General features: G+C 51.8%; 7 protein-coding genes across 15 annotated transcripts in view; 4 read left to right on the forward strand and 3 right to left on the reverse strand.

Annotated features, from left to right (window-relative positions):
- Positions 1–9,955: 9,955 nt before the first annotated feature.
- Positions 9,956–30,227, forward strand: LOC122364782 (zinc finger CCCH domain-containing protein 18-like). Its single transcript, XM_043335513.1, has 13 exons — positions 9,956–10,071; positions 11,899–12,562; positions 13,186–13,363; positions 13,797–14,050; positions 14,595–14,716; positions 14,750–14,757; positions 14,836–14,999; positions 15,408–15,536; positions 24,958–25,079; positions 27,442–27,782; positions 27,918–28,224; positions 28,434–28,648; positions 29,323–30,227. The coding sequence occupies exons 2-13, from the start codon at positions 11,913–11,915 to the stop codon at positions 29,698–29,700; spliced, it is 2,868 nt and encodes a 955-aa protein (XP_043191448.1). The 5' UTR covers positions 9,956–10,071; positions 11,899–11,912; the 3' UTR covers positions 29,701–30,227.
- A 1,286-nt stretch (positions 30,228–31,513) lies between these two features.
- Positions 31,514–58,923, reverse strand: LOC122364783 (HAUS augmin-like complex subunit 5). The gene is made up of 12 exons (XM_043335514.1): positions 58,781–58,923; positions 51,491–51,634; positions 46,704–46,827; positions 38,042–38,174; positions 37,423–37,610; positions 36,427–36,659; positions 35,883–36,063; positions 35,334–35,507; positions 34,875–35,104; positions 34,130–34,332; positions 33,219–33,351; positions 31,514–32,307 (listed from the first exon to the last, which is right to left on the reverse strand). Exons 2-12 carry the CDS (start codon positions 51,622–51,624, stop codon positions 32,181–32,183), a joined length of 1,860 nt encoding a protein of 619 aa, XP_043191449.1. The 5' UTR covers positions 51,625–51,634; positions 58,781–58,923; the 3' UTR covers positions 31,514–32,180.
- On the reverse strand, positions 52,525–57,352 carry LOC122364784 (uncharacterized protein K02A2.6-like). Its single transcript, XM_043335515.1, has 2 exons — positions 56,749–57,352; positions 52,525–56,184 (listed from the first exon to the last, which is right to left on the reverse strand). The coding sequence occupies exons 1-2, from the start codon at positions 56,929–56,931 to the stop codon at positions 52,768–52,770; spliced, it is 3,600 nt and encodes a 1,199-aa protein (XP_043191450.1). The 5' UTR covers positions 56,932–57,352; the 3' UTR covers positions 52,525–52,767.
- Positions 58,924–62,535: 3,612 nt separating the features above from the next.
- On the forward strand, positions 62,536–66,203 carry LOC122364785 (protein RFT1 homolog). Of its 4 annotated transcripts, none has more exons than XM_043335518.1 (6): positions 62,536–62,694; positions 63,431–63,516; positions 63,686–63,859; positions 64,333–64,592; positions 64,843–64,971; positions 65,408–66,203. In XM_043335518.1, the coding sequence occupies exons 3-6, from the start codon at positions 63,713–63,715 to the stop codon at positions 65,679–65,681; spliced, it is 810 nt and encodes a 269-aa protein (XP_043191453.1). In that variant the 5' UTR covers positions 62,536–62,694; positions 63,431–63,516; positions 63,686–63,712; the 3' UTR covers positions 65,682–66,203. The 4 variants fall into 4 exon arrangements, with proteins under 4 accessions (XP_043191453.1, XP_043191454.1, XP_043191451.1 ...); XM_043335519.1 differs by lacking the exon at positions 62,536–62,694 and adding an exon at positions 62,707–62,735; XM_043335516.1 differs by lacking the exon at positions 62,536–62,694 and adding an exon at positions 62,711–62,726.
- Positions 66,204–70,890: 4,687 nt separating this feature from the next.
- On the reverse strand, positions 70,891–78,964 carry LOC122364779 (25S rRNA (cytosine-C(5))-methyltransferase nop2-like). Of its 5 annotated transcripts, none has more exons than XM_043335507.1 (2): positions 78,901–78,964; positions 70,891–73,059 (listed from the first exon to the last, which is right to left on the reverse strand). In XM_043335507.1, exon 2 carries the CDS (start codon positions 73,031–73,033, stop codon positions 70,967–70,969), a length of 2,067 nt encoding a protein of 688 aa, XP_043191442.1. In that variant the 5' UTR covers positions 73,034–73,059; positions 78,901–78,964; the 3' UTR covers positions 70,891–70,966. The 5 variants fall into 5 exon arrangements, with proteins under 5 accessions (XP_043191442.1, XP_043191440.1, XP_043191443.1 ...); XM_043335505.1 differs by lacking the exon at positions 78,901–78,964 and adding an exon at positions 77,947–78,359; XM_043335508.1 differs by lacking the exon at positions 78,901–78,964 and adding an exon at positions 78,045–78,094.
- A 2,739-nt stretch (positions 78,965–81,703) lies between these two features.
- On the forward strand, positions 81,704–110,145 carry LOC122364787 (probable 26S proteasome non-ATPase regulatory subunit 3). Of its 2 annotated transcripts, none has more exons than XM_043335522.1 (10): positions 81,704–81,970; positions 88,839–88,977; positions 90,446–90,636; positions 91,200–91,356; positions 92,408–92,528; positions 93,423–93,717; positions 93,927–94,041; positions 100,076–100,299; positions 105,437–105,643; positions 109,788–110,145. In XM_043335522.1, the coding sequence occupies exons 2-10, from the start codon at positions 88,878–88,880 to the stop codon at positions 109,866–109,868; spliced, it is 1,491 nt and encodes a 496-aa protein (XP_043191457.1). In that variant the 5' UTR covers positions 81,704–81,970; positions 88,839–88,877; the 3' UTR covers positions 109,869–110,145. The 2 variants fall into 2 exon arrangements, with proteins under 2 accessions (XP_043191457.1, XP_043191456.1); XM_043335521.1 differs by having other exon boundaries at positions 105,437–105,618; positions 109,806–110,145.
- A 16,238-nt stretch (positions 110,146–126,383) lies between these two features.
- Positions 126,384–141,158, forward strand: part of LOC122364790 (NGFI-A-binding protein homolog) — an 80,081-nt gene continuing 65,306 nt past the window's right edge. The window contains exon 1 of the mRNA XM_043335526.1: positions 126,384–127,038. Coding sequence (XP_043191461.1) covers positions 126,894–127,038 — 145 coding nt within the window. The 5' untranslated portion in view covers positions 126,384–126,893. The remainder of the gene's footprint in view (positions 127,039–141,158) is intronic.

A 141,158-nucleotide genomic window follows, 5' to 3' on the forward strand; every position in this document is an offset into this window, starting at 1 on the left:
AAGGCTCAGGGCATGAAGGCAGAACAAAGCACGGGTTCTGAGGACAGGTAAGGGCACGGGGCATGAGGCCGGGAAACGGCACGGGACCTGAGGGCGGGAGACACCCATGCACAGGGCCTGATGACAGGGCAGGGCACAGCGCCTGAGGGCGGGCATGGGACACGAGACCTTAGGGCAATGCAGAATACAGGGCTTGAGGGCAGAGTAGGACACAGGGTCTGATGGCATTGGACGGCACAAGGCCTGATAACACTGAAATAAAAAAATACCACCCTAGTTAGTTTTTGGGTGGTGGTCATATTTTGAACAGCCTTTTACTTATGGTAAACCAGTTTACGATCCAAATACTAGGCCCAATATCAAAGGAATACTATGCAACTACCAATGCTCATCAAAATACCATGGTCTTAGTACGGTAATATTTTTTCATCATACTACCTTGAAACTAAAGCATAACTAATAAGAAACCAAAGCTCTACTAACGCTAGTATTATCCTGGTACCGCCTACTAAGAAAAATACCACCCTAGTTAGTTTTCGAGTGGTGGTCATATTTTGAACAGCCTCTTACCTATGGTAAACTAACTTACGACCCAAATACTAGGCCTAATATGAATGTAAAACCATGTGAATACCAATGCCAGTAAAAATTACCATGGTATTAACACGGTAACTATATGTCGTCATACCATGCCCAAAAACCCACGTGATACTAGCACGAAACTAGGACTTTACTATCGTTAGCTACTCCCTGGTAATGCTTACTAATGACTTATCATGGTAAAACCATCCTTTTGTCATCTGGATACCAGCTTTGCTTTGCTGGCCAACCATCGTAAAACAATAGTTTACTATGTGACATTTATTGTGATATTACCAGTCGGTTAACAGGATCTTACTAGTCATCAACCAGCATGCTTCATATGCTGTGCTTTAGCCTATCCATGCCAAATTTGTTTATCATTACGACAGCCACTTACTGATGCACAACAGCATGCATGACAGTATCTACCTAGCAGTCGACAAAGCAGCTCTTCACTTTTCCAAAGCATCTACCTAGTAACCTACATGAAATATTTCACACATAAAAAGCATTTGGCCACAAACAAAGTTACGTCTGCACATAACCAAACAACGCGCATGAACAACAATTATTACAGTTCACTTTATCATCACAATGCAATCGGTCTCTTTTCACACAATCGTTGAATGTCGCCCTTCCAGCGATTTATCACGCAACACCTTCTCCAAGGGCATTGGTAGCCATATACCGAAGGTTCGAACTTCGAAAGCCAGCTCTGGAAAAGAGCAGGCATTGATATAAGATAAACCAATGGAAAGATTGATTGTGTGTGCTGCAGTGACACTCTATCTCCTACCCCTCCCACCTTGACTCGCAGTGTCCCGTGACCTAGCTCCCAGTTTGATGAAACAAGGATTTAAGATAAGTTGTTTTAAAAAAATGGCAGCATCTAATAAAACAGGGGATTTGTAGGGTGAGGAATTTAGCAAATTTGGGACATTAGGCCAGAGGCTGGTTCAGGTAAAATGCCCTATAATGAATTAATTGCCATGAGGTGCAGTGTTGAGTGTTGGCAATAATTCAAAAATTCTACTCTTAACCAGCGCCCCACTGGGGTATGTTCTGTAACGCACTCCACTGGGGGAGGCGGGGGCTATTTATAGAACCCCCCCCCCGCTCCAACTCCGAAACTACTGGGCCGATTGTCAAAACTGAAACGGCGTCTGATAGCCCTGGAAAAACTGTCGAGCAAAACCTAATTTTATTGACCTCGAGATCACCGTTGACGTCACAGGTCAGATCAAAATAAAAATTAGCAACGTTTTGGCTTGTTAACCCTCCCCCGTATAGGGGGGGGGGTCGAACGGACTCCCCCTCGGTTTTTCGCGAATACCTCGCGTAAAAAGCGGCCGACCGCAACGAAGCTTTCAGTACCCTCGAGTTATAATCAATTTTACACCTACCCTAAAAAATGTAATGGCCCTGACTAATGACCTTTGACCTGTGACCTACTTTTCGAGACCATGTTTGGCCGGAATCGCGATTCGGCGTATGTCGGCTCGCATTTGCCGCGCGTTTGCAGTCCTTTCGTGGTTTCAAGCGTTCAAACATGGGATATGATGCTGCTCCCATGCATTAGGGTGGATGTCAAGGTCACCAGAAGGTCAGGTCAGTTCATTGACCTTTGATGACCTCGGTTTACTTTTTCGAGTTTTATCAGCATCTTTCTAGGCTAGTTTTTTTAGCTGATTTCGAATTTAACAACCATATATGAACATTTACGAAGTAGTTTTGGTGCCTTCGTAACATGTTACGAAGCTGTCAGAGGCGGTTGCCACCTAGTGCACCTACTACGAATACCCGGCAAAACCCTTACTGGTTGACCTGACCTGACCTGACCCGACCTGGCCTAAATGCATGAAGACATCATCTATGATCATAGCTAACATGATATTCGTGATCAGTTCCCTAAAAAACCCAATAGCAGCCACGTTTTACGACGTTCTAACAGGTCCCAGTTTTCCCCACTTTTGGGTCATTGACCTGACCTGGAAGGTCAACCGATGACCTAGGACCGACGACCTAGGATAAAATTGGGTACCATCGGCTTTCTCTCGTCACGGGCAGCACGCTCGTTTTTTCCGCGAAGCTCTAGCTCAATCAGGGGCGAAACGGCAAGGAGGGGGTTCAACGGACCCCCCCTTAAACGTTCGTGGCTGAAAAACACCAATACGGGCGAGGGTTAACCCCCACCCTACTGTGGGGAGGGCTATTCATAGCCCCTCTCGTGTTTACGCAATATCTTTAAAACCGCTGGACGTATCAAAACAAAGCTTTTAGGACCTTCGGCTGCATCAATTTATTTGACACCTTGTGCACTAATAAAATTTTCGTAGCTACTATAGATCGGCCGGAAATGACGCCAGAGTGACATCATGTTCGGCCGATTTTGATGCAAAGCATTGAACAACGGTAATCGCTCTCAAGATCTGAGTTTTAACCCGGCAAGCGGTGGGCCTCCCGGCTACCTTCCGCGCGGTGGGAGGGGGGGGATTTTTGACCCCCCCCCCCGAATCTCCGAAGCTACTATGACGGATCGGTAAAATTTAAATGGCGTTCGATAGCCTTGTTAAATTTGTCGAGGGAACTTCAATTTCATTGACCTCGGGGTCACCGATGACATCACAGGCCAAGTCAAAGATAAAATGTTTCACCGTTCACGGGTCTTTTAAGGAATGCGCTGCAACATCGAGTAAAGGGCATTTTGTCAAAAATCAGCGATAGGGCGTGAGTTGCCTATTATACGAGCATATGTTGCTATTGGAGGTCACTGATAATACCAGGTCCGATCACCAAGGGTCAGCACATGAACCTATCTTTACTAAGTAGGGTTGTGCGATGCATGTTTTATGGCCAATTTTTCATATTCGCCTCAATGGTGTTGGTTATAAGACCATCAGGGACGGTTTTTTGGTCACTTTCTGGTGGAGGTCAGGTCAATGTCAGGTCAAAAAGGTCAAATTTCAGGTCAAAGTTGATAGTTTCGCATAAAATTGGTATTGATTCGATGCCACTCGTCACGGCGAGTCTAATGGTGGTCTTTGTTTTGCGCTTTGTGGTCTAGAATTGCCAAAATCGAGTTTGAAAATTTGACGTCATTAATTTTGAACAGTTTTTTTTTGTTATAACTTGGCAAAAAGGAGTTATCGATCTAATACTTGGAATGTGAATAGAAGTCCATAGTGGCTATTACATATATTCCGTTTGTTTCGAAAATCGAAAAACTTTTGGGATTTTTTGGCTATTATATCTATTTCTTTTTATTTTTGGGGTCAACTTCAAAAACAAAATCGAGAGAACAGTATAGTAGCCCTGGTAATTCTACACATTTCATGTCTTGAACATTTTTATGCATAATCAAATTTATAGACCTGACAGCTCTTCCCGCGAAGCTTTTTTTTTTGGTCGACAATGGCAGAAATGACGTCACTCCGACGTAGCGGCCAACTTATCATAGCCTTTGGAAAAAAAATTTGGTCACAATGTGCAAAAGGGTACTGAAAGTTTGGTGAAGATCGGCGCAGCGGTTCTGGAGATATATCGAAAAAAAAACTAAAGATGGATGCAAAAAATGCCCCCCCCCCCCACCGCCTTGAGGGTTAAGCTAGATCCTTTTTTTTGCATGGGTGGACTCTACAGGGCTACCAAACTGATTTCGGACTTTCGAAATGTTGAATATTTTGAAAATTATAAATATAAAAACTCAGAAATTGTATTTTTTATTTTTTTACATATACGTTTCTGAATGAAAAAAAGCAGAATATGACCACGTTTCCATGGGCATCACTGATCCGGATCAGTAAAAATGGATTAGCTAATCCAGTATAGTTAGACAATATATGAAAATGAAAATAAGGGATTAACTGATTATATAAGCCTAATCCACTTGGAATTATATCATGTAACGAAGAGTTCGAGAAATATAATACGATTTAAGTTTGCTGATCCGGATCAGTGATGCCCATGGAAACGGGGTCTATATGTGTTTGAACACATATGCGTTGAATATATGTGAACTTCATCTGACAAACACCTTTTTTGTTGAAAAATGTCAACTTCAAAATTTGACCATTTTTGACCTAAAGTGACCTGACCTGACCTCAGCTATATTCAGCTAAAATGGCCTAAACTGACACATACAACACTGATTTCGATATATATGGCCTACATGAACCATAAAACATGTCTCACGTCACCGATGCACGATATAAAGCTTTCGTGACCTGGGATGAGATGGCCTTGACCTGAAAAATTCGAAGTACAAGTTCGGTACCCTCAGGTTATGTTACGCATATATTCACGAGTGTGCAAACAAAAAATGAGCCTGATCTGATTTGTTGGCCGGCGCCCAGAGTGCCAAGACGCTGATATTTTTACTTTGACCTGACCTGTGACGTCATCGATGACCTCGAGGTCAATGACATTAGGCTTCGCTCAACAATATTTCCAGGGCTACCAGGGGCCGTTTGAATTTTGACAATCGGCCCAGTAGTTTCGGAGTTAGGAGCCCCCCCCCCCCCCCCCCCCACTGTAACGTGCTGTAACGTGCTGTGGGGCGCGTTAGAGCACATACCCCAGTGAGGCGTGGGTTAACAAATAAAAAAACACGTTGATTTCCGACGCTGGGAAATGCCCGCAACGATACCCACCCCACCACCCTTCCCCTACCCGGTCCAACAGGGTCTCAAGGAAATTCAACAACATGAACCGAAACAAAGGCTGCGATCTTTGCTGGAAATGGCACTCGTGAGATAAGTATTATTATGCTGAAGATACAACGACTTACTTGTTATTTCCGAGTATCCTCCACCGTCAGCTACGCTAACCACCCACACAATCACCGTTCAAATATTTAAAACCACGGAGCACCTTCACAACGCCGGCGCGCGGCCGGAACTGACATGGCGGCGCCGCTGCAGCAGAGTCAGACGCACGTGGATTGTTAGTAAGGGTGTAGTGTTGTCATGGTGTTGCCATGGTATACCTTACCATAGCAGCAGAAGCACACCCAGGGAACTGTTGCAAGAAATTTCTGGCCTTTCGTCCATAAAACTATTAATTGCTCAGGGTCTCAGCTAGTCCTTGGATGACGCTCCTTCCAACATATCAAAAATTGGCAAACACCTCTATGGAAAGGAGGAGACTTGATCGCCGAATTCACCTGCTGGATCCGCCCGTGGAAAGGTTGATTTTACTATGGTAGGGAATATTAGCTTACGAGGGTATCTACTAGCCTCAGGTGGTTACCACCTTGTAAACTGGGGTACAAAACCACCCCTGATAAACGTAACCATGGTAATATCAACATGTCAAGGCAGGATAGTATTCAGCACCATAGTAGGCTGGTAGTAATATGATGGTAGGCTGATGGTAAAATTTACCAAAGCTAGTAACTTAGTAAATTGATGGTAAAAACTTTTTTCAGTGAACAGGGCAGAGCACAGCAACTTAGGGCGAGGCAGGGCACGGGCCTGAGGGCGATACAACGCATAAGGCTTAATGGCAGAATAGGGCACAGGGTCTAAGGGCAGGGCAATGCACATGAGGCCTGGAAGCAGAACATGACAGGACAGGGCCTGAGGCAGGGCAAGGCATTAGGCTCGAGGATGGGCGCGGGGCCGGGGCATGAGGGCATGGGAAGGCACAAGGCCTGATGGCAGGGCAGGGCACAGTACCTGAAGACAAGGCAGCGGCACGGGGTCTGATGGCAGGACGTGTCACAAGGCTTGAGGGCAGAGAAGGGCACGGGGCCTCAAACTAGGGTAGGGCAGGGCACGGGGCCAAAAGACTGGAAGGCAGCGCATCAAATTTCCAGGCAGAATATATAAAGTATCGTGTTTGAGGGCAGGGCAGAGCGGGGCACAGGGCCTGAATGCAGAGCAGGGCACAGGGCCTGAATGCAGAGCAGGGCACAGGGCCTGAAGAAAGGGCAGGGCAAGGTACAAGACCTAAGGACAGGGCACTGGGCAGGGCACATATCCTAGGGGTATAGTAGGGAAGAACATAATAAGGTGTATGACCAAGGGTAGGGCAGGGCACAAGGACTGGAGAGGGCATGTATGTGCTTAGGTACATAGTAAATCAGGGCACAAAGCAATCGGAAAGCCAACATCTTTTACACAGTAAAAGACCGAGGCATGTTACTTATTTTTGCTCGCACTTTTCGGCTGAAACCGTGGCATTTCAGTGTGGGACGCAGTGGTCCAAATTTCGCGAGGGCTACGTCCCAAAGGCAGGGGGCTGCGTCCCAAAATGGGACGCAGTCAGTATGTTAAAATATGCCCTGCTCCGAGGGTTGGCAAAGTTGCCAAGTTGCCCCCACCCCCAAACGCCAAGTCTGCTACCGCCCCTGCATTCAGATGCATCCATTGTAAAAAATAACTTGCACTGCAGTGATTGGGGGCTGGGGCACTGGCTGCTAGCAAGTTTTTTTTTCCGGGAAACCGAAGTGGTAGTTCCTACCGGACGTCTGACCGGACCTTTATTTTTGCATTTGCTTCTGGGTGGGCAAATCAACGCCACTGGGTGGGCAATTGTGGTGACTGGGTAGGCATTTGCCCACCCAGTGGGTATGTTAGAGGAGGCCCTGCCAATCGTCGCTCAACTAGGGCTAAACTACGGCTGTCCGGAGCTCGCAGAGCGGGCATACCTCCGGCAGAGCATGGGCTTTAGTCGGCGTATTTGTGTCATACGCCGACTTTAGCCCAAGCCCTAGCCGACTTTAGCCCGACTAAAAATCTCGGGCAATCCGCACTTGAGCCTGCTTGGGCCCGGAGCAAAATTGCTGGCTGGGGTAGAGCTTAACCCTCGCCGACACAGGCCATTTTGAGTCCTTCGACGGCACAAGGGGGGGGGGGTTGGTACGACCCCCCCCCTCGCGTTTGGCCCCTGATTGAGCTAGAGCTTCGCGGAAAAAACGAGCGTGTTGCCCGTCACGAGAGGAAGCCGATGATACCCAATTTTAAGGTCCTAGGTCATCGGGTGACCTTCCAGGTCAGGTCAATGACCCGAAAACCGGGAAAATCGGGACCTGTTAGAAAGTCGTAAAGTGTGGCTGCTATGTGGTTTTCCGGGGTGCTGATCACGAATATCGTGTTAGTTTTGATCAGAGATGATGTTTTTAAGCATTTAGACCAGGTCAGGTCAGGTCAGGTCAGGTCAACCGGTAGGGGTTGTGACGGGTATTCGTAATACGTGTCAACCGCCTCGGATAGCTTCGTAACATGTTACGAAGGCACCAAAACTACTTCGTAAATGTTCAAATGGTTGCTTAATTCTAATTCAGCTCCAAAAACTAGCCTAGAAACATGTAAAACTCGAAAAAGTGAACGAGGTCACCCGAGGTCACCAAAGGTCAATGACCTGACCTGACCTTCAGGTGACCTTGACACCCACCCTAATGCATGGGAGCAACATCAAATCACATGTTTGAACGTTTGAAACCACGAAAAGCTTGCAAACGCGCGGCTAATGCGAGCCGACATGCGCCGAACCGCGATTTCGGCCAAACATGGTCACAGAAAAGAGGTCACAGGTCAAAGGTCATTGGGGTCAGGGTCATGAAATTTTCAGGGTATGTGTAAAATTGATCAATGCGAGGGTACTGAAAGTTTCGTCGCGATCGGCCGCTTTTTATGCGAGTTATTCGCGAAAAACCTTAGGGGGGTTGCATCAACCCCCCTGTGCCGGCGAGGGTTAATGAGCTGGCGCGCCGTCCTGCATGAAATTCAGGCAACTAAAGATACCTACCTACCTACAAGTAGTTTGTATTAACCCGCGCGGGGCTGGGGTCTCCAGCCGAACGCGCGGGGCTGGGGGGGGAAATTTTACCCCTCCCCCCTGTTATCTCCCGAACTAATGGTCCGATTTGGAAAATTCAAACGCCAATCGAAAGCTCTCATCACGAACAACTAAAAACATGTACTTAATTTAAAGTTTGAGGTCAAGGTCAAGGTCAGGTCAAGGGTACAAATTGCAAGTTTCTACAGTATCGGCCTTGCACCGTAGTTGCCGAAGAATGGAGTCATGAACTGAGACTGATCGCCCAAAACGTGTTCTTAGGCTACCAAGACAATAATCGTTGCATACGATATCATTCAGAGGTCAAGGTCAAGGTCAGGTCAGGTCAGGTCAGGTCACCAAAAAACAAAATATAGAAAAGGGCATGTGCGACACATGTTTTATGGGTCAGTTTACTCATAGAATTCAATAGGCACACTCAATAAGTGATATGGACCACCTCTGGATGAATTTCAGGTCGAGGTCAGGTCAAGGTCAGGTCAAGCTGAGGTCAAATTTTGAAGTTGGTTGTTAAGGCCTAAAAAGGTGTCTATCTGATGCAGTTTTTCACGGCGAATCGAATGGTGCTATTTTTGTTTCCGTACGAGATCTAGAACTTCCAAAAAAGTCATTTTTCAAAAAAAATTGTGTGTCGTGACGTCATAAAATTTTGAATAACTCCCACATTTTTGAACCGATTCTTCTAAAAATTGGTATGTAGGTGCACATAGACCACTTCTCTGACATATATTCCGGTTTTTTCGATAGACTCAAAATTTTGGATTTTATAATCATTTTCCAAAAAAAGTCAGTTTTTTGAAGAAAAAATGGCCAAAATCCAAAATTTAAAAAAAACGAGATAGCCATTTGATAGACAAAGTAGAATTACGTATAACCTTTTTGTAACGTCTTGATTCCTTTAAAAATGAAGATGTTAGCGGCGTTTGAAATTTTGCCGTTTTTGAGGCGAAAATGGCGAACATGACGTCACTAAACCGTCAACTTCTCAAAAATTTTCCGACGGATTTCGCTCAACTTTTCAGGGAACGTGTCAAATTGATGTAAGAAAAGGTACTGTAAGTTTGGCTGCGCTGCGCGCCGCCGTTTTTGAGATATTGCAAATATTCGCGAGAGGGGGGGTAAATTTACCCCCCCCAGCCCCGCGCGGGTTAATTGACTTTTGGGGAACGGGTCCAGCTGGTTCCGATTCCAATTAAGACCGGGTCCGACCATGGCTCTAGAAATGTCCAGCCGGGTCTGGGTCACTCTGTAGGTACCTACCTACGGCCGGTGAAAAGGCGTAACTTACGGTTTCGGCTCCATCATCTGGCAGAGGCTCATAAGTTGTAGAATAATAGGCATTAGGCAATAGCTCCTATTGGCGAAAGCTGTGAGGGTACTTTTTGAGGTCACTTAGGTCATTTAAAACATTGAGAATTAGTAGCAAAACTGTGTTTAGCTAATCGACTGGTTGCATTTTATTACATATTTTTTGTAGGAGTCTTTGTGTCATAGAATAGCAAAAAGAGAAGCAGTAAAGTAGCGTTGTCACTTTAGCACGCCTTGCGCCGATCATTGGACTGACGCAAACTGACGCACATGTGTGCCGCTTTCATCTAATGTTGAATATTGGACGTTTTATTCATATTTATTTTACGTACATTGATAGTATATAGAGCCTTGGCAAATATTATCATTAAAATATTTCAGGTGAGCCCCTGTCCCTGTGTAAGTGTGTGTTAGCAGTATTGGCTTTCATCTGAACGTTTTGATAAGGGATTTCACGCGCTGCTTCAGCTTTGTAAAATAAAAATGAAAATTCGAAGGAATAATGAGTAGGTAGCGCCGAACCGTGTAAAACGCCCAGGGTAGGTAAAACGCCCCATGCCGTTATGACCTTACCTTACCTTACCTTAAAGAAGGGACCCTCCCACCTTCAAAAAAGATAATGAATTGGCATGAAAGTGATGTCGCTCGGTTTAGAAAGAGCGAAAATGAATATATACCTACCAAATTTCATCGAAAAATATGCACAGGTTTTCAAGATATTAGACTTTTACTTTTGTTTACTTTTTGGGATCTCCGCTGTTCCTAGCAACGTTATTTGAAAGTGTGGCATTTGTTGCATGCAAAGCAGCATATACCACTGCGTGCTACCAAACGTTTTAGTGAAATATTTAAAAATCGTTAATCTCCGCTGACGTCACAAATTCTAAGGGGGCAGTCCAATGCATTAGCCCCTTAGAATCCGAAAACTGCAAGTTTGAAATTTGATATCTCAGAATTAAAACATTTTTTGATGTTTTGAATGCCCAAACCGTTATTTTCAGGCCATGGCCACCAATTTGGCTATCTCAACTCAAAACTAATGTTAAGGTGGGATGGTCACTTTAATTTGATAGGAATTTAGAGGCGACTTGGCACTTGGTCTGTAGGGAACCATTCTCATCGAGCTCTTGACATATTTGACCTTTCTAACTCCTATTAGGTATGTTGTAGGTACTTGATGTTTGGGTATATGTCAAGATAAGGTTCAATCTACAGTTGTGGCGCTTTTGATACAGATATGAAACAGCATAAATTTTAGGTTGTAAGTTGGTAGGTTTGATGGTTGTAACTTGTAGGTAAGTAGGTAAGATTAGGTCAGGTTTGATTATGTTATTTCCTTTTATTTTTGAGACATGTAAGTATCAATTTTTGATTCAGGATGTCAAATGATATGATATTGTAAAAAAATTGTCCTTAAAATCTTTTAAGGACTTTATCTTGACATTTACCGATGTTTGCCCAGTGGCCTGGGCAGCTACCTTACTTGCCCCCAGCATGCCAGTTTTGGGGAGCGTTAAGATTTTGTCACTTACCTTTCTGACAACTTCTTCGCATGACCATTTACCATGGCGTATGGTCTTTTGCAGATCTCATTTTCCTTCAGTGACTGGTCCATGATCCTGACACTTTTTTATCCCTGGCTTTGAGATCTGCAAATTGCTTTTCAAGGGCTGCCTGCTGGTCCTTCAGGACATTGACACAATTGTTTCCTTCCTTTTATAAACATTACAGGTGAAGCCAGTGCTGTTGAAGCAAAATGCTCCGCTAAAAATGCAAAAAATGCAAAATTTTATTCTCCGGGACCAGGACCAAAATTCAAGGTTCCAACATTGCTGCTGTATCAGTCTCAGAATTTTGTTAGTGGAGCCCACATCTGGCAGCAGTACGGGCAGCACACACAGTTGCACCTCATCACTGCCAGATCATCGCTAAGTTTATATGATTCTGCCAGATGTCTATGTTTTGAGGATAATTCTGATAAGGCAGTATTCTATAAAAGTAGTGTTGTTTAGCCAGGATATTGAGGGGGAAAATTCAAGCCAAATATAAAATTGATATCTCAAACAAGAACATCCTGCAGAATGTGTCTTGTACCTTACCAAAATATAGCAACTTAGTGTCTCCAGAACTATGCTAGTCTCTTTGAACCCAATCCAACAGGTTATGCACCTGCCCCCAATAGCTGAGACCCTTCTCGCACTGCGGCAGGCTCGGTTGGTGGCATGGACGACAGTAGCGTCAGCGAGGGTGTCGAGGAGGCGCGCGAGGCCACGGAGAGTCTGCTGGGCGCGCTCTCGCCGGCGGCCGCCGACGACGGTGCCCGGAGCGCGGCCAGCAGCCCGATCGGGCCGGCGGCCGTGCCCGAGTCGCCGCCCGCCACGCCGGCGGCCGCCACGCCGCCCGAGTCGCCGCCGCCGGCGCCGCAGACGCCCGGCTCGCCGCCCGAGTCGCCGCCGCAGAGCCCGGCCGCGCCGCCGGCGCCGCCGGCGCGCCGCTCCACGCCGCTGACACAGGAGACGCTGAACCTCACCATCGATAATGACCTGGACTTTGAGGCCGAGGCGCCCGAGCCGGCCGGCGAGTGCGAGGCGCTGCCGACCGACGCCGCGGACACGGGCCGGGACGGAGACGGAGACGGAGACGGGGACCGGGACGGAGACGGAGACGGAGACGGGGAGGACGGCGAGTGCGCCGACGACGATGAGGTCCCCGCCGGCCGGAGTGGGCCGTCGGGCGGCGCGCGGCTCGACGACGACGACTCGCTGGAGGAGGGCGAGATCTCGGACGACGAGGACAAGAACCTGCGCAACGAGCCCAAGTCCATCTGCCGCTTCTTCAACAAGGGCCAGTGCACATGGGGCATCAGCTGCCGGTGAGCGCGCCGCCGTGCAGCCGGCGCGGCGCGGGGCGGGGCCGGGCCACTGACGGGCGCGGGATGGCTGGCGGTAGGCGGGCGGAAGGGTGGGCTGATGCTGCGATTGACATGAAACTTCGTATACCCACTACATTAATTTCTACTATCTGTGAGCTTTTTTGTCTGTTTCAGTCGAAACAGGGGTTATGGATCGATTTTTTTGACGTCGCAACATAAGGAACAAAGTTTCTCGGTCTCATCAAGACGTATTTTTATTGGAAACCCGCAACAAGCTTCGAATTACAGCATAACTTGGATTTTGAAATCAAAATTATTTACTCATACTATTCAAATAGCTTTCTTTTTGCTGCAAAAAATGTCCTTGGCATCTCCTTTTTATAGTTTATAAGAAGGAAACGGCTGTATCCCGGCAGTTGCTGGGGCATTTCGCCACCCGCCGTTTGCTGAGGAGGGGGGGGGGGCGTTAAACGCCCCCAGCCGATAGCTCGAAAACCAATAGGCGCAGTGAAACGCACGAGGCGGCCCCTCAGTCATGGGCGCTCGGCTGAGGGCTTATTCAAACGCCGCGTGATTTTTTTTCTATCGCCAACTAGTGTCAGTATCTTTTTTTTCATCTGCAGATTTATCCACCCTGGTGTGACAGACAAGGGCAACTACAACATGTTTGCGCCGGCCAAGCCGCCTCCGCCGCCCAAACCATCAGACGAGGAAGAGGAGCAGAAGAAGAAAGAAGAAGAAAAGGATAAGGACAAAGAAAAAGCCGAGGATAAGAATAAGGATAAAGATGATGAAGATAAGGTAGTAATTAGTATGCTTCCAAAGGAATTACAAATATCAATTCATTGGCTAAAACTTTAACTATATTGTGGGTGACAGGTTAGCCAGTGAGCATTGTAGATAATAGGCCATGTCGTCAATGTTACTGCTATGTTGGGTAGTTGAGTGGCAGACTCGGGCAAATAACTCCCTCTCCTAGCATTTTAGCTGCTGAATAGCGTGATTTTTCATAGAACTTTTCCAGCTTTTCTTATCATTTGCCAAGTGTAGCAGGTCCAAAGAAATGTTACTCTGTCTACGGTCTACCATGTGAACAGCATAGGATGTATTTAGCGTTTCAGCCGACTGTGGCTGCGTTGTCGGCCTGTCTGAGTGGCCGGTAGTCGGCTGGTCGGCGGCCCTGGGAGCGCCGTGCCGTCTGCGACCGCTCGGTGACCGGCAATCTGTGTTGCAGCGCGCGCCGCCGCCGCCGCCGCCGCCGGAGCCGGCGCCCCGGCCGGGGCCCGGCTTCGAGACCGCCTGGGAGCGCGCCATGAGGGAGGCCAAAGAGCGCGTCCGGAAGGCCTCCAAGCGGCGCCAGACAGACGTCGATTTCGAGGAGAAGAAGATGAACCTGAGCCTGGCGCAGGCCGAGTTCGACAAGGAGAACGACTATTACACGCGTCCGGCGAGCCCTACCGTCAAGGAGGACGCGTACCGCCGCCGGGGGTGAGCCGGCCGCCGGCCCAGCGCGCGCGCCCGCCCGACCGACCAGTCATTCTTTGTCCGGTGACCGCGAGTAACCAGAGTAACTCACAGTGGGACAGTGTCCCGTTGGTTAGGACCGCTAGGCGCCGCCGGGGCGAGACGTGCGCGCGCGCGAGAGAGAGAGAGGACGCCGCCGCCGGGCGGTGGTCAGCCGGTCCGAACTGCACCAGGTGAGTGGCGGGCACTGCCGACAGGCGGCCGCACCGGGCGACTCTGCCGCGCCGCGCTCCACTACTTGCTTTGAACGGGAGCCGCAGCGCTGGCCAGTTAATCAGTAACTGTCTTGGCTTACTTTTACATGTCAGTGACAGCCCGCTGACGTAGCCGAATGATTTCTCGGTCCGTTGGGACCGGGATGTTGTCCTTTCGATGTTCAGACATAGGCATGGCCTTTGTTCCCGTCGGGCGCCGTCGCGGCTGGTCAGCCGTGGACTGGGAGCGTGGCGCCTCCCCCTCCCCCGTCTCCCCTCCGCCCGTCTGACCGCCACCGTCTGTCGCCGGGCAGGTTCGTCGATCCGTACGACCCGTACGACCCGTACGAGCCGCGGCGCCGCTCGCCGCCGCCGGAGGTGTACCGGGTGGCGCCGGCGCCGCCGTACCCGCCGCGGCGGCTGCTGCCGGGCCGGCCGCCGCGGCCCGAGCTGCCGCCGCTGGGCGCGCCCTACCTGGCCGGCGGACCGCCCATGTTCCGCGGCCGGCCGCCGCCCGGCCCGTACGGCCCGGCTCCGGGATACCCGCCGGCCGAGCCGCCGCGGCCGGGCCGCGCTCCGTTCCGCGGCCGCGTGGCGCCGCCGCACCCGGGCTACCCGGCGGGCCCGCCGCGCCGCCGGCCCGCCTCCCGCGAACGGCTCAGCGAGGAGCGCCGCTTCGGAGCGTCGCCGCCGCCGGAGCGCAGCTGGAAGGCGGAACGGTCAGTCGGCCGGCCCACAGCGGCAACGGGCGGGAGCGTCGTCTTGGGTGATGCGCAGAGAGTTTCTGACGTATTTCTGTTAATGCTCACTATTTCTGTTGCAGCTTCTGTCAAACCGGTTACGGCCTTTGTGTCGTCCTTGTCTTGCAGTATTTTTAAGGCTGAAGTAACTGCGGAGATGATTGTATGATATCCCAGTGTTGTGATGCTCATAAATGGTCCACATCACCGTGAAAGTACGGCGTAATTTCACCTCTGTAGCGGCTGGTGATAACCAGAAGGGGCGGCAGTGCGGTGTGTTGGTGCGGCCGTGTGTGACCGGCGCCCCGGTGCCGCCCGCCCCATCCGGTCCGTCGCGCGGCGTCTGACCGGCGCCCCGGCCCCGTCCGGCCCGTCCCCTGTGCACAGGTACCGGGAGGTGGCCACCGCGCGCCGAGGCAAGGGCGACGAGTTCGTCGACCCGTGGATGCGCGCCAAGTCGCCCAAGGGCGGCCGCCGGCGGCGCAGCTACTCGTCCGGCTCGTCGGCGCGCTCCTTGTGAGTGCTGCCTCCTCCCTCGTCCGCAGTGTTTGCTCCTCCCCGTCCGCTGTTTGTCAGTGTTTGTTCCTTTCCCGTCCGCTGTATGTCATTGTTTGTTCCTTCCTCTGCCGTTGTATGTTGTCAGTGTTTGCTCTCCCTCATCCCCTTTTTTAGTGTTTGTTCCTTCCCCGTCCGATGTATGTTGTCACTGTCAGTGTTTGTTCCTTCCTCGTCCGTTGTATGTTGTCAGTGTTTGTTCCTTCCTCGTGTGGGGCGTTCCACGACAAATCGACAAGTGCCCTGCACCCTCATATTTTATTTTTTGCTTAAAAATGGTCTAATGGGTTGTGATGGGCGGGGAAGCCAGCTGTGGCAAGGATTTTTTTCTTCGAACAACGGTTTCCGAGATATAGCCTCTGGCAATTCCTGGAGTTCGCGCTGCAGCCCTATGTTTGGCGGCCTATAACTCAGAAACTATTGGTTTTTTTACGATAAAAACTTTATATGGTTCAACTCACAATCAACCAACAAACATTTTGGCTATCTCGGATTTTCAATTTTTGAAAATTTTGATCACGTGACCTTTTGTCCTATTTTTCGAAGAGTGACCTTGATACTTTCCCCACTGAAAGTTGCAATTTTGTCTGATGACGATTAAAGCCTTATCGATTGTCATTCATATGCGATAATAAAAAAGTGGTTATCGCCCTGCGTTGACCTCAGGTCAGGTCATTTTTATGACCTGTCCATTATTACGAGCGGGAGCGACAGCGAGATCTCGAGAATAAAGCAAGATAGCGACAAGCGGTAAACGGTAAAGGGTACACACGGATAAGGTCTATAATTTTACTAAGGTCATTTTCAGGTCAGGTCAAAGATGACGTCACAGGAGCTAAAAGGAAGTCAAAATAGCGGCACTATACCATATTTATGTACATATTGTGGCGGTCACACTTCGTCCTCCCCTCTCTGCGCCCGCGCGACCGCCCCTGCGCGCGGCCGGCCGGACGACCGTCCGCCGGCTAACCTCTGCCCCGGGGCGGAAGGTCACGACCCTGGCCCGCCCCGCCCGGCCGAGCGCCGCGCGGGCCCGACAGTTTACTGCGAGTCGTCAAGGTGAGTGCGCGCAACACGTGGTGGCAGCGGAAAAGTGCCGGCCATGGCTATGGCGAAGAACTATCGCTTACCGGAGTTTGACGGCAGTGGTAGCGTGAAGACATGGATTAGCAAGATGGAAGTGATTGCCCGCGCTTGTAACTGGGACACTACGAAAACGGAGCCGACGGCACCCAACGACGTAACCACGGCGGTGATGGCCCTCCCAGCGATCACCGGCCGAGCGTTCGACTTTGTGATGCGCCTCTCAGATGACGATCGGAACAGCTGGAGGCGACTGTGCGAAAAGCTGAAAGCCGAGTTCGACGCACCCGGACTTACGGTGCAATACGCATTGGAATTTCATCAGCGAATTCGGGCACCCGGTGAATCACTGGCGACGTTCCTATACGATCTGGAAACGCTGTGCGCCCGTGCATACCCCGAGTGGGAGGACACCACGTACCGCCAACGCCTGGTGAAGGATCGGTTCCTGATGGGGATCGGAGACAAGTCGCGAAAACATATTCTTTCATTCTACCAGCCGACGTGGTCGACCGAGGAGGTTCTCCTGGAGGCGAGGAAGCTGGAGCAGATCGAGACGTCGGCAGGAGGTGGTGCCGCCGTAGGTGCCGTCCATGGCCCTCCGAAAGGAGACCAGTCGGACAGCTGGAGCACTGGCTCCCGTCCCAACCCCAGCGACACTTCTGCGTTGTCAGCACTAACCAGTAGGATCCAGATGATGGAAGAGCAGATGCAGGCGTGCCGTGTGTTCCGTCCCAGCCGCGACTATGGCCGACCTTCCAACAGACGCCGTACGCCGAGCCGCCGGAGGAATGAGGGCTGTTTCAACTGTGGTGAATACTCCCACTGGCGCTCCGAGTGTCCGTACCTGCATCCCGCGGACCGGCGTTCGGGAAACGGCAGCGGGCCGAGGAAGATGTGAGCCGCCGCTCCTCGGTCCCCGCTGTGGTAGCCTCTTCTAAGGCGGCTCGCACGACCCCGCTGATCCAGGGCACCATCGATGGCGTCCGCGTCACGTGGCTGGCTGATACTGGCAGTGACGTCACCTTCGTCACCAGCAGCTGTCCGGCGGTAAGGCGCAAGGCGTTCCGGCCCCCCGCGCACCCTGCCTTGGCCCCAGTGACCATTGATGGCACGCCGCTGAAGGTGAGGGGAACTGTTGATGCGACCATTGTGTGTGGCCACCTGCCGGCGCAACGTCACACAATACTGATCATTGACAGTGTGAATACGGAGTGCGTGCTCGGCAATGATTTTTTGTCCCTGTACGGTGAAGTGGCACTCGACTTCGTGCGCATGACAATGAGGATGACCGAACCTTCCACGGCCGACAGACATGCGCCCAGCAGCGGGGGCGGGCCCGGTGAGAGGCCGGTGCAGCCCAGCGGCCCAGCTGTGATGGCGGACGCAGGGAGCCGCTGCGCCAGGACCGATGCTCCTGCCTGGCCAGCAGCGGTCAGCTCACCGGCCGAGGACGACGGACACCCGGTTGAGCTCGCAGCGGACGTCACGGTTCCCGCAGCGTCTGAGGTGCTGTTGATGGGCAGGGTACTGGCCGGCGCTCGGTGGGTGCCTGGGCAGCACATCAGCCTGGTCGAAGACGGGAAGTTCACACAGCGCTACGGGGACAGCCTATGTGTCTCAAACTCTGTGGACGTTATCAGGGCTGACAGCGTGGTCCAGTTGCGACTATGCAATCCAGGCCAGAGTGATGTGAAATTGTACAGGTCGTGCACCGTCGCCCGATGTACAGGCTACGTGGACCCGCCGGCGGTGCGCGCCTCGACGCTGAGTGGCCTCAGTCAGGCGGAGCGGGAGGCAAGAGATCGACGGCTGAAGGACACCGTACGCAGCAAGGTGGCTGAGGCGGACGTAACGGACGAGCAGCGCCGAGCTCTGGCGGCGGTGCTTCTTCAACGCAGCGACGCGTTCTCTGTGCAGGGCGAGGTCGGCATGTGTGACCTGGTGAAGCACCGCATACGGCTCAAAGACCCGTGTCAGACGCCCATCCGGATTCCTCCGCGCCGGACTGACTGGGAGACCCGACGGAAGACCGAGGAATTCTGCGATGATCTTCTACGGAAAGGACTCATCCGCAAGAGCCACAGCCCCTGGAGCGCGCCTGTCGTCATGTGCAAGAAGAAGGACGGCAGCAGCCGACTGACAATCGATTATCGAGGCCTCAACAAGGTTACTGAGTTCGACGCGCACCCACTCGTCCGGATCGACGATGCTCTGGACTGTCTACAGGACAACAGCTTCTTCACCACACTCGACCTGGCCAGCGGATACTGGCAGTTCAAGATGGACGAGCGCGACATCGAGAAGACGGCGTTCTCGACGCACAGTGGCCACTACGAGTGGCTGAGAATGCCTATGGGACAGAAGAACTCCGGTGCAACCCTGCAGATGGCGCTCCAGATGCTTCTGGCGGACTCCAACTGGCTGTACACGCTGTCGTACGTGGACGACGTCATCCTCTGGTCGAGGGATTTCGACACTCACCTGAAACGACTGGACGAAATCCTGGGGAAGTTCGCGGACGCCAGTCTGCTGCTGAAGCTGGAGAAGTGCAGCTTCGCCCAGAGGGAAGTGCGCTACCTGGGGTACCTGGTGACCCAGCTCGGAATCCGGCCAGACCCAGCCAAGCTAAAGGCCGTGAGTGACTACCCGACACCAACAACGCATGAGGAGCTGCAGAGGTTCGTTGGCCTCACATCTTACTACCGACGCTTCTGTCAGAAGTATGCCGACATCGCTAAGCCGCTGCTGAAACTCTTGGAGAGGAAGGCTGACCGTTCCTTCAAGAACGTCTTCAAGTGGACTACCGAGTGTGACGGTGCCTTCCAACGCCTGAGGGACGTTCTCGTGACTGCTCCAGTCCTGGTGTACCCCAAGATGGACAGCGACTTTGAGCTGACCACTGATGCGTCTGATGTTGGGATTTCAGCGATCCTGTCTCAGAACGGCCGACCCGTTGCATTTGCTAGCAGAGTGCTGACCAAGGCTGAACGGAACTACTCTACTACGGAGAAGGAGTGTTTGGGACTGGTCTGGGCCGTAGAGCACTTCAGGGTCTACATCTACGGGAGACGATGTGTCCTCAGAACGGACCACAACCCGCTGTTGGCCCTGGCCTCATCGAACAAATTGAAGGGACGCCTTGCCAGATGGGCTCTGAAGCTCTCGGAGTTTGAGCTCGACATAGAGCACGTTGCTGGGAAGTCCATTCCTCACGCTGACGCGCTGTCCCGTGCGCCGGTCAGCGCGGTGCAACTAACAGACACGGCTCTGGTGACGCCGGAGGAGCAGGAGAGGGACGACACGCTGCGCTACGTCAAGGACGGCATCGCGACCGGCAGGCTGGCTCAGACTGCCCCGGAGGGAGCACGGCAGTTGTGGAGAAGGAGAGGCACGTTGAGGATCGAAGCCGGCCTGCTGATTAACAGACACAAGTTTCGCGGTCGAGAACGCGATCAAATTGTCGTGCCGGCCCACCTGGTACCTGCAGTACTGAGGCTAGCGCACGACGAGCCAATGTCGGGTCACCAGGGAGGAAGGCGGACGCTGCACAGAGTAAAAGACCGGTTTTTCTGGAGCTCAATGATCTCAGACGTCCTCGACTGGTGCCATACATGTCAAACATGCCTTCATGTAAAGCAGGCGGACCAACGCGACAGGGCCCCACACCAACCGCTTCCGGTTCCACTGCGGCCATGGGATTTCGTGTCTATCGACATCTGCGGACCTTTCTCGCCCAGCCGGAGGGGTAACAAGTACATACTTGTCGTCACAGACCAGGCAACGAAATGGACAGAAGCGTTCCCGATGGAGCGTCAGGATGCCGAGAGCGTCTGCAAGATTGTTATGGACGAGATCATCTGCCGTTTCGGTGTTATGCGTCAGATTCACTCGGATCAAGGGAAGCAGTTCGAGTCTGAGCTCTTCCGTAAGCTATGCGCAAGATTTGGGATAAAGAAAAGCCGAACATCCTCCTATCACCCACAGGGGAACCCGCAAGCAGAGCGGTTCATGAGAACACTCGGCAACATGCTCCGGGCCTACGTGTCAGAGAACCATGCTGACTGGGACGAGAGGCTCCCGGACGTCATGGCTGCATACCGAACAAGCGTACACGACACAACAGGTCAGACGCCTCACATGCTGCTGCTCGGCTACGAGGCCACAACTCCAACGGAACTCGCAGCAGGTCGCACCCGAGACGACAGTCAGATGGGGTCACGACTGCGTGAGCTTGACGAGCTGCGCCACCAAGTGAAGGAGAAGGTGGAAACCAGCAGGCGTGACCACCGGCAGAAGCAAACTGTCAGATTCCGTCAACACGCTCCGGGGGACTTTGTAATGGTGTCTAACATGAGCAGAAAAGTTGGTGTCAGTCCAAAGCTTTCCAACAAGTGGATTGGACCGTTCGAGGTCCTCCAACTGAAGAGCGAGGTAACCTACCGCGTAAAGGAAGTCAACGGCAGGAAACGTTCTATGATCGTGCATCACGACCGCCTGCGTGCCTGTCCGATGAGGCCGGACCGACTGCTCCCCGTGGACAGCGGTCCGGACAGCGGCAGTTCAACCCCCGTCCGGCCGGCGCCGGCGCCGGCACGTCGGACTGACGAGGCCGGACTGAGCTCGTTCGTGGACCTGACAGTGGAGGAGCCGAGCGACAGCGCGGTACCGGACGAATCTCGCGAACTGGAAGCTGCTGAAAACGCACCTGCTGAAGAGCCTGCTGAATCGGAGCCTTGTTCTCCGCCCGAACTGAGCCGCTACCCGCAACGCCGTTGCCGGCCTCCGCAGTGGCTCACCTACGAGAGGATGTAGCCTGAAGTGGGGAGGGAGGTGTGTGGCGGTCACACTTCGTCCTCCCCTCTCTGCGCCCGCGCGACCGCCCCTGCGCGCGGCCGGCCGGACGACCGTCCGCCGGCTAACCTCTGCCCCGGGGCGGAAGGTCACGACCCTGGCCCGCCCCGCCCGGCCGAGCGCCGCGCGGGCCCGACAGTTTACTGCGAGTCGTCAAGGTGAGTGCGCTCAACACGTTATGAAGTTTTTCTCGAATAACTTTCAAGGTATCCCAGCTAGGAACAAACTAATAGCACCATCGTGATCCTCTCGTCGATCCGCATCGAAACATATGTATGTTGACCTCGAAAGGTCGAAAAGTCAAAAGTTGACCTTAGATCACGTGACCTAAGGTCAACTTTTGACCTTTCGACCTTTTGAGGTCAACATACATATGTTTCGATGCGGATCGACGAGAGGATCACGATGGTGCTATTAGTTTGTTCCTAGCTGGGATACCTTGAAAGTTATTCGAGAAAAACTTCATATATATATGTATAGTGCCGCTATTTTGACTTCCTTTTAGCTCCTGTGACGTCATCTTTGACCTGACCTGAAAATGACCTTAGTAAAATTATAGACCTTATCCGTGTGTACCCTTTACCGTTTACCGCTTGTCGCTATCTTGCTAAATTTATTCTCGAGATCTCGCTGTCGCTCCCGCTCGTAATAATGGACAGGTCATAAAAATGACCTGACCTGAGGTCAACGCAGGGCGATAACCACTTTTTTTACTATCGCGTATGAATGACAATCGATAAGGCTTTAATCGTCATCAGACAAAATTGCAACTTTCAGTGGGGAAAATATCAAGGTCACTTTTCGAAAAATAGGACAAAAGGTCACGTGATCAAAATTTTCAAAAATTGAAAATCCGAGATAGCCAAAATGTTTGTTGGTTGATTGTGAGTTGAACCATATGAAGTTTTATCCTAAAAAAACTAATAGTTTCTGAGTTATAGGCCGCCAAACATAGGGCTGCAGCGCGAACTCCAAGAATTGCCCGAGGCTATATCTCGGAAACCGTTGTTCGAAGAAAAAAATCCTTGCCACAGCTGGCTTCCCCGCCCATCACAACCCCTTACACCAGTTTTCAATGAAGAATAAAATATGAGGGTGCAAATTTAATTTTTTATTTGTCGATTTGTCGTGGAACGCCCCGTGTGCTGTTTGTCAGTGTTTGTTCCTTCCTCGTCCGCTGTTTTTCAGTGTTTGCTCTCCCTCGTCCGCTGATTGTCAGTGTTTGTTACTTCCTCTTCCTCTGTTTGTCAGTGTTTCCTCATTGTCCGCTGTTTGTTGTCAGTGTTTGCTCCTTCCCCGTTCGCTGTTTGTTAGTGTTTCCCCCTCCGCGTCCGCTGTTTGTAGCCAGTGTTTGCTCCTTCCTCGTTCGCTGTATCCTTGCTTTGGGTGTCCCAGTGGTAGGTTTCGGCGCCACTATAGTCGGTTTATTTAACGATGGCGGGTGGCTTAAAGCGCACCAATGAATATGGCACGAGATGAGCGGTAGGATTGAACAGAATGGCCCTGTTCATGAACCCCGGCGGTCGCTGCGGCCAGCCGGGTTGTTACGTCACGAAAAGGGGTGGGGCTCATGTAGTATGACGAATGTATGACGTCACCTTGCTGCGGCCGCTGCGATCTCTGCGGCCGCAATCCAGCGACCGCCGGTCCGCAAGAAAACTAATTGCACTGAACTTGGCGCACTGAAGTCAAATAGGCGCAAGCCGTGTTGTCATGGAGACGATTTTGTAAACAAATTATCTAGCGGTGTGCGTCAGTTGTAAACAATTGTCGGAAACTATTTCGGCAGCAGACGCTGTTCATGGAACGCTGCTGCGGCCGAGTGAGTGATGACGTTTCAAAAATGGGCGAGGCATAGAACCTGCGGCCGGCCGCAGCGACCGCAGACTTCATGAACAGGGCCAAGGTTAAAATGTAAAATCAAGAGGAAGTTGATATTTTTAGATGAACGGCGTTAAAAGGTATTGATGCTTCTCGTGCGCCGCTTTCCACCAAAGCGCTAAAAGCGATCCGCCATCGTTACATGGCGCCCCATGACACGTCCTAGCCCCGGACCGAAGAAATTCTTGGATTTGCCCATGGTGAGGGTTTCTAGGAGCTTAAGTCTAATCGTTTCGATCACGACTAACTTTTCCCAAAAGTTTTACCTTCTTCCAATGTATTCCAATGTTAGGCCTAAACTATCCATTGCCGAATCGGAATCTGTTTGGTAATCGTAAGTCGTAACAATCCACTATGAATTGGGTACCCGATTGACAACTTAAATAATGGTGCCTTTTGTCCCCGTCTGTCTGTACCGCTGTCTGTACCGCTGTGTGTACCGTCTGTCTGTACCGCTGTGTGTAGGGGAAGTTGGGGGAACGCCGAAGACTTTTTTTTCTGACGTCCGTAGCACGCAAGGTAGACAACATAAGCTATTCTTGTTGGCGTCATTCGAGAGGCCAGTCTTTTGCCTTTCAAACATACCAGGCGCATTTGATGAATTCGCATACCGTTAAGCGCACAAACTAAAAATATCAAAGAAGTGACTTTTTCGGCGTTGCCCCGGACTGCGGGGAAAGCCGAAAATGGGAGAAATGATCTACGGGGAATGCCGACATTGATGTTTTGCCATTTTATCTCAAACTTTATCCAGAATTGATCAAAGCTGACACGCGTTTTAAGAGCTTGAGGACGCGGTGCACCCTGGAAGTTATAATTGTGTGATATAATAAGAACATGCCAGGTAAATCATTCCTTATAGGTAACAGGCCGTTGTGTCGGTTGAAAGTGTAATTTGTGTGACTAAAAATACGCGTTGCTATTCTACAGCAGTAAAGTCCACGTAGCGTGCTTTTAACACGTGCGTAATCGCACGTTTTCGGCATTACCCCAGCCTGCCATACTTTCATTTGCAGGCCCATAACTTTTCAACGTGCTGTATAAATTTCAAATAGGCAGCACACTTATGCAAAGACATGCTAAAGATTACTTGACCGAATTGGCCAGACAAACGGTAGCATAATGAGTAAGAAATGCAGCTTCAAAGGCGCATGTAGTACAAGGGAAACGTACCTTGAAAACGCTCTTGGCGCCCTCACAGTCGAAGTATTCCGAATGACGACTCGTAACAAACATGCGATAATTGTAGTCACTTAAGCTTCAGAGCATCACTGACAGGTGGCATCCATGTCTTACGGTTTTCGAAATATCTCGAATTTCGGCTTTGCCCCAACTCCGGCATTGCCCCAACTTCCCCTACCGCTGTCTGTACCGCTGTCTGTACCGTTGTCTATACCGCTGTGTGTACCGTTGTCTATACCGCTGTGTGTACCGCCGTCTATACCGTTGTCTGTACCGCTGTCTGTACCGCTGTGTGTACCGCTGTCTGTACCGCCGTCTGTACCGCTGTGTGTACCGCCGCCTGCGGCCCGGTGTTCCCACGCCGCCGTGCCCGCTCCGGCAGCTCCTCCCGCAGTCGGTCCAGCTCGTTCTCGTCGGCCAGCCGGTCGGGCAGCAGTCGCAGCTCGTCTCGCAGCCGGTCCGGCAGCAGCGGCTCGCGATCGCCGCGACCCGGCCGGCGCAAGGGTGAGTTAATAGTGATACACAGACTGGTCTCGGCCGGCGCAGGGGTGAGTTGATATACACAGACTGGTCTCGGCCGGCGCAGAGGTGAGTTGACACACAGACTGGTCTCGGCCGGCGCAGGGGTGAGTTGACACACAGACTGGTCTCGGCCGGCGCAGGGGTGAGTTAACACACAGACTGGTCTCGGCCGGCGCAGGGGTGAGTTGACAGACACAGACTGGTCTCGGCCGGCGCAGGGGTGAGTTGACACACAGTCACTGGTCTCGGCCGGCGCAGGGGTGAGTTAATAGTGACACACAGACACTGGTCTCGGCCGGCGCAGGGGTGAGTTGACACACAGACACTGGTCTCGGCCGGCGGAGGGGTGAGTTAATAGTGACTTACAGACACTGGTCTCGGCCGTCGCAGGGGTGAGTTGACACACAGACTCTGGTCTCGGCCGGCGCAGGGGTGAGTTGACACACGGACTGGTCTCGGCCGACGCAGGGGTGAGTTGATATACAGTCACTGGTCTCGGCCGGCGCAGGGGTGAGTTAACAGACACAGACTGGTCTCGGCCGGCGCAGGGGTGAGTTGACACACAGTCACTGGTCTCGGCCGGCGCAGGGGGTGAGATGATATACACAGTCACTGGTCTCGGCCGGCGCAGGGGTGAGTTGATACACAGACTGGTCTCGGCTGGCGCAGGGGTGAGTTGACACACACAGACTGGTCTCTGCCGGCGCAGGGGTGAGTTGATACACAGTCACTGGTCTCGGCCGGCGCGCGGGGATGGAGTTGACACACAGTCACTGGTCTCGGCCGGCGCAGGGATGAGTTAACAGACTAGTCTGCCGCTGGGGTTGGAGTTGCAACTGAACTGACTGAGCGGGGAGGAGGGGTGGACTCACAGGGAGGCAGGAGGAGGGGCGGACTGAGCGGGGAGGAGGGGCGGACTGAGCGGGGAGCATAGGCGGACTCACAGGGAGGGGAGGAGGGGCGGACTGAGCGGGGAGGAGGGACGGACTGAAAGGGGAGGAGGGGCGGACTCACAGGGAGGGGAGGAGGGGCGGACTGAAAGGGGAGGAGGGGCGGACTGAGCGGGGAGGATAGGCGGACTCACAGGGAGGGGAGGAGGGGCGGACTGAGCGGGGAGGAGGGGCGGACTGAGCGGGGAGCATAAGCGGACTCACAGGGAGGGGAGGAGGGGCGGACTGAGCGGGGAGGAGGGACGGACTGAAAGGGGAGGAGGGGCGGACTCACAGGGAGGGGAGGAGGGGCGGACTGAAAGGGGAGGAGGGGCGGACTGAGCGGGGAGGATAGGCGGACTCACAGGGAGCGGAGGAGGGGCGGACTGAGCGGGGAGGAGGGGTGGACTGAGCGGGGAGGATAGGCGGACTCACAGGGAGGGGAGGAGGGGCGGACTGAGCGGGGAGGAGGGGTGGACTGAGCGGGGAGGATAGGTGGACTCACAGGGAGGGGAGGAGGGGCGGACTGAGCGGGGAGGAGGGGCGGACTGAGCGGGGAGCATAGGCGGACTCACAGGGAGGGGAGGAGGGGCGGACTGAGCGGGGAGGAGGGACGGACTGAAAGGGGAGGAGGGGCGGACTCACAGGGAGCGGAGGAGGGGCGGACTGAGAGGGGAGGAGGGGTGGACTGAGCGGGGAGGATAGGCGGACTCACAGGGAGGGGAGGAGGGGCGGACTGAGCGGGGAGGAGGGGTGGACTGAGCGGGGAGGAGGGACGGTTACAGGTTACATTGTCATACCTTGGGCAGCAATATGCTGTCGAACCACTATAGCCTGGGCTTTGTTTGTGACACGCTGGTGATCCGCCGGGGCTGAGCCCATCGGACCTGGCCACCCAGCCCGCTAAAGCCACCCAGCCCGCTAAAGTCCGCCACCCGCCATCGGCCTGCTTCTGGTGTGGCCCATGGGGAAGTTCGGATAAGGTGCCCGTTCGGCCAGGAATAGGGGGTTTAGGTGTGGAGAAGAATTTGACTATCCTGAGGACGGGAACGACGGAACGGAGCTGCCTGAGCTCAGGAATTTTTACTTCTAATGTGCTATTGCTGCCACCCAAATATCAGTCTGCTCTTATCATTTACTTTAATTTGCCGTTTAGTGTTCAGTGTTTCCTTTTTTTATTGATAAAAGCTATATAGGCGTCGATATCGACCTTCTCAAATAGGCCTTGGCGGATCTGTCATACTATAAGAAAAAAAAAAACAAGACACCGCCCAGCGGCCGGTGCGACCGATGTTGGTATGAGCTGCCCCGCCCCTAACAGTGTGACCTGACCCCGCCCCAGACAGTGTGACCTGACCCCGCCCCAAACAGTGTGACCTGACCCCGTTCGCCTGACGCTGACCCGCCGTCGGCAGTGTCGTCGGCCGGCCGCGGCGGCCGGTACCCGTCGCACACGATGGGCGCCATGCTGTCGGCGGACTCTGGCGCGGCCCGGCACCGCGACAAGGAGCGCGAGCGGCCCGCAGCCGCCGGCGAGTTCGATTCGCGCACCGGGCGCGACCCTTCGCTGCGCGCCGGTCGCGAGGCGCGCCCGCCGCCGCCACCACCACCACCGCCACCGCCGCCGCCGCCGCCACCTGCGGCCCGCGCGGCCAGGGCGCCGGGCCGCGAGCCCGAGCCGCGGTCAGCGCCGCACAGGGAGGCGGAGGGCCGCGAGTCGCGGCCGGCGCCGCCCGGCAGAGGCGACGAGTCGCGAGCGGGCCGGCATCGGCCGGCGGGGCGCCCGGCGCCCGAGAGCGCCGGTCGGCCGGGCCGCGCCGACACCAAGAGCGGCTCCCGGCCGGCGGCAGCGCCGGACGCCGGCCGGGGCGCGGCGCGCGCCGCCGTCCAGTCCCGGGACAAGCCGGAGAGGGCGCCGAGCCGGCCGGGCCGCGCGCCGGCGCCGGCCGGCCGGAAGGCGGCGCCGGCGCCGCGCCGCCGCCGGTCTCGCTCGCTGTCCGACTCGTCCGACTCGGACTCGTCCCTGTCCCGCTCGCCGTCCCGCTCCCGGTCCCGCTCCCGGTCGCGGACACGGGGACGCGGCTGGCGCCGCTCCCGCTCGCGCTCGCTGAGCACGAGCATCTCGTCTCGCTCGTCCCGCTCGTCGTCTGGCTCGAGCCGCTCCCCGTCCCGAACACCGTCACCGAGCTACAGGAAAGGTGAGCGCCCGGCGGCGCAGCCGGCTCCGCGCAGAATACCGCCGGGCGTGGGGGACTTTCTGTTATTTCTGGTACAAGCCATCACTTGTTTTATTAGAAGATATTGACACATATTATAATGTACTTCACCGTTTGCCCACTCACCCTGTTCCGCGCGCACCGAGGCTGTCTGTACCTACAGAGACTAATCCCGTTTGTATACTTTCCAGGACGGCGGCCTCCAGCGGGACGGAAACCGCCGGCCGCCGGCCACCGGGGCTCCGTGTCGCCGCCCGCCGCCGCTCCGCCCACACCGCCGCCCCCGCCCCCTCCGCCGCCGCCGGCCGCGGCGTCCTCGGCCGTGAGGTCGCCGCCGGCGGCCGCCCGCGCCGCCCCGGCCGGCTACGAGCCGCAGCAAAACCGGCGGCCCATCGACGCACTGGCGGTGAGCGACGGACGCGCACCGGGTCTGAGGGGACGCATACCGGGTCTGAGGGACGCATACCGGGTCTGGCCGGGGACGTATACCGGGTCTGAGGGGGACGCATACCGGGTCTGAAGGGACGCGCACCGGGTCTGAGGGACGCATACCGGGTCTGAGGGACGCATACCGGGTCTGAGGGGACGTATACCGGGTCTGAGAAGGACTGACTGGGGTCTGAGGGGACGGAACGGGTCTTAGGGGGTGGTCCGGGGTCTAAGGGTCTGTGGAGGAAGAACCGGGATGACACCTTTGCTTCGTCGCTCGGTTTTCAAGTAACCCGCCTGGAAAAGATATCCTTATCTTGCACTCGGAGCCATGAAGAATCCTTTATGTGTTCTAATGCAAGTGGAGGGACACCCTGACCCGGCCCGCCTTCTACCATCAGCTGACAATTTGTCTGTCCGTCTGTGTGTGTGTTTGTGGCAAGACGCCTCAGTCCTCCCCTCCGGCACCCAGCCACCAACTGACCCCTGCTATCCGTGTGTCAGGACGCCCAGCACCCCCCGCCCCCCGCCTCCGGCACCCAGCCACCAACTGACCCCTTTACCCATGTGTCAGGACGCCCATCCCCCTCCCCTACGGCACCCAGTCACCAACTGACCCCTGCTATCCGTGTGTCTGTCTGTGTGCTCCAGGACGCGGGCAAGAAGAAGCAGATAAAGCTGACACTGCGCGGCCCGTCGTCGGTACAGCCCAGCCAGCGGGTGGTGGACCGGCTCGGCCTGCACGACACGGACGACTCGGAGCCCGAGTCGGCCGCGCCGCCGGCCGGCAGCGCCCGCAAGCGCGCCGCCGACCAGCCGGCGGCCGGCGCGCGGCCCGCCAAGGTGCCGGCGGTGGCCGCCGGCCCGGCCGCCGCCGCCGCCTCCACCGCCCGGCCCACGCCGGTGCCGCGGCCCGTCACCAAAAAGCCGTCCACCTCGCGGCGCGACGAGCTGATGAAGCAGCTCAAGGCCGTCGAGGACGCCATCTCCAAGAAGCGCACCAAGCTGGACGTGCCCAAGAAGGTGTAGCGCCGCTGGCCGGCCTCGGGGAGGTGTTTGTGTGTCTGTGTGTGTGGCCGGGGAGCGGAGCGCTGGTCGCCGGCCCGGGCGACAGCGGGGCCCTGGCCGGTGTACCGGCGCCGGCCGGGCCGAGCTGCGGGCGCCGGCCGGGTCCCAGTAACGGACGGTGTGCGGGCCCCGGCCGGGTCCCAGTAACGGACGGTGTGCGGGCGCCGGCCGGGCCGAGCTGTGGGCGCCGGCCGGGTCCCAGTAACGGCCGGTGTGCCAGCGCCGGTCGGGCCGAGCTGTCCGGCGACTGCCGTCCAGCGGAGGCGCCAGAGACGGACGCCGGGCCGCTGATTTCATCGATCATACCCGGCACGCCTTGTCCGGCGCGATTTAGTGTGAACTCCGTGTTCTCGAATACGGAGGGCACAGACACGAACCAGGGACTGCACATTCGGGGGAGGGGGGAGGGGGCTCTTGTAGACCAACACATCGCTCGCTGTATCCTGTTGGCTACATTTTATCGTGAATAGAGTTCCCGGTGGACAGTGGCCGGTGTGTCGGTGGAGGTCCGGGCGCGCTCCGCGGCGCGGTGTCCGGTGGAGGTCTGCCTCGGGGCGCGGTGTGTCGGTGGAGGTCCGGGCGGGCTCCGCGGCTCAGTGTGGCTCCGGGCGGGCTCCAGGGCGCGGTGAGGCTGTGGGCGGGCTCCAGGGCGCGGTGAGGCTGTGGGCGGGCTCCAGGGCGCGGTGAGGCTGTGGGTGGGCTCCAGGGCGCGGTGAGGCTGTGGGTGGGCTCCAGGGCGCGGTGTGTCCGGTGGAGGTCCGGGCGGGCTCGATGTGGCTCCGTGCGGGCTCCGCGGCGCGGTGTGGGCCCGCTGTGGGCGGGCTCCGGGGCGCGGTGTCCGGTGGCAGAGACCGCCGACCGGTGCCAGCTGCGGCGACCCGTTCCGATGGTCGTTACCAGGGTCTTGGTCGCCCCTTGGACCCACGCCGGGCCGGTGTTTTTCCTACAATATCCTCGAAACCGTTATCATACACCAGCGCGTGTTGCTGGGGCGTGACGTCAGAGTGACGTTCAATTTTGATGCCAGGGTTCTGCGTAAATCGCTTTTGCTTTTACGAGACGTTCTTGACCGACGTAAACAAATTATAGTTCATTTGAGGCCTCTTCGAGAGAAACGATTCTGGCAAATGCTCGATGTCAAGCTTGTTATAGAAAAACGAAAAAGCCTAAATTAATGTCTTTTGGTCCCTAGAGTCCAAAGACATTAAATCGAATCATAGCACACACTAGCGCAAGAGCTGCGCGTTTCCGACGCTGTAGCTGCGTCAGAAGAGTTCACGATTTGTGCGCCGAGTTCGGCACTTAATCCCGAAATCTGGAAAATGAGCTGATCAAGTTCTCTGATGGCCTGCATTGTCTTGGTATGACAGACCTAAGCGATATCGACACCTTTTTTTAAACCCCACATCTGCTCTCCCGTGAATTTCCGGGAGGCACGAAAGATCTCCTTTTAAAAGTGTCCAATCGTCCGATCCTGATCAAATATGTGTGTTCGTAGGCCTGTTCTGGTATTGCTTTATCTGCCAAGACAGACAAACTCAAGAAAAATCGAGTGATTGTACCTTTTTTGAAGGTCTCTAACCAACTTGTCTGAAATTCACCGGAGAACAAATGTGGGGTTTAAAAAAAAGGTGTCGATATGATGGTGTTGGGAGTGCCCGCTGACAGCTGGCGAGGGACCCCTGGTGGGCGCGGGTGGACCGGTCTCCCGCTGCCGGTCTGCCCCTTCCGTCCCCCAGTCAGACGGCAGGACGCTCCGTAAAACCAGCGGAGCCGCTGCTCGGGATGTGTATTAGCGATCGGTTACAAAGGAGAGCAGATTGGCAGCGAACTCGGCGAATAGAACTGTGTGATAATACGCGGCGTACATGCGAAGGAGCGTACCCAGCCCAAGAAGGTTACGGCGAACAGAGCGCATGGTTTCGGCGCGGCAGTGTCCACGGTCTCCGGTGAGGTGCCGCTGAAAGTCGGGCGCCTGGCCTCTCCAGTCTCCAGTGCCGGACGAGGACCGTCTCCGAGTCCCAGAGGTCCCTGGCGGTCCCTCCCGCGGGAGCTGAGTGGAGCTGTGTGGGCGGCAGCGCGCTCTGCGTACTGTGTCCTGCGCCGGGCACTGCTGCGGGTGCCACAGCACCACAGCTCGGCGCCGCTCGGCAGCAGGCGGCGCTGAGCGGCAGCGGCCGGCTCAGGCGGTGGGCCGGTGCGGGCCGGACCACACGGCTCAGGCGGCGGGCCGGTGCGGGCCGGACCACACGGCTCAGGCGGTCCGGTGTGGGCCGGACCACACGGCTCAGGCGGTGGGCCGGTGCGGGCCGGACCACACGGCTCAGGCGGTGGGCCGGTGCGGGCCGGACCACACGGCTCAGGCGGTGGGCCGGTGCGGGCCGGACCACACGGCTCAGGCGGTGGGCCGGTGCGGGCCGGCGCAGGCCGGACCTCACGGCTCAGGCGGCGGGCCGGTGCGGGCCGCGGCCGGCGGCCAGCGCGGCCACGTAGCGCTGCTCCCACTGACGCAGGCTGTGCCCGGCGTGCCGTACCTGCTGGACGGCGGAGCGGGCCGGCTGGTCCGTCCTGGCGACACGACACCGGCGCCGTCACAGCTCCACACCGGGACGAGACGGGGGGGGGGGGACACACCGGCGCCGTCACAGCTCCACACAGGGACGAGACGGGGGGGACACACCGGCGGCGTCACAGCTCCACACCGGGACGGGGGAAGGGGGAAGGGTAGTGGCCCACACCGGGCCGGGATGGGGTAGGGGGACACACACCGGGCCGGGATGGGGGGCACACCGGCGGGACACGGTGGGCGGGGACACAATATCCTTCTCATCCTCTTTTGTTGTTTACTGGGGCTTTAGGCGGGGGGCACATCCTCACAACACAGAGCTGCTGCCTCGTATGGAGAGGTCCGATCGCCCCCTGAGTTTACGCTGTGCAGATAGTTGTAGTGCTTTGGTGGCTGAACAGTTCTAAAAGCAAAGGATGTTCGGACAAAAACAATATATATCACCTCTGGCTGCCAGAGGCCGGCACGTGCCACTATGCCCACGGGTACGGAATGACCAAATGATCAGGGTGTAATGCCTTCCTGAGACGGGGCACAAACTCCGAGATGGGACGCGGGAGGGGACACGGGGGAGAGAGCACATATGTACATCGCCGGCCGCAGCCGAAATGGTTGGAATGGACAGACACGCCCCCCACGAAATAAACACAATACGACCGGAATAAACACAACACAACTGCAAATAATATCCTTATCAGAAAGGTTATTGTGTTAGAACTCGATAAATTGATCCTGGCTGAATCGCTCGTTCACAGATATAACAAACAGCATCTCACAAACTGATAAAAAACATGTTCTAGACCTGTTTCCCCATTGCCCCGTCACCACATGTGCGACTGTATGTCCGTACTGCTGTACACCTGTACAGTGTGCGTGAACTGAAACTCCTCAGTACAGCCGCCTTCTGACTGACCAGTTGTGGAGCGCGCCGCGGGCCTCCCTCAGCGCGGCGCCCATCTGCGACATGTTGACAAACAGCCGCTCCAGCTGCGGCAGCAGGGTGCTGCGCTCGTGCTCCGTCTGACTCTGCACCCGGCGACAGCACTCTGCCAGACAGACAGTCACAGTCTGACTCTGCACCCGGCGGCAGCACTCTGCCAGACAGACAGTCACAGTCAGTCACAGTCTGACTCTGCACCCGGCGGCAACACTCTGCCAGACAGTCAGACAGTCACAGTCACAGTCTGACTCTGCACCCAGCGGCAGCACTCTGCCAGACAGTCAGACAGTCAGACGGTCACAGTCTGACTCTGCACACGGCGGCAGCACTCTGTCAGACAGACAGACAGACAGTCACAGTCACAGTCTGACTCTGCACCCGGCGGCAGCACTCTGCCAGACAGTCAGACAGTCACAGTCAGTCACAGTCTGACTCTGCACCCGGCGGCAGCACTCTGCCAGACAGTCAGACAGTCACAGTCTGATTCTACACCCGGCGGCAGCACTCTGCCAGACAGTCAGACAGTCACAGTCACAGTCTGACTCTGCACCCGGCTTCAGACAGTCACAGTCTGACTCTGCACCTGGCGGCAGCACTCTGCCAGACAGTCAGAAAGTCAGACAGTCACAGTCAGTCACAGTCTGACTCTGCACCCGGCGGCAGCACTCTGCCAGACAGTCAGACAGTCACAGACAGTCACAGTCTGACTCTGCACCCGACGGCAGCACTCTGCCAGACAGTCAGACAGACAGTCACAGTCAGTCACAGTCTGACTCTGCACCCCACATCCATCCACAGATCCCGGAGCCAGGACCCCCACAGCCGCCCGCACAGCCCGGAGCCGGGACGCCCACAGAGTCCGGACCCAGGACCCCCACACTCACCTTCCAGTCGGTCGGCCGGCACGGCGGTGTTCGCCAGCGTGTGGCGCAGCCGGCGGAGCGCGGCGGCGCGACGGTCGGCGCGCTGCTGCTGCCACAGCGCCTGCAGCCGCTCCAGCAGCTCGGCCTCGGCGCAGCGCAGGCGGCGAGAGAGGAGCGCCGGCGCCGGCCGGTACAGGGGCAGCTGCACAGACAGCAGCGGACGGCTGCCGGCGGAACGCACACAGACCGTCACAGCCGGCCGTACCCAGCGGCGGCATCTCACAGGACACAACCGCTCCCTTAGAGAGTACGGCTCTCGCGAGATTAAGAGGTAGGTTTTGCACTTTAAGATTTCCGGTTATATCTCAGAAACTAATCGATCTACGATGAAGCCATTTTACACGATCATGGCCGACTTGTGAACCAACAAGTCGATCGCATCTTCAACACTCAAAAGCTTAAGACGACGAAGATATAGTCTGAAGTACACTAAATTTTCTAGGTGCAAAACCTACCGTTGAAACCCGCGAGACCTGTACATTTCTTGTTGGGAAGCCAAAATTGAAAACGTACGGTTGTAGGAGTACAGCTACAACCTTCCGTCCTTACGGCCTGTGAGTCACAGTCAGTTACCTGGGAAAGCATCCTGTGACCCGTCGATGATCTGTGCTGCGGACAACCCTGCGCGCTGAACACCCAATCAGTCGCTCCCTGCGCCCCGAGCACCCAGTCAGCCGCGCCCCTGCGCGCGGCGCGGCGCCCTCACCCGTCCACGACGACCCAGCGTATATTGTCTGCCAGCAGGCGGCGGCCGGCCGAGTCGACCTCTGCGGCCGTCTGTGCGGCGGCGCGGCGCTGCGCCTCCTCCAGCTGAGAGAGCAGCGGGCGCAGCTGGCGCTGAGCCGCCGCCGCCGCGCGCTGCTGCGCCTGCCGGCTCAGCGCCACAGAGTCGCCCGCCAGCGATATCAGCAGCTGGATGTGGCTCTTGTTGCGCTCCTGGCCGGCCGGGAAAGGGGGTCCGTCAGCGTGCAGTGGCCGGAGCCGCGGCTCACGAACGCGACAAATTGGCAGCTAGATTACATCCGCGCAGTTTACGATCGCGTGTCCCTGTTTAGAGTTCCACATGGACCCGCAGTGGGCAGTACAGCGACACCACCGCACGGAGCGCGGCAGCCGGCGGAGCCCGAGCGGCTGGCACGGAGCGCGGCCGGCCGGCCCCACTCACGATCAGCTGCTGGTTACGCTGGATGGCGGCGTAGCGCTGCTCCAGTGCGGAGCGCGCGGCTCCCAGCGCCTCCACCTCGGCGCCGAGCTGGCGCGCCGCCGTCTCCAGGGCGGCCGCGCGGCCGCGCGCCTCGGCGGCGGCCAGGTGCGCCGGCCAGTCCACCGGAGCCTCCTCCTGCGCAGACCGCAGCACGGCGTGACCAACACCGGCCGAGCGGCCCACAGCCAACACAGACAGACGCGGCAAACACTGCCACACAAATACGCCGACTGGGGGTACATCGGACGCCGCGCCGGCCGGACAAAAGAGGTGTCACACGCCGCGCCGGCCGGACCAGTGAGGTGTCAGACGCCGCGCCGGCCGGACCAGTGAGGTGTCACACGCCGAGGCAGCGAGATACTAAAAAAAAAGATGTTAATGCACAGTCTTAGTTTCTAATCCGTTGCCATGTAACTTACAAAAAAATTATTGAAGGTGTTTAGTTTTATTTCCAAGCAAAAAGGAAACATTAGTGTGCAGCGGTCGGCGGCTGGCCGTCCGGTGTCTGACCTGGTGGCCGCAGCTGGCCAGCTGCTCCGTCAGCTGCAGCAGCTGGTGGCGCAGCCGGCGCGTCTCGCGCTGGGCGGTGACCTCGGTGACCCGCCAGGTGACGTGCAGTGCGTGCAGTTCGTCCACCGAGCGCTGGATCTTCTGCGTCACCGGGTCACCGCTGCCGGCGGACGGCGCACAGCTGCGGAGGGGGGGGGGGGGCGTCAGTGAATAGACGGCTCACTAGCAGCGTACGGACGGCAATGTAACTAGACAAGGCATCTATTCTCCACGGGTGTAGGGACGAGTCCCTCCTCCACCCAAACGCTGCCCTCAGTTCTCTGTGAGCGGCCCGCCCCTGCGCCGGCTGGTCACCTGGTCTCTGTGAGCCCTGTCTCGGCAGTGCTCTGAGCCCACCCCTGCGCCGGCTGGTCACCTGGTCTCTGTGAGCCCACCCCTGCGCCGGCTGGTCACCTGGTCTCTGTGAGCCCGCCCCTGCGCCGGCTGGCTGTGCACCGGCTGGTCACCTGGTCTCTGTGAGCGCGCCCCTGCGCCGGCTGATCACCTGGTCTGGCCGGCGGTCGGCGGCTCGGTGTCCGCCTGCAGTTTGCGCGCCAGCTGGAGTCCGGCGCGCTGCTGCAGGCCGGCCAGACTGCGCAGTATGTCGGCCGCCGCGTGCCGCGCCACCGTGGCCTGGATGGAGCGCTCAGCGCGCGCCAGAGAGTCGGCCGTGGGCGCGCGCTCCAGACACCGGTCGATGTGGCCCGCCAGCAGCTCCGTGGCCTCGCTGATCTGACGCTGCAGCAGCGCGGCCGGCCGAGGGAGAGAGAGCGCCGCCGGTCAGAACACGGGGCGCGGGGAGAGAGCGGTCAGAAGGAGGGGACAGCGAGGGAGGGAGCGAGAAAAACAGGGTTAGGGAGAATTAATGAAAGTGGAAGGACAGGTCTGAGATATGAAGAAACGAATGTGTTGATCAATCCGTGTGAGTAGCCACAAACCACATCACTGTGTCTCATAACACAGACCGTGTGTGTCTCACCATACAGACGGTGTGTCTCGTCATACAGTATGTCTTTCTATTCAGTGTGTCTCACCATACAGACGGTGTGTCTTACCACACAGTGTGTCTCCCCATACGGACGCCATACAGACTGTGGGTCTCGCCATGCAGTGTGCCTCATCATACAGACGGTGTGCCTCGCAATACAGTATATATTCTCACCATACAGTGTGTCTCACCATACAAAAGGTGTGTCTCACCCCACAGACAGCATGTCTCACCATACAATGTGTACGCCGGTGTGTGTCTCACCATGAAATCATATAGACAATATGTACGTCGGCATGTGTTTCTCACCATACAAAGTACAAACAGTGTATACGTCGGAGTGTGTTTACCATACAGGTGTGTCTCACCATACAATGCATACGTCCGTGTGTTTCACCATACAGACGTTGTGTGTCTGTCTCACCATACAGACGGTGTATATGCCTCACCATACAGACGGTGTGTGTGTGTGTGTCTGTGTGCCTCACCATACAGACGGTGTGTATGTCTCACCATACAGACGGTGTGTGTGTCGGCCGGCCGGCCGCCGTCCGTGCGCTCGCCGGCCAGCTGCGCCAGCCGGCCGGTCAGCGCCGCCGTTCCGCTGAGCTCGCGCTGACAGCGCGCCGAGTGCAGCCGGTGCGCGGCGGCCAGTCGCTGCTCGCGGCGGCACGCCTCGCGCCGCTCCAGCACCGACGAGCCTGCCGGCGGCGCGCACACTCTCAGCAGCCGCGCACCGCCACCGCCACCGGATCCGCCCCCCTCCCCCCCGGGCAGATACTCGGGCGGTATCTGGTCTGGTGTTACCCCGCAACCGGGTCAGATACTCGGGCGGTATCTGGCCTGGTGGTACCCCGCCACCGGTCGTCGGCAGAATGAATAGCGACTCCAGCCTGACACTCCTGACAATATGGCCTTACAGCAGTTGTGTGTAACAAAAAAAAAAGCATATGCTAGACAGTTCGCAAGGAGCCGAGTCAAAGTTAAGTTAAACCAAAATTTGGAGCGTAAAAGAACGATAGCAAAATCGTACCTTACTAATTTCGTTCCAGTCTTGCTAAGAAAGCATTTTCCGTCTAGCATTAAGACGGTGAAACATAAAAAAACGAACAACTTAAGTCACTACACTTACTTTTGCTGATGATTTCTTCTTCCAGCTTCATGATTTCGCTCTCTAGATGCTCAACACTGGAGTTGACCTGGCGAAGACTCTTTGTGAGCCGTTCCTTTTTCTTCTGCAGAGATTTCTCCTCAGGAGAAGACACCTGAAAAGCAAGAAACGGTGTCAGCAGGTGCACAGGAACGATAACATCATGGCATTAGACATGGCGTAATTATTGAATAAAACGACTGGGGGCAAGAAAACAAGGCATAATTCGTACTTTGTGTATTTTTGTATTTGTATTTGTATTTATTGCATACCATCATTAGGTCCGAAAACCCAATAATAGACGGAGTCAGACATATAAAAACAATAAATACGACACACATTGTTAAAATTCACACTGTATGGCGAACGAACACAGACACACACTTCATAAACCGAGAGCGCCTTCCAAAAATGTCCGCTCCAGGAGTCACCTGGTGCAGGCTATTAATCCGACGTGGTAGACGGCAAAACAATCCATCTTTGATGGTGCCTACTCTGGCGGCTGGGACATTCAGACAGGGCTGCGCGCGAGTTGCCCTGGCTGGGACAGCAAGTCCGAAGCTGCCCAGGATTTCCACGGAGTCAACACGGCCCCCGAAGACGCCATGTAGGAAGGCGAGGTCGTGTTGCGCCAGGCGCTGTTTGATAGTTAGAACGGCGAAGTGGAGCAATAGCTGTGCGTAGTCAAATGAGTTTGAAGGGCGATTAGAGTTAACAGCTAGCCAGATTAAAAACTTATGCTGGACCCTGTCCAGTCGCGCCATGTGAGTCACTGCGGCGCCCGACCAAATAACGCTGCCAAACTCCAAAACAGAACGAACGTGAGCGTTAAAGGCCGTAATAAGGGGAGCTGGCTCGAACCTGCGCCCTGTCCGCGCACGTGAGGTTTGGAGCGATCGCAGGTATGTTCCCAAGGCACGATTCGCCCTCCCAACGACGTCATCGATGTGAGAAGCAAAGTTCAATTTTGAGTCCAGAATAACGCCTAAATCACGCATCTCAGATACGCGATCCAGGGTGACATTGCCAATGAAGTATGACGTCAGGACAGGCTTTTTGCGCAGAGTAAAGGTAATAAACTTGCATTTTGCTGGGTTAAGTTTTAGTTTCCAAACGGTGGACCAAGAAGATAGGATGTCTAAATCGGCCTGAAGGGTGACAGCATCGTCGGGAGAGCGAATCCGCCTCAGCAGCTTCATGTCATCAGCGTACATCAGGCATGTCGATGAGATAAAGGACGGAACATCGTTGCAAAATAACACAAACAAGATCGGGCCACAGATACTGCCCTCCGGCACCCCCGACCCAACCGGCACCCAACTGGACGCCGTCCCGCTCAGCACCACGCGCTGCTCTCTCCCACATAGGTAGGACTCAAACCACCTCAGGGCAGCTCCAGACAGATTGTAGGAATGAAGTTTGTGAAGAAGGAGAGAATGGTTGACGCTGGTGAGAGCTGAGGAGTAATCCGTGTAGATAACATCTGTCTGGAGGCCATCGGCAATTGAGTCCCACAGCTGCTTAACGAGGCAGGCAAGGTTAGTAGTACAGGAGCGGCGCGGGAGGAAGCCGTGCTGGGCCGGAGAGATCACAGGTGAGACATGGACCATCAACTGGTCACACGTTACGCGTTCTAAAATTTTTGAGCAAATGGGCAGAAGCGATATTGGTCGATAGTTAAGCGGATCTTTTCGGCTGCCTTTTTTTGTGTACCTACCGGTGTGACGTGCGCGCGTTTCCAAGCTGAAGGAAATTTGCCCTGTTCGAATGATAGACGGCAAATTTTGGTCAGAGGGATCGAAAACTCTTCAGCGCACTCTTTTAAGATGCGGGCACTAAGGCCGTTTGGCCCACACGCCATGTGGACGCTTTGGGTCATCAATAAGTTAAGAACGGTGTCGTGATTGACCGAGAATCTGCTAAGAACGTCAATGAGGTACGATGTGACTTCCGGAAAACTATCGACCGTACCGTCGGAGAATTTTGAGGCAAAGACCCGACTGAAACACTCAGCCCGCTCGCGATCATCAGTAATATCGCGACCGTCAACTTTGAGGGCCGGCACAGTCCGTCCTGATGATTTAATTGACTTAAGAAGAGACCAGAAACGCTTGGAGTTGTCTCGAAAGTCGTCAATTATATGAAGAATATAGCTGCGATATTTAGCAATCACGGTCGACTTGAAAACCGATCTTTTCAGGGAGAAGTCAGCCGTATTTTCAGGTGTAGGCGAAACTTTGTTACGCCTGTGTGCTAGTTCCTTATCACGCAGTGCGCGCTTCACATCGCCATCAAACCACGGCGGGTATTTAGTCTTTAACCCTCGCCCGCACATGCCATTTTCCCATCCTAGAACGCACATGGGGGGGGGGGGTGGTTGCCACCCCCCCCCCCCGCGCCATTTCGTTCCTGTTGGAGATAGAGCTTAGCAGTAAAGACCAAAAAGATTCTTTGGGAAGAGACGAATCCAATGATACCCAGTTTTACCTTCTCAGGTCAGTCATTGACCTTCCAGGTCAGGTCAAACTAAAAAATGTTGCTGTTTTGGGTCACCGCTGGATATCAAGTGCGCTGCTTATCAAATACCGATGACGATGCTGTTTTCTGGTGCCAAGCCAGCTAGAACCTCTTTGTCACACTATCCGACCAGAATTTTGCTGCTGAGGTCATTTCAGGTCAAGTTAGGTCAAGGTCAATTATATGTGTTTGTATGTCTGTGTGTGTCTGTGTGTACACTGATGTGTGCACCGATTGTTTTTGGGTCCATATTACATGAAATCATGATCTGAGAAGCTTTTACCAAAAATGCAGTCAAAAAACTTCACAAAAAGTAAATTCAGCTTGCCTAAAACGCAATTATCTTAGATGACCTAGGTTGACCTTGACCCTGACCTTGACCCCTGCACATCGTCGAACAACATGTTCCATGTGGGAGGTAAGACTGGCAAAAAAGGCCGAAATCAGGGTGTCAAAAGCTCACAAGGCCCATGGCAAACGCAAGATGTTGAGAATTGACCATTTCGGTCATGACATGACCTGAAAAACAAGGTCATATCTCCGAAACAAAAAATCACAGAAACTTGAAATTTTCAGTGGACATCAAGAAAGGATAGACGAGCAGCTATACGAAAAATCAGCCTTCTAGCTCTAAAAATGTTGAGTGCAGAGCAGAAAGACTGCCTGGGGGGGAGGCAACCCCCCCCCCATGTGCGGGCGAGGGTTAAAGTCACTCGCGGGATGTGATCGGCTACGGCTGCCTCTGTTCGCTGATAAAATAAATCTACGGCCGCGTCCACCTCCAAACCATCTAGAACGTGCCGCGGTAAAAGACGTAAGCAGCGTTTGAGAGCGGGCCAGTCGGCCCGGCGGTAATTGAGGGCAGTGGACCGAGTTACCCGAGGGGCCGGCAGGCGGGACACGAGACACGTGACGACAGTGTGACGGTGATCGGAGTCGAAGAGCCCCTCGTCGACATCACACCGTGAAACAGACATATTTGTGAGCACTAAATCTAAGACGTTGTCCCCCGGGTCGGCTGCCGCACGTGTTGCCGTAGACCGCACTGGGCAACAGCATCCAGAAATGTCACGGCGCGGCCAGACCGGCGCGTCAACACAGGACGATCAGACGGTCGGCACCAATCAATCTCAGGGAGATTAAAGTCGCCGACCCATGAGAACGGAGCGCTCGGTAGCACAGACGCTGTTCATAACATTAACAAGTCTCACCACCGCTGCATCGTCATCAGGAGGTCGGTAGGCAGCGACGACAGTGACAACAGGAGAACACGCCATTAGGTCCATCACTAACACCTCACCAGCCTCTAATGTCGTGTGATAATAGAGCAAACAAAAGAAGCCAGGCCGCTGTTCGGCAGCTTTAACCCGCGCTCTGTGGTTGAACACCCCCTTGAATTTTTGGTTTGCGAATATCTCAAAAGCGGCGGAGACCGTTCAGGAGAGACGCTCTGCAAAACATATCGGCGTTATTTTTGACAAACATCTGACTTGGGAAGCACACGTTGACGTGACCGATATCGTTCACAATTGCACTGGCATCTCGGTTTCCGTCACCTGAGACATTTAAAAAAAAAAATCCTCCCGCAGAGGGCTCTGCTCTCAATAGTTCATAGTTTGGTGATCTCCCGAGTGTCTCACTGTATCACGGTTTATGGGAACGGATCATCTGCGAACGATACTCGGATGCTCAAGGTTGTCAATTTTGCAGCGCGTGTAGTGACCGGTCTTAGAAAATTTGATCACATCTCTCGAGCATGAAATCAGTTGGGTTTTACGGTGCTGCGGCAAATGTGTGATTTGTATACCTTGAAGCAAGTGCTGCTCGCATGATACTTATGAGTGGAGAACCGTCCGAACTGGCCTCACTCTTCCAGTGCTTTTCTGACGCGCGCGCTGTGACCGGCCCACCAGACAGGACGAACGTCTTCGGCCGCCGGCTTTCCGAACCGTGACCGGTCAGCGATCTTTTAGTTATCGAGCTGTGACGCTTCTCAACTGCCTCAATCGAGACCCAAACGCTGGGCCCGTCTGCTTTTAAGCGCGCTGCAAAGTCGCTGGTAATGCGGTAGTTTTACGTCTGTGCATATATGAGTGGTGTGTGCGTGTGTGTGTCTGTGTGCTGTGTACATTATTGTTTGCCTGCCTGCCATCCCTCCCACCTAATTGACATTTTGTTTTATCTATCTTACGTAACCCGCGCCGTCCTGGGGGGACTGGGGGGGGCTTTTACGCCCCACCCCCAGGTTTTTCGCGAATATCTCAAAAACGGCGGCGCACACCTATACATACATCTTTTCCACAGATGTTGTGAAAAGTTCAGACCCGGGTCGTTTAAGGTCAGGTCACCAGGTCCCGTCAAGTGACCTTTCCTCAGAAAAAGTTCAAAGGCTCGCTATAGCTACACCGACTGAACGATCACTTTGAAAACTACAAATGTACAAACTACAATCGGATTGTAGAATCTTTATGAAAAAGGACACTGGTGCAAGAAGAAGAAGCCAGCTTTAATATGCCCGTTGTTTGTATGGTAGTTTGTTTTGTGGCATGAAGTTGGAACTTAACCCGCGCGGGGCTGGGGTCTCCAGCCGAACGCGCGGGGCTGGGGGGGGGGGGTAAATTTACCCCCCCCCCCCCCCCTGTTATCTCCCGAACTAATGGTCCGATTTGGAAAATTCAAACGCCAATCGAAAGATCTCATCACGAACAACTAAAAACATGTACTTAATTTAAAGTTTGAGGTCAAGGTCAAGGTCAGGTCAAGGGTACAAATTGCAAGTTTCTACAGTATCGGCATTGCACCGTAGTTGCCGAAGAATGGAGTCATGGACTGAGACTGATCGCCAAAAACGTGTTCTTAGGCTACCAAGACAATATTCGTTGCATACAATTTCATTCAGAGGTCAAGGTCAAGGTCAGGTCAGGTCAGGTCAGGTCAGGTCACCAAAAAACAAAATATAGAAAAGGGCATGTGCGACACATGTTTTATGGGTCATTTTACTCATAGAATTCAATAGGGCACACTCAATAAGTGATATGGACCACCTCTGGATGGATTTCAGGTCGAGGTCAGGTCAATTGGTCAGGTCAAGTGAGGTCAAATTTTGAAGTTGGTTGTTAAGGCCTAAAAAGGTGTCTATCTGATGCAGTTTTTCACGGCGAATCGAATGGTGCTATTTTTGTTTCCGTACGAGGTCTAGAACTTCCAAAAGTCATTTTTCAAGAATTTTGTGTGTCGTGACGTCATAAAATTTTGAATAACTCCCACATTTTTGAACCGATTCTTCTAAAATTTGGTATGTAGGTGCACATAGACCACGTCTCTGACATATGTTCCGGTTTTTTCGATAGACTCTTTTCGATAGACTCAAAATTTTGGATTTTATAATTATTTTCCCAAAAAGTCAGTTTTTTTTTTAAATTTAGGCCAAAATCCAAAATTTTCAAAAACCGAGATAGCCATTTGATAGACAAAGTACAATTACGTGTAACCTTTTTTGTTACGTCTTGATTCCTTTAAAAATAAAGATGTTAGCGGCGTTTGAAATTTTGCCGTTTTTGAGGCGAAAATGGCGAACATGACGTCACTAAAACGTCAATTTCTCAAAAATTTCCGACGGATTTCGCTCAAATTTTCAGGGAACGTGTCAAATTGATGTAAGAAAAGGTACTGAAAGTTGCCGTTTTTGAGATATTGCAAAAATTCGCGAGGGGGGGTAAAATTTACCCCCCAGCCCCGCGCGGGTTAAAATTGAAGCATCCGAAAATGATCGATATTGATCGAAAACATGATGTTGATGAAAAAAAACAATAATAACTATATTAACCCGCGCCCCACTGGGGGGGGGGGGGGGCTATTCATAGCCCCCTCCCATTTTTCTGCAATAACTTTTAAACGGCTTGACGTATCGCCGCCTAACTTTCAGTACCTTCGGCTGCATCAATTTGACACCTTGTGTCAAAATTTGAACTTGGTATCTATCATAGGTCGGCCGGATATGACGTCAGAGTGACGTCATGTTCGGCCGATTTCGACGCAAAACCTTGAACCACGGGAATCGCCCCCAAGAGCTCAGTTTTTTTTAGCTAGATTTAATTTCTTTGCATGAGAGGACTCAAAATGGACTGCGCTATCAAACTGCTATCTCGGATTTTTAAAATTGTGAAATTTTTGAAAATAATCCATATTAAAATTCAAAATTTGTATTTTATCTTTTTTCAAAACCTTTTGACTTTTCGAGAAAAAAAAATAATTTTTTTTTTATAAATTTAGTCCGAACCTTTTGATGGGAGGGATTCACAAGGACAGAGCCACCGCTAAGCGAAGCTTGTTGCGATGACCCTGCCCTCTACCCTCCGATCGCGTAATTCCGATTCTATGGCAGAATTTAGAGTCCAAAGTTTAACGTGCGCACAAAGCCGCGCACGGCCGGTCCCCTCGCTGACTTCGCCTGGCTACGGCTTGCCACCAACCGCAACCATACCTGTCAGGAGGCCCATAAATGTCGAGCGCCCGTCGCGCTTCGAACCCGGACTGTCATAACCGGGAACGCGTGCTCTCACCTCGCGGAGTCCAACGCACTAACCAACTGAGCTACGGGACCGGCATATATATATTAGAACACATGCTTATGACTTACGCTAGCAAGTTTTAGCCAGATATCTTCCAAAATGGCCATGTTATACGCATTATAGCAAAAATTTCACAATTTTAAAATTTTCAAATTAATTTTTCAGTACGAATTTGACGTACCTACACCAATATAAATAGCACCATCGTGTTCCTGAGCTCAAACTGCATCCGACAGACATGTTCTTGTTGAAAAATTTCAACTTTAAAATTTGATTTTTTTTACCTGAAAGTGACCTGAGCTCAGCTATATTCAGATGAAATGGCCTCAAATGACACAGGCGACACCGAATTCGAAATCTATGGCCTAAATGGACCATAAAACATGTGTCACGTGACCGACTTATGATATAAGATTTCCGTGACCTGTGGTGACCTGACCCTGACCTGAAAATCAAAGTGCAAGTTTTGTACCCTCAGGGTATCTAAAGCATCTGTTCACGAGTGTGTAAACCAAAAATCAGCCTGATCTGACTTGTAAGACGGCAGCCAGAGCCCAAAATGTGAACAGGCCAAACATCGATAACTTTTACTTTGACCTGACCTGTGACGTCATCGGTGACCTGGAGGTCAATGAAATTTGGTTTCCTCAATCCAGTGTCCCAAAATTGCGTTTTGTCTGGGGTGTCAGAGGGGAAAATTACCCACCAAAAAGAGGGGAGAGAGTGGAAAACTGCTGATTCGATTAGATCCAAAAAGAGTGAGAAACGCCATAAAACATGGATTTTATTCTAGGATGTAGAATGTTTGATGCTAAACCGGGCATTCACACAACCGCTCTTTCTAGAGGTAAAAAAAAATCTAGGTTTTCTTGGTTGGGAGTGGAAAATTGTTCTTAAAAATTGGTGGTGAGAGTGGAAAATGGATTTCCTTTGAATGTCATTTCCCATCCAAATCGACAAATTTTGGGACATTGCCTCAACCAGTTTTTCCGGGTCTATCAGATGCCGTTTGAATTTTGACGATCGGCCCAGTAGTTTCAGAGTTAGGAGGGGGCTATGAATAGCCGGGCTATGAATAGCCCCCCCCCCCCCCCAGTAGGGCGCGTAACACACAGATCCCAGTGGGGCGCGGGTTAAGTTGAGAGAGGTCATTTTATCCAGATGCGGTGGTTTAACAATTATTTTTGCTAATTGACGGCCGCGTATCATCCGTCATTACATGGCGGTCGTCATAAACAAAAATAATTTCAAGAAGTAAACCATTGCATCTGGATGAAATCGCCTCCTCTTTCAACTTAACAATTTCTTTTTTTCATCAAAACTATGTTTTCGATCAATATTGATCATTGATCATCAATATTGATCAATGCACTTTTCTGCGGTGCTGTACTCTATTACGAGTTATGCGCCAGTTTGTCGAAAAGCTGTGTCATGCCCCCCCCCCCCGTCGCCCCACTCCCCACAAGTGGCAGCCGCCGCCGCACTCCCCTTCCGTGTGTGCCCGTCCAGCCCTCCTCCCCCCCCCCCCCGATCCCGGCCGTCGGGGCGGCACTGACCAGCCGTTTTCCGTGCCGGCCGCGACACAGCTGCAGGTTGCCCTTGACGGCGTGGATGCTGTGCGGTCCGTACACGTGCTCCATCAGGTACTTCCACACGTCCGGCAGCTCACCCACGCACAGCCTGAAGGACCGGCCGCGGGGCGTCAGAGGTCACCGGGCGGCCGCGGGGCGTCAGAGGTCACCGGGCGGCCGCGGGGCGTCAGAGGTCACCGGGCGGCCGCGGGGCGTCAGAGGTCACCGGGCGGCCGCGGGGCGTCAGAGGTCACCGGGCGGCCGCGGGGCGTCAGAGGTCACCGGACGGCCGCGGGGCGTCAGAGGTCACCGGAGCGTCAGAGGTCACCGGGCGGCCGCACGGCACAGGTGCCGGGACAGACGGGACAGCAGGACGGCCGACGTTCGGTGAGGGTAGGGCGGCAGGGGTTCGGGGAGGGTAGGGCGGCAGGGGTTCGGGGAGGGTAGGGCGGCAGGGGTTCGGGGAGGGTAGGACGGCTGGGGTTCGGGGGGGGGGGGTAGGACGGCTGGGATTCGGCCGGCACGGAAAGGAGAGCGCTTCATGGGCCGGATAAATCCGTTATCCATGGATCCATGGACCGGAAAGGATTGAATCTCAAATTTGGAAAAAATAGAACAGAGGCCAGTTTTACCAACAAAAAAATAGCCGCCTGCCGGAATGTTTTGCCTAAAGACCGCTTCACATTAGGAGCATTAACGCAATGGGCACGTAAGCGGATAGGGCTTTACCGTTTACGCTCCGTATGTGAAGCGGTCTTTAGGCAAAAAAAAATCCGGCAGGCGGCTATTTTTCTGTTGGTAAAACTGGCCTCAAATCTGGGCGGTCCGGATTTCGGAATTGAAGGTTGAACACGAATCAGAGCGGATAAAATTATAGCATTCAATATTCACGTTTAAAATTAACTAATGATGGTCTATGATGGTCTTGAACTATGATGGTCTGTGAGACATATGGCTCTCTGGTCCCTTACAGTGAATTTGTGATAGTCTCACAAGCAGTCTTTGATGAAACGGATTATTATGGATATTTTTTGGATGTTTGGCTGAAATATGGGCCATGGGCTGGCCGGATTCTGAAATTTAAAGAAAGGCGGTTAATGGGCGGACCTGGATATGACCTGGATCATAGACCACAATAAACGACTGTGCACTGATATTTGCCGACTGCCATTAGAGCCCTGCTGGGAAATTCGACGTAGCACGCGGAATTGTGTGTTGATGCTCTAGTAAGCCCATTTAAATGAAAGTAACTACTTAAGTGTGATGTATATTTTAATAAGTGCTGAATTTATAGCATGATTTTCAACAAGATAAATAAATAAAAGCACTTAAAGGCGGGTATAACACTGTATTCAGTGCAAAACATCGATAAACAGGAACCATCCGTGATCGGTCGTTTTGACAAGGAACAGTCTGATCGCATATTGGACGCACTGCATATTTATTTGCTAATCTAAATCAGACAAGCACCCTGGCACAATGTTTTGGCACTTGGGCCTAGCGCAGCCCACACGATCTGCACCACGGAATTGCGAAGATTCCTTTAGATAAATTACAAAGCTGTCGGGGCTGCGTGTCTAGCGAGATCGAGGTGACCTGCTTCCACTGAGGCCGATTTCATGTTCAGCTTAGCGACAGATGGGTTCTATCCTCTGTCCTTCTCGAGAGAAGGGGACTTGAACCCCGTTGTCAAGTGGCCGCATTTTGGCGGGTGATGGCGATCGAGATTGGAGATTTAGGCGGAGTCATGAGATGTCGGTTCACTGGACAGTGCAGCAGAGCTTCGCAGTCGGGAATATACTTCCTTATAGTTATTGTGCTACATTTGCCTTTAGTTACTATACAAGTTGTATATCCACAGGTGAAATTCTCAGCCATGTAGATATCTTACGCATCGACGAATATGACTGCAGTTAATGATTGCATGAACGAAATTATCCGCGAAATGTTGCATTGCGTTTACTTCCTGTGGCTCAATCTTTCTCATTTTCATGAATCTTTCTCATTTTCATGAAGCTCTGCTCGCGCATCGCTATCGTTGAGTGGCGGTATTGCCCATGAATTGCAATGTTTGTTTTTCGAAAGTCGAGATGTCTTGAAGCACACGTTTGGGGCTACGTGTGCCGAAGAGAGAGCGACTCGGTAGCTGTGACCAGAGCAGGACTCATGGCTTTCATGCAGGAACAGAACACAGATTGCTGATGTGGGCACGCCGGCCCTCCGCAAGCAATACGATCTGAAGTGCTGGACCATCACTTGACGAAATTGCATGACTTGATAACTCGTTTGGCTTCATTGTGTGACTGATTATAGGAGCTGCCAGTATCTGGAAACATGTGCAGCATGTTTGCATGCATGCATTCCCTTAACCCGCGCCCCACTGGGGGGGGGGGGGCAGATCTGCCCCCTCCCGTTTTTCGCCAATAACGTCTAAACGCGTTACGCCAGCGACGTCAAACTTTCAGTACCTTATCATACATGGATTTAACACGTTCCCTGGAAATTTGAGCGAAATCCGTCGGAAAATCTTTGAGAAAATGACGTTTAAGAGTGACATCATGTCACGCCATTTTCGCCTCAAAAACGGCAAAACTTCGAACCCCGCTAACATCGTCATTTTTAAAGGAATCAAGACGTAACAAAAAAGGTTATACGTGATTCTACTTTGTCTATGAAATGGCTATCTCGGTTTTTTTGCAAATTTTGGATTTTGGCTCAATTTTTTAACCGACTTTTTGGGGAAAATAATTATAAAATCCAAAAATTTGAGTGTATCAAACAAAACCGGAATATATGTCAGAGAAGTGGTTCATGTGCACCAACATCCCAATTTTTTGAAGAATTGGTTAAAAAATGTGGGAGTTATTCAAAATTGTATGACGTCAGACACAAATTTTTTGAAAAATGATTTTTTTGAAGTTTTAAACCTCGTACGGAAACAAAAATAGCACCATTCGATTCACCGTCAAAAACTGCATCAGATAGACACCTTTTTAGGTCTTGACAACCAACTTCAAAATTTGACCTCACTTGACCTGACCTCGACCTAAAATTCATCCAGATGTGGTCCATATCACTTATTGAGTGTGTCCGTTGAATTTTAAGTCAGGTCAAAAAAGGTCAAATTTCAAAGCTGATATTTTTGCATAAAATGCGTATTGATTCGATGCAGCTCGTCACGGGGAGTCTAATGGTGGTCTTTGTTTTGCGCTACGAGGTCTAGAATTGCTAAAAATTGAGTTTGAAAAATTTGACGTCATCAATTTTGAACATGAATTTTTGAACATCAAATTTGAAATCTGGTGGAGGTCAGGTCACTTTGACCTGACCTTCACCAGAAAGTGACCGAAACCGTACCTGATGGTCTTATAACCAACACCATTGAGTTGGAAATGAAAAACTGACCATACCTAAAACATGCATCGCACAACCTTAGTAAAGTTGGGTTCATGTGGTGACCCTTGGTGACCTTTGGTGACCTGACCTGTGACCTGACCTGGTATGACCAGCAGGGCTGCGGAGTCGGAGTCGGAGTCGGAGTCGGTCGGAGTCGACAGTTGTGACCGGAGTCGGAGTCGGAGTCGGAGTCGATATTGGAAACCCCAGCCGGAGTCGGAGTCACTCAGAGTCACCGAAAATCTGTCGACTCCGCAGCCCTGCCAGGTGTGCGGAGTCGGAGTCGGGTGTTGGAGTCGATCGGAGTCGACATTTCTGCCCGGAGTCGGAGTCGGAGTCGGAGTTGGTTTTTGAAAGCCGGAGTCGGAGTCGGAGTCGGATTCGCCGTAAATCCATCGACTCCGCAGCCCTGAATTGACCAGTGACCTCTAATAGCAACATATGTACTAGACAACTGGCGCCCTATCGCTGATTTTCGACAAAATGCGTTTTACTCGGTGTTATAGCGCTTTCCCTAGAAGCCCCGTGATCGTGAACGGTGAAACATTTTATCTTTGACCTGACCTGTGACGTCATCGGTGACCCCGAGGTCAATGAAATTTGGTTTCCCTCCACAAATTTGACAGGGCTATCGAACGCCGTTTGAATTTTACGGATCCGTCCAGTAGTTTCGGAGATACGGGGGGGGGGGCAAAAAATGTCCCCTCCCCCCACCGCGCGGAGGGTGGCCGGGAGGCCCACCGCCTGCCGGGTTAAAGAAATTGGCAAAACACGTCCTTTATTTTTCAATGTTTGCGCTATTATTACTAAGTTTTTGCCCAAAGTAAGATATAAGAAAGACTACAAATTGACTAGAGGTGTTGCTTCCCAAAGTACATTATCATATGGCGAATGATTTGGCTGTGATACGCGTTTGAAAGTCAGGGCCCTAATGGCAGGTCCCTAATTTCTGTGCACAGTCCAGGTATATAGTGGTCTATGCCTGGATATATTAGTAAAGTAACATGGGATATGACTTGCAGGATATGGGCCGGGCTGGATCCTGAAAAGCCTACCTATCCGTGAAGTGTTCTAACGGAAAGGCTGGGAGGCTCAGTGCAAGTGTCACACTGGCGCCGTTGCCGTGTTCTGAAGATGACAGTTTGACACGCTGGGATTATTGGAAACATGTCACATCAAATACACATCAGAACAAACAAACCCTATGGGCACCGACAATTAGCCTGCATTGGAATATACGCTCGCACTACGCTGGGTTGAAGGCACCGCTAGGCTCAGCCCGGGAGGGACGCTGGGAGAAGGCACCGCTAGGCTCAGCCCGGGAGCTGCGCATGTGGCGCCGCCGGCGTTGGCAGAGGACCGGCTGGCAGACTCACTCGGCGAGGTTCTCGGGCGAGGGGATCGTCCGGTAGCCGTCTGCGCCGCTGGCGTCGTACTCCATCTCGTTCATCAGCCACACGTGCAGGTCGTGCGACATGGTGCGCGCCGCCGCCGCCGCCGCCGCCGGCATGGCCGCTGCTCTGCCAACCGCACAGATCGATTTTCAGGTGAGCTAAAAATGGACTGATTGATACCTACATAGACTGATAGCATGTCACAGAGGCATGAGGTATGACACCATCTAGGTAGGGGTCTCATATCTCATTTGTCAGATAGAGCATAAATGAAATATTGCCCAAAAAAAGTCAGGGGATAATTAGTGGTCACCAATAACAAGTGCCGTTGTGACTTTCTGTCGACCGACTGATGATCTCATGATTACCCTGAGGTCAGTCAGCAGCCCTGGATTATCTAAGGAGTGACCCAAACTAGTGCCTGGTTACCTAACTGATATGTAAATCTAGGCCAAGTACATAAAAAACTAAATTAAGGAATCATTTCTACTAAAACAATAACAATACATCTATTCTTGAGGCCTCTTCTGCAGCAATTGATGAATTTATAAAGCAAGTTTTAACATTTAGTATAAATGTTTACTAATTTTTCAACAAACCTCAGAGTTGTGCCACAAAACACTGGAGGTGCTCACCACTGCCAATGTTGCAAAGCCCCAGCCACTAATACTTCGGCTACCCTGGCTACTGGGAACTGCAGTACCTGCTCACCACTAACTGCTAAAGCACATGTTGGGTAGGTGTATGTGTGTTCTGTTCTTCCTCTGTTCTGTACTACTTCAGTACACACATGGCTCTGGATGCGGTCCTCGCTGTATTTCTGGCCTCGAGCAACAGAACACCATAATGCACCACTCTCCGTCACGATACCACCGGCCTCCACGCACGCACTCGGCGGACTCGAGCACCAGACTCCCGGTCCCGCTGCACGATCAGCTGATCGCTCTAATGGACGGAGACAGCGGACCCTGGCGGACGGCGGCCGAACTACCGGAGCTAGATGTCACTACTGTACAGGCCAGCTCCCCGCCGTCTACATACTCCGCTGTGTCAAGAACATAACAATTCCTCTTCCCTTAGCTTTTTAAGTTCTACCCCCTACATAATCCGCACTGTTCATACGATAATAATGCATTTGCGACACAACATACCCCGTTGGCACAGCGACAGTATCTTTCAGACCCAAAACTGATACGCGGAATAAAACTAACAAAAAACAATCCATGAACAATCCAACACTCGCCATTTACTTGACAGGTTCACGTAGATCCATACCAGTCCGGAGGTCGGAGTCGAGATCGGTCACGGAGCGCATACCGATGTGCACCAGAAACCGACTGTCCCCCGGAGTCACCAGCTGTAGCCGCGGAGCTCGGAATAACCGCGTCGCCACGGTCTCCTTCCTCCGTATGATGACCTCCCACCGGCTTGTTCAGCTCTGCAGTAGGCTCGGATACGTTACTGCTGGCGTCTTTCTTCCTTTCTTCTGTTTCCATATTCCTTTCGTCCTTCTTCTGTTTCGTTTGTTCGTCCACCTTCTCCGCTTGATTTGTCTTCTTTGACCACTGTTCTTTTTGATCGGTTTCGTCTTCTCTTCTTCCTTCGTAGTTTCTTTCTTCCTCCTCTCTCGGTTGTTTCGTTTGGCGTAGTCTTTCTTCTTCTTCGTTCAGCTGTCTCGGTCTTCTGTCTTCCTGGCTTTCAGCTTCATTCTTGCTTTCACGACCTCGTATGTGATCGATATGTCGAGTGAACACCCGACCATCGTCCAGCTTCAGTTCGCACAGCTGACTGCGGACGGACGTTACGACTGCAGCATGCCACCTCGGCTCTCCTCTTCCCACTTCCGAGACGTACACAGAGTCACCAATCTTGAATTGACGAGACTGTGCCTTCTTCCTCAGGATTTGCTGGTCTTGCTGAAACTCGACTGTGCTTCGGAGGTCTGGGAAAACCAGATCGAGGTGCGTTCGGAGTTTCCGGCCCATCAGCACTTCAGCTGGCGTCTGCCTGGTTGTTGAATGCGGCGTCGTTCGGTACTTGAACAGAACGCGCGTCAGCCGAACTTCGAGTGTGCCTTCCACATACTTCTTCAGTCCTTCTTTCACCACTTTTACTGCGGCTTCCGCCTGTCCGTTTGATGACGGATGGTACGCTGGGGTTCTCAGATGTCGAACTCCATTTGCTCGCAGGAACGCCGCGAACTCGCCACTGGTGAATGCGGTGCCATTGTCAGTTACCACCACTGACGGCAGTCCGTGCGTTGCAAATGTTACTCTCAGCTTGCTGATGGTTGCTGTTGCAGATGGTGTTGACGTCACATGAGCGTCGATCCACTTGCTGGTGCTATCTACAACAATCAGCAGCCATTTTCCTTCTATTGGTCCAGCGTAGTCGAGATGAAGTCGGGTCCATGGCCGATCTTCAAATCTCCATGGTCGCATTTCTACCGGCGGTGCTGAGCTGCGATGCTGTTGACAGCGCTCACAGCACTTGACCGTGTTCTCGATGGCGTTGTTCATTGCTGGCCACCAGACTGTCGAGCGTGCAGTCGCCTTCATCGCACCGATTCCAGGATGACCATCGTGTAGCAGCCGAAGAAGCCTGCCTTGCAGCTTCTCTGGAACCACCACACGGTTCCCCCAGAGAAGACAACCCATCTCCAGGCTGAGTTCTGTCTTCCGGTTCTGGAAGGATTTCAGCTGGTCCTCCACTTTGTCTGGCCATCCTTGAGCAACATGCGTCATGACTTTGCTCAACACCGGATCTGTAGCCGTGTACTTGCGGATCTGCTCAGACTTCAGCAGCGTCTTCTCCAGTGTCTCCAGCATCATGACTGTTTCTGCTGGTACTGGCGGCGTGGCATCATCCTCCAGAGGCAGCGGATTACGACTGAGTCCGTCGCTGTTCCGCTGTTTGTGAGCAGGCGAGTACACCAGAGTGTACTGATATGCTGACAGGATCGTTCTCCAACGAAGAATCCTGGGTGACGTCATCAGCGGTAGCTGCTTGTCTGGTCCGAGCAGAGCCAGTAGCGGACGGTGATCTGTCTTGATGGTGACGCCCGCTCGGCCCAGCAGGAAACTGTGCCATTTCTTCACTGCGAAGACGATGGCCAATCCCTCTCGGTCCAGCTGACTCCAGTTCCGCTCTGTGCTGTTCAGCGAGCGTGACGCATACGCCACTGGACGTTCTTCGCCTGCCTCATCCACTATGGAGAGAACTGCCCCGACTCCTACCGGACTGGCGTCAGCTGACACCACCAGCGGAGCGGAGGCTCGGTAGTGAGTGAGGCATGGAGCAGAGCAGAGTAGCTCCTTCGTCTTGTTGAAGCTGGCTTGTTGCTGTTTTCCCCACTCCCATACTTGACCCTTTTTCAGGAGTCTGTAGAGTGGTTCTGCCACCGTTGATAGGTTCTTCATGAACTTGTTGTAGTACATGATTAAGCCCAGGTAGCTTTTCAGTTGGTGAACATTCGTTGGTGCAGGAGCTTCTTTGATCGCCTTCAATTTCTCCTCTGTAGCATGGATCCCTTGGCTGTCCACTTTGAACCCGAGGTACTGCACCTCTGACTGGAACCATGAACACTTCTTTGGGTTCAGGCGCAGACCTGCATCATGCAGCCTCCTCAACACCTCTTCCAGGTTGCTGAGATGCACCTCTTGGTTTTTCCCTGTGATACACACATCGTCGAGAAAGACTACTGTGTGTGGTATCCCTGCCAGCAGACTCTCCATGTACCTCTGGCAGATAGCTGGGGCTGAGGAGACCCCATACTGCAGCTTCTGGGGCATGAAGAGGCCTTTGTGAGTATTGATTACCATGTACTTGCGACTCTCTTCCTGAAGCGGAAGCTGGAGATAGGCCTCCTTCAGGTCCAACTTTGTGAATCGCTGACCACCCGACAACTGGGTCAGAAGCTCCTCAGTGCGAGGCATTGGATACCGTTCCAGCCTGCTTGCCTGATTCACTGTCAAATCATAGCTTCCACAGAGTCGGACTGACTTCTTGTCTGGTTTGACGATTGTCACTACTGGGGCTGCCCACTCTGAGTGTGAGACAGGCTCCAGCACTCCCTTCTGTACTTGTCGGTTGATTTCATCTTCCACCAGTTGCTTCATTGCCAGAGGAACTGGTCTTGCTTTGTAGAACTTGGCTGGCATTGTTTCATCCACTTGCAGTCTTGCTTCAAAGGTGCAGGTACTTGGTTTGTCTGAAAACAAGTCTGCATACTTGTTCATGAGCTCTTGAACTTGCCAGCTCCCTCCTTCCTCTGACTGAACCACACTGATGAGTCCTGTCAGATCCAGTTGGAGAGCAGAGATCCAATCTCTTCCCAGCAGAGCAGGACCATCTCCTTCCACCAGCAGTAGATCCAGGTCTTTTCTCTGTCCATTGATCTCCACTGTGACGTTCACTTTGCCCTTCACTTTCAACTGCTGTCCTCCATATGATCTGAGGATTACACTGGTGGGTTCCATCTTCTTACTCATCTTCATCTTCTTGAAGCTGAGGTAGCTCATGATAGAACGGGCTGCTCCAGTATCCACATCCATGGTGACTGGTTCATTTTCCAGAGTTACAGCCACTTGATATGAGGGTTGTGCCTTTTCTGCCATGTGATACATGTCATACACCTCTGGTGATTCATTCACGGTATTCACCTTCCTCTCTTCCATCTTCGTCTTCTTCCCTGGGTTCCTGCACATGGCTTTTGTGTGACCTTTCTTCCCACACTTGTAGCACTCTCTTGTTTTGTAGAAGCAGTTTTCACTCTTGTGATTTGAACGTCCACACCTGTAGCAGCTTTCTGCCTCACCTGGGCTGTGAGTTTTCTTCTGTTGGTTGTGCGGACCCTTGTTGATTCGGTGAATCATCTCTGGCTTCTCTTGCACTCGATCCAGACTGAGATGTTCCACTTCTTCTTGTGCTTTTTCATGAAGTCGTGCAATGTTGACTGCTTTCTCAAGCGTTAGGTCAGGCATGCCCAAAAGCTTCTCCTGCAGCCTTGGATAACCACATCCAGCTACAAGTCTGTTTCTCACATGAATGTCCTTATCCTGAAATGAACATTTTCTTACTTGTGAGCGTAGACGAGCCACGAAAGTCTCCACTGATTCTCCTTGTTCCCTTTTCAGCATCTGGAATTGAACTTCTTCAAACACTTGGTTTGACTTTGGCTTGAAATAGCGTTTCAGCTGTTCAACTGTCACTTGGAACACATCCAACTCTTCCTCTTCCACTGTTGGCAGAGTTTCATATATTTCTTGCATTTCTGGGCCCAAAAGATGCAGCAGCAGTCCCTTTTTCCGTTCAGGCTCAACGGCTCCTATCGCTAAACAATAGTACTCAAGTGATTTCATCCAAACTTCAAAATCTTCACCCTTTCTGAACTGTCTGACACTGGGCAAATAGGGCGCAGCCATCTTTGTTTACTTTTTCTCTGATCAGCTGATCAGCTGTTCACCTTGACCCGTACGTTCCTCCCCTTTTCATTTGAGAGTGGACTCGTCCAATGCCGGAGGCGGTGGCGGCGACGGCTCTCGTCTAGCGTGGTTCCTTGCAATTCTTCCAAAATAATCCTCGTCGCCAATTTGTTCTGTTCTTCCTCTGTTCTGTACTACTTCAGTACACACATGGCTCTGGATGCGGTCCTCGCTGTATTTCTGGCCTCGAGCAACAGAACACCATAATGCACCACTCTCCGTCACGATACCACCGGCCTCCACGCACGCACTCGGCGGACTCGAGCACCAGACTCCCGGTCCCGCTGCACGATCAGCTGATCGCTCTAATGGACGGAGACAGCGGACCCTGGCGGACGGCGGCCGAACTACCGGAGCTAGATGTCACTACTGTACAGGCCAGCTCCCCGCCGTCTACATACTCCGCTGTGTCAAGAACATAACAATGTGCAAGGCTTGGTGCAAGGTAAGGTAGGTATGTGCGAGGTTAGGTGGAGTTGGATTAATTGAAACTGATTAGCTACGTATATTTAATGGAATAACCTTCAGTGCAAAATTCTAAAATTGCCAAAAGCTACAAAAAAAAACTTTTTGTTTTTGTAGCCTTTGAAATTTTAAAAATTTGAACAGGTTACCTAGATTCCATTAACCCGCGTCGGGCCAAGGGGTCTTTGAACACCCCCTCCCCCTTCGGTTTTCGAAGATATCTCAAAATCGGCAGTGCTCACATCTTTTCAGAACATTTTGCAAAAATTTCGGACCCAGGGCTCCCAAGGTCAGGTCACCACTCACCCGGGCCCTGTTTCACCGGTGATAGCAGCACGCTGCTATCAAATTATCAAATTGCGCAAGCTGACGTAATGTGATGACGTCACACTGACGTTTCATGTAATCCGTGAGCTTTTTTATAGCTGCGTTTGGAATCGAGTTGCTGTGTCGTTGAATGTGTTTGCACAATTGTTTGATCGCACGGCCGTGAATGTGTTAACAGCAATATTTGATGACATCACACAGACTGACAATGTCATGGTTTGTTGATGTTTCCATGGAAACCCAATTTGACATGTGCAATAGCAGTGTGCTGCTATCACTGGTGAAACAGGGCCCAGGTCAACTCAAGTGACCTCACCTCAGAAAAAGTTTCAATCCTTGTCATAGCTACACCAACTGAACGATCGCCTTAAAACTGTCAGCGATTGATAAGAGTAACAACACAGTCGGGGAGGTTTGGTCAATCGTCATTTTTAGCACATGCCATTTTTAGCAAACATGTGCCAAAAATGAACGCTATCAGCTATTTTTGGCAACTATGAAGCCGATTTCACTCCTCAGCGAGGAAATCACGATTTTGGAGATACAAGCATTGATTTTGGAAAAGAAGTGCTGCCACCTGATGCAAGAAGAATAAACCAGCTTTAATATGGCCATTGTTTGTACTTTGTATGGTAGGTAGTCCAACGTTGACGTATACCCTTTTTTGTGGCCTGAAGTTGGAACTTCAATTTGCAGCATCCGAAAATGATCAATATTGATTGAAAACATAAATTTGATGAACAAAGAATATGTTAAGTTGAAAGAGGAGGCAATTTCATCCAGATGCAGTGGTTTACTTCTTGAAATTATTTTTGTTTATGATGACCGGCATGCAATGACAGATAATGCGCTGCCGTCAAGTAACAAAATATTTTCAAGAAGTAAACCACCACATCTGGATAAAATGACCTCCTCTCTCAACTTAACATTTTATTTTTTCATGGCCTAAGGGCCTTCAAAATTATCATGCATCATAAGTAAGTAAGTACCTACCTACCTACGTAAGTTAGTAATACATCAATCAAACACGGCCTCTTGTTTTGATCGCTCGATGACAATAAAATGTTTTAATTTCGAAATTTACGAAAATGTTTTGGAAAATGCCACGACTCCGAAAATCTAACGCCCCATACACCACCCATACACGGACACGCCTAAGAGCTGGACTTTTTGATGACGTCTTCGGGTGACGTCATGTCCTGTGTGACGTTTCGTGAGCAGGTAAGGAAAAGTCACCACCGCTGGCGAACATTGGTGCGGTAAATGGCAAACACAAATGCTGCGCAGAAAAGACAAATGTGTAACTTAAGACAACATTCGTTCGGACGACAATGTCAAGGCGAATATCAAGAAGTTCTTCATGCGATTGTTAGTTATCTGTCGTGCTATTTTAGTATGATTGTTATTAGCAGTTGATTCGTGAAATGTATTATCAAAATCAATGTTTATTGAACGCAGATTCAGTTTATTTTCAGATGTACCTAGGTACCCTTACACTTTACTCATCTCAAGCTGTTCAAACACCCTTGACAAAGTCGATTAAGATGAAACGTTGGGTATAATTTATGCTGTGTTTTCTCTGCATTATTCACATATTCATCATATATACAATATAAGGGCCACATGCTTTTTACAGGGAGACATGTCAGACAGCCCAGTAGGATGAGGCTTCGTCAAGCGTCATTTTTAGCAAAGCTTTTCTTGCTTAAAATCTAGTCTGCAAAACATGGCAGGGCTTACACTTTGGCTTACACTTGACTCCCAGCTGTTGTGTCTTTGCTATGCGATGTTAAACATATAAAACATCTTACTATTCATGTATGCGCCATGACTCATGTAATCTTTTCACAGCCAAGACGCTCCTAAGGTACTGGGAATGTGGGGAGTGCAGCAGCATCAGTGCAGCACCAATGGTCGGATGCGACGGCTGCGATAAATGGTACCACTTCCATTGTGCGGGACTGACTAAGGAGCCAGGTAAGCGCAAATGTTTTCTGTCTCAGTATTTTTGTTGCAGCTATAGTGATCAATGAAATATTTTCCGCACTGTTCAACCAAACATGTATTTCAAACAATCTGCCTCCCAACCAAGGGCGTCGCAACAGGGGGGGGGGACGGAGGGGATCTCGTCCCCTCCACTTTTTAAAATTTCAACATTACGCCTATGGCGTTGCATGGAAAGAATCGACTTGAAATGGTCCTCGTCCCCTCCAAATTGGTCAATGTCCCCTCCAGTCGTCGCACCGTGGCGTCGCCCCTGTTCCCAACTACACAAATTTATTCAAACAATGTGCCAATATGGAATTTTCAGGTTCAGTTGAATGAAATAGGAACAATGATAATTGTGGATTACGTATACCTGCAAGAGAGGAAAACAGAATGCATTGTATTGCTTGTCCTTCACCGATGCTGTTATTTTTCCATTTCTAGAAACACCGACATGGCGATGCAGGTGGTACTGCCTGGTGAGGCCGCAGTCTCCGGAATCGCCTGCAGACGAAGTCACCTGGCATCCATCTGCACATCACTTGCAGCAGTGAGGCCTGCTGACAGCGTCTGGCAGTGTCGGCAACGTGCCAGACAGCTATCTGGAGTCCTGCTCACCGCAGGTCGCCGACAGGAGGGGCGACGCATCGTCTCCGAGGTCGCCTCAGCAGCAGTGAGACCCCACTGGCCGTCTTCTTAGGCTTCAACTATAGATTGCGAACAACCTATGCTGAGACAACGCCCATGACGTGTGATCCGGTACCGCTACCGCACTGCGTGCCTGTGCCCGCCGTGAGCCGCTAGTGCATGGGTTCGACCATGAGAATATGTGTTTATGTTGCTTTTACTATTGTTTGTACGTTGAAGTGACGAATTGTTTATTTTTCGCAAGCTTCCGCTGTCCGGTTGCCTGCAGCTCCATGCAACGCCAGCTGTACTGTTGTTTTAATGTTGTCTCTCCGCTCAGCTGTACTGTTGCCTCTCCGCTCATAGCAACTTATGCTGATTGCTGAGACAACGCCCATGACGTGTGATCCGGTACCGCTACCGCACTGCGTGCCTGTGCCCGCCGTGAGCCGCTAGTGCATGGGTTCGACCATGAGAATATGTGTTTATGTTGCTTTTACTATTGTTTATACGTTGAAGTGACGAATTGTTTATTTTTCGCAAGCCTCCGCTGTCCGGTTGCCTGCAGCTCCATGCAACGCCAGCTGTACTGTTGTTTTAATGTTGTCTCTCCGCTCAGCTGTACTGTTGCCTCTCCGCTCATAACAACCTATGCTGAGACAACGCCCATGACGTGTGATCCGGTACCGCTACCGCACTGCGTGCCTGTGCCCGCCGTGAGCCGCTAGTGCATGGGTTCGACCATGAGAATATGTGTTTATGTTGCTTTTTATACTATTGTTTATACGTTGAAGTGACGAATTGTTTATTTTTCGCAAGCCTCCGCTGTCCGGTTGCCTGCAGCTCCATGCAACGCCAGCTGTACTGTTGTTTTAATGTTGTCTCTCCGCTCAGCTGTACTGTTGCCTCTCCGCTCATATATGACACCCTCTATATGAATGGCACTACTGATTGTCACACCCACTGCCCGTATTGTCCGTAGTGGTGTCTACGCCCATGTTAATACAGCGTGCAGAATCCAGATTCTATTGAGGAGAGTTGAGCCAAGTCACCATAGGCTCGGGAAGAGAGCAACGTGGAGGCCCACTGCCCCTTCCCCGGCCCCCACTGGGGGCGCCAGCCACTCCAACTTTTGACTGGATGTCAAGAGCGTCGCCACGAGGGGAACGAGTCGCCGGCCAGCCAAGGTAGCCAACGGCGTGTGAAGGTTGCCTGATCTCGAGGAAACTGAGATGGCACCAACGGAGGTTTTGTTAAGTAGGCGACCAAAATTCGAGCGGCAGCAACCTGGGCACCTTCACAGATAGCTCATAGCAGTGCCGCGTATCAGTGCGCCTTCGACGTTGAGCTGGGCGCCGATCATCAGGACGCCGGGGGAATATGACCCAATATCCCCCGTAAATATGTGCCTCGGAAGGGAGACCCAACCATAAAACTGAAAGCTCGCCGTATCTTATCCACTATTTTTCGAGCAGGTCCATAGATTTCCGTCCTCAAAAGTGCGGGGATATTCCCCAGTGTTTGAGTTGGATGGGACTATAGTGGCGTTTACACCGACAGGAGATTCCCATTGCCGGCTGTGGGAAACTACTGTCGGTGTAAACGCCATTCATATTTCCTGCGTCACCCCTGTGGGGACGCCCTTACTCCATGGTGCCGAGCTTATCAATTTGGATATCAATGGAATCAAAATCTCTTATCGATCGATGAAGAACTAAATTACCCCGACCCGGAGAGCGTCTTTGGAATCAAAGCAGTAGCACATGACGCAAGACTTCAGGCAAATAAATCCTTCTTGTCTAAAATAAAACATTTGTGTATTGATAAGCACGTTTTATAAGCAATGGTAGCAAGATTCTCCATGTATTTGGTTACAGTGATAATTTAGTAGCAGATACTTACCGTCGCATTTCGTTTTTTTTATTAATAATTTATATTGTCAGAACTAGCAACATGTCTCTTCACTCAACAATAATTACAAAAGTGAAAAAGAAATGATAAATTGCTTATATTTTGGTGAAACTAAAAATTAATTCAGCACATATTTTGTTTTACAGCGTTGAAGTCCAGCTCCAAAGGACAGCTGACGATCGTAGCCGGCGTATATATCTTTCCCGAGCGAAAAAAACAAACATTCCAGTTTTTTGGCGCTTTTGTTTCAATTATGGTGGTTCTGTTCGAAGGCTCATACAGATGGTGTTTGCGCAAAATTTCTAACGGAAAATCACCGACTATTTAGTGTCGACAGCTGCATATTAACTTTTTGAACACGCCTCCATCACTGCTTGTTTATTGGCTGTCCGTGGTATTGGGATTTGGGCTGTGTTGCTGTATATACCGTGTGTTGATGGGTGATTGTGATAATATTCTGATGATTAACCTTTTTATTCAGCGGTAGAGACCCACAAGTTGACTCCATTATAAATATTGTCTCTTTATCATGAAACAGACTCAGAAACCTTGGCATGAATGCTCTCAGGCTCTCAAGAGAATGTTGAAATTCAGGTCTCAAAAGATTAAAATTACAATAATGAAATGTTTCACCTACCTTCCAAGCCATAAACACTCATATTGGTACTGGATGGAACTTAAAATAAAAAAGAGGGGTGGATAATTAGGGGTTTGTAGCACCCCCTGGGATTTTCCACCAATGAAGTAGGTACCTATATGCTGCAGAGACCAGGGCCCTGTTTCACCGTTGATAGCAGCATGCTACTATCAAATTGCGCGAGCTGACGTAATGTGATGAGGTCACACTTATGACGTTTCGTGTAATCTGTGAGCTGCGTTTGGAACAGAGTTGCTGTTTCGTTGAATGCGATGTGTTTGATCGCACGACCGTGAAGCTGTTGGCAGCAATGTTTGATGACATCACACAGATTGACGGCGTCATGGTTTGCTGATGTTTCCGTGGAAACCCAATTTGACACGTGTGATAGCAGCGTGCTGCCATCACCGGTGAAACAGGGCCCAGAATAGCATGGTCTGTGTTGCACATATTGATGCTGAAGCTATACCTACAAATGTCTTTCAGATAACCTACTGAGTGTTCACATTCATCACAAATGCAGTCATTCTCCGGTATATTACATCTGATGTGCTGGGCATCATCAATGTCAGGTATGCACCCTTTACTTTTTTCCTATCATGCATCAGTGATGCATCCAATGTCTGAGTTCCTAAGTAGAACATATGCTATTTTCTCACCAGAACTGTAGTGTGTACTCCATAAGAAAAATGCTAATTTTGCTGAATTTTGCTCTGAATTTGCTGAAAAATGCTGAAGCAGTTGCTGACGGAGGGCGAGCGCTACCTGATGACCGCCTTCCACCTGCTCGACTTCTCCGAGCAGGGCCTGTACGACGTGGTGGCCAACCTGGGCAGCCTGGCGGCCCGCTTCCTCTTTCAGCCAGTCGAGAAGAACGCCTACGTCTACTTCTCGCGCACAGTGGAACGGGGAAAGGTAGGTGGCAACGTGGCTGATTGTGTGGTAGGAGGTGATTGATGTTAGTTTTTTTTTGTGTTTTTTTTTACTGAGGAGTAGTGGCATTTGGTGAAAATATCAGTAACGTTGACCACAGTGTGTCGATGCCCGGTAAGGCGCCGAAAAAGCTGTAAGCACACACTCCTCTGATATTAGCCAATTATACTCGTAGCTACTCTTCATCTCCGCTATAAGTCCTTACTGCCAGTCGTTGTGATCTTCATCTTGGTGTCTTTTTTGTCATTCGGTTTGTTTTATTGCCCAGCTTCTATCCTTCTGGCCATCTCTCCCCTTCTCGCCAGTCACTGGAAGGGGACAGTTTGGCACCTCTCCTCCAGCCGGTGCCTGACAGCTCCCTCCCCCTCCAGCCGGTGTCTGCGGTGGCGGGCCGGGCCGGGTGCTACACGACCTACTCCGCGCTATGAGTCTGACCCTACCCCCTCTCCCTGCAGCCGGTGTCTGCCGCGGCGGGCCGGGTTCTGCACGACCTGCTGCGCGCCATGAGCCTGCTCGGTCTGGTTGCCGTCACGTTCGGCTGGAGCTACCCCCCCCCCCCCCCCCTGCTGCTGCGGCTGTACGGCGGCGCCCTGCTGGCCGCCGGTCCGGCCGTCAGTTTGCTGCGCGCCCAGTGCGCCTACGTGCTCCTACTGGCGGTGAACGGAGTGCTGGAGTGCTACACGTTCGCGGTGATGCGCCAGGAACAGATCAATGGGTAAGTGCCGTGGAGGGTTTATGGAAAGCAGTCGGGAAATGGTCGGTGGCTTAGTAAGGAGTGAGGTAAATTAGTCGGTAGAGGCTGAGCGGATTAGGAAATGACGTTCTCATGTTGGTTTTTGTTGTTAGACTGCCTTTTGCGGCTAAAGGCGAAGTAGAAAGGCTGGCCAGTTGTGTCGATAAAGTGAAGCTAGGAACGCTACTATCGGGCGCTTTGACAGGTGTTGTGGCGTTTTCCGGTGTTTCAGGTATAACCGGAAGATGGTGCTGCTATCTGTGATATTCGTCATCTCGACAGGGATCTTTACTAGGCTATTCGGCGGGGTTGGATTTATCCTCGCCAACTGCGTCAATATGCTGACCAGGATATACGTTTGGTGAGTTTTTGTGTTTTTGAATAGATTTGATTTGTCCTAATTGGTCTAATTATTTACATCATTATCCAATCTGTCATGGATAGTCAATATCACGCTTTATCGCCGATCTCGATATACTTGGATCTCGTTACTTCACCCGTCCACGACTGATACGAATGTCTGCTGTCCCCAATAGTGTCCTGCACCCCTCTCAATTGTCATCCCGTCCCCTCCCCGTATGCTGCTGGTTCCCGATACAGTGCCCCGTGCCACTCTCAACCATCATGTCTTCGTCCCATTTTCTGCTGCTGCTGCCCGCTCGCCCCGTCCAGTGTGTTGCTGGCGCTTGATGCAGTGTCCCGTACCCCTTTCACCCTGTCCCCACCCCGTGTGTCGCTGATGCCCGATACAGTGTCCCGTACCTCTCTCACCCTGTCCCCGCCCCGTGTGTCGCCAGTTACCGGTTCGTGGCCGGTCTGCCGCTGGAGCCGGCGGTGTCCGTGCCGCCGCTACTCGGTCTCCGCCCGCCGCCCGCCGTGGCTGCCGCGCTGGTGACCGCCGGCCTGCTGGCAGCCGGCTCCGAGAGCTGGCTGTACCCCAGCTCCGCCGCCGCCCATGTGGCTGTGGGCGCGCTCTGTGGGGCCGCCGTGGTGGCCGCGGCGGTGTACAGCGAGCTCCGCCTCCTCCAGGCGGTCAGGGAGCGGGTCGGGGATAAACTGAAGCGCAGCTAGCGGGGAGTGCTACTCACATGGTCATGCAGGGAATAGGTTTGTTTTGTTGTGATATTTATGTGCATTTTGGGTTGAATATACACCGTGCCTGTAAGTAGAGTGGATGTATCAATTTTAAGACTAGTGCGACTGCAGGGGGCGTTGTGGCTATCGCCCATTTGAGAGCTGGACAGTGCTTGAAAGCAACTTCCTACCCATGAATTTTGGCATTCAGATCCTAATTATAGCCATCTGTGATGAACGATGCAGGGGATGCAGAAAATCGATGCAGAAAATCGTGGCCGGTTAGCGTCTGGTGGGGCTTGTAGGCTAATGATGGGCACGACCGGGTGCTGTATGCTATATGTGGTGACAGCAGCGTTCCTGAGCGTCAGGTGTATCTCTTGCTCTGAAGTCCAGAAGTCCTTATCGTTCTTGTGCATTCACTTTGTCAGTGCCTGATGTCAGTGTCAGTGTTTGTCAGTGTTTCATTCTGTAGCAGACATGCAGTCATATTTGGTTAAATAGAACCTTGCAGTCTGAGGCAGTCTTTTCATTACAGTACCTCATTACAGCGTCTCATTCATTACAGTTCAATATTTAGAAATGCAAGACATTGGGGCCGATCGGGCATAGAAATACAAAACAACAGTATACGCTCGCTGGCTATTATTCTGAGACTCAGCATTGAACCTGCCATCACTACAATACAGGAGGCGACAGGTGTAGAGGTGATGTCATAGGTACTCATTTATCAAGTTCAAGTTCTGCTGACTTGACCCACAAGTTGACTCCATTATAAATATTGTCTCTTTATCATGAAACAGACTCAGAAACCTTGGCATGAATGCTCTCAGGCTCTCAAGAGAATGTTGAAATTCATGTCTCAAAAGATTAAAATTACAATAATGAAATGTTTCACCTACCTTCCATTGCCATAAACACTCATACTGGTACTGGATGGAACTTAAAATAAAAAAAACAGGGGTGGATAATTAGGGGTTTGTAGCACCCCCTGGGATTTTTAGAATTATCTACCGCTGAATAAAAAGGTTAATCATCAAAATATTATCACAATCACCCAGCAAAACACACGGTATATACACTATACAGCAACACAGCCCAATACAACAGACAGCCAATAAACAAGCAGTGATGGAGGCGTGTTCAAAAAGGTAATATGCAGCTGTCGACACTAAATAGTCGGTGATTTCCCGTAAGAAATTTTGCGCAAACACCATCTGTATGAGCCTTCGAACAGAACCACCACAATTGAAACAAAAGCGCCAAAAAACTGGAATGTTTGTTTTTTTCGCTCGGGAAAGATATATACGCTCGTAGCCGAGCAGGCTGTTTGGTACTTCTTCACTACTTCTTAGAAGTACCCGTTAGTACCGATCATTTCTCACATAATAGGCTATTGGAACAAAAATATCCATGTCCTTCTAATTATTCTCATTTCACACTTTAAATAAATACTTTTGAAATGCATTTGCTACTTACTTTCACAAAAACGGCTTGAAAATTTACAACGTTCAAATACTTATTCCAATTTCCACCATTAAACCACCACTATATTACTTGCTTACAGAACCGTGCGCACAGTGCGCGCAGTTTTATCGTGACGTCAGAGGGTGCTTCCTCAGTGGCGCCCCCTGGCGGGGAACGCGTGCAAAAAGTCCAGCTCTTAGGCATGTCCCCCATACACCCTGAAAATCCCCTAGACCGCCTATCGCAAATAAAAAAGAAATTGAATTTACCGCCTCTTTACGCCGTCGTGTTCTGTCGCCGTCTTTTTATGATCAGCAGATGATCAGCAGCAACAGCAAGCATGTTTTCGATTTACACCCAGAAATTACAAAGCCTCTGATTGGCCAGTTTTGGCTGACAGACGCAGAATATTTGTCAGCCATAGAATACTATGCTTTAGCACTTTTCAATAACGACGCATGCGTTACATTTACAGGTTCGGGCAGCTAAAATGTTGTAGTGGATCTTACATATTTAATATAACCTTTTTGGAAGCCCGTACAAATTATTTCTAGTGACTTAGGTGTTACAAAGTATTAAAAGAAATTATTGTTCTTTATTTAATTGAGAACTAAAGCTTTTAGCCCGACACCCGTCCGATAGTCTCCAGAATCCTGCGTACGGGGACACCGCAGTCTCGGTCTCTTTGTTATCGCAATGGGGAAAAAGTGAAATTTTAAATGAGTCAGTATCGTGTTAGGAAGTACGGATGCCTTCAAAACTTAACCTTCGCCCCAGTGGGGGGATGGGGCATATGTTACCACCCTGTCGCGTTTTTTGGGTGTAAATAAAAAACCGCGGCGCGTAGCGCCCGGCGCCGCGACACTTGGAGTCCTACCTTTTGTAAAGTAGGTATATAGGTAGGTACATCAATTTTAGACAATGTGTGAAATTTTTGACCCCAGGTCATGTCAGGTCAGGCCAAAAGCTCAAGTTAACTGATCAAGTCTAAAAAACAGTTTGCAATCACATTGTCATATCAATGTCCAGCCTGCTGTGTTTGTCAGAGTTTTTAAACTTGGTGGATTGTGTATGTATGTATGTATGTATGTATGTATGTATTACAATCATGGACAATCCACACGGGGCGTGGCGAATACAGTCCAGAGTCTGAGACGGGTTGGAACAAAAACATGCAGGGGCAGTAGAACACAGGCATAACGATTTAATCACTGGACACTCACTCTCTATATACATACGGCATGATGTTGGGCGCCTATAATTTGTATATCTCGGATTTTTTATATCCGTTACCTAAGGTCAAGCCAGTGGCGTGCCGGTACCCCGTCGTTTGACCTCAAATTTGACCTTGAAGGTCGAGGTCATGGTCACGGAGGCTGCCCACGGTGACGAGCTATCATGTATGACCACTTTTGGTCCTCTTGCGCCCCTAATTCGGGAATCGGGATGTTATCCGGTATCCCGCCATTTGACCTAGAGTTTGACCTCTAAGGTCAAACATTAGGGTCAAGGTCAGGCAGAATAAAATGTAGCCCTGGCGGCCAAGCATCCCCTGACATTGGTTGATTGAGACGTGGCAGAGCAACTTCTTCACATTTCGCCCTACTCTTTCTTTGGGAAATTGTGCCTATCTTTGACCTGTTGTTTGACCCTGAAGGTCAAGGGCTATGAGCCAAGGTCAGGGTAGCGGAGGATAGCCAACGAGGCTGGCCGTCGTTTGGGACCGTTTTTTAGCCCGCTCCTTCCATAAAATCGAGACGTTCTCCGGTACCCCGTCGTTTGACCTCAAATTTGACCTAGAAGGTCAAAGGTCAAGGTCATGGTAACGGAGGCTGCCCACGGTGACGAGCTATCATGTATGACCACTTTTGGTCCTCTTGCGCCCATAATTCGGGATGTTATCCGGTACTCCGTCCTTTGACCTAGAGTTTGACCTCTAAGGTCAAACATTAGGGTCAAGGTAATGGTCACGGAGGCTGCTCACGGTGACGAGCTATCATGTATGACCACTTTTGGTCCTCTTGCGCCCATAATTCGGGACGTTATTGGGTACCCTGTCCTTTCACCTAGAGTTTGACCTCTAAGGTCAAACATTAGGGTCAAGGTCAGGCAGAATAAAATGAAGCCCTGGCGGCCAAGCATCCACTGGCATGGTTGTTTGAGACGTGGCAGATCAACTTCTTCACATTTCGCCCTACTCTTTCTTTGGGACATGGTCCCTATCTTTGACCTGGTGTTTGACCCTGAAGGTCAAGGGCTAGATCAAAGGTCAGGGTAGCGGAGGATAGCCAACGAGGCTGGCCGTCGTTTGGGACCATTTTTAGCCCGCTCCTTCCATAAATTCGAGATATTTAGTGTTCACAAAAAGTTCATCAGGTTTCAGGGCCCGGCTGTGATGAAAAATACCTAAGTGGCCTAAATCCGGTGAGAAAACAGGATTTGGGGGTACCCCAGTTTTGGCTCCTTGATTCTCTGCCCCCCCCCCCCCTAGTGAAAATCTCTTAGACGAGGCCCTGGTGACGAGCTATCATGTATGACCAGTTTTGGTCCTCTTGCGCCAATAATTCTGGACGTTATTGGGTACCCCGTCCTTAAACCTCAAAGTTGACCCTGAAGATGGCCTTATAAATGTGTTTTGTCCATTTTTTAAATCAGCGTGTCCTTCTTGACCTGATAACGTGTTTTCAGCGAATTCTGAATCCGACGCCGAATCTGTCGCTGAATACGTCGCTATCTTCACGCACGTCACTGACAAGCAGAATACGGGGGCCCCTTTGAGCCCGGGCCCCCTCCCCTGGAAAATCCTGGGTGCGCCCCTGTAAATATCATTGTGACCTATTCGCGCACCCGACACTATTCACGCTTTTGCCTTAGCTCTAAACATCACCAGCTGGCAGCTATTCGTGAAAACGGGTCCCCATTTTAGATGTTGGACATCAGCGCCATCTCTCGATGAGATCTTAAGGCTGGAATTCGGCTTACCGACATCATCCCTCGATACGGCGCACACAAAGCTCAGCCTCGGCAAACGATCTCGGCCCGACGTCGGCTGGATCTCGGCTGGACGTCGGTATATGCGGACGTACCCGACGTCCAGCCGACGCCGTGCCGAGGCTGGACCGACGTCGGCATGCCGATGCCGAGATGCCGACGTTACCCAGATGTTTGGGCCGGCGTCGGCATGTTTACTGGGTAGTAGCTAAGAGTAACTATCTAGTTACCAAATGACGAGAGCCGAGTATGAAACGAACAGCTGGACCGCAAGCATTGACGATGTAATCGGAACAGACATGTCGCGAACCACGTGACACCCACAGCGGGGCCGTGCCCCCGGTCTTCCGGATGCGGCCGATATCGTGACATAACATTGAAATTGTTTGGTTAAAAAAAAACTGGTCTGAGCACATACAAATAGAGATGAGGCAGATAGGTAGGTACTATTGGTCTCAAGATCAGGGCCCAGGCGACATTGAGTTCGGATGCGGTAAATACCAGTACCCTCGCCACAACTCAAGAGGGTAGTGGGTTTGGTTGGGGATGAGGGGTGTACTCGGCCCGAGTCTGACGGCGGGGTTGCTCGTGAAGGGTATTCACCGCATCAAAACTAGAGATCGCCTGAGGCCCTGAGCCCGTATCGTGAGACCAATAATACGTGTTCTGGCTAGTTTTTTTTTTTCGCCAGAGGAACTTACAGTTTATCTTGCTTCAGCTACAGAACTCGCGAATAAACCGTCCACACTATTTGTGACACCACAGTATATTGTCAATGTATTCCCCTCCCAAAACAGCACATTACACAAGGTTCCACATGACTCTTACGGCTTTTTGTTGAGCCCTTTCTTTTTCGGATTGCGCGCCTTGGGGTTTACCGACTTTTGCCACTTTTTGCCTTTGGCTCCCGGCTTACCACCGACATGTTTACTGCGCGGCGACTTTTGCTGTCCCTGCGGAGCCTTCCTCTTCTTCTTCTGCGGCGAGGGCGCCGCTGCTTTGTCATCCTCGTCGAATCCCTCGTCGTCGTTGGCGTCTACGTCCGCCTTCCTCTTCTGGGGCGGGGCCGGCGCCGGCCCGGAGGGCTGCTCCTCGGCCGCCGGCTCGGTGCCCGGGATCGTGTTCGAGAACTTCTTCAGCTTGGCCACAAAGAAGCCGTCCATGTTGTGCGTGTGCGGGTAGAATCGGCGCGTATGCGTCATGCTTGGGTGGAACCGCTTGGCCTTGAACTTGGCGAACCCCTCCTTGCCGACGGTGAGGCTGGTGGGGACAAGTTTGACGTTGCGCTTGTTGAGCGCGTACTCGATGACCGCCTCGTTTTCCTCCACGAGGATCGAGCACGTGGAGTAGGTGACGTACCCTCCCGTCTTGCTTTTGGCGTTTACCGAGTCGATGGCGGCGAGGAGCAGCTGGCGCTGCAGCTGCGCACACCGCTGGATGTCCTTCTCGTCCTTGGAGGTCTTCACGGCCGGGTCCTTTGCGATAACGCCCGTGCCCGAACAAGGTGCGTCCAGCAGGACGCGGTCGAAGCCGGCCGGCCGGATTTTGGGCATCTCGCGGCCGTCCGTGCACGATATGACGGCATTAGTGACGCCCATCCGGTGCAGATTGCCCACCACGGCCTTGACGCGCGCCTCGTTGGCGTCATTGGCGTACACCATACCCGTGTTCTTCATGAGCGCGGCGATGTAAGTGGTCTTGCCGCCGGGTGCGGCGCACATGTCCAGCACCGTCTCGCCGTGCTGCGGCGCCAGCGCCAGCACCGGCATCATGCTGGAGGCGCCCTGCAACATGTAGTGGCCGGCCAGGTACTCTGGCGTGGCGCCGATCGGCACCTGGGAGCTGTACACCACCAGTCCGACCTTGGACCACGGCCCGATCGGGTCCAGGTTGACGCCGCGGTCGATCAGGCTCGGCGCCAAGTCGCGCCGGCGCGTCTTCAACGTGTTGGTGCGAATGGTGACCGGCCGTTGGATCTCGTTGGCCTCCAGCGCGTCCAGCAGCTCCGACAGGTGGAACAGGTCCATCAGCCGCTCCATCAGGAACTCATTGTAGCTGTAGTAGAGACACAAGTCGCGCCGCAGCTGCGTCACGTAGTCCTGGCGCGGCCGGTCCGCCTGGCGCCGCGCTGCAAAATCGGACAGCACGTGCACGATGTCATGAATGCGCGTCTTGAGCGCCTGCAGGTCGGCGGGCAGGCCGGCCTCGCGCTCCTGCTCCTCGGCCGACGGCAGCACGAACCGGTCCTCCTCCGCCACGTTGATCTTGACGGAGCTGTCGAGTTCCTTTTGCGCCAAACGACGCTCTTTCTTCTCCTCTTTCATCAGCCGTTTGGCGGCACGCTCAACTGGCAGCAGGCCGGCCTCGTCTTCGCCGCTCTCGTCGTCACTGTCCCCATACTCATCACTATCGCCGTCCACATCCCCGCCATCACTGTCTTCGTCGGCGTCGGCGTCCGAAGCCTCGTCACCACCAAAGTCATCGGCCAGCGCGCCATCGGAATCGTCAGAGTCATCGGAGTTGAGCAGTGACGGTTTGGGCTTGAGCCACTCGTCGTTGTCATCTGTGAACGGCTGCGCTGGCAGCTGGTCATCATCGTCACCCGAGTCATCGTCCTCAGAGGGCTCCTCCTCGGAAACATTATCATCCTCGTCCTCCTCACTGTCAGGTGGTGGCTGTGCTTTCTTGTTCTCCTTCTTGGTAGCTGAGTGTGTTTTAATGCCACTCTTCAAATTTTTCTTTGAAACAGGAGAAACGATTTCCTTGTTCACCTTCACCTTCTTTTGAAGAGAGGCTGGCTTAAGAGGTGCAGGGGCGAGCTGATGTTTGGGCTTTACTTTTGGGCGCCTCCCAGAACCCGCCAACTCACCATACTTGGCTTTTCTGCCCATTGCTAACTCCTTCTTACAATCTCAACCTGGAAAAAGAAAAAGAAAACGTCACACTGGGCAACAGAAGTTTGAATACGTGAGCTGTGCTGCTGCCGATTGCAGTTTATATTAGCCCGCACCTGGCCAATGCCGGGATGGAGTGTTTAACCCCCCCCCCCCTCCCACACACACACACCCGTCGAACTCGACTCCTGGGCTAGTTGTCGACTCGTTATATAAACCCACCGAGACAGCCTGCCTGTCACAGCCCGTCTCGGTGGGCTAAGATGGCGAACCGGTGCCTCGGGGTGGATATAGCTGGCGGCTCGCTATCTCCAGAGTTCAGTCGGCGACTGACTCATGACTGACCCTTGGAGTGCTCGGTAAGTAGTCTGGTGCTTTGGCGGATTTGGTTTATGCATGGATCAAGGATTTTCATCCATGTTAAGCTAAACACAGCCAAATAAGCTTCCGCAGCCAAACTATTGGGGAGAGGATTGAGTAGGGAGACCACTCGGAGACGCGCCGATTCCAATTGGTGTAGCTGGACACAAGCCGAGGCTGGGGTGGGGCTTACAGTCAAGGAATTGGTATTGAGCATCTGCACGTGCTTTGCTGCGGAAACTCGACCTCCGACGATACCTTCCTTTATTCAGTGCAAGAACTTAACCCGCGCCCCGCTGGGGGGGGGGGGCAGAATCTGCCCCCCTCCCGTTTTTCGCCAATAACTTCTAAACGCGTTACGCCAGCGACGTCAAACTTTCAGTACCTTATCATACATTAATTTGACACGTTCCCTGAAAATTTGAGCGAAATCCGTCGGAAAATTTTTGAGAAATTGACGTTTTAGTGACGTCATGTTCGCCATTTTCGCCTCAAAAATGGCAAAATTTCAAACGCCGCTAACATCTTCATTTTTAAAGGAATCAAGACGTAACAAAAAAGGTTATACGTGATTCTACTTTGTCTATCAAATGGCTATCTCGGTTTTTTGAAAATTTTGGATTTTGGCCCAAATTTTTTTCTTCAAAAAACTGACTTTTTTGGGAAAATATTTATAAAATCCAAAATTTTGAGTGTATCGAAAAAACCGGAATACATGTCAAAGAAGTGGTCTATGTGCACCTACATACCAATTTTTAGAAGAATCGGTTCAAAAATGTGGGAGTTATTCAAAATTTTATGACGTCACGACAGACAAAATTTTTTGAAAAATGATTTTTTTTGGAAGTTCTGGACCTCGTACGGAAACAAAAATAGCACCATTCGATTCGTCGTGAAAAACTGCATCAGATAGACACCTTTTTAGGCCTTAACAACCAACTTCAAAATTTGACCTCACTTGACCTGACCTTGACCTGACCTCGACCTGAAATTCATCCAGAGGTGGTCCATATCACTTATTGAGTGCGCCTATTGAATTCTATGAGTAAAATGACCCATAAAACATGTGTCGCACATGCCCTTTTCTATATTTTGTTTTTGGTGACCTGACATGACCTGACCTGACCTTGACCTTGACCTTTGAATGACATTGTATGCAACGAATATTGTCTTGGTAGTCTAAGAACACGTTTTGGGCAATCAGTCTCACTCCATTCTTCGGCAACTACGGTGCAAGGCCGATACTGTAGAAACTTGCATCTTGTACCCTTGACCTGACCTTGACCTGACCTCTGACCTACTTAAGCAAAAAAATTTGGGCTCTTAAGATCCGCCTTGTTGAGAGCTTTCGATTGCCGTTTTCCCCGTCTTTCTACGACCATCGGTTCGGAAGTTAGACAGGGGGGGGGGGGCAGAATCTGCCCCCCCCCCCCCCAGCAGGGCGCGTATGGCTGAATAGCCCAGCGGGGCGCGGGTTAAAGAAAAAAAACATATGACTGTAGATGCCAACTTATCCAACAGCGAAACAGGCCCAAATATGGCATGTGAGTGAAGACCATGCAGACATTGACAGATGTTGACAGAATTTCAGTTCAAACATGAACCAGAAAGATGACATAATGGAAAGGAATGAGTGGCTGTATCAACTATGGTATGCCAGACAGGAGATAATGGTTATAAAAAACAAGATGACAATTAGCACACTCCTTCCACTCCAGTGCCCTTTCTCGTACCCCAGACCATGCCTAACCAAACCCAGAGGCATGGGCGGAGAATTGTTTTCAAAGTTGGTATGGGGGCAGTTGCTTGAAACAATGCCTTAGGGGAGAGTGGGGCACTTTCGTGCATGGGACATTTCGTTTTCAGCAGTTTATGGGAAAACAAGTGACTGCCCGAGCTCAAGGTATATTATAAAATATGTCTATTATTGCCGCCCCTTGTGTACTGTAAAAGACAACACGTTTTGGCGTGGCCGAACGAGGTTCGCCACGCCAGCACGGTCGTAGCGTTCCGCGCGGGGATGCGGAAATGTCGGGCTGGTCTTACCCAGATAGAATAGATCTCATCCGCCGCTTATTTTAAAACACGCTTGTAGGTAACTTGGATTTTAACAGCATCTCTTAGAAAATGAGTATAAATGGCTTATTCGTAGTATTTTAGTAGGTTTTTAGATCATTAGCCTTAAAGGGACCCTCCCACCTTCAAAAAAGTTAATGAATTGGCATGAAAGTGATGTCGCTCGGTTCAGAAAGAGCAAAAACGAATATCTACCAAATTTCATCGAAAAATATTGACCGGTTTTCAAGATATTAGACTTTTACTTTTGTTTACTTTTTGGGATCTCCGCTGTTCCTAGCGACTTTATTTGATAGTGCGGCATTTGTTGCGCGCAAAGCAGCATATACCACCGCGTGCTACCAAACGTTTTAGTAAAAGATTTAAAATCGTTAGATTTCCGCTGACGTCACAAATTCTAAGGGGGCATACCAATGCATTAGCCCCTTAGAATCCGAAAACTGCAAGTTTGAAATTCGATATCTCCGAATTAAAGCATTTTTCGATGTTGTGAGTGCCCAAACCGGTATTTTCAGGCCATGGCCACCAATTTGGCTATCTCAACTCAAATCTAATGTTAAGGTGGGAGGGTCCCTTTAAGGACAGTGCATTTATGGAATGACTCTTCAGTAGGCGGAACTATGGTCAAGCGTATCCTTTTTCGGGAACGCATTTTCGTTCCCATGTTTGGGAACGATAAACCCAAATATGGGAACGCCAAGTAGGCATTATTTAAAACAAGAAAAAGAACCGTTAAATGACGTCCAAAAAATATAAAACGATCGTGAACCGCCTGATATTTGTCTCAATATTGTTGGGAAAGAGTTTGATATTGTAACCCCGTCGTAGTTTCAAATCGTTCCCCTATTTCTAAAGCAGTCCATCATCCGGGCCGCGAGCCCAAATTTGGGAACGCTCTCGTACACTGGCGCTGCAAGCGTTCCTTATTATGGGAACGGCGTACCCAAAATTGGGAACGATTTCACCGACGCCTTTCAGGGGCTCTTTTCATTAACAAGCATCACGTCCAACGCCGCAACTTATTGTTAACGCAACAATCATCAGATGACCTTTCCGGCAAGACCGTCGCATGTTTCGCCCGGTCTTCTGCACTTTTATTCCCGTCGATCTCGCAGCGGGCACGCCCCCCTCTGCAGGATTACGTAATTCACAACGCTCAGCGATGTTCAACAAAGTCTTCCATACCTATATCCACCGTCCGCGCTGAGGGCGGAGACATGTCAAGCACCTGTCTGTTTATCACCGATAGTTGACGAGCACAAGGAAGTATCCAAAAATGGGAACGCTGAATATGTTACACCCTCAAAACACCTAGTCCCAATGAAAATCTAGTTTTTTTCTTTCTTGATAAGTGTAAGTGGCAAAAGGCCTGGTAGGATGGGCACGAGGAATGATCGAAATCAGCATAAAAATTATAAATAAGCCACACAGAGCGACCTATATAAGAGAAATTCCCCCAAAACGATCACGATTAGAAACACGGAAGACAAAAACAACGCTCATGACGCTCCTTATAAAACAACTCTTAACAGCTAGCATCCAAATAAAATATGTCTTTTCGGGATGATAAAATACAGCTGAATAATTTTAAACCACTGAAACTGAGTTTACAACAGTAGTTCGGTAAAATCACTGACGTTCCATGCGGTCGTGCGCCCCGACACCAAATGTCAACAATATTACCCTGGGACTGTCCGCGTGTTCGCTTGCATACGTCAGCATCTGGTGTCGCTAGTATGAAACTTCATAACCAGGCGAAAATTATTATACTTGACCTCAAAATGTAAAAAAAACGCTTCATTTTCCTTAAAATTGCAAGTTAAATGTAGTATAGCCCATGTTCTCACCATTCCGTCATTTCAAAAAATCATTAAAAATATCATTCGACGGTCAATTTCCTTGTTCCACGGTCAGATTAAAGATAATTTTATAGAGACATAGTAGATACTTAAATTAGCGTGCACTTTTTTGAGACGTGATGCACTAATGAGTTTTAGTCGGCGAACGGCCGAAAAATTACCTTCCGTTCTCATAAATGGGAACGCCCGTTCCCATATTTGGGAACTCCGTTCCCAAAAATGGGAACGTTCCTATATTTGGGTACTCATGACCATAGTTCCACCTACTGTCTTGTGCTGAAAAGCCGTGTTTTAACGGATGCCATACGAATACATGATGATGGTGATGATGATGATGATGATGTTTATTTATTGACCGATCAATTTTTGGATCTTTACCTCGTTGTTTCCCCAACTGATTTGTAATAGACTCAGCTCAAGCTACAAAACTGCTATTCCAGTACCTACTTAAAAACCCCATGTTAAAAGTACCTAAACTTTTTCCCTTGACGATGTTCAGACCAGCACAAACCTTGCTAGTTTTGGTTCAATCCAGGATTTCATTTCTCTTACTGCAAATAACTACCCAATAACAACCTAAGTTAGGTTACCTAACTCAAACCAACTCAAACTCACCGCAGTCCGCACACACCTATCTGTAAGAATCTTGCACCATGGATTACTTGTTAGTTATCCACGCCTTGCACACACACACCCAGGGTATATTGACTTACACCACACCCACGTGCACCACGCTAGGTGTTTTCCCCTGAGCAGTAACTGTAACAGACGCGTCATGTTCAGCAGCATATGGTAGCTGTCTTAGAGGAAAGTATTTTTTGTTGTGAATGTAAAAAAAACTATATTTTACTAGCACCGCACGCCTTTCATTATTCATCGTTGTGCAAGCAAGGATCATGGATGCATAAGGATAAGAATACACTAGCGATGAAAAATGCAATAATGATGAGCTGAAGTGGCCAAAAAAAACAAGAAGTTATGGGTCTGTTCCCGTCGCTCCTCCCAAAAAATCTCGGATGAGGTTGGATGAGCTTGGAGGAGAGCCGTTTCAGAGGAGCCACGGGAACATTTTCGCGAGGAAATCAGCTGTTTGCGGGCTGTAACGGTCGGCGATTTATGGCGCGCAAATATAAATCAAGAGATAATAATCGCTTTCTAATAAAATAACCTTAGATTAATATCAAACATTACTATTTAAAGATATCCAATCGTCATCAATCACTAAAATCATTTCCACTTCCCTCACATCTCATTTATAAGCAATTCACATTCGTATTACGTGCGCCAAATATGTCTACGCAAGAGCCTCCTCCAAAAAACCAACTTTCGTTTGGGATGAGGGAGGAGGCAAATAGTGGTGGTGAGATGTGAAATCAAGATGAGCTTGGAGGAGCTTGGAGGAGCGACGGGAACGATTTTTTGAAACGAGAGGAGGTTAGAGGAGCTTGGAGGAGGTTAGAGGAGCGACGGGAACAAACCCAATGTAATGTTATGACTTATACTTAAAACGAGATAGTTTCCAGCTCCAGCAAAAACTATTCGGACTGATGAGGTTGCAGAGACACAAACCATTAAGAAATTGTCATTGTTAATGCCGAGATGTGGCAAGCTCTTCTCTTGCTGTACCTTTAGAGTTTAGAAGTTCCAGAGGCCAGGGCCTCCTCTAAGGATTTTTCACTGGGTGGGCAAAATTTTCGCCACTTCCCCGCCCAAGGGCGGATCCAGCCACTTGTTTTGGGGTTCAACCAATTTCAAAACCTGTTACCGGGGGGGGGGGGGGGTGCGGGGATGAGACGAAATAAGCTGTGCCATTATTGGAAATAAAATGATAGTTAACGTTTGTCGTATGTTTTATGGTTAGCGATGCTCGAGCGATTCGTTCCAGATTACATGTACAGCCCTCAGCAGACTGCGTGGTAGGTATTCTTTTTCCGACAAAACTGATTATAATTCAAAAGTCATGTTATCAGTCGGTCGAAGCTCACTGCAAATAGATGCGCCATGCTCCACTCCTTCGATAGGGCCTATCAATAAACAAAGCATACCTACGCCTTGTGTGGCAACAAAATGTTTAAGTTCGTTTTGGGGGCAAATATAAACTTTTGGGTTTTGTTGCCAAACTGGATGGAAAATGCATACGATGATAATGCCAATCTAAGCTGCGGAGTCTCGCGCATCTTTCTGTTACGATTTCCGAGTGCCCGATAGCATAGTATTCGCGTTATTCTCGGTTTTGTCGAAAAAAAGGATACCTACCACGCAGTCTGCAGAGGGCTGTACTTGCAGCCCTCCGCAAAAACTGCGTGGTAGGTATTCTTATTTCGACAAAACCGATACCTAATATCTCAAAGGTTATGATAATCAGTCGGTCGGAACACATTGCATATAGATGCGCCATGCTCCACCCCTTCGATTAATTCAGTCACTGAACAATGTGTACTCTTACCGTAGCAAAAAGCAAAAGTTTGTTTTGGGGGGAAATATAAACTTTTGTGTGTTGTTGTCAAACTAGATGGAAAATGTATACCAAAATAAGCCCAATCTAAGGTGCGGAGTCTCGCGCGTCTTGCTGTTACGATTTCCGAATGACCGTTAGCGTATTCGCGTTATTCTCGGTTTTGTCGAAAAAAGATACCTACCACGCAGCTTGCAGAGGGTTGTACCTTTATTGCGTGCCTTTTCACTTACGAGACAATTACTTGATAACTCCAATATCGGCAGGGGCGTGGCCAAGGGGAGGGGCCACGGGGGCAATGGCCCCCTCCCTTGAGCGCAGAAGGCGCCATGGGGGCCCCACAGGCCCCGGGATATTTTTTTCTAACACTGGATAAAACGTATTTTACTCGGAAGCAAATTTATATCAATTCAAGTTTCATTTCTGTGGCCCTGGTTACCCGAGGTGCCCCTGATTACCCAATGGGCCCCTGCACTCATCCGAGGACCCCCGGTTTCCTGGGGCCTCTGGTCGCCCAGGGGGCCCCTGGTCGCTTGGGGGGAGCTAGTCGCCTGGGGGCCCCTGGTCACCTGGGGTTCTGGTCGCCTGGGCCCCTGCCCCCTGGTCGTCTGAAAGAACGTTTGTCACCTGCAGCGGCATAGCCAAGGAGGGGGCCAAAGGGACCATGGCCCCTCCTGGAAGCCAGGGGTCCTTATTCCATAGAGGCCCCTGACTGACACAGTGGGCCCTTGGCGACGCAAAGGCCCTGCGGCAGATCCTTTGACACAGCTGAGTAGTTATTCTTTGGCCAAGAGAGACCCAATTTTAGAGCCTTGGGGCCCTATTGAAACCAGGGGGCCAGTTGGATGGGATGGGTCCAACTTGGGTCCAACGGTGTGTAAACAGAATCAATGCGTTCCGACTGTTGGTCTGACCCTATATCGGTTTGAGGGAGCTCGGATCGGATCCACTGTCGATCTGAGGGGCCCTTATCGGTTTGAGGAGGCCCTCAAATGACCTGAACGGGCCCTTAGTTTGTCTGAGAGGGCCCTACGTCGGCCTGACTGGGCCTCTGCAAGTGCAAGGGGCCTTTTGTCGGTCTGAGTGGCCCTAGACGGCTTATATGACCCTCAGACGGCTTACGAGGCTCTCATGGGCTATAGCGGGCCTGTGACGGTCTGAAGAACCCTCATCCGACCTACGGGTCCTCAGACCGCCATCAGAACCGGCTGGCGACTCTATGAAGCTATTCGTGGGCCTGTCTAACAGGGGCCCATATACTGCTTACCCCCTCAGTTCTAATATTGTTTGTTAATGAATATTTTTTCCATTTATTTGGGCCCCATCCAAAAAAAATATTGGATGCAACCCGATGGCTTTTTGGATTTTGAGGGGGTTATCTTGCGCCCTTGTGCGTTTAGCCCCCTCCTTGAGGAAATCCTGGCTACGCTCCTTAATATCGAGCAACCAGAAAACTTTTTTTGACCTTCAAACAGCATCCAGTTTGCTTAAGACCGGAAAGGTAGTACCGGACGTCCGGCCGGACCTTTATTTTTGCATTTGCTTCTGGGTGGGCAAATCGACGCCACTGGGTGGGCAATTGTGGCGACTGGGTGGGCATTTGCCCACCCAGTGGGTATGTTAGAGGAGGCCCTGCCAGAGGCAGAAATTGTCATATGTCGCAGGTGAACGGTGTCCAGGATAAAGGCGATAAAGGGATTTCCCTACCAAGGTTCCTGCTCCAAATATGCCTCATCATTTGCCGCAAAGTTGAAACCAAAGTTTTATTCAGTATTCTCGAAATTCTACTGACGTCATTACAGAATGACCAATTGGGTTGCCGTAAAGGAAATAATTCTTTATCTTCCTCCAATAGAATTCACGAAAAACTAACCTATCTTTGTTTCTTATGACCGATTAAAATTTAATCTAGAATTTTGATTGTACTCCATGGCTTAAAGCTTGAGTTGAGTTGCAGTTTCGATTCAGCGGTTTTTGTGCATGTCAATGTAGGGATGTGTATATATGACCGTGGGTGTTGTGGTGTATTGTGTGTGTAAATTACGTCCATCAATTGAGCAGCAGGTTGATATTCGCGAATATCAAACTAAAAATTAGATATCCGGACGGGAAATTGTGTACTTTTGTCTTGTACGTGTTTGGGAGTTTCATCGTAACTATACCAATACCGGCTTTTGCTGTGAGGTAAGTTTGAATTGATTTTTAAGGTCAAGCTACACTAGCGTTACCTACCAAGGGCGTCACTTTTCGAAATTTATTGGTAGGGCTCTAATGGTTACTTTAAGGATAGCAAAGCCATTTTTATCATGCACTGCAGAGACGGCGTTTGAATTTTGACAATCGGTACAGTAGTTTTGGAGTTAGGAGGGGGCTATGAATAACAGGGCGGTGTTTCACGGGACGCTGCTACCACGCTGCTATCAAATTGCGCGAGCTGACGTCACACTTGTAGTGTTGGAGCAATGGGCCTGTTGATGTTTCCATGGAAACCCAATTTGACACTGTAAAAGCAGCGTGCTGCTATCACCGGTGAAACAGGGCCCAGCTCTCCAGTGGGGCACGGGATCTTGGTGAGCAGTGTATTGCAAAATGTTGCATAGGCGCTGAGGCGCACGTTTGCGCACCTTTATACTGTCTCAGTCCCACGCACAAGGGGGAAAAGCTCAAATTATTGAGCGCTCAAAATATTGAGCGTGTGACGTCAGAGGCTCCCATAGGCGTAATGCTGAGGGCTCAAAAAATTGAGCCGTTTCAGGAACACGTTTTGCAAAAGCAACTCGCAACACCTAGGGAGAAATGGCAACACCCTAGGAGAATCACTAATGATGCAAAACAGATTAGGCTTTCATATTTTTCACTGCTCAAGCTTCAATGATTGGGGGAACACCAATTTCTAGGTCGAAATCTTACGGCATACCAGGATGACTTAAAAACAGGCCAATATTTATGTCGAAATAAAAGTTATTTTTTGTCCATTCACGTTTTTTACTAGGGTTCTGTTGGAAAGAGCATTTTTTATACTACCCAAAATGATTGCGATTCAATTTCACATTACCCATATCGGAGAATATTTTTCATTTGGCGGCGCCGTTTGTTTATTTCGTCGCGACGTCTCCGGTCGCGTGGTTGTCGTCGTCCTTGTGTTGAGGGTAAGTTTTTATCGTTTTAGTTGTACTTAGATGTTAAAAGGTACACTGAAAAGTTTGAATATGCTGTGATTTTAAATTCGGAAACACGTAAACGTCAATCAATTCACGTTTTCCTCGATTTGCGTGCAGATAAGTTACTGTCGACGAAAGTGGCGCCATCCGATATGATGTTTTGAAGGAAGGAGACACAACATATTTACGTGAAAATTTTTGTTTTTTAGTGGTCTAAGTGCTTCAAAGAGGCTGTGAATGTTTTCTTCACACAATTTTTCATTAGTTATGATGAGGTAAAAGGTAGTTTCAGTCTTAACTTTCATATAAATGACATTAAAACATATGATAGTCAACTGCTATCAGTGATTGAGTACCTTGATATTTGGCATTTCTTATTAATTTGAATGTATTCTCTATCCATATGTCCTGATAGTAAGTGACAATACTCTGCCAATATGTTTCCATAGTTTTCACATTCATTTTCCAGTCCTTTACATAACATCACAATTTATTATCAACAAAACTCAACTCCTTCATTACTTCACAACACTGACAGCATGACAGACTGACAGTCAACTATTGTGTGGGTGAATGCTGAAACAGGATAGCCACTTTGCTGACTGGCTCGCTCATATGAAATAAGATAAAAATGATCCTTTATATCATTTCCATCTGGAGGATTGGAGTCAACGGAAAAGGAAGGCCACTTTCGAGCCTCAAGGTCTAGGCCGCCAGACGCCAGTGGGCAGTCGCCACCAAATTTATAATCGATTAATTCATTATTACCTATACTTTGAGACCCTTAGGTCACTGGGTCAGCATCACATTTTCAGTTTCAATATAGTAAAGGTTTTTATTTGTATGATGTGAAATATTTTCCTGAATCAGAATTTAATTATCCCTAGGTACCTGGTAGAGGTTTTGGATTTAATGCTCATTGTTGGTGTGCAGTCAGGATTTTTTGACAGGTCCAGATAGGGAATCCTGAGCAATTTTATAGTAAAGTGGTCTCCTTATAATCACCACACATTTTATCAAAAGCATTTGCAGAATTCATTCAATGAAGAATTTTATCAATGTTGCACCCATTTCTTAGACGACCTAGGCTGCATCTTTTTTTTAGTTCCTGTTGTATGACATATTTTCCGTTTTGTTCCACTGCATAAAGAAAAAAATCGTTTGAGATCACCAAACAGCTTTTCTTTTTCTGGCAGGTCTGCACAACCAAGCGGTCGCTGGCGAGGACGTCGGCCGTCTCTGTGGGTAAGGTCATCTGCTCAACCTTTGTGGAGATCAGCAAGACGTCACTAAGATGAAGACTTCGCTGGAGCAGAAACCGCTGACCCGTGTCCGATCGGGCAGGTCATGCTCGACGGCACGAGCCACAACTCGAACGACTCGGTGACATCAACAACATGGTGGAGCAGGTGAATGAGTTTGGCGACGTGTTGTGCGACTGCAAGAAGGGTTGTCTGCGTGTTCTGGCCGGCGGAGCGGCGACGCTGCGCAGTCTGTGCTGGCGGTGAGCAGCTGGCCGTGGTGACCGCGCGCGCCCACATGCGCCGACAACCTATGCGGCTTCGACGGCCCGGGACAGCCCGATGCCGCCCACTATGCGACGCCGACCGCGCACTGTCCGCACGGCCACATGGAGGTGTGCCCGCGCCTTTTGCCCGCACGCCGCTACCTCGCAGCTGGTCTGCAACCACGCCATCACCGCCTGTAGCCCGATAACAAAACGGCTGTCTGATAATGCCGCGTGTTCTTTGTGATGTTGCTACTATGATCGTTGCTACTGCTGGTCTGAGACTCGGGATGTTTCCATTCGTCTTTTACATGTTAAGGATTTGATAATGATAAGCTTAGTCCGAGCTTAGGTCGTTTATATCATTTGTTATATGGCATATTTTGGATCAAAGCAGTACGACACTGCCTCCTGCTTTTGTGATGTATGCTGGCAAGACGCAGGTTCCGGTCGCAGGTCACCCGGACCGGGTTCCAATGTGGTCGGGCTGGCATGCGATAATGTGATGTTGTTTTGCTCGTCTCTGTGTTCCACACATGATGATGTTTGTGAATCTAACCCACATTGTATAGTATTTTTGTTTGTTTGCGGCCGATGGCCTTGTAAGTTGTAACCGTGGCAATACAGTTTTTCCTGCTATAATTCTCCAATATTCAAGGGTGGGTGGATATCTCTGTATTCACGTATTCCCTTCTCCCAGTACAGTCAGAGAATATCAATTACAGTATTCTTACGGATTATTCAAGCCTTGTATAATTATTTGAGGTGTGCCGAATCCGAAAGACAGATAAAACTACTAGCGGAAAATGTGACATGATGCCATGGGTTTGTGAAAAGTTTAGGTACCACGTAGCATTCAACTTCCTGCATTTCTGTTTCAACTCAGTTTAACGTATTTCAACGAACATAACATCAAAAATGGCAGCCAGTACCGGCTTCACCTGTCACGGAGAACGCTCAAAAAATTGAGTGTAGATGCTGGCCGGCACTCAATTTTTTGAGCGCCAGCTGACTGTCGTCTGTCGTGGCGCTCAATTTTTTGAGTATCACGGTCCCGAACGACAAGTGGCGCTCAAAAAGTTGAGCGTCTTTAGGGCATTTTCTTTCCGAAAACACCGATATAAATTATCACGGCGAGTGTTCGAGAAGAAACCTTGTTGCTCTCTCTTGCCATTGATACCTTATTTGGATACGATATTTGCCGTAGTGTGACGCTAAAGGCATTGTAAAATACCATCGTTTCGCCTATTCATTCATAATGGGGCCCGCTCAATTTTTTGAGCTTTTCCCCCTTGTGCGTGGGACTGGTCTGACCAGTTCAGTAACATTCCAGTGCGTATTGTGACACAATTTAGAGCGGGACCAAGAGGTACTCAAAAGATTGATCTAACTAACTTAGTGATCGATGTTAGTTTAAAAAATATGAGATGACGCACAGGGATGGATATCTGTGCTGAGTTGGGGTAGCACGAGCTTTCCCAATTTCACGGCGACTTGGCTTTGGAGCCGCAAAGACAGCGGAGGTCAAGGTCACTGCTGGGACGGTGGCAGATTTGCTGCGCCCATGCTACCCCAACTTGGCACGTTTGTCCATTCCACCCCTGATGACGCGATGATATGCTGATCTCTCATGTTGCTTGATAATGCGTCTCGTCTCATCTCATTTTTCTTCGAGCAGGATTGATCGTAACATGTCACAGAACAACTCATAAAAACATTGACGCGGATAACTAACACACATAGGATCCCCATGGCATATACTTTGACTCTTCAAACATCCGTTAATGATGACTTGTCCACCGTCAACAAAAAAAAAAACTTTGTGTTTGATGTCCCTTTTCCTCATACCAAGATGTTGCATGACCAAATAACTGTCTTGTATGTAAGGTGTTGACATTTTGCCATCAATTGGTATGCTTTTTGTTTTCATAAAAGCAAAAGTTTTTTGGGATTGTGAGGCTAGACCGGTTCAAACGCCTACAGTGCGCCCCGAGCGCGACTGTCCACAGTGTAGCGACCTGGGCTGCCCAGCGGCGCGCTGCTTGATGTGTTACGAGGGCCCGGACACACTGTAGCACGTGCTACTAAGGTGCTCGTGGTTGGTTTTCGTGAGGATCCGACTATTTGGCAATATAAGACCGGCCCCCACTTTTGACTCCATCCTCAGGACATTCAAATCCTTCACATCCGCGCCGAAACCCTCGGTCCGGGCTGGGCAGGCAACTTTATCTCACTTACTCGTAACTTCACTCGTACCCGTAGCGAGGTACGTACGGGGGGGGGGGGTGCTGGTCGGCCTGTCGTTTGGGACGGCCTCAGCCCTGGTGACTCACTAGGTTGCCTGCCCAGTCCAATGTCTCCCCTAATTCCTATCATCCCTCCAACTTTGAAATGGTTTTGTCAGACCAAACGGACCTTTAACCCGCGCCCCACTGAGGGGGGGGGGGGGCTATTCATAGCCCCTTCCCGTTTTTCTGCAATAACTTCTAAACCGCTTGACGTATCGCCGCCAAATTTTCATTACCTTCGGCTGCATCATTTTGACACCTTGTGTCAAAATTTGAACTTCGTATTTATCATAGGTCGGCCGGAAATGACGTCAGAGTGACGTTATGTTCGGCCGATTTCGACGCAAAACATTGAACCATGGGAATCGCTCCTAAGAGCTCAGTTTTTGAGCTAGATCCAATTTCTTTGCATGAGAGGACTCAGAATGAGCTGCGCTATCAAACTGCCATATCGAATTTTCAAAATTTTGAAAATTTCGAAAATTATATACCTATATTAAAATTCAAAATTTTTATTTGTATTTTTTTCAAAACTTTTTTACTTTTCGAAAAACCGGAATATATATGATAGAACACATGCTTATGACTTACTCTAGCAAGTTTTAGCCAGATATCTTCAAAAATGACCAGGTTATACGCATTATAGCAAAAATTTCACAATTTTAAATTTTTTCAAATCAATTTTTCTGCACGAATTTGACATCGTGCACCAATATCAATAGCACCATCGTGTTCCTGAGCTCAAACTGCATCTGATAGACATGTTTTTTGTTGAAAAATTTTAACTTTGAAATTTTACCTTTTTTGACCTGAAAGTGACCTGACCTCAGCTATATTCAGATGAAAATGGCCTCAAATAACACAGGCGACACCGATTTCGAAATTTATGGCCTAAATGGACCATAAAACATGTGTCACGTGACCGACTTATGACATAAGATTTCCGTGACCTTTGATGACCTGACCCTGACCTGAAAATCAAAGTACAAGTTTCGTACCCTCAGGGTATCTAAAGCATCTGTTCACGAGTGTGTAAACCAAAAATCAGCCTGATCTGACTTGTAAGACGGAAGCCAGAGCCCAAAAAGTGAACAAGCCAAATATCGATAATTTTTACTTTGACCTGACCTGTGACGTCATCGATGACCTCGAGGCCAATGAAATTAGGTTTCGTTCGACAGTTTTTCCGGGGCTATCAGATGCCGTTTGAATTTTGACGATCGGCCCAGTAGTTTCGGAGTTAGGAGGGAGGAAATAGCCCCCCCCCCGGCCCCCAGTGGGGCGTGTTATACACAGACCCCAGTGGGGCGCGGGATAAACAAGTCACTTGGATGTCACTTCCCACACGCTGGGTTATTGTCCAATGCAAACAAAGCCTCACCGTGAACTGGAGGCACTGGAACAAAATATTCCCGTAACTTTCAGTGATGTTTAAAAAGAACGCGCTCGCTTGATCTACGCGTTTGTATATCTTTGTCTGTCTGTATACCTACTGATGTGTTCATCGATTGGTTTGTGGGTCCCGATTACCTACATCAGATCATGAATTGGGGAGATTTTACCGAAAATGCAGTCGGGTAATTTCACAAAAACTATTTTCGGAATGCCTTAAACACAATGTTCTTAGGTGACCTAGGTTGACCTTGACCCTGACCCTAACATCTGTACCTACATCGTCGATGTTCAATGACATTTAGGACTTAGGAGGTACGAGTGGCAAACAAAATCTGAAATCATGGTCAGTGAACAAGACCCAAAGCCAACGCGGGATATTGGGCATAGGTCATTTGGGTCATGTCGTGACCTGAGGAACAAGGTCATATCCCCGGATGCAAATACCACAGAAACTTGCAAATTTTCAGTGGCCAATGCAAAAAGGTAGAAAAATAGCTCCACGAAAAAAATCAAACCAGTACCTCTACAGATGTTTACTATAGTGCATAAAGACTCTTGGGAGGGGAGGGGGCAGCCACCTCCTCCCCAATGTGTGGGCAAGGGTCAGTGCTTGCTGCTTATGCCTACTTTTTCTGACCACTTTGACGAGCTGATTGGGTGCGTTTATGACATCTGTTGGTTTATGTCGCTCTGCTCGCCAGAGTTCTGATTGCCCACCGTCGTTCGCGGGCTGAGCCAAAATGGCGGTCGAAGACGTGGAGATGAAGGACGCCAAATCGCCGGAGGAGGCGACCGAGCCAGAGCCAGAGAAGAAAGATGTCAACATTCTCACACTGGAAGGTAAGCACCGTGCCATTTTACCATCAAACACTCTGAGATGTAGTTGTTTCATTTGTCGACCGTCACCAGCCCCACACAATATATTTAGATATGTTGTTGCTTTAGCTTGCATCCGGTCGGGGATCTCAGCCAAATCCACCATGGGGGGGGGGGGGGGTGAGGCGAGGCGATTGGCCACACGGCGTTATCTTGGAAACCAACAATGCCAGAAAGGCGCAGAGAAGCAACAGATAACTCGCTATGACAGCTTTCGGAATTAGCTCATTTTCCATCTGGTCATCGCTGGAGGTCACCAAAAGTAAAATGATAACATAAAATTTTCCCGATTTTAACAATATTACACAAATTTATGTTTATTTGAAATGGGTGCTGCTCACATCTGTGGTTGAAGCCATGGTGACACGTTGCGTGGGGTACAGGCTAGACCGTTGCGCCTAGCGCGCTGATAGTACTTGCACAAGGTATAGACCAAGGATGCGCATCGTGCTTTTGAGGGGTTTGAGCTCTATCGGATCGATAGTGAGCGCGTGGCACGTGCCCAAAAAGTGTAAATTCGCGTCATACACCTTACATGTAAAAATCGGGCGAAAACGGCTAAATTTGGCTGATACGGGTCCGATGCCGGTGCAATAATTCGGTAACCGCGCGCCTGATCGGCACGGGGAAAATAGTATGCTGTAGAAAATTAAACAGGCTTTCAAATGGTGTGTGATGCAGAGGATGGCACGTGCCACGTCGCCACGTGCACCCTGAGGGCACGTGGATGCAGCCGAAGGTACTGAAAGTTTGGCGTCGATACGTCAAGCGGTTTGGAAGTTATTAAAGAAAAACGGGTTAAAAAGTTATTAAAGTTATTAAAGAAAAAAGTTATTAAAATTAACCATCTAGTGGGGCGCGGGTTAAAGTGCGTTCAAATGTGGTTAAGAGCAATATGCCACTGAAAAGTGATAATGATTAATGAAACCCACCAGTAAAACGCCTTTTGGGGCGACCAACGAGTGAGCGAGAGGGTGAGCCTTGCTTGTGCGGGATTGCGAGGGGGCACTTCCAACTGACTTGTGCACGGCACCCTGCTAACCGGTCCCAAACGGTGTACCAAATTTGAGCGCAATCGGTTCAGTCGTTCTTGAGATCTGGAGACTGGAAACGACCCCTGTATGTGCACACGTGCAGCACGTGCGGTCAGCCTGTGACGTCATACATGTGATGGCGTAGTGGTGTGGGCGGGACTAACGGACGACGTAGCCCCATGCGTGCTGCAGCATATTTCATTTTTGCTGCGCAGCCGAACAGCCCTCAAATGTCAGATGTATAATATTGTAGTATGTTAATGTCTTCCGGGCAGTCCCACACACCCTATTTCAATGTCCTCCGGGCAGTCCCCCAGTCTGTCCCCCCGGGCAGCCCCCCCCCCCTTCCCGGGCGGTGCCGCGCGCGGCAGCTCACCGTCCGGCCTCTGTCTCGGCAGATATCCGCGAGCAGGCCAAACAGATCGAGAAGTCAGTGAGCAGCAAGGAGCCGCGGTTCGCGCTGCGCGTGCTGCGCGCCCTGCCGGCCACGCGGCGCCGGCTGAACGCGCTCGTCCTGAAGCGGCTGCTGCACACCTCGTACACGCACTCTGCCCAGGAGCGCGACACGCTGCTGGCCTTTGTGGAGGAGGTATGAGCCGCCGGCACGGGGCGGGGACGGTGACGCGCCGCCTCGGGTACCCGACTGTCGACTCTGGCCGGGGGTGTGTCCGCCGTAATATATCAGCTATCTATTCTACAAGCACGGTCTTTCGTGGGAAAGCTGCCATCGAATCGTAAAAATCCTGTAACTATGGTGCATAATTTATGATGTCACTGTGTTCGCTGATATCACTGATTGTCCAGTCTCTCTGTCCCCGTGTTGCCTGGCGTGCGGCCTCTCCTGGCTGACTGACTGCGGCTGTGCCGAGCCCACCGCGAGACCACCCGGCCTCTCGCCCGGTCCATTGCGCCGCTGACCCGCCGCCCTCTCCCCCCTGCCGCTGACCTGCCGCCCTCTCCCCCTGCCGCTGACCTGCCGCTGACCTGCCGCCCTCTCCCCCTGCCGCTGACCTGCCGCCCTCTCCCCCTGCCGCTGACCTGCCGCTGACCTGCCGCCCTCTCCCCCTGCCGCTGACGTGCCGCCCTCCCCCTGTCGCTGACCTGCCGCCCTCTCCCCCTGCCGCTGACCTGCCGCTGACCCGCCGCCCGCAGCCCTCCGATCCCGAGGAGCCGACGTCCACGTTCCGAATGCGCAGCAACAAGGCGTCCCAGAGCCCGCTGCTGCCCGAGCAGGACGCCTACTTCCACCTGTTGGTGCTGCTGCGGCTGCTGGACTCGAACCGCAACCAGGAGGCCGTCACCTGCTCAGGTGGGCAGCCGGGACCGGGAGACACGGGGGCAGACGGGACAGGGGAGCGGGACAGGGGGACAGACGGGACAGGCGGGACAGGGGGACACTGGGACAGGCGGGACCGGGGAGCGGGACAGGGGGACACTGGGGCAGACGGTACAGGGGGACAATGGGGCAGGCGGGACAGGGGAGCGGGACAGGGAGACACTGGGGCAGACAGGACAGGGGAGCGGGACAGGGAGACACTGGGGCAGACGGCACAGGGGAGGGGGACAGGGGGACACTGGGACAGGCGGGACCGGGGAGCGGGACAGGGGGACACTGGGGCAGACGGTACAGGGGGACACTGGGGCAGGCGGGACAGGGGAGCGGGACAGGGAGACACTGGGGCAGACAGGACAGGGGAGCGGGACAGGGAGACACTGGGGCAGACGGCACAGGGGAGCGGGACAGGGGGACACTGGGGCAGACGGTACAGGGGGACACTGGGGCAGGCGGGACAGGGGAGCGGGACAGGGAGACACTGGGGCAGACAGGACAGGGGAGCGGGACAGGGAGACACTGGAGCAGGCGGGACAGGGGGACACTGAGGCAGGCGGAACAGGGGGACACTGAGGCAGGCGGGACAGGGGGACACTGGAGCAGGCGGGACAGGGGGACACTGGAGCAGGCGGGACAGGGGGACACTGGGACAGGCGGGACAGGCGGGACAGGGGGACACTGGGGCAGGCGGAACAGGGAGACACTGGAACAGACGGAACAGGGAGACACTGGGGCAGACGGAACAGGGAGACACTGGGGCAGACGGTACAGGGGAGCGGCCGGCACCTGCTCTGGTGGGCGGGGAGGCGCCCGGACCGGAGACAATCGGGACAGGCCAGAGTCCGTGCTGTGACGGTGGGCCGCTGATGACTGGGCCGTGGTGAGAAAGTGAGCACAGGGCAGCTGCTGACTGGGCCGTGGTGTGACAGTGGGCACAGAGCAGCTGCTGACTGGGCCGTGGTGTGACGGTGAGCACTGCTGTGACAGTGAGCACAGAGCGGCTGCTGACTGGGCGGTGCCGTTACAGAGCAGCTGATGGCCAAGCTGAGCGGGCTGAACCGGCGCACACTGGACCTGATGGCGGCGCGCTGCTACTTCTACTACATGCGCAGCTACGAGGCCACCGGACAGGTGAACCGCATCAAGGGGTGAGTGAGGCGGGACATGGCCGGGCCCGCCGCCCGCTGTCCGGTGGACTGTGGGCTGCGGACGCCGCTCTGCTGTGGGCTGTATATCGACCCCGCTGTCTGTGGACGCCACTCTGCTGTGGGCTGTGGACGCCGCTCTACTGTGGGCTGTGGACGCCGCTCTGCTGTGGACTGTATGTCGACCCCGCTGTCTGTGGACGCCGCTCTGTTGTGGGCTGCGAACGCCGCCGTTTTGTTTTCTGGGTCCTGTGCGCAGGCAGACACGTTAATGACGTATGACGCAGGCTAGTAATGGCATGCTAATCAGACGGGACGTCCCTAAAACCCAACCATCCTGTGCGTCCACCGTCGTGAACTCGGCCCGACTGCCGACTGGGCTTACGGCGCGGGACATGTTTTTGTTTGTCTACACTGTGTAGTGTGCGCAGCTTTTATGCTGAGTTTTAAGTGTTCACTGTTCAGTCACCCGAGCAACTCATCTGAGTAGCTGCAGCGTGTTATTGGCTGCTGCAGCGTGTTACTGCTGCCGCGGACAGTGTGTCACTGACTGCTGCAGTGTGTTACTGACTGCCGTGGACAGTGTGTTACTGACTGCTGTGGACAGTGTGTTACTGACTGCTGCAGTGTGTTACTGACTGCTGCAGTGTGTTACTGATTGATGCAGTGTGTTACTGACTGCCGTGGACAGTGTGTTACTGACTGCCGTGGACAGTGTGTTACTGACTGCTGCAGTGTGTTACTGACTGGTGCGGACAGTGTGTTACTGACTGGTGCGGACAGTGTGTTACTGACTGCTGCAGTGTGTTACTGACTGCCGCGGACAGTGCCGGTCCCCGGGGGGCCGGCGGCGGTCCGAGGGACGCCAGTGCAGTGACGCTCCCTCCGTCCCGTCAGGGTGCTGCACGCGCGCCTGCGCACGGCCACGCTCCGTAACGACTACGAGGGCCAGGCGGTGCTCATCAACTGCCTGCTGCGCGCCTATCTGCACGGCAACCTGTACGAGCAGGCCGACAAACTGGTCTCCAAGTCTGTGTTCCCCGAGTCGGCGTCCAACAACGAGTGGGCGCGCTACCTCTACTACCTGGGCCGCATCCAGGCGGCGCAGCTCGACTACTCGGAGGCGCACAAGCACCTGCTGCAGGCGCTCCGCAAGGCGCCGCAGACCTCGGCCGTCGGCTTCAAACAGACGGTGCGTGTGGTGAGGGCGGGTGCAGCGCGTCGCACGGCCACGTCCCGGCTCTGCGGGCAGTGTCCCGGGACACGGCCGCGTCCCGGCTCTGCGGGCTGTCCGGGTGTGACACCGCCGCGTCCCGGCTCTGCGGGCTGTGTGGGTGACACGGCCAGACACGGCTCTGCGGGCTGTCCGGGTGTGACACCGCCGCCCGCCTCGGTCCACAGGTGCAGAAGCTGGCGGTGACGGTCGAGCTGCTGATGGGCGACATTCCGCAACGGCAGACGTTCCGAAAACCAGAGCTGCGCCGGCCGCTGGCGCCCTACTTCCAGCTGACGCAGAGTGAGTCCCACACTGACACAGTGAGTCCTACGACCCACACTGACACAGTGAGTCCCACACTGACACAGAGTCCCACACTGACACAGTGAGTCCCACACTGACAGTCCCACACTGACACAGAGTGAGTCCCACACTGACACAGAGTGAGTCCCACACTGACACAGAGTGAGTCCCACACTGACACAGAGTGAGTCCCACACTGACAGTCCCACACTGACACAATGAGCTCCACACTGACACAGAGTGAGTCCCACACTAACACAGAGTGAGTCCCACACTGACAGTCCCACACTGACGCAGAGTGAGTCCCACACTGACACAGTGAGTCCTACGACCTACACTGACACAATGAGTCCCACACTGACTCACAGTGAGTCCCACACTCACAGTCCCACACTGACGCAGATTAAGTCCCACACTGACACAGTGAGTCCTACGACCTACACTGACACAATGAGTCCCACACTGACACAGAGTGAGTCCCACACTGACAGTCCCACACTGACACAATGAGCTCCACACTGACACAGTGAGTCCCACACTGACACAGAGTGAGTCCCGCACTGACACAGAGTGAGTCCCACACTGACAGTCCCACACTGACGCAGAGTGAGTCCCGCACTGACAGTCCCACACTAACACACAGTGAGTCCCACACTGACACAGTGAGTCCTACGACCTACACTGACACAATGAGTCCCACACTGACTCACAGTGAGTCCCACACTCACAGTCCCACACTGACGCAGATTAAGTCCCACACTGACACAGTGAGTCCTACGACCTACACTGACACAATGAGCCCCACACTAACACAGAGTGAGCCCCACACTAACACAGAGTGAGCCCCACACTAACACAGAGTGAGCCCCACACTAACACAGAGTGAGCCCCACACTAACACAGAGTGAGTCCCACACTGACACAAAATGAGTCTCACACTGACACAGTGAGCTCCACACTGACACAATGAGTCCTACTCTAGCACACAATGAGTCCTACTCTAACACACAATGAGTCCTACTCTAACACACAATGAGTCCTACTCTAACACACAATGAGTCCCACACTGACACAGTGAGTCCCACACTGACACACAATGAGATCCACACTGACAGTCCCACAGTGACACAGAGTGAGTCCCACATTGACACACAATGAGTCCCACACTGACACGGTGAGTCCCACACTGACACAGTGAGTCCCATACTAACACAATTCTGCCGTGAAAAGGAAAAGAAGCGTAACTCGCTTTTGACGATTTTTCAGGAGAGCGATTTTTCTGTTTTACCTTGTATTATCGTCAGTTCTTAAATAATCAAAGAAAACTTGGTGTCAAACTGTTCGCACTACTGCACTGAACCTAACAGTGTTAATATTTTTTACGTGGCATATAAGATATTGCTAGAAAATGGTGTAAGGTGTTTTTGCTTTTCACTCGATGCTCAAATTGCAGCGAGGCATGTAGGGAAGAAAAGCGTAACTACATTCGCTCCAGTCCGGCAACCGTATGTGCAGCGCGCGGCTCCATAGCGAAATGCAAAAGAAGCGTAACTACGTAGTTACGCTTCTTTTGCTTGCGAGATCTTATGGTATCGGTGAATATGCGGTGTTTCAAATACGCTAGGACGAAAACGTCTTTTCTCCATTTCGGATGCCTAGATGCTTTTCAAAATAGCTCACGACTTTTCATGCTAAGACTTCATGCTTCATGCTTAGCAATCGCGGCCGTCAGGTCGCCACCTTCGGTGCTGGCAGGTCAGACAAGCTGGACGGCCGTGGGGTCGCCTATACCGGTGCTAGCAGGCCGGACAGCCGTGGGGTCGCCTATACCAGTGCTAGCAGGCCGGACGGCCGTGGGGTCGCCCCTGTCGGTGCTGGCAAGTAGGGCAGGTCGAGCGGCCGCCTCCTTCGGTGCTGGCAGGTCGGGCAAGCTGGGCGGCCATATGGTCAGCTCTGCCGGTGCTGGCGGGTCGGGGGGCCGTGGGGTCGCCTCCGCCGGTGCTGCAAGGCCAAGTGGCCGTGGGGTCGCCTCCTTCGGTGCTGGCAGGTCAGGCTTCCTTGGGGCTGCCCCTGTCGGTGCTGGTAGGTCGGGCAGGCCGGGCGGCCACGTTGTCGGCTGTCGCCCATGTTGGTGCTGGGAGGTCGGGAAGCCTGGCGGCCTTTGGGTCGCCTCTTCTGGTGCTGGCAGGTCGGGCAAGCCGGGCGGCCGTGGGGTCACCTTTGCCGATGCTGGCGGGTCAGGCGGCCGTGGGGTCGTCTTTGCCGGTGCTGGCAGGCCGGGAGGGCGTGGGGTCACCTCTGCCGGTGCTGGCAGGTCGGGCGGCCGTGGGGTCGCCTCATTTCGAGCTGGCAGGCCGGGTGGCCACGTTTTCGCCTCTGTCAGTTCTGACAGTCCGAGCGGCCGCGGGGTTTCATCTGTCTGTGCTGGTAGGCCGGGCGGCCGTTGGGTCGCCTAAGCCGGTGCTGGCAGGCCGGGTAGCCTTAGGGTCGCTCCTGTCGGTTCTGGCAGGTCGGGCGGCCTTGGGGTCGCCCCTGTCGGTGCTGGGAGGTCGGGCAGGCCGGGCGGCCACGTTGTCGGCTGTCGCCCCTGTTGGTGCTGGGAGGTCGGGCAAGCCTAGCGGCCTTTGGGTCGCCTCTTCTGGTGCTGGCAGGTCGGGCAAGCCGGGCGGTCGTGGGGGTCACCTCTGCCGGTGCTGGCGGGTCGGGTGGCTGTGGGGTCGCTTTGTTTCGTGCTGGCAGGCCGGGCGGCCATGTTTTCCCCTCTGTCAGTTCTGACAGTCCGCGCAGTCGCGGGGTTTCATCTGTCTGTGCTGGCAGGCCGAACAGGCCGGACGGCCTTGGCGGGGTAGCCTCTGCCCTTGCTGGCAGGCCGGACAGCCGTGGGGTCGCCTCTGCCGGTGCTGGCAGGTCGAGCAGGCCGGGCGGCCACGTTGTCGCCTCTGCCGGTGCTGGCAGGCCGGGCAGCCGTAGGGTCGCCTCTGCCGGTGCTGGCAGGTCGGGCAGGCCGGGCGGCCACGTTGTCGCCTCTGCCGGTGCTGGCAGGCCTGGCGGCCTTGGGGTAGCCTCTGCCGTTGCTGGCAGGTCGGGCAAGCCGGGCGGCCGTGGTGTCGCCTCTGCCGTTGCTGGCAGGTCGGGCAAGCCGGGCGGCCGTGGGGTCACCTCTGCCGGTGCTGGCAGGCCGGGCAGCCTTGGGGTAGCCTCTGCCGTTGCTGGCAGGCCGGGCAGCCGTGGTGTCGCCTCTGCCGGTGCTGGCAGGTCGGGCAAGCCGGGCGGCCGTGGGGTCACCTCTGCCGGTGCTGGCAGGCCTGGCGGCCTTGGGGTAGCCTCTGCCGTTGCTGGCAGGCCGGGCAGCCGTGGGGTCGCCTCTGCCGGTGCTGGCAGATCGGGCAATTCGGGCGGCCGTGGGCTCGCCTCCACCGGTGCTGGCAGGTCGGGCAGGCCGGGCGGCCACGTTGTCGCCTCTGCCGGTGCTGGCAGGCCTGGCGGCCTTGGGGTAGCCTCTGCCGTTGCTGGCAGGTCGGGCAAGCCGGGCGGCCGTGGGGTCACCTCTGCCGGTGCTGGCAGGCCTGGCGGCCTTGGGGTAGCCTCTGCCGTTGCTGGCAGGCCGGGCAGCCGTGGGGTCGCCTCTGCCGGTGCTGGCAGGTCGGGCAAGCCGGGCGGCCGTGGGGTCACCTCTGCCGGTGCTGGCAGGCCTGGCGGCCTTGGGGTAGCCTCTGCCGTTGCTGGCAGGCCGGGCAGCCGTGGTGTCGCCTCTGCCGGTGCTGGCAGGTCGGGCAAGGCGGGCGGCCGTGGGGTCACCTCTGCCGGTGCTGGCAGGCCTGGCGGCCTTGGGGTAGCCTCTGCCGTTGCTGGCAGGCCGGGCAGCCGTGGGGTCGCCTCTGCCGGTGCTGGCAGGTCGGGCAATTCGGGCGGCCGTGGGCTCGCCTCCACCGGTGCTGGCAGGCCGGGCAGGCCGGGGGGCCACGTTGTCGCCTCTGCCGGTGCTGGCAGGCCTGGCGGCCTTGGGGTAGCCTCTGCCGTTGCTGGCAGGCTGGGCGGCCGTGGGGTCACCTCAGCCGGTGCTGGCAGGCCTGGCGGCCGTGGGGTCACCTCTGCCGATGCTGGCGGGTCAGGCGGCCGTGGGGTCGTCTTTGCCGGTGCTGGCAGGCCGGGAGGGCGTGGGCTCAACTCTGCCGGTGCTGGCAGGTCGGGCGGCCGTGGGGTCGCCTCATTTCGTGCTGGCAGGCCGGGTGGCCACGTTTTCGCCTCTGTCAGTTCTGATGGTCCGAGCGGCCGCGGGGTTTCATCTGTCTGTGATGGCAGGCCGGGCGGCCGTGGTGCCGTTGGGTCGCCTATGCCGGTGCTGGCAGGTCGGGCGGCCTTGGGGTCGCCCCTGTCGGTGCCGGCAGGTCGGGCGGCCTTGGGGTCGCCCCTGTCGGTGCTGGCAGGTCAGGAGGCCTTGGGGTCTCGCCCCTGTCGGTGCTGGCAGGTCGGGCAAGCCGGGCGGCCGTATGGTCAGCTCTGCCGGTGCTGGCAGGTCGGGAGGCCTTGGGGTCGCCCCTGTCAGTTCTGGCAGTCCTGGTGGCCGCGGGATTTCATCTGTCGGTGCTGGCAGGCCGGACAGGCTGTGCGGCCGTGGGGTCGCCTCCTTCGGTGCTGGCAGGTCAGGCTCCCTTGGGGTCGCCCCTGTCGGTGCTGGGAGGTCGGGCTGGCCGGGCGGCCACGTTGTCGGCTGTCGCCCCCGTTGGTGCTGGGAGGTCGGGAAGCCTGGCGGCCTTTGTATCGCCTCTTCTGGTGCTGGCAGGTCGGGCAAGCCGGGCGGCCGTGGGGTCACCTCTGCCGATGCTGGCGGGTCAGGCGGCCGTGGGGTCGTCTTTGCCGGTGTTGGCAGGCCGGGCGGGCGTGGGGCCGTTGGGTTGCCTATGCCGGTGCTGGCAGGTCGGGCGGCCTTGGGGTCGCCCCTGTCGGGACTGGCAGACCGGGCAAGCCGGGCGGCCATATGGTCAGCTCTGCCGGTGCTGGCTGGCCGGGCGGCCATGTGGGGTTGGGTCGCCTCTCTTAATGCTGGGATGTCGAATGCAGGTGGGAAGATCCCGCCCCTGATCGTCCTATTTCACCAGAACTCGCTCGACTCTACTCCTGATTTCACATTTTCCTTTAGCTGCACGTGGACCTTTGTTCCGTATTTTTTTTTTTATCGTTTTAGTTCTAAACCTCTTCAGAGACCAAGTCTGCTCCCAAACCGCAATTTGCACACGCTTCTGATAGAGTTCACAGCGAGCATGCACCACAATAAATAAAATAAACTATTTGATATCGCTCGTGTGGCCTTAGTCCAGGGTATGGCATGGCACCCCATACCTATACCTACTATTTCAAGTTGGTGGTTTTGAACTTTGGTTGCTTTTATCTTACAGTTTTCCTCCATTCAAACGCCCGGATTCCTACTAGAAGATATTGGTGAAACATAGAAAGGCGGGAAACGCAAGCAAGAAGGGCTTAATATATTTTTAATGCAAATTTTCCTGGCAGAATTAAACTTCTACCAAGTGTTATGTACTTACCTGAAAGGCAAAAAAAGCGCAAGTGCGTAAAAGTCAGCGCGGTGATAAGCAAGAAAAGCGCAACTACTTAGTTGCGCTTTTCTTGCCTATCACATCGTCCTGACCGCTGCAGATACGCTTTTTTAATAGCTGCGTTTGTAGTTACGCTTTTTTTGCTTGCGGTCAGGGAGGATGAAAAACATTTACGCTTTTCTCGAAAAAGAAAATTTGATATAACTCGAAAAATTATACGAATTTCGAAAAAACGGTTTTGCAGAAAGATGGAGATTGCTATTCTCTATCTAATGGTATCAAAATCTCAAAATCGAAAAAATGCGAGTTACGCTTTTCTTGGTTGTCACGGCAGAATTAGTCCCACACTAACACAGAGTGAGTCCCACGCTAACAGAGTGAGGCGTAACGATAACCCGTGTTGTCCCCAGCGGTCCGTAACGGTAATTGTGCTGTTTCCGTAGCGGTCCGTAACGGTAATTGTGCTGTTTCCCCAGCGGTGCGTAACGGTAACCTGCAGCAGTTCAACGCCACGCTGCAGCAGCACGGGGCGCGCTTCCAGCGCGACCACACGCTCACGCTCATCTACCGGCTGCGCACCAACGTCATCAAGACGGCGATCCGCTCGCTGAGCGTCAGCTACTCGCGCATCAGCCTGGAGGACGTGGCCAGGAAGCTGCTGCTCGACTCGGCCGAGGACGCCGAGTTCATCGTGGCCAAGGTGGGCGCCGCGCCGCGCGGCCGCTGTCCAGCCAGGGGCACCCGGGCGGCCGCTGTCCAGCCAGGGGCAGCCGGGCGGCCGCTGTCCAGCCAGGGGCAGCCGGGCGGCCGCTGTCCAGCCAGGGGCACCCGGGCGGCCGCTGTCCAGCCAGGGGCAGCCGGGCGGCCCGCTGCACAGTGGGCCGATATGCCATTCTAGCGCGACAGGGCCTGAATCTTCGAACGGAACCCTCGGTTTTTCGCGAGTAATTCGCGTAAAAAGCGGCCGATCGCAACGAAACTTTCAGTACTCTCGCGATAATTAGTTTCACAACTAACCTGAAAATTTCATGACCCTGACTTTAATGATCTTTGACCTGTGACCTTCTTTCGGGACCATGTTTGGCCGGAATCGCGATTCAGTGTATGTCGGCTCGCATTAGCCGCGAGTTTGCAGTCTTTTCGTGCTTTAAAACGTTCAAACATGGGATATTATGTTGCTCCCATGCATTAGGGTGGATGTCAAGTTCACCGGAAGGTCAGGTAAGGTCATTGACCTTTGATGACCTTAGTTCACTTTTTCGAGTTTTACATGTTTCTAGGCTAGTTTTTGGAGCTGAATTCGAATCTAGCAACCAATTGAACATTTACTATGTAGCTTTGGTGCCTTCGTAACATGTTACGAAGCTGTCAGAGGCGGTTGCCACCTACTACAAATAGGTTCCCGGCAAAACCTTTGCTGGTTGACCTGACCTGACCTGACCCAACCTGGCCTAAATGCATGAAGACATCATCTATGATCATAAATAACATTATATTCGTGATCAGCACCCAAAAAACCCATAGCAGCCACCCTTTACGACGTTCTAAGAAGTCCCGATTTTCCCGACTTTTGGGTCATTGACCTAACCTGGAAGGTCAACCGATGACCTAGGACCTTACGATTGGGTATCATCAGCTTCCTCTTGTCACGGGCAAAACGCTCGTCTTTTCCGCGAAGCTCTAGCTCGATCAGGGGCGAAACGGCAAGGGGGGGTCCAACGGACCCCTTCTATACGTTCGCGGCTGGAAAAAAAAAAACGCCACTAGGGGCGAGGGTTAAGCCAAATCTGAGGGGTTATTTCAGAAAGACCGCTAAAAGAGCAATTGAATGCACTTTTTGCGACGATGTAGCTCTATTGGTCCCCGAGGTAAGAGCCGGTGTTTCGAGAAATGGTGTATACCCAAGATTTTACCTTTGATGACCTCTGGTGACGTGGCCTTTGACCTGACCTAGAAATGACTGATTACTCCATCTGGAATTTTGGGCGCTCTTTCGAATACCACTTACGGGCTTCTCAAAAAAGTCAGACGAATTTGTAATTCATATATTTCAGGGCATATCAGTGATACAAAAGTGAATGAGGCACCACCTAAAAGCCTGATCAAAGATCTTTCGTTTGAGGGCTTTTCAACCGTCGGCGGTTGCCTTACTGAGCCGCACCGATGACATGTTCGAGATGGGCTCCGTTTCGATCGATGCAGAGCTTGGCCCGGCGCAGCGCGGCCTCTGCCGCAGCACGGCACACGGAGGGCGGCAGGCGGCGCACCGCCGACCTCACTGCGTCCTTGAGCTCTTCAAGACTTCTGGGGTTGTTCTGGTACACCTGGGACTTGAGGTGACCCCACAGGAAAAAGTCCGGTGGGGTCAAGTCCGGGGAGCATGCCGGCCACGGGTGCGTCTCAAACCTTGAGATAACGCGCTGCCCGAAGCGCTCCCGCAGCCACTCCCGATTTTCTTGAGCGGTATGGGCTGTGGCACCGTCTTGCTGAAACCACTGGTACCTTAGTGCTTCTGGATTTCTTCTCAGCCTGGTCTGCAGGACCCTCCAAAACTTTGTCAGGACCGCCCGGTATCGCTGAGCGGTGACAGTCTGTGTGTCACCACCTCCATCTTCAAAGAAGTAGGGCCCGATTACGCCCCTGCTGCTCATGGCACACCAAACCGTGACTTTTGGTGAGTGCAGTGGCGCCTCTGCTACCACGTCGGGCTTCTTTTCGGACCAAACTCTGAAGTGCTGGCTATTAACCTGGCCATCCAGATGAAAGTTGAAAGTTGTCCGATACCTATTTTGTATCGTTTGGGGAAATAATTACCATGCTCAGTTAGAAAAACTCATCATATTACAAAAGAGAGCTGTCAGACTAATTGAACGAGTTTACCCACCTCAGAGCTCTGTGCCTATTTTCAAAAAATATAACTTATTAAGGATAACTGATATAGCGAGATCTCATATGCTTCTTGTTATGCACAAATTTATTAAAGAACAACTTCCAGAAACAATTAACAACCTCTTTGATTTGAGTCCCGAAAACCATGCCGGCACGAGGCGTACCACTCACTTCAACCAGCCCTTCTCTAATCGCAACTACAGACTATTTACTATCAGATTTCTAGGTGCTAGATTGTGGAATAGCATTGTTGCACCTCTTTTCACAACTGTTAATCATATTCCATCTTCAAAACAAATAATAAAGAAGGTGATACGCAGACACTTTGTTGATTCATACAACACTTAAGATAAATATGAACAATTAATGAACAATCAAAACAATAATAAGAATAATCAACCTCATAGCGACAAACATTATTCCTACCTATATATTGTGTATAGCTATACTGTTCGTATATCGTTAGGGGTTTGTATAAATATGTGCTATTTCCACGGTGTACTCTGCATTGGAAATAGTACATATTACCCACTTTGGTTTGTGGGATGCATATGTGTCGTGTGTGTATGTATGTGTGTATGTTTCGCGTACATGATACATATGCATATGCATGTATGTATGTATGTGCATGTCATGCATGTACACAACTTAACGATTCGTATATACCTATTTTAAATACCAATTACAATAAATCCTTGTGTGCCACCCTTCTCAATCATTGTCTATTTCAATTTGCATATTTACCTTGTGGTAAATATGCAAATTGAATGTAGGTTACATGCATTACCTACATTGACATCTATACAACTTATTGTACTAATTCTTAAAATACTCTAGTCCGTGCTGTTTCCTGAGGTTCTGTCTGGCAACAAGCCTAGCTTAGCCGGACGGAGCCAAGGGTTTCGGCAATAAAAATAACCTTGCAAGAACTTGACCAGGCATGCTTTTCCCCACCTTGAGTATGAATGCGTATTGCGTTAATTACTAACACTGGTATAAATGATAGTTGCTTGTGTTGGTATAGTGGGCACTGGGCAGTCATTTTGCTTCACTTGGCAATGACTACTTTCCTCCTTTTTGGCGTACTTACTAACATTTTTTAGTAGTATTGCATGCGTTATATTTTATTTGTATTTTCCACTTCTTAGCAGGGAGTGCCGCGACTTGATCAATTTATTATGTTACCTGGTGTTAAAGTAAGGTCTCTGTGCGTCGCCGGGTCTGCGGGAGGGGGCACTCCTGGTTACCTGATCATGGGTAACGGACTATAAAAAAGTGGGTTTCGTCACTGTACCAGACTTGGTTGACAAAGTCCGGATTCTGTTCGCACATCCGTACGAACCACGCACAATAGCGTTTTCTAGCAGTCTTGTGGGCTGCGGTCAGAGTCTGGTGGATTGAAATCTTGTACGGGAAGAGTTTCGCGTCAACTCGTGCCATCCTGTGTGCTGTAGCGAGGCTGCATCCGATTTCCTGTCCGAGTCTGCGCATGGACTTGTTGGGACTTCGCTGTAACGCATCTCTCACGCGAGCGATGTTCTCAGGGGTTCTTCGACTGCGTTTGCGGCCGCTGCGTCCCTTGAACCGATTGTTGACATTTCCCTGAGCCAGAAACTTGGCAACAATATGCAAAATTACGTTTCGGGATGGTGCTTTTTTGACCTTGAAGTGTTTTCGGAACTTTCGCTGTGTCGAAACGACCGACTTAGTCCCAAAGTATAATTGCACGATTTTTGTTTTTGCGTCTTCAGACCACGGCTTCATTTTTGCAACTCAGCAAGTGTGACATAATGTAAATCTCTGAAAAATTCTCGTTCTTTCCACGTGTATTTTATTTTGTTTAAATGTTGCTAAGGGTCCTCCATTCGCAAAAGAAATTCGTCCGACTTTTTTGAGAAGCCCGGTACGTGTCGCTATGTGGCCGAGGAGCCGAGTTAGAAGGGTGAGTGTTCAATCAACACCTCCCGGCTCGGCGCGTTTGACGCCGAGTACCGGTCCGGCGCGGGTTGATGTTTGGCTGCTACATCCAAAGTCGCAAAAAGTCGCAAGAAATGCTCGTACTTTGCGGTACTTTTTTTAAAAGTCTATTTGTGTGCGACATCAATTATGTGAAATTATATTTTCGTCTTTAAATCTTTGCGGTGCACATACATCATAACCAAGTAAGAGTTCGCCATTTTCATGTGGTTATGTGTGTTCTACAGAACCGGAGCTATTGTTTGATGTATATAAATGTGGAATTCCTCCTCAAATTGTGATTGTTTTCGTGGATCAAAGATACGTTGTCGAAGAGTGCGGGGGACGAGTTCGGTCCAAACGATTCCGAAGTTCGTGTTTAAGCTGAGTTTTCGCCATGAAATAGCAATTGTGTTGAAAAACAAAGACCACAGCAATGTAGCATGATCATTTTTGAACAAATTGGTATAGGTTTCATTGCACATCCACAAAGTTCGATTTTTTTACCCATGTCGTGCTAGACCTGGCGATCGGCCCAGTGTGCGCTGTCCAGTGGGGACAGCCGGGCGGCCCGCTGCCCAGTGGGGCAGCCGGGCGGCCCGCTCCTGTCGTAGTCAGGCGAGAGCAGTCGGTCAGGGGCGGCGGCAGCGGGCACGCGGCTCCAGTGGACAGACTGCCTCATTTCTGCGTACACAACACTCCTTTACTGTTAAAAATGTGTGATGTTCTTACTTAATTATCTAATTGCTTTTTACACTCGTTAAAGCGTAGATGTGCGGTCTTTTGAAGACTTCCTTTCAAAGTGTTCTGCCCTTTTTCACTCGCGTGCGTCCCTAGTTGTACGACTTTCTGTCGGTTGCGGTGTTCTGTCGCGTTTGGTGTTTGCTGTGTGTCGGTGCCGGTGTCAGTAGGGACTGTGTCGGCCGCCCCGGCTCCGGACCAGTACCCCGCGGACCCCGAGTGTGACCGCCTGCCCCCCCCCCCCGCCCCAGTCGATCCGTGACGGTGTCATCGAGGCCACCATCGACCACGACGCCGGCTTCGTGCGCAGCAAGGAGCTGGTCGACATCTACTGCACGCGCGAGCCGCAGCTGGCCTTCCACCAGCGCATCAAGTTCTGTCTCAACATGCACAACCAGAGCGTCAAGGACATGCGCTTCCCGCCCAAGAGCTACAGCAAGGATCTGGAGTCGGCCGAGGTAGGTAGCGCCACCGCGGACGGGCTGGGGCCGCCGGCGGTCACAGAGCTCAGCCGGCGCCCTCCGCAGGTCTGACGGTGTGTCCGACCACCGGCCGCCGTCTGAGCCGGTCACAGGTCCGGAGCGGGTCACAGCCTGTGTGTGACCTGTGGCTCACACGTCACACTGGCCGCCGACTGAGCGGGTCACACGTCACACTGACCGCCGACTGCGCCAACTCCGTCCCCCGGCCCTATGTCGGTACCTACTAGTGATGTCAATTACAGAAAATCGGAATACCGATGCCAAACCAAATACCAACCAAAACCACGGGAAAATACTGAAACCAAACCAACTTGGGAAAATGAGGGAAATATCAACTTTTAACCGATTTCTTAGCCTGTTATACATGAGTGAGGGTTTATGATACCAACAAAATACCAAACACATTACGATTGAAATACCAAATACCAAGTTGGTATCGGTTTGGTATCGGTATACCAAAAAGTTGGTATCCGATTGACATCTCTAGTGGGTACCCTCCCGTCCCCCGGCCCTCCGTCGGTATCCTCCCGTACCCTCCCGGCCCTCCGTCGGTAGGTACGGCCCTCCAGCAAAAGAGTGGTTGGTTAGCCTACTGTGCTTTTGGTGTAATAACTTTGAATGACAGAGACACTCCTGTAAAATGACTCAATAGAAATGAGAAAAGGGTTCGTGCACACACTTCGGCAATGGTTTTCAACAGCCATTAGACGTATTCATCAATGCAGATCGCTTATTGTGATGTAGGCAACCAACCACTAAATAACTGGAGGGCCGTACCTTCCCGGCCGGTGATTGCGCGTCCCCTCAGTGGCACCACGGTGCACCAGATGCCGGGGTAGTTTAGAGCAGTTGGGGATGTCGACATTGGCTCCCTCCCCGGGGCCGCTGACGTCAGCGGCCCCGGGGCTCTGCTCTCAGCCCCATTGCTGATCAAATGACATCAACACGTCAGCCCACCATTGTTTGTTACAGTATTACCGGCTGCACAAGAGCTTAGTGATTGACGGCAATGTTTTGTTTCCACGCTCAGATATCATTGTTTATTGTCGTCTCCAGCCTAGTTTTAGGAACCCCTATCCCGTGGGTATACCATCCCGCCAGTTTGGCTTCTCACGTCAGCTCCGTGAGGGGTGGCCGTCCCTCCACCAGTCTGGCTCTCGGGGCAGCTCTGTTAGAGCGGCGGCCACGGCGGCCACGGCGGCCGCTCGACGGGCACGCACAGCGCCCTATTGATCCACCGATGGCGGCCAACGCGCGAAAAACGGACGCTCTCGTCAAAAACGCGGCCGGTCGGTTTTTGCGGCTGCGTCCGGCGCTGGAGGGAAAATTGAGGCCTGCGGCGGCGGTCGATGGGCGGACGGGCTAGCTCAGAGTCGGGTCGGGGAGCGGCTTACAGCGGAATCGGCGGGTACACTGACGGCCCGCCTCCCGGGGAGGGCGACTCGGCCGCGGTCCGGGTACACACGGGGACTGGGGACGGTGTGCCGGGGATGGCCGCGGCTCAGCTGGCCCGGTGAGGTGTCGGTGTCCACAGGGCGCGCGCCGGTGGACACCGACGGGCTGCCGCGCGGTGCCGCTAACAATGTTATTCGGCCGCCCTAAAACCCCAATCTCCGTCATAAACTAGCCACACGCCGGAGTTGTGCGGTCTGGGGATGATTACAGGTGCCCGGCGGGCGATTTCCAGCAGTCGGAGGGTGGGTTTTTGTGCGGCGCCGTGGGCTGAGCGGCGGCCGGCCGTCGCCGTGGCCCGGTGCCGGTGCAGTCCGCCGGCGCACACAGCCGAGTCGTCGGTTACGGCCCGTCACGGCCGGCGGCTCGGCGCCGGTGACCCGCCGGCCGACCCGCCACCGGCCGCGCTGCCGCAGCTGGGACGGCGCGGCGCGCCGCTCGCCGTGAGCTATCGGGCGGCTGGCCGGCTCCGCCTCCCCCGGCCGTGCCCCATCGCGCCCATCGGACGCACTGTCGTGCTCTGGAAGCGTGCGCGCCGCTCGTATGTGGAAAGTGCGTCGGCCGGTGGGGCTCTGTCGGCGATTTTTGAGGGTGTTCCCGTGCGCTGGCCGGTGCCGGCCACTTTTTACCGTTGTTCTTCCACCTACTGTGGCCTTCTCGGACCCCGTCACGGTCTGCTCCCCGTTCGACCTCCCGTTCGTCGTGTCCGAATGGGCAGAGTCGATGGGGCGTGCTGGCTGTGACCTGCCCACCCAGTCCCGGGGCCCACCGGCTGTGACCTCCCCATCCAGTCCATTGGACTCGCTGTGCCCTCTCAACTCAACACTCCCGTCTCCGCGACACCGTCCCCGCCCTTCACAGTGTCGGCCGCCTTTCTCCTGGCGTCTAATCGCTCTACACTCTGTCATCGCTTACACATGCACGCACCAACACAGCGATGGATGATGAGACGTGTCCGCTGTCCGTAAACTGATCCGATCCCACGTCTCACAGCCGCATCTCTTTAGCAATCAGTGTTACTAGAACGGTATCTCTACAGTTCCACCTACGAATAGTATATTGGGCGAAATTGTTCTGGCTATATCCCGCTCAGTGGTGAATGGGTGGGAAATTGGTTCACGATTTGTTGTCCTAGCGGATCGGACATTGTTGTAATGCTGACAGCGTCAAGGTCGCGGCTGTGAACGCCGTATCGTTTTTGTTCCGCTACTAAGTCAGCTCTCGGGCCACTCCCGCACCGGCCCGCCGGCTGCTGCGCCCCTGGAACTCGGTGCCAGGCGAGCGGCCGCTCGCTGCTCTGCACGAAGCGCGCTGGTTGCGGGCCAGTGCGCCTGTCAATTGACGGTAGCGGGGTCTGCTCCTGCGCGGATACCGTTTCCTCCGCGCTGGGTCGTATGTGAAGCTGGGCGCCTTTGCGACACCCGCCAGCTTCGGCGGCGGCGCCTCTGTGGAGCACGATCAGCTAAAACTCCCCATTGGCTGTCAAACTGGCCTGGTTCCGCGTTTTTCCGCGGTTCGGCCGTGTGCCCGCTGAGGAAGTGAGGCTCGGTAACGCGGAGGCGGCCGGCCGCGGAGTGGCGCTGCTGGACGCGGACGGACGGGTCACACAGAGTGGCGGCTCTGGCCGTGTCGGATCTCTTACCTCGGGCTAGGGTGTATTGGACCTCAGGGCCGACGGTGGTACCTCGGGGCCGCGGCGACTCGGCGACCTCGGTGCGCCAGCGCTGCCGGCCTCGCAGCGCACGCAGCACGCACGTCTGTTTTCGTCGAGCGTGCGCCGCCGGTACAAGGCCGCTTTTTGCCGCGGCGCGCCGTTTTTCGTCTCGGCGCGCCGTTCGTGCCGCGCCGGCCGCCGAGGGCGGCGGGCTGCAACTTCCGGCGGACGGACGGCGCGCCGAGGCCGGCCCGCACCGGTGGGTGTGTTGTGGAGCCGGCTGGCGGCCCGGTCTGCTGCCCAGAGTGGCGCACTGAGCTCCGTCGGTGTGCTGTCCGCCCTCGTGGACTCTCCTCGCCAACATTGTTCATGCACGCCAAAACTGGGCTCACTGGTATCCGTGCACCAATAGGTACGCCTGCACACCTGCGCCCCAGTCGCTGGTCGCCACGAGGAAAAGTCGCAGATAAAATACACGGTCCCGCAAACGAACTACAAAAAGTGCTGAATTGGGCCCTATGAATAGCAAACAGTGTCATTCATAAGAATTTTCCTTACCGTCCCTTGGTTTCGGCTTGTTTGATTTGTTTTGTGGTTGGTTTTTCGAAATATGGTTGTGGAGAATCAGTCAGCATCTTGTGACTTATTTTTGCTTCTAAGCCGCGATTGGTCTTGCTGGATGTGTAGTATGTACCGCGAGTGCCACATTTTCCTTGTGTGTCTGTGTCCACAGGTAACTTCACCAGGGACTGTTGGTGAACTACTCAGTAGCGATGGCACGGGCTGGGCAATTCACACCATCGGCTCTCGGACGAAGAGCAGATCGGTGTTGAAAACCAATTACTAACCGATGGCAATTGGGCTTCCCTGTCAGCCAATAGCCCTACTCTTGTTGGGCACTGTCAGATACTGTGGTGGACCTGCCGCAAGGCTGTGTGGATTGTGGCGGTAGGAGCGCCCGTCACCCATCTAGGAGCGCCCCTGACCCTGCCTTCTGCCCCGTGTCGTCGGCAGGAGCGCCGCGAGCGGGAGCAGCAGGATCTGGAGCTGGTCAACGAGATGGCCGAGGAGGACGAGGAGGACGGCTTCCTGTGAGCAGGCCCGCCCCGCCGCGCCCCGCCGGCCACCCCGCGGCCAGCCGCCGCGCCGCCGCCGCCGCCGCTCGGCAGCGCCCCTCGCCGCCGGCCAGAGCCCCCCGGCCGGGCCGGACAGACTCGGCCTGTCCGCGGCCCCGCCCGCCGAACTGGGCTCCATTCGGCGGCGGGAACACTGCGCCGGTTTTCTGGTTTAGTTTTTCTCCAATGTGCGCGCTATATGCGATGTAAGTAACCATCTCTATCCTTGCGAGCAAATAAATATTAAAGTCGCGTGATTTTTCATAACCGTTTATTGGGTTGGCTGCTTGCCACCTTCATTTAGGCTATCCGACAGGTACGCCAAGTACTTCAGTAGCTGCTTATCGGCCGTCGGCCTCTGTCGGCACGGGCACTTAGAGAAGAACGCTGTTGTCTCCGCCGGAACTGTCAGCCTCACAGAGGTCCTGATCAGGGCGCCAATCCGTGTATGTACATCACACGCTTATGGTTAGTCTCCTTTAAATACTTGGTCCTCCTCTGGAGACAGAGTAAGACCACGCGAAGTGGGGCTACGGGAGACAGTAGGACCACTGGAGACAGAGCACGACCACTCGAGACGCACTGGGACCCCTGGAGATGGACCGCAACCACGGGAGACAAAGTAGGACCACGGGAGACAAAGTAGGACCACGGGAGACGCACTGGGACCACGGGAGACGGACTGCGACCACGGGAGATGGGCTGGGACCACGGGAGACAACGTAGGACCACGGGAGATAGGCTGGGACCACGGGAGACACATTAGGACCACGGGAGATAGGCTGGGACCACGGAAGATAGGCTGGGACCACGGGAGATAGGCTGGGACCACGGAAGACAAAGTAGGACCACGGGAGATGGGCTGTGACCACGGGAGATAGGCTGGGACCACGGGAGATAGGCTGGGACCACGGGAGAGAAGGGGCACGGGAGAGGGAGACGGAGTAAGATAACGGTAGACGTGCCACGGACGGGGCCAGCTCCGCCAGCGACCAGCCGAGGTACTGGTAGCGTAGCAAGGTGCACGCTGGATGCATTGTACATACGCCCTAGTGTTGATCCCGAGCGTTCCGACACGGCTGCCTAGGGCTCATACATACGTGTGGCTCGGTTGGGAGCTCCGGGTAGACAGCGCTCGCCCTGGGTAGGTAGTGGGTCGCTCTGGGTAGGTAGTGGGTCGCTCTGGGTAGGCAGTGGGTCGCTCTGGGTCGCCCTGAACAGAAGCCGACCGTCCCGGCCTCCGCAGCACATCGATCGTCGGCTCCGATGACCGAGAATCTGTCGCGGGATTACAGTTTCTTGCGCGCCCACGTCGCAGCTTGCGAAGTAAATGAACGCTCCACAGCTGTTTTTGTCATTACTTGCGACTCTGATGCTGGCAAAATTAGCTTTGCAAGGCGTAAAAAGCAGCAAACCGAGCCACCGGCCGGGAGGCTTCAGAGAAGACGCCGCGGAGGAGCGCCGACTGGCGTTTGGTGCTGACGGTGTGACCCGGATCGGCGCGGTGCGCGGCGCAGTGCTGCCGGCGACACCGAGCCAGCCGTCCCGACACCGGTCACACCAGGTGCAACGCGCAGCACCAGCGGAATATCCGAACCGGAACGGATCGTCCGAAATGTCACCGCAGGCCTTAACCCTCGCCCGTATTGGTGTTTTTCCAGCCGCGAACGTATAAGGGGGGGGGGGGTCCGTTTGAAAAATTTCAAGTCACAGGTCACCTCAGGTTAGGAGTTATTGATGTCAAACTGAGGTCATGTTCGAGTAAAATGAGCAAAAAACATGACATATTGAAGCGCTCACCAAATCTACAGGGCCCAATCTCACCAAGTGCGGTAAACTCATTTTGCGGTAAACTACCCCAAAACGAATCTCACCACTGCCGTAATTTTTGAAGCTACCGCATCGAAATAACCCCATGGGATAGCTTCGGTTTTACCGCAAATTCTTCATGTGCGCAGCTGCTCACGGCCCGAAAGCAAGTAAACAAACCAAACAATCAGCTGATTGCCCCCAAATATCGGACCAAAATTACCGCAGACATTTGTGCCGTAATCTCTAAATTTTATACCATTTGTGAGCAAGAATCAACAATTAAAGATGTAATAAGAACTTTATAAGAAAGAAAAGAAATAAGTTTCTTTTTTAAGATTATTTTTTGTTGCAGCCTGCGCCACCTATGCTTCCTATTTGCAGTACCCAAAACAGCATGTAGATGTCGCCCGTGAGTCTTGGAAACTGAGGTGCCGCTTGGAAAGAAGAAACACGCTATCGTTGCCATGGCGACAAAACAATTGCGTTCTTTATATCGCGCCGGCGTGATCAGCAGCTTTTCCACCAATCCGAAGCGTCGACAAATGGGGTTCTTTTGCAGGATTTGCACAAAATGCGGTAAATTACAGCATAGGGTCGTTAGGGTTGGTGAGACTGGATTATTTGCTTGGGGTTATTTCGGTGCGGTAACTTACCGCTACCCCAAACAAGTTTACCGCACTTGGTGAGATTGGGCCCAGTTTACAAGCCATTTTAAAGTTCTTTATGTGGCTGTGTAGAGGAAAGACGGCGCTACAAAACTGCTATCTCGGATTTTCAAAATTTTGGAATTTTCAACCCCAAAAATAAAAAAAAAATAGAAAAAATAAAAAAATCCAATTTTTTCGAATTTCGAAAAACAGTAATGTATGTGATAGTCCCTGCGCTCTTCGATATACATACCAAATTTTAGATCGATACCTCCTTTTTTGGCCAAGTTATAGTGAAAAAAACTTCCAAATTGATGACGTCAAATTTTTAAACTAAATTTTTAGCAATTCTAGACCACGTAGCGCAAAAGAAAGATCACCATTGAACTCCCTGTGACGAGCTGCATCGAATCGATACCCATTTTATGCAAAAATAGCAACTTTAAAATTTGACCTAATTTGACCTGACCTTGACCTGACCTTCACCGAAACATAATATCAACTGACCCCAAGGGCTGCCTGTCCCACATAAACGCATTTGGCATATAAAATGGGCCATAAAACATGCATCACATGCTATTTTTGTTTTGTGAGTTGTGACCTTCAGTGACCTGACCTCTGTGACCTGATATCAGTGACCTCAAATAGCAAAATATGTGTTTGAGGAGCATTTCCCCATCGATGATTTTCAATCAAATGCATTTTACTCGATTTTACAACACATTTCTTGAAATGCCTGTAAACGGTGAAAATTCGACCTTCGACCTGACCTCAGACCTGTGACGTCATCGGTTGGACCGAGGTCAATCAAATTGGGTCACAAGGTAGTTCCCCGTTGGGGATATCAAACGCCGTTTGCCGCTTGTCGCTATGTTGCGTGGTTCTCGAGACCTTAACCTTCGCCCCAGTGGGGGGGGGGGCATATGTTACCACCCTGTCGCGTGTTTTGCGTATAAATAAAAAACCGCGGCGCGTAGCGCCGCGCCGCTTGGCATAGCTTTTTGTACATCAATTTTGGACAATCTGTGAAATTTTTGACCCCAGTTCATGTCAGGTCAGGTCACCAGGTCAAGTTAACTGACCAGTAACTAATGGGCGCCTACAATTTGTATATCTCGGATTTTTTATATCTGGGACATAAGGTCAGGTCAGTGGCGTGACCTTACCATTATAAGTCAATGGAGAAAAATGAAAATGCCTCTAGATCCGTGTGTACGCATAGGAACAGTCCAAATATTTCAGAATCACAATGATTTGGACCACCCGTGACGACCAAGGTATCTTTTTGCTGATAGCCTCTAGAAAGGTCATCCGAGGTCATTTGAGGCTACAAACATATTTTTGCCAATAACTCTCGATTGGAAAGAGATAGGACGCTGGGGATGGCCTCATTGTGTTTGTCTTGTTGAGACGCGTCGAATGATATGCAATATGACCTTTTCCGGTCAGGTCATGACCTTGACCTGAGGTCAAATTTTCAAGTTGACCTTTCAAGGTCAAATTATAGTTAATTCGACGCGTCTCGTCGAGAGAAACACGATTCTGGCAATAGAAATGTCGTGGCTTTTTCTAGTCAAAAGTTATTGTCGAAAAACACTTTGCGAAAAAACAGCTAGGTATTTTTAGTTTTTGCCCTCTGGAGGCTAAACCGTTGACCTGAAGTCATTACGACATTTGGCAAATTTTGACCTTTGATGACCTCCAGTGACCCCAATATTGTTCCAAGATGAAAAATGACCGAAATACTTTCAAACGCACTCATTGAGAGCCATCGACTGCTTTTCACCGCGTCTTTCCAGCCCTCTTAGTTTTTGAGTTAGAGGTGGGTGGTAACATATGCCCCCCCCTCCCCCCACTAGGGCGAAGTTGGCTGAGACCGCCACTGGGGCGCGGGTTAACCCGCGCACCGACGGGGGTCTGCGCCAACTTAGAACCGACGGGGGGGCGGATGACCGCCCCCTGAGATCTCGAGAACGAAGCAAGATAGCGACAAGCGATAAACGGCATTGGATACGCACGGACAAGGTCTACAATTTTTACTAAGGTCATTTTCAGGTCTAGTCAAAGATGACGTCACAGGGGTCAAAAAAGTTAAAATGGCGGCGCTAGATAAGGAGAGTTTTTCTCGAATAACTTTCGAATTAGTAAAGATAGGAACAAACTAAGGGCATCATCGTGATCCTCTCGTCAATCCGCATCGAATGATGTTGACCTCGAAAGGTCAGGGTCAAAGGTTGACCTCAGGTCACGTCAGCCATGGCTGCCGTCTGTCAGTGTCGCTGCAGCTGGTGCCCCTGTCGGTGGTGCAGTTGGTGCCCGTGTCACTGGCGCAGTTGTCGGTGGTGCCCATCAGTCACTAAAAACCACCGACACCGGACTGGAGCCGCGAGGTCAGACAATGTCACGAAAGATGCGACCAAAAACGGCCGCGCGCCGCACCGTATCCCAGTTTTTGTGTGTCAATTTGTCTGGGCAGCAGACTGGTAAAAACTCCCCCACCGTGGCGGGCGCCGGGCGGCAAAAACTGGTCTGTCTGCCCCGTCCAGCTCCGGCCGTACTGTCCGTGCCCGGACGGGGATGACGTCACGGCTCACTCCCAGACTGGCCAGTGGTCTATCTGCGGCACCACGGGCTCCACTCGACATAGGCGGCGGAACGGGGAGGGCACCGTGCCTCCCTTTGATTTTGGCATTTTAACATTAGCCCTATGGGCGTTGCATGGAGAGAATGGGACCAAAAGTCGGCAGTGGCCCCCCTTAATTGAAGGTGTTCCGCCGCTACTGAGCCTATGTTATACCGCTGCCGCTAGATGTCATCACTGTTTGCGCCTGAAGTTATGCTGTACCGCACATCTCCAAGCCTATGGTATACACTGCCGCTAGATGTCACGACTGTTTGCGCCTGAAGTTATGCTGTACCGCACATCTCCAAGCCTATGCATAGGCGGCGGAACGGGGAGGGCACCGGGGCACCGTGCCCCCCTTTGATTTTGGCATTTTAATATTAGCCCTATGGGCGTTGCATAGAAAGAATGGGACCAAAAGTCGGCAGTGCCCCCCCCCCCTTAATTGAAGGTATTCCGCCGCTACTGCCACTCTATATACATTATACAATACAGATACCTACCTACACCTACATGTCATATAGAAGCCGTTCTCACAACGGCTCATCTGGCGAATACACCAAACCTTGACCAAGTCTAACCAAGTCCTTGACATTTACCACTTTGATCAAACTTTGATCAAAGTCTTTTACAGCAAATATCTTCGAATGATTCATGAATTCATTTAAATGTTTTAAAAAATGTTTGTTAATTTGACAGATCAGGTACAGCCCACCGCTAAAGTAATGTGCGGTTTTACCAATATCAACGGACGGGTTTGACTGGCGATTTTTTAACCCGCGCCCCAGTGGCGGTCTCAGCCAACTTCGCCCTAGTGGGGGGGGGGGGGGGGGGCATATGTTACCACCCACCTCTAACTCAAAAACTAAGAGGGCTAGAAAGACGCGGTAAAAAGCAATCGATAGCTCTCAATGCGTACGTTTGAAAGTATTTCGGTCATTTTTAATCTTAGAGCAATATTGGGGTCACTGGAGTTCATCAGAGGTCAAAATGTGCCAAATGTCATTATATTTTTCCGAAAACATGCATTTATCTCAGGAAGTATGATAGCTATAAAAACGCATGGAAAAGCAAACGATAGCTCTTGAACTCTTCTTTCGATAAGGTCATTTATCAAAATTGACCTCAGTTCAACGGTTTAGCCTTCAGAGGGCAAAAACTCCAAAAATAACTGTTTTTACGAAAAGTGTTTTTCGACAATAATTTTGACTTTAAAAAAACCACGACATTTCTATTGCCAGAATCGTGTTCCTCTCGCCGAGAGGCATCGAATGAACTATAATTTGACCTTGCAAGGTCAACTTGAAAATTTGACCTCAGGTCAAGGTCATAACCTGACCGGAAAAGGTCATGTTGCATATCAGTCGATGCGTCTCGACAAGACAAACACAATGAGACCATCCCCAGCGTTCTATCTCTTTCCAATCGAGTTATTGGCAAAAATCTGTTTGTGGCCTCAAATGACCTCGGATGACCTTTCTAGAGGCTATCAGCAAAAACGACACCCTGGTCGTCACGGGTGCTCCAAATCATTGTGATTCTGAAATATTTGGACTGTTTCTATGCGTACACACGGATCTAGAGGCATTTTCATTTTTATCCATTGACTTATAATGGTAAGGTCACGCCACTGACCTGATCTTAGGTCACGGATATAAAAAAAAAAATCCGAGCCCCACTCCATAACTACAAAAATACTACCCCGAAATTAGTTAAACTAGCTTGGTGAGGTTGGGCACTTGGCCCAATCTCAGCAAGTTATGTAACCTTAATTTTGGGACAGTATTTTTGTAGTTACGGAGTGGGGTAGTTTGGTATTTTACCCCAAATTGAGTTTAGGGGAGAGCGGGGCCAGTTGAACCACTTTTTATCTATTGACATGCACAGCGAGATCTAGTTGTCATATCGAAAAATGCACAATGCCATGAAAAAATATGCTCTTTTGGCTTTATTTTAAGATATGTAAAATTATGTTTCAAACATATTTTGCTGCCAAACGCATGCTTATAAAACAGCTCTACGCCCGTTTCAAATGACCCCGATGCGAGGGTCAATTGAACCAGCCCATGGGGTCAATTGCACCTATCCTAACAATGGGATGTTTTCCTCTTTAAGGCCACTTTCTTAAGGAGATATTTTGTCCGGTTTACTTTTCCAAATGCTACATTCAATAGGTCGTTGGAAAGCTAAAAGTGCAAAGTTCCTCATAATAGGTGACATAAAGTACATAATGACATAGACTATGGTAAAATGGGCGGATGAGGAAAATGAGAAATATCTCAGGCTATAGTGTGCTTTCAAGCAAAAGGCTGGAGAAAAAGGGGTCAAAAATTGAGCTCTATTAAACTATTAATTCAGTTTAAAAACCCATTTCAAAGGTGGACTATTTCCTTTAATGTTTACAGCCCCTGAACAATAACCATTGCAAAGGTCACCGGGGTCCATTGAAACGGCCTGTGGCCCTGTTTCAACTGACCCTCAGAGAAGCGTTTCAATTGACCCCATCCGCTCCCGCCATCTCGCACGCGCCGTAAAGCACATGTCAAACGAGCTGGAGGGACGGCATCATGCTGAATGAAGGGCCAAATAAGGTGTTATTCCGGAGCCAGGAGTTCTTCTTTCAGCAAACAAAGGTATATGAGATATCACAAAATATTCATAAAAACGATTTCTCCCAAACGCCCCTCAAAAACACAAAAACAAGTGTCAAATCAAAATTACCGTCCGTTTGCCGCCCAAACGCCGTTGACAAAGGAAGTGGTCGAGCGCGGATGCGCAGTGGTGTCGGCAACGCCATATGTTGCATACTGTTGAAAATAAAGCCATGTTTCATCTGACCCCGTGTTTCAACTGGCCCCGCTCTCCCCTACCGCACTTGGTGAGATTGGGCGAAACCCGTTTTACCCCCCGAAGGACATTAGCATTAGGTACCTATCGTTCATGTTTATCAAAGCAGCCGGCAGCTTTCTATTGCAGCCAAAGGTTGGCTAGGACGATAGTCACTCATTGCTATGCTTTCACTGACTATCAAAAACCTACTCAAGCTGATTTTCACCTGTTAGGTTACCAAACAAATGTTGAAAAATACATCAGCACCATGAAAAAACCTTACTCAATACTCACGATCCTCGGCAACGCCACCTCCCACCGGCGTCCACCAGAAAAGGGCGGCAAACGAGCGAAGTTCAAATTGCCAGAAGTGATTCCAGATAGCAACACCTGATTAGAATAAAATGCACTTTCTCATATTGCCCCGGTACCCCATTAGGCCATTATGCCCCACCTTAACTTCCCCTACCTGTCTTCTCAACTGGATTTTCAGTGTCAAATTCTTTGTAGAGTACCATATCTCAGACCATATAATCACAAAGCTATACTTTCCAAACAATGTTATTTTTGGTGTTTTGAGTCTGCCTTTTCCGCTAGGGAATGTTGTCATTAACATTTATTTATTCATTGTAAAACCTAACCATTGAAAAACCTGTTACCTACCTACCATTAGACTTACTAACTGATCGTGCTTTTGCAACATGAATGAGTATTCTTCATTGTATAGGGGAAGTTGGGGGAACGCCGAAGACTTTTTTCTGACGCCCGTAGCACGCAAGGTAGACAACATACGCCAGTGGCGCAGCCAGGATTTCATTTCGGGGGGGTCATCGCCTCCATAGCGGGCCCCCTAGTGTGCGGGCCCCCCACCCATTTTTCAGAATCTCTCCATATTTTATACACATTCTGCTGGGCGGGCCCCCTTTATCTGCACGATAACCCTGAGCGAGTTTGAATCGGAAAGTTTTGATAGAACAATAGCTCGGTAATCACCCGGTGTGTCATCAATGGGTTAATTTCCACGCAAATTGACCACGCCAGAAATATAGGTAGGTACTATTACTATGAAGTATGAATTCGTATCTTTCGAGGACGAAATGTACGCCTTCCGCAATATGCATAGCATAAATGCAAACGGAGCTGTTGCCTGCTTCTGTCGGACAAGATATGATATACGAGTAGTACTTTGTAGTCCCATGTGCCTGTCCTAAAGTCATCTAATGGCTGCTGTAGTACCTAGATTGTGCCATTATTCGTCTTCATTACGTGAATTCGCTCACAAGAAATTTTAACGCGCTCATATGGGACATTTATTGCCTTTGGCCGGGTTTGTTGTGTTGTGGTAATGTGGTGATGTAGATTCTGTCTGTTACCGAGGTCCCGGCATGGTGTTACTCCATGGTGTTACTTAGCGCAGGGTGCAGGCCTGCAGACTGTTGCACCTAGCGCGCTGAAATTTGCGCAACTTATAGAACAAGGATGGACAACGTGCCTGTGAAGAGTCACAGCTCGATCGGGCCGGTGGTGAGCACATGGCGCGTGCTCAAAAAGTGCAAATTCGCGTCATAGACTTTACATGCATAAATCGGCTTGCAAAATCGGGCGAAAATGGCTAAATTTGCCCAACACGGGTCCGGTCCCCGTGCAATATCTCGGTAACCGAGGACCCGATCGGCACGGGGACCACAGTATCGTGTACTCGTAGTAAATCGAACGCGCTATCGAATGGTGAGCAATGCAGGAAATGGCACGCGCCACGTGCACCTGTGAGGCACTTTTGCTTAAAAGTTGACGTTTCAGACGGATTTTGAACCTTATACCTACCATTTTCGGGTGACTGTCAGACGGGGCGAAATCAAATAACACCTATAGGCAAGAGAAATGTACCGCCTCTAATGAAAAATGTGAAAAGCTAATTGATCAAAAACAAGATGGAACAAAGGCTGGAGAACATAGTATTTGTCCATGATGTGCCACTTGCTTACATGGGTTTTGCTGCATAACCTGATAAGGTTGACAATTGAAAATGGCATCGTTGGAAAGAGCATTAAATTTTGTCCTAGATCCAATCATCGCTTTTGCAAGACGAGCAACAGCGTTCTTAAAAAGATAAATGTTTCAAACCTCTACATGGCAATTCATCGCAGGCTTTCCTTTTTCAATGACCTACGTCAACCTATGTTATAAAATACAGTTGACATGTTCTATAGTAGAACGCACGCTTATCTGACACGGGCACTTCGATGCGATGGATATTTTTTCCCAAACCAAAATGTTTAGCCGTCAAAAAGCAATCGACGGAAATGGAGATAAGCCTGCTCCGGGGTTGGTCTTGTCTCCGGGGCCCACGGAGACAAGACCAACCAAACGCCTACCGATCAAAAATCACCAGGGGGCCCGAGTCCCGTCCACCCGAGGGCCCGGGTCCCGTTCTCCCAGGGGTCCGGGCCGGGGCCCGTTCTCCCAGGGGTCCGGGCCCCGTTTTCCCAGGGGTCCGGGCCCCGTTCTCCCGGGGGCCCGGGCTCCGTCCACCCGGGGCTCCGGGGCCCATCCACCAGGGGCCCGGGCCCCGTTCTCCCGGGGCCCGGGTCCAATCCACCCGGGGGCCCGGGCCCGTTCTCCCGGGCCCGGGCCCATCCACCGGGCCCGGGTTCAATCCACCCGGGGCCCCGGGCTCCGTCCACCCGGGGCCCGGGCCCCGTTCTCCCGGGGGGCCGGGCTCCATCCAACCGGGGCTTGGGCCCGTTCCCCTGGGGGCCCGGGCCCCATCCACCCGGGGCCCGGGCCCCCGTCCACCCGAGGGCCCGGGTCCCGTTCTCCCAGGGGTCCGGGCCCCGTTCTCCCGGGGGCCCGGGCTCCGTCCACCCGGGGTCCGGGCCCCGTTCTCCTAGGGCCCCGGGCCCCGTTCTCCCGGGGCCCGGGTCCAATCCAACCGGGGGCCCGGGCCCCGGGGCTCCATCCACCGGGGGCCCGGGCTCAATCCACCCGGGGGCCCGGGCTCCGTCCAACCGGGGCCCGGGTCCCGGTCTCCCGGGGGGCCGGGCTCCATCCACCCGGGGCCCGGGCCCGTTCTCCCGGGGGCCTGGGCTCCATCCACTCGGGGCCCCGGGCCCCATCTACCCTGGGTCCGTGCCTCATCTACCCGGGGCCCGGGCCCCTTGCACCATGGGCCCATGGACCATCACCCGTGGTGTCCCAGTACGCATTTTCGAAGCGGGCTCGTCCGATTAGATTAGGACCTCTCTCCTCCCTCCCTCCCTCCCTCCCTCCCTCCCTCTCTCTCTCTCTCTCTCTCTCTCTCTCTCTCTCTCTCTCTCTCTCTCTCTCTCTCTCTCTCTCTCTCTCTCTCTCTCTCTCTCTCTCTCTCTCTCTCTCTCTCTCTCTCTCTCTCTCTCTTTCTCTCGCTATCCCAGAGCGGGCCCCTGACAGAAATTTCGGGGGGGTCAGCTGACCCTCTGACCCCCCCCTGGCTGCGCCACTGACATACGCTATTCTTGTTGGCGTCATTCGAGAGGCCAGTCTTTTGCCTTTCAAACATACCAGGCGCATTTGATGAATTCGCATACCGTTAAGCGCACAAACTAAAAATATCAAAGAAGTGACTTTTTCGGCGTTGCCCCGGACTGCGGGGAAAGCCGAAAATGGGAGAAATGATCTACGGGGAATGCCGACATTGATGTTTTGCCATTTTATCTCAAACTTTATCCAGAATTCATCAAAGCTGACACACGTTTCAAGAGCTTGAGGACGCGGTGCACACTGGAAGTTATAATTGTGTGATATAATAAGAAAATGCCAGGTAAATCATTCCTTATAGGTAACAGGCCGTTGTGTCGGTTGAAAGTGTAATTTGTGTGACTAAAAATACGCGTTGCTATTCTACAGCAGTAAAGTCCACGTAGCGTGCTTTTAACACGTGCGTAATCGCACGTTTTCGGCATTACCCCAGCCAGCCATACTTTCATTTGCAGGCCCATAACTTTTCAACGTGCTGTATAAATTTCAAATAGGCAGCACACTTATGCAAAGACATGCTAAAGATTACTTGACCGAATTGGCCAGACAAACGGTAGCATAATGAGTAAAAAATGCAGCTTCAAAGGCGCATGTAGTACAAGGGAAACGTACCTTGAAAACGCTCTTGGCGCCCTCACAGTCGAAGTATTCCGAATGACGACTCGTAACAAACATGCGATAATTGTAGTCACTTAAGCTTCAGAGCATCACTGACAGGTGGCATCCATGTCTTACGGTTTTCGAAATATCTCGAATTTCGGCTTTGCCCCAACTCCGGCATTGCCCCAACTTCCCCTAAACTACAGGGTGAACAAGGGTGAACAACATCATCCGAAATATATGGACTTCTGAGTTAGAAATTATTATCCCAGATGATAATCCGAAAAAGTAACCATACATACCTAATTTCCTGGGAAAAATGACTTATAGCGTACCTATAAGTCATAAGTCATAAACAACATATAGCGTACCTACCTTTCTTAACTCACCGAATTGAGAATTAACACGCGCAGTGGGGAGGGGCGAAACCTTCGCCAATAACTGGCGCCGTAAACATAATATTGATGTGAAATTATGGCTACCTGTCAATAATTTAATCGCGCAGCTTCTATTGCAAAGAAATAAAATCGGTTCACAACTTTTCCAGTAACTTTCAACTTTTCCTCGTCAAGCGTTCATTTTGGCCACTTTTCGGTTAGTACCTATATAGGGTTCCTATACTGGTTTTAAAAAAATGCACTGCTTTTTCATGAATGTTCTTGCATTGTTTTTCTACAGGTGGCAAGATGACAAAATAAACGTTGATCCTCGTCAAACCTTGGCACCATCAACAATTCAAGTCATACATGGAGTAACTAATAACTATCCTGTTGCTCATATCGAGGCCAAGAAATCGATGTTGTCCGCTCTGCCCATATGCATACCTAAGTTGTAAAGTTTTGCCAATATCTCCTTCTTGTGAACGCCTTTAGACATAAAACGAAGTTGAAATGAAAGGTAATTTAATGGGAATCATGTTGACATAGGATTTAGGAAGAATATTTCCAAGTTTGAAAATGAAGCGTCGCGGCATAAAGACAAACATTTGGGGTGGCTGCTCTGCCCCGGTCTCCCCTATTTTCCTGGGCAGTTTCAATTCTGTTTTCAAGTTCAGTGTATTTAGGTAGGATTCTCTGTTCAGTGGCTCCCTGTCCAGTGTTTCTCTGTTTCCCTGTCCAGTGTTGCTCTGTTTCCCTGTCCAGTGTTTCTCTGTTTCCCTGTCCAGTGTTTCTCTGTTTCCCTGTCCAGTGTTTCTCTGTCCTCGCCGCGGACGGTCGGCCGCTCCCCTCCCTTCCCCTCCCCGGCCTGTCCCCCCGCTCAGAGGTGACGGCGAGTCTGGAACAAAATGGCGGCCGGCCGCCTAGGCCTACTGCCCGACGGAAAACAAAAGCAAATGTCCGCCGACGACAGGGGGCGAAGGCAGCGGCCCTCCCCGAGACCACGCCCCCTCCCCGGGGCGACCCTCCCCGGACAGTCGGAGACCACGCCCTCTCCCCGGGCAGTCGGAGACCACGCCCCCCTCCCCGGGGCGCCCTCCCCGGGCAGTCGGAGACCATCCCGGGCAATCAGAGATCACACACCCCCTCCCCGTGCAGTCGGCAACATTGCGGCGGAGTGGGGGGGGGGGAGGGGAAGGACCGCGGCGATGGGTCGGGGCCCTGAGCGCGACGGTGAGGGATTACCTGTTATCTGTTACACTTATCTTATATACCTACCTACCTGTTGCCCGGTGTTTGAGAGTGCTTAGTATGAACTTTGTCAAAAAGAAGCGCAGTTCATTTTCTCCCGTTGTGCATTCACTGATAATGACAGGGTCACAAAATTGACCTAACGCTTCATCACCGATGTCAAAATGCCGGCATTGACGTTTTATAGGGGAGAGTGGGGAAAGATGCCCAGGGTTTTACTATGTCATATATTATTCGAAAATGACGATCGGAAAGCAAAAACTTCGAGTTTCAACGGAAGCCAACATCATTTTTCTCCAAAAATACCACACTTCGTGCCTGAAATATGATAACTTTTTTGCTATTAAGCATTTTCCTGAAGAAGTGAAAGGGGGCATCTTACCCCACAGGGTGGGAAAGACGCCCCCTGGCGTTGGGAAAGATGCCCCCCTGCACTATAAGTGACATAAATGGGCACGTGAATCGCCTGAACGAATCAGTAGTCCCTTCGAGCCTGCAGTAGACACCAAACGTCATCGTAAGGGCCCTCAAAAGTAGTCGTAAGGGGCTTCAGAGGTCATCGTTAGGGCCATCATAGTCCAGAGCGGCCAAACAAGCCTCCGTGGTGGCGTTCGGAGACCACTGTGGGGCCCTTATAGGTCTTCATGATGCTTGAGGGCCCTCGAGCCCATCGTGGGGACCTCAGATGCCAGCGCGGCCCGTGGAGCCAACGTGGGAGCCCTCAAAGAATGTCGTGAGGGGCCCTGGAGTCAATAATGGGGCCCACAGAGGCCGTCGTGAGGGCTCTCAGAGTCAGATGCCGGCCAAAAAGTCGCTTTGTGGGCCGAGAGACCGGCATGGGGAGCACCCGACCGTACTGGACTCTCAATAGTCCCAGATCGGCTTTTGTCTCTCATCACAAGTATGTAATAAATGATTTGACGGGCTGCTTGAAGGACAGCCTACGGATTTAGGTCTTTCCCCATCAGGACAGGGGGCATCTTACCCCAAGGTACCGAAGTAACATTAAATCAGTACAATTTGTTAGCCATAAAACTACACCCTGAAACAAACTGTTTGGGGCACAGTACACGCATGTTAATGTATCACGACTATAGCAAGGGACGCAAAAATTATCTACCTGCTTTGATATTTACAATGTTTTAACAACAAAATATTTTTTGAAAGCAGCAAATAAAAAACATGCAATCACCAGCCAGCCGTTGCCCAACTGGGCTTCGCAAATTTTTGTACAGTTAACAAGGCAGGCTTCCGCTTTACGCTAAGAACATTAATTTCCAGGTTCGATTCTTTGTTTCGCCGCTAGAGGGGGTGGGGCGTCTTTCCCACCCTGGGCATCATACCCCACTCTCCCCTATAAAGCACCAATGCCATCACAGTCGCTATAAGTTTTAGAACGATCATTCAATCAGTGTTTCTATGACGACCACAATCATTTTTTATGAGGTGAGGTCATTTTACGTGACCTGGTGACCTAACCTGGAAAGGATTGGTTCTAAACTTTTTACAACAATTGCATAAAACTAAAAGACGACTGGTAAGTCGTGGGCAAGCCACAGAGGGGTACCTATTCACTATCTAACCCCCCCCCCCCCTCCAGCAGGGCGCGCGGGTTAAGGCAGGGTAGACCGGGGCAAGGCGCACTCAACTGAAACTTGACACATTGAGTTCTGAACCCTTGAGAATTTATTGTGTTAATGGAGTTAATTGTGTTTATTGAGTTACAATTGAGTTATGTAATTGTGGTCAATAATCTAAGGTGGCTTGGGATTGTCTCGTTGAGACCTTTTGTTTGGTGCCGGTTTTGCTTCTCCAGCTTCTTTTATACAGGGTGTTCCAGAAACGTTTACCCATGCTGACAAAAAGTGACATGCTTGTACTTATAGGTACCCACAAACATGTCAAACGCAAAAAGCATAACAACCATCACTCAGGATCCGATTTAAATGCTCTTTGGGGAAACGTGTTGCACTAAGACTTCGGTGAGATGATTTTGGAGACATCATCTCACCGACGCTTCTCACCGTCTGCGCTTCAAAGTTTCAACCGGGCCTCGAGGGCATCATTCGGGTTGGTACCTAATGATATGGTTCACATTTAAAAAACACTTAAAACGAGAATAAATGACGAGAAAAATTCCTGCAGGGCTCAAATGAGTCACACAACACTAAAAAATGTCACCAACAAGGTCTCCACATGGGAACGCAAGCATAAAAGCAAATATCGACAAAGTCTTACCCGTGTTGGCGGGGTATAGTGACTAGTGAGATCACACTTGTGTGAGAGATCACACAAGCTTGAGCTGAATGAGATCACGCTTATGGAGCTTGAGCGGATTATTTTCAGCATGCGTAGCTCGAGTGCTTGCGGCTCCGACAATGTTTGCGTTCGCATGCTGAAAACCGGATTCCCAGTCATTGGTGGTGTCATCTTGCGTATACCTGATCTGATCAACACCTGCACCTAATCCAAACCAATCTAACATCCCCGATTCATGGAAACATTCCATAGTTCATCCTCATCTAAGTACATAAATAAATACATTTTCAGTCTTTGACTTCGTTCATCAAACCTTTGTTATTGACCCAGCGCAAGCCGCCGCCGCCGGCGCCTGGTAGCTTCTCCTCCCCGCTCTCCCTCTCGCTCCTCCCCCGCTCTCCCTCTCGCTCCTCCCCCGCTCTCCCCGTCGGTGTGTTGCATGCCTCGGCCTTGAACTCGCCTGCAAGCCGCAGTGTGGCGCTGCCGGCGGCGCGCCGTTTTTTGCCGTTTTTCCCCGCCGAGCGGCGGCGCTCCGGGATCAGGCGGTGCAGGCGCGTTGCATTGCGTTGCAGGTCAGCGGGGTGGTGAGTGGCTCCGCAGTCCGCCCGGCTGAGACGGCACGTGCACCGGGAGCACAGAGCAGAGGACGGCGAGCGCGGGCAGCGCGGCGCCGGGCGTCCGCGGCTGACGGTGCGCTGGTGACTGGTGCGCTGGTGATTGGTGTCTGTCCTCCAGCAGCCCGGTGTGCTGCCGCTGTCACTCAGGTGGAGGGTCAGGCAGCTGCCCACCGGCCGACCGACACCGGAGAGACGCGCCACCATCAGTGGACGGGGGCCGCCGACCGGGACCGGCAGGGAGACGGCGGCGGCCGCGGCGGCGGGCCCGCTCTGCGGATCCCACTACTGCAGATACCGACCGACGGGACGAGCCGGGTCAGGGGCACACCAGCAGACACCGGCTGGGCGGGCCGGGTCGGTGCTGCCAGGCCCCGTGTGACGGTCAGACCCCGGCCGGGCCCTGTGTGTGACGGCCGAGCCCCGTGTGTGACGGCCCCGGCTGAGTCGCCGCGGCGCCGCGGGCCGACTCCAGCCATGGAGAGGAGGGACGGCGGTGCCCCCGTCCCCCCGTCCCACCAGCCGGCGGCGGTCAGCCCGCCCGTATCGCCGGCCAGCCTGGCAGCCAGCCCGGCGCCCACCGGCCGCGGCGTGGTCTTCAGCCGAAACAGATACGGACAAGGTAGGCCTGCTGGTGCGCCGTGCGTGCGGCTATGTCGTAAACTACCACAGGTGGGGAAGGACGGGGTAATTTGGCCGCTCTTTTAGGAAGCGCTGTAGCTCGAAGTTGGCGACATATGCCTGCACTCTCTCGACGCTGGCAGATGTACTTACCATTCATTTTACTTTCTTGTACAGTAAACTGAAAATGATAGAGCAACTACTTTTACCTAAATTTTGACGTTTTACAAAGGTCTACAGAGCGGTCAAACTGCCTTGCTCATTAGCGTCGCCACGGGGGGGAGGGGGCAGCTTGCCCCGCCCCCAACCTCGGACCAGGCACCCCTAAGATCGATACAGATCCGATGAGATTTAGGGGTCGGGGAAAATGGGATACATTTCTTAGAATGCCTGTGAGGTCAGACTCGGTTGGAGCGTGCAGTTCAAACCAGAGTCGGAGTCGGAGTCGCCAAAATCTTCAAGACTCCGACTCCAGACTCGGAAATGTCAATGTTGTGATTCATTCCCTGTTCCTAGTTGGTTCTTTATTCCATTTTATATCTGATTTTCATAAGGTTTGGAGTGCGCTGACATATAATTTTCGTTCAAAGCGTTACACGAAATCTTCGGGACCTTTCTCAATTCTCGTCAAATGTCTGCGACAGGCTCATGTAGGTACTGTTCAAGTGTCGCAGGGCTCATGAGCTTGCTTTTCACACAGGCTCTTAAGGAGCTCTACTAAGCTCTAAGAAGCTTTCAGAGGGCCCAAACCGGCCTCGGAGAGTTCCACTGGTGCCCATGTTCTCTGAGGGCCCATACAGGGATCTTTGAGGATCTTATACATACGTAGACCTCTGAAGGGCCACACGGATCTTTGAGGATGCCTTCGAAAATTTCTGAGAACCTTAACTGGCCTCTGATAGCTCAGCCGAACTTTTGAGGCGACAGACTGCTAACCCCAAGCCGGCATCTGAGGGGTCACAACTCACGTGTCCCTCTGAGGGTCGCAACACATGTTTCTTATGTCGCTACGTAGCGTCCTTAGGGATTCGACACAGACCCCGATGGTTCACACTGTTATCCGAGGGCTCCAAGCTCAAGTGGAAAACTTTGTCACCATCGGCTTCCTCGCACCATCGCGCGTCGAATGATATGTAAAACGAGTGAGTAGCTTCTGGGGAAAGGCAAGATTTAACACAAAAGCTGATTTTGCCCCCCCCCCCCAACCGGAAATCTCTGGCGCCGCCTATGGCAATTTGGGTCAGGGGTGGGGCAATTTGGCCGGTGTCCTAATAAAATTTAAGCCTGTATTTTATCCCGCGCCCCAGTGGCGGTCTCAGCCAACTTCGCCCTAATGGGGGGGGGGGGGCATATGTTACCACCCACCTCTAACTAAAAAACTAAGAGGGCTAGAGAGACGCGGTAAAAAGCAGTCGATAGCTCTCAATGCGTACGTTTGAAAGTATTTCAGTCATTTTTCATCTTAGAGCAATATTGGGGTCACCAGAGGTCATCAAAGGTCAAAATTTGCCAATGGTCACTATATTTTTCAGAAAACATGCCGTTATCTCAGGAACTATGATAGCTAGAAAAACGCATAGAAAAACAATCGATAGCTCTTGAACTCTTCTTTTGAAAAGTTCATTATCAAAATTGACTTCAGGTCACGGGTTTAGCCTCCAGAGGGCAAAACCTCCAAAAATAGCTGTTTTTACGAAAAGTGTTTTTCGGCAATAACTTTCGACAACAAAAAGCCACAACATTTCTATTGCCAGAATCGTGTTCCTCTCGCCGAGACACGTCGAATGAACTATAATTTGACATTGAAAGGTCAACTTGAAAATTTGACCCCAGGTCAAGGTCATGACCTGACCGGAAAAGGTCATTTTGCATATCAGTCGATGCGTCTCGGCAAGACAAACACAATGAGACCATTCCCAGCGTTCTATCTCTTTCCAATCGCGAGTTACTGGCAAAAATCTGTTTGTAGCCTCAAATGACCTCGGATGACCTTTCTAGAGGCTATCAGCAAAAATGACACCCTGGTCATCACGGGTGGTCCAAATCATTGTGATTCTGAAATATTTGGACTGTTCCGATGCGTACACACGGATCTAGAGGCGTTTTCATTTTCTCCATTGACTTGTAATGGAAAGGTCACGCCACTGACCTGACCTTAGGTCACGGATATAAAAAATCCGAGATATACAAATTGTAGGCGCCCATAGCATCATGCAATCCACCAAGTTTAAAATCTTTCTGACAAACACTGCAGGCTGGACATGATTGCAAACTTTTTTAGGCTTGGTCAGTTAACATGACCTGGTGACCTGACCTGACATGACCTGGGGTCAAAAATTTCACACATTGTCCAAAATTGATGTACCAAAAGCTACCCCAAGCGGCTACGCGCCGCGGTTTTTTATTTACACGCAAAAAACGCGACAGGGTGGTGACATATGCCCCCCCCCCCCCCCCCCACTGGGGCGAAGGTTATCTTACGGGCGAGTCAGCTTCAGCGTCAGCAATGACATGTGTCCTAAGCGCATTTTTAGGCTGACTCGGTGTCGGACTTTGAATTGAAGGATTTTGACTCAGGTCTTATTTTAGTATTTTCCTGCACAACTGAAAATGCGCTTCCTTTGCATACACTGCTCAATCAAACATTTGCATTTTGTTTGTGATAAAAAATGTTTTCACAATGCAACTAATATGTAATTAGTGAATAGTGAGAGGGCACTGCTTGAGAAAACGTTAACTTTTTATTCTAGTAAGGACATAATCGACTAATTTCAATTTAAAATTATTAGCAATCAATGAAATAACTCAACTCAGACTCAAAAACACACACACACACACATCTCTTTACCTTCCGATACCTACCTGCAAACAAGTTGTCGATAGTGATTGCGAGCTGGAGATGTGACTATCAGTTTGGTTTGAGCAGATCCCATGCATCTTCGTCGTGTTGCATTGCGCAGCGTCTTGATGGGCCCCTAGGAGGCAGACTGTGCCGCAATGCCACCGCCAAAGGCTATAAACCCAACCAGCTCGGCACGACGACCTTATCAAGTCGGCCGTCCCAGCATAGCGATTAGAGGTGTCAATTTCAGAAAACGTATGTCCAAAGTCCGTCCAATGTCCAATGCTTACGTCGATTGTCCGTCCAAAAATGTCCAAGCCAGCCATTTGTCCAACGATGTCCGACACCTACGCAATAGTTTACACTCAACACTGTTATTTAATTTGCTTTTCATGTACCGTTACAAGCTCAAAAGTGGTAATCATATCGAAAGCTGAGCTTTCTCATAGCCAATCAATGTTAAACACGACTACTTTTTAAAAATGTTGAGGTGTAGCAAGCGATTGTCCAAAGTTGTCCAAAGCCTGCTGCCATTGTCCAACCGAATTCCGAATCGGACATTGGACAAAATCGGAATTCCGAAGATTCAAGTTCCGATTGACACCACTAATAGCGATCCTGAGAGCACCGTCAAAGCTACTCCACTAGCACCGGCCAAATTACCCCGCATTGTCATTTTGAAAAGTTTTGGCCATTAGGAACTATCCCACCTTCTAAAATGTTGTTAAAACCAGTTAAATTGTGCCCGACTTTATAGATTGGATGACCAGGAACACGGTTCTGGCATTTATTTTTCATTAAACATCTTAGGCTTCCCATATTCCAAACACAAACTTTCAAATATATGACGTCACAGCCCAGAATTACCTCCTTCCCCAGGCAACATTACTGTCATAAAGCTGATTCTTTTTACTCTGTAGGCACCACAACAAAGTTTAGACCAAGTTTTAAGCGATTTTTCAACGAACAAACCCATTTAAATCAGAATGACTAAACGAGGTGACGTCACACTAACGGTCGCTCCATGTTGAAGATAGGGCCTTGCGCAAGGCCCATTTTCAAATGAAGGGAACGAATTTCTTCAACACCAAGAGGCCGCGGGGGTTGCAACCTAGATAGATAGTGGTTTCTGAACCTCGCCGCAAACTTGGCTATCTCAACTCAAACCCCATGTTAAAGGTGGGATAGTCTCTTTAACCCGCGAGTTGCTGGGGGGCGTTAACCCGGCAGTTGCTGGGGTATTTCGCCACCCACCGTTTGCTGGGGGGGCGTTAAACGCCCCCAGCCGATAACTCGAGAACCAATAGGCGCAGCGAAACGCACGAGGCGGCAAACGAAAGAACGCGACGAGACGCTTCAGATGAGTACTTTAAAGTTGAATTTTAAGGTCACAGGTCAGGTCAAGGTCAGGTCAAACACCTGAAATCGGGCTTTCAGTAGCATGGACTTCAGGACTTCGCTATGGGCGCCTCTCGTCATAAACTCTGTCAAAACGGTGCACAATCCATCATATAAGGCCTACAAGAGTGTCAGCTCCATGCAAGGGTCAGTCAAGCATAGGGCAGGGTCAAGGTCAGGTCAACCGGGCAGGCACATATCCCCGAAAATAAAAACTGATATTCGCAGCCTGTGATACATGTTTTATGGGTAATTTGGGGCGTAGAACACGATGGTGACATTCATTTTATCATATGTTTACGTGTTTGGCTAAAAAAGTTCAATTTAAGTAATGCATGTATCATGGTCGTGAAGTAGTCACGAGAAATTGCCAAGATTCAGTGCAAGTTTTTGGAAAATGCGGAACGATAATCAATAATCGAAGATAGCCATTTCATTGTTCATGGTATTGGCAGTCTAATGGCGTTTACGGCATGTCTGTATGTCTATTCTGTGATTTTATATGATTTTTTGAACATATGCCGTTTTTGGTCGAAAACTCAGAAATCATGACGTCACTAAAACCTCGATGTCTCAAAAATTTTCCGACCGATTTTTTGAAACTTTGTCAAAATGAACTTCAATCAATTCCCTACAGGTACCCAAAATTTGGCGCGCCTGCGGCGCGCCGTTTTTATGCTATGGCCCGGCGAAAAAAGTGGGTGCGTTTAACGCCCCCCCCCCCAGCAACTCGCGGGTTAAACGCCCCTATTTTTTTTCGCCGGGCTATAGCATAAAAACGGCGCGCCGGAGGCGTGCCAAATTTTGGGTACCTGTAGAGAATTGATTTATTTGTAGAGAATAAGTTATTGTGACAAAGTTTCAAAAAATCGGTCGGAAAATTTCTGAGATATCGAGGTTTTAGTGACGTCATGATTTCTGAGTTTTCGACCAAAAACGGCATATGTTCAAAAAATCATATAAAATCACAGAATAGACATACAGACATGCCGTAAACACCATTGGACTGCCAATACCATGAACAATCAAATGACTATCTTCGATTATTGATTATCGTTCCGCATTTTCCAAAATCTTGAACTGAATCTTGGCAATTTCTCGTGACCACTTCACGACCATGATACATGCATTTCTTAAATTGAACTTTTTGAGCTAAACACGTACACATATGATAAAATGAATGTCACCATCGTGTTCTACGCCCCAACTTACCCATAAAACATGTGTCACAGGCTGCGAATATCAGTTTTGATTTTCGGGGATATGTGCCTACCTGGTTGACCTGACCTTGACCCTGACCTATGCTTGACAGACCCCTACATGGAGCTGACACTCTTGTAGGCCTTATATGATGGATTGTGCACCGTTTTGACAGAGTTTATGACGAGAGGCGCCCATTGCGAAGTCCTGAAGTACATGCTACTGAAAGCCCGATTTCAGGTGTTTGACCTGACCTTGACCCGACCTGTGACCTCAAAATTCAACTTTAAAGTACTCATCTGAAGCGTCTCGTCGCGTTCTTTCGTTTGCCGCCTCGTGCGTTTCGCTGTGCCTATTGGTTCTCGAGTTATCGGCTGGGGGCGTTTAACGCCCCCCCCCCCCCTCAGCAAACGGTGCAGGTGGCGAAATACCCCAGCAACTGCCGGGTTAAAAAGTCGTTACGGTTATACGGAATTACATGAAATTACTCTTGCAAACGCCGAACATCCTAAGCAATGGGACCACAACGTCGAAATCTGTCTACAGCGCGAATTATACCTACATGCTATACAATTTTCCGAACGGAAGTAAAAGTTGCCATTTTCTAATCAAATTCATGTTTTATTGATTTTGAAGAAAATTATGAAGGGGATATTTTTGAAAACCTTCCACGGATTAGTTCCATCAATGACACATGAATAGAGGCTAGAATTATTTCCTTCACTTGTGTCAGGTATCGTAAAGGTGGGGGCGGCCAAATTATACTGCCGGCCAAATTACCCCATCCTCCCCTACGTACCTGCCTACCCCGAAAGGCCCCTCGACACCAGACTCGGAACGTTGGCGCGACGCGCTCCTTGAAATAATTCGTTACAGGGTATGCTCTCGATAGATTTACGATAATAAGATATCGGGCCACTACGCTGTTTCATTATTTTCACGGCTGTCAATGCACACTGTAATCTGGTGTGAGAAAATACCCGACACGTGCAATGTGCATGGACCCGAGAACATGGATCTGGTATCTCATCCCATGAATCCTGATCTCGGATTCGATGCGATAATAGTTCCAGCTCTTTAATTTGTCGAAAAAGCTACTGGTATCATAATAACGAGTTTATTTTTTCTTGAAATCCAGCGAGATCATAGATGCTCCGTTGTTTTTGTCAACACATAAATCCTAAAGATTCTAAAATCCCACTGAACACAAACCGTCTGTTCTAGCTCTCTAGCGCCACTGTATGTACCCAACCCACATGTTCTACCTCTATTGAACCCGTGCCATCCCTCTGCTCGTATGTAGTTCTCACACTGACCCGTTCCGTCTTTCTGTTAAAGTTTTCCATTTGAGCCCGTCCCATTAAAGGGACCCTCCCACCTTCAAAAAAGTTAATGAATTGGCATGAAAGTGATGTCGCTCGGTTCAGAAAGAGCAAAAACGAATATCTACCAAATTTCATCGAAAAATATTCACCGGTTTTCAAGATATTAGACTTTTACTTTTGTTTACTTTTTGGGATCTCCGCTGTTCCTAGCGACTTTATTTGAAAGTGCGGCATTTGTTGCGCGCAAAGCAGCATATACCACCCCGTGCTACAAAACGTTTTAGTCAAACATTTAACGGACGTTCGAAAGCCTGATGACGTCATCAGACTCCCGTAATGGTTAAGAGATAGGGACCACGCTGGTCCCACCCTGCAAGTAAAGGGAAGAAATTTCTTGAACACCATAAAGCTGCGGGGGTTGCGACCAGGATAAATGGTGGTTTCTGAGCCTGGCCGCAAACTTGGCTATCTCAACTCAAAACTAGTGTTAAGGTGGGAGGGTCCCTTTAAGTACCACTGTTTTAGTTTTTCCTTAGGCCTTAGCGCTGTTGAAGCTGTCCCATCCAACGTCGGCTGAAGTTTGATACCACCAGTGAGTCTTATTGTTCACTTCCATGTAGGTGCAAGTCTATCCATCTTGTACTGTCATTGGCCATATACAAGGGACAAGAGTGCACGTGCCTGTCTTACCCTGGCCGGCACAGAAGGAAACTGGCACCAGCTCACGCTGCATGCCAACTCGCTGGCCCTGTGCTCTCAGGCAGCACGGCAGCTATACATGGTCGGCTGAAAAAAGGCACGCGATAATTTTCATTCCCCTACTTTTGTGCTCGGTTTCTAGTCTTTAAAAGTCGTCGGTCGCAGTGGGTATTTCCTGCAGACGCCCCTCCATTTTTTTTTTCCGGCCGTGCCGATTGCGCCATTAGTCGCTACCGCGCCAGGTGCGTCTCAGTTGTGTCGGCGGCGCCAGCCGCAGTCACACAAAGAACGCCAACCGGACGCCTTCACTTTATCCCATCAGAAATACAATATTCTCGCAATGAGTCGCGGCACTCCCTGCTATGAGTCTTGCACTCCCTGCGCGTACGGCGCAACGCAATTATCGTCCAGGTCCTTCTAAAGGCCAAAGAACACCTGACGACGGCCAGTGGCGGTCGCAGGGGGGGGCCATCAGGGCCATGGCCCCCCCCCCCAAAGGCAAATCAGGGGGGGCCATCATATCATTTGGCCCCCCCCAAACAACCGATGGGCCCCCATGGGCGTATGGGGCCCTGGCCCGTATTCGATTGTCACGAGGCTCGAGAAACCCACGCCAGCTATTAACAGCTCCCATACCGGTCTTTGAGGGTCCTACACTCACCTCTGAGGGCCCTTCAGTGGCGGTCAAGCGCCCACATTGACCGCTGAGGGCCCACGTTGACCTCTGAGGGCCCTCCACTGGACTTTAAGGGCCCCTAAACCGGTCTCAGGGGCCCAACCGGCGGCTGAGGGCCTTATACAGGCTCTGGTGGTCTCATTTCTGTCTCAAGACTAGCCTTTAATTGCCTCTGAGGGCCCCGCACTGGATTCTGAAGACCCGATGTCGGCCACTAAGAGCCCGGATCGACCTCTGAGGGCCCCTCTTGGTCTTTGAGGGCCCTCCGCTGGTCTCTGGGGTCCAACGCCGGCCTATGCCGGTCTTTTAGGGCCCCACACTGACCTCTAAGGGCCCCATGCTAGCCTATGAGGACCCACATTAGCCTCTGAGGCCCCCCGCACTGGATTCTGAAGACCCAATACCAGCCTCCAAGGGCCCGCATCGGCCTCTGAGGGCCCATCTTGGCCTTTGAGGGCCCTCCGCTGGCCTCTGGGTTCCAACGCCGGCCCATGCCGGTCTTTTAGGGCCCCACACTGACCTCTGAGGGCCCCATGCTGGCCTGTAAGGACATACATTAGCCTCTATGGGCCCCGCACTGAATTCTGAAGACCTGATACCGGCCTCTAAGGGCCCGCATCGGCCTCTGAGGGCCCATCTTGGCCTTTGAGGGCCCTCTGCTGGCCTCTGGGGTCCAACGCCGGCCCATGCCAGTCTTTCCGGGCCCCATTCTGACCTCTGAGGGCCCCATGCTGGGCTGTAATGGCGCACATTAGCCTCTGATGGCCCCGCACTGGATTCTAAACACCCGATGCCGGCCTCTTAGGGCCCGCATCACCTTTGAGGGCCCATCTTTGGCCTTTGAGGCTGGCCTCTAGGGTCCAACGCCGACCCATGCCGGTCTTTAAGGGCCCCACGGCGGCCACGCTAACCTCTGAGGGCCCCATGCTGTCCTGTAAGGACCCACATTAGCATCTGAGTGCCCAAGTCGGTCTCTGATGGTCTCAAACTGCCCTTTGCAGATGGTCAAACGCCAGCCTCTGGGGGTCTGACACTGTACTCTAAGGGCCACATTGCAGCCTCTATGCGATAGGTATCGCCGAAGCGTTATCCATGGGCCTATTGTAGGAGTCACGGGTGCAGTGGGTGAAGTTGCACCAACAATAATTATCCAGTGGGTGCAGACAATGTATTCTCTACCCACAATAATCTGGAATAAAACCCATTTTCTCATCAACACTACTTTCGATGCAGCACGACAAATTCAGGATATTTTGCCCACTACTAGGTATCCATCTTTCGATGCATTTGCTACTGTGATGGTCTTCAAAACTTACATGTGTGCTCAAGTGAAAAATAAGAAACGGAACACATGTGATTGAACACGTACCGATGACTCACTGTCAAAAGTTTTAGCACGATATCTTCAAAATGGCTAAGTTGGCCGGTTTTACTTTTTGCGGTAGTCAATTCACAGTTGCGTGAATTATTGACATTACCAATGCTTCCAAATGAACTTACCTTTTCGACATAGTACACTCTCAAAGCTGGCAATGAGCCTCTGCTCGGGTGCCGCTCCCTACCCCCCCCCCCCCCCGCTTCACCGGTCATGGCTAGATTTCTGCACTCATGCACTACGCCCGTGGGCCCCTTTAAGCTAGCACCGGGCCCCCCGGGTCAGTGCAAGGGCCCCTTTGCCAAGTTGCCCCCCCCCCCCCCAAACGCCAAGTCTGCGACCGCCCCTGACGACGGCCGGAGAAGTATGCAGAAGAACAGATTTATTTGAATAAGATCCACGATTACATGGCTTTTCACTTACTCGCGTCTGAATGGTAATACAATGGGAAGTTGGAACAGACACACGGAAATGACTACAAACATTCGCATACCATGCATACACTCGCACCAGAAACGATATCGTGAATCAGAGAGATCCAGCGAACAGCCTGGCATCTGCCCGGAAAGACAAAGTGCCAGGCTCAATGCCGCTGTCGTTCAGCAGCGACACACCGCGGTAACAGAGTCGCCGCCTGCCGGCCTCCACACGGATGGCCGGAAGGGTAAACGAGTCCGCTCGCCTGGTGTTATGATCATGCCGCTGGTGGGCTCGCTGTCCAAAAGTCTTAAGAAGAAAGTCAGGATGACCTGACTTCATCGTCCGCTCGACTGCACACAAGGTATGGTAAGCCACCAACTGTTCGGCCGTGAGCCAGCCGAGGCTCGATATGGCACCCGAGATGTGATCACATCGCCTTTTCCCGGTCACGACACGTGCGCAGAAATTGATGGTCTTCTGTACACGGTGCAGCTGTGTGCTAGTACAAGACCCATACACCGACATGCAGTAGCGCACAATGGATAACACTAGAGCTTCTGTGATGCCCTTTAACACAGGTCTAGGTATGACGTGACGTGCGTGACTTAGGGCTATCAGAATACCGGCGCACTTATGGGACATATTGTCTATCTGAGCCTCAAAATTTAGATACCTGTCAAGTTGAACACCGAGGTTTTTAACTACTCCTGAGTCTGGAATGACATCTCCATTGAAGGTCAACGTCACAGGTGGTACATTGCGCAGCATTGAGGGGGTACCTAGCACTAACATCTGCGTCTTCTTGGAGTTGAGCTTCATCCGGTTGAAGCAAAACCACTGGTACAACATGTCGAGTGCGTGCTCCATACGGGCGACGAGCTGCGGTAAGTCACACTTTCTGCCTGTCACTATCAGTTGTGTGTCGTCCGCATACTGGACGACACTAACACCGTCCGGCACATGCAAGCTAAGGTCGTTCGCAAACAGCATGTACAGAATACAACTGAGGGCGCCGCCCTGGTATACACCTATCACATTGCTCTTTTCATCGGAAAGTAGCATCCTTCCGTCTGCGCACCGTACCTGCACCTGCTGCGCGTGGTCGGCTAAATAGTCACGGAACCATTTGGTAGTGATGCCGTAGAGAGACAGCTTTTCTAGCAGCTTGTCATGCGGAACAACGTCAAAACATTTAGATAAATCGAGAAGTACCAGAATACTTATCTCGCCGTTGTCCATAGCGTGAAGCGCCAGATCGGTGATCACGTGCAGTGCGGTTTCAGTGGAACGGAATTTACGGTACCCGTGTTGACAATCGGAGAGCAGGCAATTGTCCTCGAGATAAGCAATGAGCTGCGCCTGTACAACGCGCTCGACAAGTAACTGACCGAAACGTTGTGAAACTAACATCTCAACTCAAGACGGGGACGAAAGTCCGACAACTAACTAATGTCAGGTAGGGGGAGCTTGCACACTTGTTAGTTGTTACAGATGACTGACGATATCAGTTTTTCCTTCATCAGCAAGACAACTTCAGAAAAAAATGCACCTATGCTGTTGCATTGTTCTATACCCTTTCACATCAATCATACCTGCCCATTAGGATAGGCCATGAGCATCGCCACCACTACGGACACTACGGATAGAGTCTGTAGGGGAAGGTGGGGTAAGACGGACCAGCTAAGGTTTGAGGCCGCATATCTTTCTACACTGCTCTCGTAACTCATATTGTTTATAGTCTTCTGAATGCTCAATCCTTCCTCTTTTGATATGTGCAAAGACTGAATTTCAAAATAAAGACATCTAGGTGGTGGATGCTCTTAAAGGGGGACATGTCGAAAACTCAGACAAGAAAAAACGCGGGGTAAGACGGACCACCCAGCAGTGCCTGCTATCCATTCATGCTTGGTACAGTTCTAATCTGTACTCGAGTAAGTAGAGTGGTAAAATAACAAAATGAACCTTTATTCTATACTCATATGTTATGGAAGCGCAACTAAAAGCTGGAAACATGTGTGTTGATTGTCGTTTGGCATGAATGCATGCTAGCTGAGCATTTGCAATGGTCCATGTGCAACAATACTCCTTCCTGAAGAATTGGCTTACTTAAACTTGTGTCAATGCTTTAGAAAAGAATTTTCCAGATGATGGGTACAATGGACCACCGCAGGGTAAGATGGACCACAGTGGTCCGTCTTGCCCCAAATCTAAATTCTGTCATTATCATGACGTGTATGTCAAATAGCCCAACATTGCGAAACCTTGCCTGTTCTAAAGTGTGACTATAACCAAGTTTATAACTTTGTTCTTCACTGTAAAGTGCAAAATAAAAACTAATCATGCAATAAAGGCGCCGAAATTGAATCACCCGTAGACCTCTTATATTAGATCGGTTTGACGAAAAACAACACTTTTCTCAATAACTCAAAAGCTATGCATCCTAGCCTCATGAGCTAAAGGTGGCCATTGTTACGAAGGGAAACAAATGTAGTGAGTGCATAAAGCAGTAGATAACAGCAGCGGTTCAGCCGGGAGGGCTGGTGGTCCGTCTTGCCCCGCTGGGCCGTCTTACCCCACCTTCCCCTACAAGTTTTGGAAGGTCTGAAAAACTTGTACGGAATGTCCGTACAAGTTTCGACGACCGAAAATGAGCTTTGCAATTAAAATGGCATAAATGAAGTGAATGTATTTTTGATAATGCTAGACATCCGGGAGGTACTAAGGATGTCTCAGTTTTTGCCGAGAAAGACAGCGGTCTTCATCACGTTTTTCGATGCACATCTACCACCTGGCACCTGAATTACATTTTCTCTTTCTAACGGTATGGTAGATTAGGCACCTATCCCGGAGGATCGTATGCCTGCGACATGTACTTAAGCGGCATCGTATTCCTCTCGCCAAGACGCGTCGAATGAATTGTAACTCGGTCCAAGGAATCATTTCATGAAAGCTCAACTTGGGTCAAGGTAATGATCTGACTGGAATAGGTCATGTCCCATACCTACCAGTTGATCCGTACATATTGTTTAGATGAACACATCCAAGGTCTTTTCATTGCTCTAGCATGTCTCCATCAAAAGTTGTCGTCAAAAATTGCTGCAGAGGCAGTACGTGACCTGAGATGGGCCTGAGGAGAGGTCTTTGGTGCAATTTTTCGATTCAATATGTTATTTATACATATCTGTTCCCTGATGTTTGAGCATTTAGCATGGCTTTCGTCCAAAAGAAGCGCAGTTCAATTTTCTCTCAATGACTTTTAATGGAAAGAACGAAAAATGACCTTATCTTAGGTCACCCACATCAAAAGTCCCCAGCCGGCTCATGGTGCTCCGCTGGCTGACGGCGTCTGCCCGTCGCTGCCCCCGCCGGGCGCCGGTGGCTGTCGGCGTCTCATGCCCCGGTGGTGCTCCCCCCACAGGCCAGGCGTTCACTCCGACCAAGCGTGCTCGCTTTGAGCCGCCCCGGCCCGGCTGCAGGCAAATCGGTTTTTTATATCGCGATTTGAACGGAAAATAAAAATCACACCCTCTCACGGCACGGCAGCACACCTGGAGAGCAAAAAACAGATCACAGCTTGGTTTATCTTCACGCATTTTTTCCTCGGTTGTATGGTTTTTTGGTCGGCATTATTGGTTTTTTGTTCGGTGCCACCGGCTCGTCTGCATATTCGAACTCTGGATGGACAATGGCTGGATTTGAATGGCCGGAGCCGCGGCAGGGGGAGGGGGAGCCGGCCTTTTTTGTCAGCCGTCTCGCTGTCGGAGGCCGGGGGGGGGGCACACCTCAGCAGGGCGGCGGCCTCCGCGCAGGTCGCGCGGTCGGCTCCGATGACGCGCCGCTGGCTGAAACCCCGACTCCCCTTTGTGCGACGATCCCCGGAATATGGTATGTATGTAAGTACATTAAACATTGTATGGCCAGACGCACTAGCAAGACTCGCACTGGCCGCTCTCTAGTCTCTGGTATTCTATGTAACGTGCTAGTCCCTTATCAATGGTGCAGAAAGAGCAATCTGGAGCAGGTTCCAGAAGTAAAGATTGCAACCAATGACCTTCGAATTGCTGGATATCCCATCCCTCTTTGTATATCTAGGAAGACTCGTCTGTCATCGGAATGTCCCAGGGGTAGCCAGTAACAGTTGGTAGCATTAGGCCAAATGGACGCTCAAAAACTACTACCCCATAGG

Source organism: Amphibalanus amphitrite, unplaced genomic scaffold, assembly GCF_019059575.1.
Source record: "Amphibalanus amphitrite isolate SeventyFive unplaced genomic scaffold, NRLGWU_Aamphi_draft 000697F_arrow, whole genome shotgun sequence".
Taxonomy (NCBI): domain Eukaryota; kingdom Metazoa; phylum Arthropoda; class Thecostraca; order Balanomorpha; family Balanidae; genus Amphibalanus; species Amphibalanus amphitrite.

Bases quoted from the DNA above. Each gene is read 5' to 3' on its own strand.
- LOC122364782 (XM_043335513.1), top strand. From the start codon at position 11,913: ATGGACGACAGTAGCGTCAGCGAGGGTGTCGAGGAGGCGCGCGAGGCC. The intron at 12,563-13,185 runs GTGAGCGCGCCG...TTTCATCTGCAG, and splicing joins ACATGGGGCATCAGCTGCCG to ATTTATCCACCCTGGTGTGA. The intron at 15,000-15,407 runs GTCAGTCGGCCG...CCCTGTGCACAG, and splicing joins CGCAGCTGGAAGGCGGAACG to GTACCGGGAGGTGGCCACCG.
- LOC122364785 (XM_043335518.1), top strand. From the start codon at position 63,713: ATGACCGCCTTCCACCTGCTCGACTTCTCCGAGCAGGGCCTGTACGAC. The intron at 63,860-64,332 runs GTAGGTGGCAAC...CTCTCCCTGCAG, and splicing joins GCACAGTGGAACGGGGAAAG to CCGGTGTCTGCCGCGGCGGG. The intron at 64,972-65,407 runs GTGAGTTTTTGT...GTGTGTCGCCAG, and splicing joins CTGACCAGGATATACGTTTG to TTACCGGTTCGTGGCCGGTC.
- LOC122364779 (XM_043335507.1), bottom strand. From the start codon at position 73,033: ATGGGCAGAAAAGCCAAGTATGGTGAGTTGGCGGGTTCTGGGAGGCGC.
- LOC122364783 (XM_043335514.1), bottom strand. From the start codon at position 51,624: ATGCCGGCGGCGGCGGCGGCGGCGGCGCGCACCATGTCGCACGACCTG. The intron at 38,175-46,703 runs GTCAGTGCCGCC...CTTGCTTTTCAG, and splicing joins GCCGGCACGGAAAACGGCTG to GTGTCTTCTCCTGAGGAGAA. The intron at 36,064-36,426 runs GTGATCAGCCGG...CCCCCTCCGCAG, and splicing joins CCGACCGCCGGCCAGACCAG to CTGTGCGCCGTCCGCCGGCA.
- LOC122364784 (XM_043335515.1), bottom strand. From the start codon at position 56,931: ATGGCTGCGCCCTATTTGCCCAGTGTCAGACAGTTCAGAAAGGGTGAA. The intron at 56,185-56,748 runs GTGGAAGAGGAA...AAGAAGACGAAG, and splicing joins TATATGAAACTCTGCCAACA to ATGGAAGAGAGGAAGGTGAA.
- LOC122364787 (XM_043335521.1), top strand. From the start codon at position 88,878: ATGGCGGTCGAAGACGTGGAGATGAAGGACGCCAAATCGCCGGAGGAG. The intron at 92,529-93,422 runs GTGAGTGAGGCG...CCGTCCCGTCAG, and splicing joins CAGGTGAACCGCATCAAGGG to GGTGCTGCACGCGCGCCTGC. The intron at 94,042-100,075 runs GTGAGTCCCACA...CTGTTTCCCCAG, and splicing joins CTACTTCCAGCTGACGCAGA to CGGTGCGTAACGGTAACCTG.